At 39.5% G+C, this 141527-nt stretch overlaps 10 protein-coding genes across 14 annotated transcripts in view; 3 read left to right on the top strand and 7 right to left on the bottom strand.

Moving 5' to 3' along the window:
* Positions 1-219: 219 nt before the first annotated feature.
* Positions 220-14909, bottom strand: twf2 (twinfilin actin binding protein 2). 2 transcript variants are annotated; one of them, XM_014998916.2, is made up of 9 exons: positions 14118-14909; positions 8947-9125; positions 8010-8105; positions 7822-7926; positions 7115-7129; positions 6360-6485; positions 6130-6280; positions 1414-1535; positions 220-735 (listed from the first exon to the last, which is right to left on the bottom strand). In XM_014998916.2, the coding sequence occupies exons 1-9, from the start codon at positions 14464-14466 to the stop codon at positions 568-570; spliced, it is 1311 nt and encodes a 436-aa protein (XP_014854402.2). In that variant the 5' UTR covers positions 14467-14909; the 3' UTR covers positions 220-567. The 2 variants fall into 2 exon arrangements, with proteins under 2 accessions (XP_014854402.2, XP_014854411.2); XM_014998925.2 differs by lacking the exon at positions 7115-7129.
* Positions 14910-15046: 137 nt separating this feature from the next.
* On the bottom strand, positions 15047-20126 carry wdr82 (WD repeat domain 82). The gene is made up of 9 exons (XM_014998938.2): positions 19763-20126; positions 17899-17996; positions 17494-17560; positions 17313-17412; positions 17048-17164; positions 16818-16973; positions 16658-16727; positions 15629-15771; positions 15047-15220 (listed from the first exon to the last, which is right to left on the bottom strand). The coding sequence occupies exons 1-9, from the start codon at positions 19921-19923 to the stop codon at positions 15191-15193; spliced, it is 942 nt and encodes a 313-aa protein (XP_014854424.1). The 5' UTR covers positions 19924-20126; the 3' UTR covers positions 15047-15190.
* A 100-nt stretch (positions 20127-20226) lies between these two features.
* On the top strand, positions 20227-26056 carry glyctk (glycerate kinase). Of its 2 annotated transcripts, none has more exons than XM_014998898.2 (5): positions 20227-20435; positions 21567-21938; positions 22897-23048; positions 23382-23557; positions 24496-26056. In XM_014998898.2, the coding sequence occupies exons 2-5, from the start codon at positions 21583-21585 to the stop codon at positions 25384-25386; spliced, it is 1575 nt and encodes a 524-aa protein (XP_014854384.2). In that variant the 5' UTR covers positions 20227-20435; positions 21567-21582; the 3' UTR covers positions 25387-26056. The 2 variants fall into 2 exon arrangements, with proteins under 2 accessions (XP_014854384.2, XP_087861819.1); XM_088005693.1 differs by lacking the exon at positions 20227-20435 and adding an exon at positions 20934-21131.
* A 450-nt stretch (positions 26057-26506) lies between these two features.
* On the bottom strand, positions 26507-27688 carry tcta (T cell leukemia translocation altered). The gene is made up of 3 exons (XM_014998949.2): positions 27338-27688; positions 27202-27253; positions 26507-27037 (listed from the first exon to the last, which is right to left on the bottom strand). The coding sequence occupies exons 1-3, from the start codon at positions 27546-27548 to the stop codon at positions 26995-26997; spliced, it is 306 nt and encodes a 101-aa protein (XP_014854435.1). The 5' UTR covers positions 27549-27688; the 3' UTR covers positions 26507-26994.
* Positions 27689-28709: 1021 nt separating this feature from the next.
* mon1bb (MON1 secretory trafficking family member Bb) lies at positions 28710-36954 on the top strand. The gene is made up of 6 exons (XM_014998885.2): positions 28710-28865; positions 29355-29449; positions 31183-31764; positions 33057-33849; positions 34739-34886; positions 35867-36954. The coding sequence occupies exons 2-6, from the start codon at positions 29371-29373 to the stop codon at positions 36092-36094; spliced, it is 1830 nt and encodes a 609-aa protein (XP_014854371.1). The 5' UTR covers positions 28710-28865; positions 29355-29370; the 3' UTR covers positions 36095-36954.
* Positions 36955-37653: 699 nt separating this feature from the next.
* brpf3a (bromodomain and PHD finger containing, 3a) lies at positions 37654-51205 on the bottom strand. Of its 2 annotated transcripts, XM_014998852.2 has the most exons (14): positions 50692-51205; positions 48075-49592; positions 47813-47969; positions 46536-46667; positions 45634-45762; positions 45229-45541; positions 44107-44451; positions 42390-42935; positions 42216-42303; positions 41031-41113; positions 40818-40915; positions 39684-39838; positions 39454-39595; positions 37654-38651 (listed from the first exon to the last, which is right to left on the bottom strand). In XM_014998852.2, exons 2-14 carry the CDS (start codon positions 49571-49573, stop codon positions 38646-38648), a joined length of 3693 nt encoding a protein of 1230 aa, XP_014854338.2. In that variant the 5' UTR covers positions 49574-49592; positions 50692-51205; the 3' UTR covers positions 37654-38645. The 2 variants fall into 2 exon arrangements, with proteins under 2 accessions (XP_014854338.2, XP_014854319.2); XM_014998833.2 differs by having other exon boundaries at positions 37654-39595.
* Positions 51206-57604: 6399 nt separating this feature from the next.
* grik6 (glutamate receptor, ionotropic, kainate 6) lies at positions 57605-61744 on the top strand. Its single transcript, XM_014998783.2, has 7 exons — positions 57605-57779; positions 57859-58082; positions 58244-58341; positions 58628-58845; positions 58922-59141; positions 60190-60434; positions 60902-61744. The coding sequence occupies exons 1-7, from the start codon at positions 57615-57617 to the stop codon at positions 60998-61000; spliced, it is 1269 nt and encodes a 422-aa protein (XP_014854269.2). The 5' UTR covers positions 57605-57614; the 3' UTR covers positions 61001-61744.
* Positions 61693-80714, bottom strand: plch2b (phospholipase C, eta 2b). 2 transcript variants are annotated; one of them, XM_014998739.2, is made up of 20 exons: positions 80253-80714; positions 76172-76318; positions 74588-74831; positions 74366-74495; positions 71046-71216; positions 70083-70176; positions 69781-69984; positions 69569-69689; positions 68185-68356; positions 67989-68108; positions 67829-67912; positions 67638-67735; positions 67465-67553; positions 66805-66990; positions 65796-65903; positions 65597-65721; positions 65436-65520; positions 65215-65361; positions 63593-63672; positions 61838-62992 (listed from the first exon to the last, which is right to left on the bottom strand). In XM_014998739.2, the coding sequence occupies exons 1-20, from the start codon at positions 80587-80589 to the stop codon at positions 61910-61912; spliced, it is 3825 nt and encodes a 1274-aa protein (XP_014854225.2). In that variant the 5' UTR covers positions 80590-80714; the 3' UTR covers positions 61838-61909. The 2 variants fall into 2 exon arrangements, with proteins under 2 accessions (XP_087861820.1, XP_014854225.2); XM_088005694.1 differs by lacking the exons at positions 76172-76318; positions 80253-80714 and adding an exon at positions 61693-61826 and having other exon boundaries at positions 61942-62992; positions 74366-74605.
* Positions 80715-83336: 2622 nt separating this feature from the next.
* skib (SKI proto-oncogene b) lies at positions 83337-138822 on the bottom strand. Its single transcript, XM_014998750.2, has 7 exons — positions 137495-138822; positions 92003-92116; positions 89867-89970; positions 89600-89787; positions 89066-89340; positions 86878-87108; positions 83337-85370 (listed from the first exon to the last, which is right to left on the bottom strand). The coding sequence occupies exons 1-7, from the start codon at positions 138386-138388 to the stop codon at positions 85146-85148; spliced, it is 2031 nt and encodes a 676-aa protein (XP_014854236.2). The 5' UTR covers positions 138389-138822; the 3' UTR covers positions 83337-85145.
* Positions 138823-141189: 2367 nt separating this feature from the next.
* The window catches only part of tmem51b (transmembrane protein 51b), a 9840-nt gene continuing 9502 nt past the window's right edge, over positions 141190-141527 (bottom strand). The window contains exon 3 of the mRNA XM_088005695.1: positions 141190-141527. This exon is cut by the window's right edge and continues 729 nt beyond it. The gene's annotated coding sequence lies outside the window, so the exon portion shown is untranslated.

Below are 141527 nucleotides of genomic sequence, written 5' to 3' on the forward strand. Positions count from 1 at the left end.
GACTCACAGGTGTTCACTAATTGCTGCTGCCACTAGTCTGGAAGAGCTTCTTTAAGATACTCTTTGTTTTCATTATTATCTGCCTCTAGCTGGAAAAGAACAGTTCAAATTCATCAATAAAAGTTCATGAGAAGCACAAACCTCTCACTGTCTGACTGCAGACAGTCAGACTGCTGGTCTTCTTTAATTCCCCTTTAATTAAATGTCCAGACTCTAACATTAACAGGTCAACATACTGAGTGTTTAATAAACATGTTGGATACCTACAGACAATAAAAATGCTAAAATCTTAACAAAAAATACCCGACACCACTGTGTAAACAAAACAGTATTGTTCATTTCTCCTAAATGTCGATGCCAACATTGAATTTAACATTTTGCGAATAACAAATCCTCAGGAGCCGACTGTCTCGTGTGAGTGAGGATTTGTCTGTAAAACATTATCACAAAGACCAAAGGAAATTAAACGGCGCATCCCAAATAAATTTTGTTCTCCATATCTGGAGAAACAGGAAGGAAGGCCTGAAAATGCTAGAAGATACTCTCTATTTTCATTATGATCTGCCTCTAGCTGTCCTGAATGGCCTCTCCTGCACCCTTAATAAGACGCTTATGTCCCCGTTTTCCTGCTGGGCCTCGGGGCTTTGCAAAGGCCTGCTTGTGAGCGTACTGCTTAGGATGGACCTCGTCGTACAGAAATTCCTCCGTCAGCTCGTCTCCGTCGTCAATCTCCAACTGCACAACAACACCACAGAAAATTCATGATTCAGAAAGCAACTTTGACCTTCTATAATTCATTATAATCCACTACGAGTACATAACTTTGACATGAATAAATCATCGTCTGGTTGTATAAGTTTTAGCTCATCTGTCACCTGTTTATTTCTGGCAATGAGTTTAAATAAAGCCAGATGTTTAAGCCTCAAAATGCAGCTACTGTTATAAAGGTTCAGAAAGAAAAATCAAAGTATTTTTTCTACTGCAAATATCTTAGTACTCTTAAATATAGATAAAAGTAGCAAGTAGCATTTCAGTAAGACATACAAGCTTGTTTTAAGTCAATACTTCATTAATATTGATTTTAAAAAATGTACTACTTCCACTTATAAGACATTTTCCCCATGTCTTAAGTGAAATAATTTTCTAGTGGAAATAGGAGTTGTTTTTTACGTCAAAATTTAAGAATTATTCACTTCAAACCAGCTCTGATATGAAAAGTTACTTGTCCGTTTTGTCTTATTTCCAGTGCACTGAGATATTTGCACTGTAAATATCTTGGTAAGATTTTGTGTTTCTGCTGTGTGCGTGGAAGAAACGTACACAGTGTGAGCCAAGTGATGAATCTGCATGTAAAAGTATGTTATCTAATGTTGTGGCCCATCCGCCCCCCTCGCCGGTTTGTCCATCTGTTACCTTTTTGGCTATTTCCAAGCGGTAATCCCTCTCCACATCCTCCAGTAGTCGACTTTTGCAGCTGGAATACAGCATCCGCTCCTTAATGCTGCAGCTGTATCCTGGCATGGAGTATATGAAGACTGCAGAGAGAGGAGAGCATCGAAACAGTCAGAAATACACACAGCTGGAAGGAACTTATTATGTAAAATCCACCTTTTGGCATGTTTTTATTCTTCCATTTGGGTTTCTACTGCCTATAAAAATAGTTCAAGCTGTTAAAAAAAAACAACAACACAGAGTTGTTTTCTGGTAAGAAGTTTGGAAAATTACCCGTTTCGAAAACCTCCTGATTGAGGCACATTTTATGGGCACTGCGCCGTTACCTAGCAACCAAAGCGGAACTCCAGCGCATTTGGTCAACTGATTTTACTGCTTCAATTAAAATTCAGTTCAAAAATACTTTATTGATCCCAAAGGGAAATTAAATATAAGTAAATTCAAATTAACTAATGAGACTAAAATCTCATTATCTAAGAATGATTTTTGAAAAATATATAATGTGCATGTGTTTTAAAGCCCACAGACCTATCATAACCTGTTCTAAAAATAATAGGTAACCTTTAAGTTTTGTATGTATTTTTTGTGCATTTAAGCTACACTTACTTAGAATAATAAATATGTAAATCAGATTGGCGGTAAACTATAAATGTGTTGCACAATGTCTGTGGGTTCTTATCTTTTAAATATCCAGAAATGTTAGAGCTCTGTGAAATATGATTAAAACTAGATACCACTTTAACCTTTTTGTGTTTAATTTTTTAACTTTTAAATTAAAAATTACATATTAAGTGAGGAAACTGAGAAAGGTAATTTTCAATTGGGCAGAAAAAAAGTTGGAACAGTGGCCAACAAAAAGTCGAAACATGGATATAAAACATCAGAATAAAACATCTAACCACTATTCAGCTTCAGGCTCAAAAGGGCCAGGGTTAAAGCGCTTAAGGACAGAAGGGCGAATAAATATAACTAGTTTAAGCATCTAAATTGTATAATAGAGGTGAAGCATTTAGAAATTCCAGAGAAAATTGAAAACTCATCCTGAATGACCAGAATCATTGACCTTTTGACCCTATGGAGGATTTCAATCATAAATGTTTATGGGAGAGAAATGCGTTCAGGACTCATTCAGAAAGCCACCGCTGGATTGAAGGCTTCGTGTAAAGAGTGTGATGGCGTAGCGGAGCATTTCACCTCAGTGAAACCACAGCTAGTCCTAATTGATGTATGTACATTTTATATCAGCAGTGGCTTTAGAAAATGTTCACAACCTGTTACAATCACGCTTTTTGGGATGTAAAATGTATCTATTTTTTAATTTCCTAATGTGGCCCTTATAAGAACAAATCTTTTAAATCGAAATAACAGTAACAACCTACTTGGATAAGTATGCACACTCTTGAACTAACCACTTGTTAAAAGCGACTTGATTTGGAAATATTTGCCCCTCTCTGCTTTGCAAAGTTTCTCCAAATCTACCTGAATATGTTGTTTTAAGTCAGTAATTTCTTAACACTAATAAAAAAGTATTAAGTTTCACTGGCAGATTTTTTCCACTTAAAACATTTGAATAATGTCTTGTTATAAGTGGGAAAAAAATCTGGTAGTGGAAATAATACTTGGTACGATTTTGTGTTTTTGGAGAAAAATTAAAACTTTAGTCTCATCTGGAGAAAAGTAGCTCCAGATCATGATGCTGCCACCACCATATTTAACTGTGGTGTTGCTTTCGGTTGGAGAGGTGCTGGTGTGGATTCATCAGAACATAACACATTAAAATTTAAATAGAGCATTTAAAAATCTATAATAATTCATAAAATAACATTGAATTGATGAAATGGGTGAAGGTTGTTGCTGTTTGTTTTTTAATCTATCTTTTAAATTGTTTAAATGTGTTTTAAAAATGTTAAAATTGTTTAGTCTGTTGATTTGAATTTTTATGTTTTAAGGTATTACATTATGTCTTTTTTCTATAATGTTTGTAAAAGTATAGTGTTATTATAATGCTACTATTCCACAGACTAATTGAAATCCTTGAAAAAATAAACATTCTCATGCAGGTTTTAACCAGATTAAGGGATTTTCTTTGGAAGAAAATAATTTTATCTTGCAACCCAGGAAAACACAAAAGAGTGTTGTCACGTCTTCAACACTCTGCAGCTTCTTCTTTTCATCTGTTTTGGAGAAACGCTCGGTTTTTGTAAAGTCACAGCCGTCCCATATTTTCCCCACTTATCGATAACGATCATCTCTGTGCCGCATTTAATGCTGTGGGTTTTCGTACAATGGAACCATTTTGATCTCCTCGCAGGCTTTGGCTTCGACTGAAGGAAGTAAATGCGTCTCGGAGCACAGCTGAACTTTATTTCCACTTAATCAGATTCTCCATAATTAATGGCAGGTGTGAACTCAGGAAGCCTGAATACTCTCATTGTATCAAAATATGTTTCAACCAAGAACAAGTTTAAGAGTCTGTGCACTTATGCTCTGCTGCTTTTATGACACATTTACAAATTAGTTTTTAGTTAAATTGCACAGGATATTTGTCATTCTGTGGAAAAAGTTTTTACTCGAGGGTTCGCTTTACTTTGGGCTCTAAAAGTAGACTGCTATTAAAATGTTGTGTTTTCCTGATACCAGGAAAAGGTGGAACATGCACGCAGCTTTAAACAAATAGTTTCGAATCCAGTGTTCAGGCTTCTTGATTTCATTCCTGCCCTCACTTGCAGAGAATCTGACTAAATGGAAATCAATTCTGGTTTTCCTAGTGGGATTTTCCTGGAAATTGCTGATTTGCATACTTTAGCTGAAGCCATCATTTGCAGAGAGGTTACTGAATGTCAAAAAGATCCCATTGCACAAATATATCTGTCAGCAGAAGGATACAAATAATTCAAAACACGCGGCAACCGTGACATTTCAGAGACTCGATGTTTCTCTGTAATTGATGAAAAGAGTGAAGCTGGCCAACAAGCCAGCAGAAGCTGCAAGGATCTGCTGGCCAGGATCGTCATGTGAAAACTGTCGTCTGCGTTTTCCACGTTTGTTGACGTAGGAGTGAAGCTGCACGACGGAAAGAAAACATCCGGACCCGGCCAACGTCCCCCAGAACCATCTGGGAGAACGAGCTGCTGTCTGATGAAAGCCGTGACTCCAGAAAGTGTCTGGAACCAAAACAACAGTACACAAGTGATACGTGGAGGTGGCAGCAGCATACTGCGGGATTACTTTACATCAGATTCTGTCAAGGAGAAGTCGGCTTTTACCCTAAACCTTCTGCTGCACTGCAAAAACACAAAATATTACAAAGTGTTTGTGTTTAGTTTTTGGAGCAAACGTCTTAGTTTGCTTAAAATAAGACAAAATTAACTTACAAGCAACTTTTCAGTGAGATGTAGGAGCTTGTTCTGAGCCAATAATTCCTTAATATTAATGAAAAAGTACTACTTCTACTTTCAAATTATCTCACTTAAAAAATAGGAAAAATGTCTCGTTTTAAGTGAAATAATCTATCAATGTAACTAGAAGTTTTTCATCAATATTAAGGAATCATATACACTGCTCAAAAAAATAAAGGGAACACTCAAATAACACATCCTAGATCTGAATGAATGAAATATTCTCATTGAATACTTTCTTCTGTACAAAGTTGAATGTGCCGACATCAAAATCACACAAAAATCATCAATGGCAATCAAATTTATTAACCAATGGAGGCCTGGATTTGGAGCCACACACAAAATTAAAGTGAAATGTTCCCTTTATTTTTTTGAGCAGTATACTTAAGTCAAGTTTCTAAATCTTACAAAGTACTAGCTACTTAGCAGATTATTTTACCTTAACCAAGACATTTCTCAAATGTTTTAAGTGAAATAATTTGGCAGTGAAACTAAAACTTTTACATCAATATTCAGTAAAAGAAGTTCCTCTATCTTGCTGAAAAGTTACTTCTGAGTTAGTTTTGTCTTATTTCAAGTGTAATAAGATATTTGCAATAGAAACTAGGCCAGAAATACTTGGATTTTGTGTTATTGTAGTGGAAAAAGATGAAAATGCCTTCATTCTTATTTAATTTTTGAGCATCACAGCAAACATAAATGCAAATGAACAAAACAAAGACATCAGAATGACCCTGCAAGACGTAAAAACCACATCTGTGGTCACTTGAAGAAGGCTGTGAGCCAGAGATGTTCTCTCAATCTGACAGATTTGAAGAGCTTTACTAAGGTAGATTAGGAATATATTACGAAGTCAAACTGTGGGATGCTGATGAACTTCTTACCCAAAAGAAAGCTGCAGTTTAAAGCTGTGCATACTTGTGTAAACACATTAATAACAGCTTTTTTGTTGTTGTTACACAAGATACATGTTACATTAAACATAGAAAAGCTTTTGAATTACCTTACTTTTTCTTTAAATGAAAGAATGTTGCATGTGAAAGGGGTGTGCACCGTTTCAGATCCACAGTGTGGAGTCACAACCGTTTTTTTCTCACTTAAATATTTGAAACGCAGCAAACTAAGCTTTTACTTTAAAAATTAATGGGTTAACTCAACATTTCTTCACGTTGTCGCAAAGTGATGAGGGGAAAATAACTCAAACCGAGTTCATGCAAATGTTGAGATGGAGCACGACAGCAAAAACAGGATTATTACGGTACAGTGATCAGGAGCGTACCAACGGATTCCAGGTAATCTCCTTCATGGGAGTGCTTGTAAAGGAAGAAGTGGTATCTGGGAGTGTCTTTGGGAACCCGGCGGGGTAAATCACGAATTTCTGTGGGGTTGGCGTGGACCAGCTCTATCGTCTCCTTTTCCACATCCAGCCTCTGAAAACACCAGAGTAAACAGCAGGAAGCTAAGCGGCTCTTTGATTGTTGGTTCAGAGCCGCGGCTCTTCCTGCTCACCAGCTGCACATAGTTGATGCGCCTCTGGGCCAGCAGGTGTAGGCTTCTTTTGGCTGACTCCTGCAGAGGAAAAGCGAGGCCCTGAAGTGTCTGGTGTTTGCTCTCCACGCTGATTTCTGTCTTCACCTGCAGGGGGCAGCACAGCATCGACAGGATATGTGAAATGCCTTTCAGAGACTCAAAGTGTTACAGGAATGGTAAAACTTTCTATTTCCCAATATTCAGAGCCAATAAAGCTGGGGGTGTCCAAAGTGTGGTAAGGGGGCCATTTGCGGCCCCTGAAAGATAAAAATTTGGGCCTTCAGTATTTGATATAGGTTGATATTTTCTATCTTTAATTAGGGCAAAATTATCACAAATAAAATCTTGGTTATAACACAAATGTTTTGCTTTGCTAAATACACCAAGCATTTTCATAGAAAGAGTGACCTAAATCCTGATTTTATTAATCCAAATTGATTAATCTGTGATCTATAATTTACAATTGATGCCTAGAGAATTAGCAAAATACTTTTAATAAGGCAAATCTGCAGAACCATTTTTAAGTTTTGGATTTTGAATAATTTACAAATCATTTTCTAGCAGCAAATCCACTACTTTATTTGTTTAATTCAAGTATTGCATGTTCAGTTTATTGTTGAGTGAGTAAAAAATATATATATTTTTATCCCTTGAGGCCATTTTGGCCCATGTGACAAAAAGTTTGGACACCCTGCACTAAAGCATAGAAATATAGTAACAATTAATGAACATACCTGTTTTACCCGGCCCTGGAAAGGAAATCATAACAAAGAATTACCTTTCAAGTAAAACTGTAGATATAAAATTATGTGAAAAAGAATGTGCCTCCTTAAGCATTTGTAATGTTTTTGTTTAACTTAAATGTGTCAGATCAACTTTAATATCAGAAAAACATGCTGAATAAGTACAAAAAATTTTTAATCCTGGCATGTTCTCAGGGTACTCCGGCTTCCTCCCACAATCCAAAAACATGATTTGGTTTCTCTAAATTACCTTTAGGTGTTGGTGTGTTCATGGTTGTTTCTCTGTGTTTTGTATGTGTAATACCAGAATATCGTTTTTAAATGGAGATTTAATTTATTAAGCGACTCAAGCCAACCTGGTCCTATGTGAAAATATATTTCCATCCCTTAAAACATAAATGAACTGTGGGAAACCATGTTTGTGCTTTTTAATAAACTAGCCATTTCCAGGCCTAATTACAGTCTGACCTTTAGATTCAAGAAATCACATTAAAACCTGGCTGAAAACCATCTCTGTGTGATGATCTGAAACTATTAATTGTGACAAAATAAACCAAATAAAAATAGAATAAATGTCTTTTCACAGCTGTATAATACTACATAAGGAGTCCAGTGCAGGCAGTAAAAAAGGGAGGCTGGTCATACACAAAGCTATGTGCAGGGATGACGGCACCACGGCAGACAGGCTGACCTCTCACCTCTGTGATTTTGATCCTCTGCAGCTCCTGCTCAGCTAGCGTGAGCGGAGCCGGACCCGAGCAGGACGACACGTAATGCTGGTAACCCTGCAAGCAGACGTCCTCCTGCAGCAGCAATAGAAGAAAGAGATCGCCATAAAAACGCAGACACATTGTGAAAGCGGCGGCAAATTTAAAAGGTTTTTCACCTCCGTGGTGCCAAATAACTCGTACTTCACGTGGCCGCCGCCAAACTCTTTCTTCACTGTGGCTCGAGTGGCGGCGTACAACATCTTCTGCTTCACCTTCAAACAGCAGACATGAATTCATTGAGCCAAATCCTTCCTTCATGCAGGTCACCCTTTCTTCTCCAAATGTAACAAAGATCATGGACGAGTTTGTTCGGTCTGTAGGACGTGTCCAAAGCCTGAAGTTGTTGTTCTGCAGTGCATTTACACACTGCAAGCTAGATTTTTATGAAGCCTGCATCTTCCTCTCTAAGTGGCCTTTCAGCCTATGTTGATTCAGAACATGTTTCAATGAGAATAATGACACGGTCTGACCAACTTTAGCATCGTTAACATCTTGTTTTGCATTTGTGTTGGAATTGTGATTTATATTTCACACTACCACGCGTTCATCTCTAAGTGCCAGAACCCGTCTCCTTCCTAAACACGATGATGGCTGGACGTTCCCACACTGCTTACACTTCTGTAAACACCATGCGATTGTTTGAACAAATCAACATGGCAACTTCAGACATCTGGGAATTGTTCCCAAAGCTGATCCAGAATTGCTCCACATCTCTCTTCCTGATATCTCGACTTATTTATTTTTTATTTAATTTGAAGAGAGCAACAAAAAAAATCTTAAAAGTTATGTTTCTTGTTATTCTGGCATTTAGCAAACAGTTTTGGTGATCTCACACAAGAAATGTAGCTTGATTTTTATATAATAATGTAAACATTTGTTTCAACTGGTTACAAAACTAAACATGCACAAAGCTTTTAGCAAAGCATAAAAATGTGATTACTCCAGCTGAATTTAAATTAAAATAAAACAGAGTTAATTTAGAGTTTCAGATTAAATTTTTGAGGCTGCTGTGTCTCCATAAAGTTTTAGCAACATGTTTTTCTTTTCTCTTACTGGAGACTGGTCAGGAGACCAGGAGATGAAAATCCACTCATAGCCCAAAGCATTCTGGGAGTCGAGGCGGTACAGGACGTAGCAGGGCTCCTGGTCATCCAGCAGAGGAAGCAGGAAGTGGTCATAGTCCTGGTCCCAGTGATGCTGTGGCTCCCTGTAGGCTCCCAGCACCAGCTGCTCTGAAAATCAGACCAGTACTCATCACATACCAGAGCCTCTCTAGTGCAACACGTAGAGCCGCCACGTCTAGATTTCACATCAGCAATAAACGTGTTTAAAAATGTGTTTCCTTTACAACTGAATCTAATTAAGTAATTAGAGGAATAATTTTAGGAAGGAAATAGAAAAACAGACAAACTATTAAAACTTAATACTCAAAATGTTTTTGTTTTAAAGCAAATAAAATGCTTCATACTTAATACATTTCTATGCAAGATATAATCTATTTTGATGTTTTGAGACTAATAAAAAATTCTCAATTATTTTTCAAATTTTTTATTTATTTATTTATTTTGCATCTCAAACCCTTGAGAACAGGGGTGTTCAAAATGTGATCCAGGGGCCACAAGTGGCTCTTTAGAGCTCAGACAATGGCCCTCAAAAACTTTACCTAAAAATATTTTTAAGATATAATAACAAATGCAGGTTTTAACAGTTTCTGAGCTTTTTCATGAAATAATTTGAGTTCTGCAACAGAATTACACAAAAATTACAAATAATATTTATTTGGATCTGTTTTTCTTGTAATCATATTGGAAACTAGAGGCTTTTTTTAAGTCTCCACAAATATTAACATTCCATAGAATAAAGTTTCACCATGTTCTTTATCTTAAAAGGTAAAAATTGTGATAAAACCATGGCTCTGTTGTTTGTCACCACAGCGAATTTTGCTGGATAATAAATTGTTCCAGTAATTATTGATAAATGACAATAAACTGTGTTTCAGTGGAATAAGGACTAAAAAACTGTTTCCACCCAACAGATGTCTACAAGAACTAATTAATCCAAACCCTGATCATCATCTTCTTAACATCCTGGTTGTTTCTGTGCACTTCTACTATATTTTCTTTTCAAAATTATTTAAATATACTTATTTGCACTGCCTTCGAGAGTTGCTATTTTTTACATTTTGTTGTGCTTTCTTGCTCAATGACAAATTAATAACTCTAATATTGTTATTTTGAGACAAACTTCAAGTAATTTAATGATACCAACATAATAATCAAGTTTGCCCTCTCAAAGACCAATAAACTTTAAATAAAAATAAATTTAAAAAAAACTAAACACTGAGGCTGGAAAATATTTTAAATGTCTAAAATAGTAAATAAAACAGGAATAAAAACCAAAACCAATAGTAAACTGGATTATAATGTAATCAAAATGGAAATTATGGAGCTCATTTTAATTTATCATGGGATTAATTGGTTAACTGCTTATTGTGACAGGCTTTGTACTTTTTTTGGAAGATCATGTGACACGACCTTTATTTGAGGGCCAAAATGGTTGCCAATCCCTAATCTAGTAGATTAGGTAAATTCCCCTAAAATGAACTCCTTGACTGTCCTGGAAAGTTATATAAAAAAGCTAAATTAAAAACAGATTAAACCAACATAACCATGTATTTGTTCCCCAGATATCGACTGCACAGCCTTCCTGAGTAAAATCTGACAACCTTGGCTGCTATGATGAAAGAAAATAAGATTAGGTTTGGAGTTAAAAATGCAGCTGGGTTTTTTTGTGTGAAACACAAACAGAAACCTGGAGTCTGGTGTCCTTTGTTGGGTACACGGGGGGTTTTCCCCTTCGACTCTCTTGGGGCAAGTTTCTATTCTGAGCTGCAACACATTCCAGCTCTGCATGCACATACTTTCCATCAGCCATTCTCTGCAGTCTTTATGCGCATAAACAAGTATGAACCTAACTGCTGACTGAGAGATGTTTCTCTGTCTGCTCGGTGAATACGAACCTCAGGGTGATGCAATCAGATGCAGAGATCTTGTTTTACCTTTGACACTGGAACAGGCAGAGCGCGTCACGTGTTGGTTCAAATAGCCGAGCGGCGACCCGAGAGAGCAAAGTGCATTGGGGTAGATTTAGGCTGATCATCCGGGTGAAGGGTTCTGTTTTCGGTACTGGTACCGCCCAACTTTAATATTTATGTTTGAATCATTCGGGAAACTCCTGAAGCATCATCTGTGCTTCAAAATGTTATATTTAGTGCCACCTGAACTGGAAACTAAATATCAGGATGCAGCCTAAACAGCATTCATTTGACCAGATATTCCCAGTGGCGCCCCCAAGAGGAGGACACGAGGGGGCAATGGCCCCTTCTTGAAAAATGTTGACCTCCTCTCCCCCCAGAGAATCATGAAGACAAAAATGTAAAACCCACTAAATAAATAAATACAAAATAAATAAAATTCAATATTTTTTTTTCAATTTTAAAATTATTGTCATTATTAATATTATCTGTAGATTTTCTTGTTTCAAGTTAGTCTGTAACCATTTTGTCTATGTAATATAATTTATTTGTTGGCTCTTTAGCCCAATACATTGAACTGGTACATGAATATTATAATATGGTTTTAATTACAAAGTGAATCAGTAAGTAATGTATGCACGTTTTCTCTGTCCTACTGATGGCGCCCCTGGATATTCCCCCACTTCACTCATTTTTATTGTGTCATTATCAAAGTGTTCATGACATCACTGTTAAAATGTCTTAACTCTTCCCCCCCCATAGTTTTCACGTTAAAACTACAAACCACAATGTATCTTATTGAGATTTTATGAGGGACAAACACAAATTGGTACATAACTGTGAAGTTAAAAGAAGACGAGATAGCCTGCTGTACTCAAATATTTCTAAATGAAATCCAGTAAATTTCATTTAGAAGTCACATTTATAGTAAAGAAATGTACATATTTATGTATTTTAATCTGGTATAATTTCAGAGAGCATCAGTGAACAAACAGCATCATGAACACAAGGGAACATACTGGAAATGTCAGGGAGGAAAATCTGAATACCTTTCAAGCGGGATTAGGAATAAATATCTTAAACTTTAAAGATCTCAGAAAGTAGATTAATCAATTAAAATTTAGAGTTTTTCACAACTGCAAATTGACCAACAAATAGTAAATTCTTTTAAAAATCACAAACTTCTTAAGGTACATGTTTATTAAAAATTATAAGTTGAGGTTTTTCAGCAGGTCATATAACATTTGTGTGTCTAAGTTTTATGGAGCTTAACTGAGGGAAAAACGGCTCTCTGGATTGTGAAAGTCCAGATCATAATCCTACTGAAAATCTGTGAAAGTCCCTTCATGATCTCCATCCAATCTGTCTGAGCTGTTTCACAAAGATTGGGTGAAAATGTCTCTAGATGTGCAGCTCTAGAAGCTTTTACAAAGTACTGATTTAGAAGACCGAGCACAAATTCACACAAATGGAAGTTTTTAATTCATAAAAGTCCTTCTACTTTATCTTAGTCTATCACATAAAATCCCAACAGAATACATTTTATTGGGGGTGTGAATATTTTAGCAAAGGACTGTATGTATAAGTATCAGATTAAAGCACCAGCCCTTCTCTGTCACTACGCTGTCTGACATCAACCCTAAAAATATGTGACCAAATACTTCAAGTGATCTCTTCTGTTCACAAAGATAGCCCCAAAAACTTCCCACATTGCATCTGACATGAATCATATTACAGCGTGACATTGGTTCCACACAAAAACATGATGTAAACACCTCGGCAATAAACAGTTGCCTAGAAAGTTATTGCTTCATCCAGCTTTTCTTCTTACAGGCTGCCTTGCTTTCAGACGACAGCTGCTCTGGTTTTCATTTTCCTGAGGACATGACTAGCTTTTCCCCTACTTTCCTTTTTTTTTTTTCTCCGCTTTGTCATTGCTGTGAATACCAGGGAACTTAAATGCTCTCAACACATGCTCTGTTGCTCGAGAGAAGTCAGCCATGAAAACTGAAAATAGTTTGGAGTTGGTTTCATTTGAATCAGAGAGAATCAGCTGTTTTCTAAGATATTTAAAAAGGTCATTTTCAGAGTTAGCTCATACTCAATTACATTTACTTGAGTGACTTTTTGGGAAAAAATTACTTTTACAAGTATTTTTTGCCACTTTTTAGTTTAACTTGAGTAACTTAAGTATTGTTGCTCGCTCTTAAATTAAATTTCGGAAGTCACCAGACATGTAGTTTTTGTTAGTTTCATAAGATTTACATTGAAATGAATTATTTATTATTCCTGAATATTTTAATTTTGGTCTTTAAAATACTGAAATTTCCACATAACTTTATATTTTGGTACATCTGATGATGCAATTTTTAAATATTAAATAATTGATGTTTTAATCAGTTAGTCATTAATTGATATCCTTTTAACCAAATAATTTTTTACTCAAGTAATTTCTTGTCAGCTACTTTTTACTTCTACTTGAGTAAAAATACATTGAAGTATAGTCAATATATAATGTCTACATTTCTTCGGTAATCTACCCCCCTATGGTCATTTTACCAGATTTTATTGAGAAGTAAAATTATTTCCAAGATTTGCAATTATCTTCAATGTAAAAAAGTAAATCAAGCTACATTTATAATCAGATTTTAACAATTCCACTAAAAATAGTGGAATATCAAAACTGTACAAATATTTGTTCTGTGAAGTACTGATTTATTTTTGTTAACTTAAAACTTATCAAAGTTTTTGTATAAACTCTGGCTGTCCTTGAAGGTTTATTTAAGTCAAGGTTCAAATAATCTGTGCAGAGGACCAGCTTGTCCACTGCGAGGTATCCGATGTCAGCAGGTCAAATTTAAGACTTTTTAAGGCCAGCTTGAATTAAATTTCAAACAGAAAAAAACTGTAAATACAGGGGATTATCGAGTACAGTCAAGCGACAGCCAGATGGTGATACTTTTGCACTTAACCGTTATAGACGTAAGCTAGCTAGGCTATATTAGCAGCTAGTTACCAACCGCCGCCATAGAACGCACCGAAGATGGCTGCGCGCGCAACTTTTGTCACAGAAAAGTTCACACTGCATATCAGATAACACAACTTAAGGCCGGTGGTTGGCACATTTCTGTTTGTCACGTCCATTTAAGGGTTTTTAAGGCTGCGTGGCACCCTGCACTGGGTCACTCACCGTCCTGGATGCAGACTTTGATGAGGCGCGCCGCTCCGCCTCTTGCCCTGGCCAGGAACTGCCGCAGCTCCGGCGTCACCACCAACGCGAGAAACATGGCGGGTAAAGTTGGGTCTTTCTCCCGCCGGGGGTAACAAGGCGCGGGGGTGTTCAAGAAGGGAGGCGAGGATGGCTTAAGACGAAGCAGAACCAGGAACTCCACCGAACCAAAACAATCAGTCCAAATTAGGATGAAGTATGAAGAGTCGTTCTTCTTTTGATGCAAGACTGCAGAGCGTGTCTGTGTGTCTGGACTCAAAGTGTGACGGAATGAGAAGGGACACTGCTCAAGTAACTGGGACAGTGTCATGTGGACAGAGGTGGAACCTGATCACCTCTACCAAATTTAGCTCCATCTCTGACTGTCCAGGCAGGGGTGCTGGACTGTGAAGAGTCAGAGACCCAAAACTGTGGTGATGTAAACCCAAAGGCCAGCCAATATTTAATAAAGAGTGACCAGTCTGGGTTGAGAACGGTGATAAATACCAGCTTTTCTATTATATTTAGTGTTTGATGAGTTAATGCAACCAAAGTGACTTTAAGGAAGCTATCCCTGACTTATTTAACTCAAATATTTCCACATGGGATGATTCTGATGGTCAACAGATTGTGTAAGATGTTTATGCTCCAATAAAATCAGGTCATACTGGGTTTCAACATAACTATAGCTCTAACCTTACAAAGAAAACACATTTAAGCCACACTTTAAATTAAATTCAATCCTATTAATAAATCTTAACTTATAATTTGAATCTAAAAAAATTATTTCCTTCCCAGATGCTTTAAAAAACATGGAACTGTTATTTTAATCTTTTTACACTAATTTCAAAAATACCAAAGACCCAAAAAGAAATATAAACTGGCACAATTTAAAAGAAGTCAAAACTATATTTTTTTTTTTTACAAAGGAAACAATTTAATGTTAAATAGAAATATAAAAAAGCAAACATGTTTTATTCCTACAACTGATTATTTACAATTTAATTTTGTGACATTCACACTGCCCCCTGCTGGTCAGCTGCTGCTCCTACTCCTCAGTCATCAATGGTCGGCAGCCAGAAAGCCTGAAAGATTAAATTCATATCACATTTAAGTCACTTCAGCCATTACCGTTTACATATTTGACTGTTTATTTCTACACAGAGAGGCAGAAAATCTCTTAAATATTTTATTAGAAATTGCACTTAAATTCTGTTTTAGTAGAAAAAGTATTCAATTAATGTTTAAAGTTGCGTTTTTCTCGTTTTTTTGCTTGTTTCATGTTTTCATTTTTACAGAATCTAAAGAAAATCACAGAAAAAAAGCCCCTCATATGTAGACAAAGTAAATCAAGAAATGCACAAAATTAGTAAAATGTAATGGTCTAATGTTTGCTATTTTTAATAATTCATCAATTTATCTAATAGCTAAGCTTTTTTCTCAAAGACATGTCTGTCAAGCCTGAGGCAACGTTTTGTTTCTCTTAAACTCACCATGTTGGAGCAGGCACTGGCAAAGGTCATGAACTTTGGATTGAACTGCAGACAGGTAATGGGGCCTGTGTGCTTCCCGTCTAATAGCGCCACCTTCATCCCGCTTTCAGCGTTCCACACGTGGATCTTTCCGTCTTCAGAGCCTAAAACACATGAAATGTTGGATGTAAGCATTCACATTCAGTAATAAAAAGCAGATTATTGAATTAGTGAAAGTAACTCTGGTTAACCAGCATCGCTATGCTCCCTGATCTCCAACATGACTGAGATCAGGTGCAGACAGTGAGACCACAATTCTACCGAAATATAGCATTGTCAAGCAAAATTTTAATGAACTGCACAGTAAATACCTTTACCTATCAAATATTGCATCTTTATACTATTATATTGCAACAATACAATAATATGTTGCTGTTAGAGGTATTTTTTTAGCTGCAAATGATCAAGCGTATGCTAAAGGAATGCAGTTTTATTTCATTGTAGGCAATAAAATTTTTATTTTCTAATTTAGAAAAAATTACATAATGGTATTTTATAATGTATTTTTAATAATAGTGGTTAAATCCAAAATAGAATGTGCTGATTTTTTATCTAATTAATTAATCACCAGAATAATCAGTAACTAAGTAATTATTGAATGCAGTCCTACTAAAAATACAGAATTCGTGTTCATAATCAACCTTATAATATCTTCTTCAACTACTGGCACATTTAATTTTCATCTTTTAGTTAATATTTGTTCCATTTTATTTTTGAGTTTAAACAGCATGAACACAAATTACTTCATGTTTACAATGAATAAATTTCCCCAGATATCGGTGCGTCTCTAAATGAAACAACCATCCTGCCTGGTCTCAGAGTAGCTGTTAAAATTATATTTTGTATCATCATGTGAGCAGAAATCTGGTCTGTGTTTCAGCTGAAAACACTTATATCCTTATTCCAAATAAATCAAATGTTCTTTTTGCTGAACTGTTAATTTAAAGCACCAATAAAGTGACACATAAATGCACACTTATACAAACTCACCAATCATCACAAACTGAGAATCAGGAGTGAAAGAAGCCTCTAAGGTTACGCCTTTACTGTTGTTGTAGCCCTGTGGATAGAAAATAAAAACCCTCAGTATTATTATTTTTTTTTTTTTACCGGATTTCAATTCTCCATTTTGCAGTGACTCCATCCTTACCCCAAAAGAATGCAGCACTGCCCCTTTAAAAGCGTCCAAAATGCGAAGTGCCCCGCCATTGGTAGAAAGAAGGATGAGTTTTCCATCGTTGCTAAACTTGAGTCCAGTCCACTCACACGTCCGATCGTACTGAAGCTTGAAAGTTGCAAACGGACCCTGTTAGAAAGAGGGATCGATTTAGTTCTTTTTGGATCAATTTAACTAGTCGAGTGTCAAACCTCCTTCCATACCTTATCAAATGAGCGCAGATCATAAAGTTTAACCATCTCTGAATTTATTCCAGCTGCAAAAATGAGACCCTCTGGGTCAAATGAGCACACAGGCTTCCCCTGCAGGTGCATCAAACCCTAAAAATGCAAAGATAACAGCAAGTACAGCATTGATTTTCTAAACTCGTGAACAAACCAACTCCAAATTCAATCTGTTAGGAAGGTTTAATTTTCACAGAACAAGTGTCAAACTACTTCAAACAAATGAGTAAAACTAGATGCCTACCTGGCAGTTCGGTGAGCGCAGATCCCACAACCTGATAGTTTTGTCTAATGAGCCGGAAATAAACGTGTCATCCACAGGAGACATGGACAGAGACGTCACTCTGATGAAAACACACAGGAAGAGGAAATGTGAAAACACAGACACATCGAACCAATCGCAGAAACACGAGGACAGCACTCACCTTTTGTTGTGTCCGGGAAAATACCGGATATATTTGTTGTCATGAAGAGACAAATACCGGATAGTGTCTTAAAGACAAAGAACAAAATAAGTGGCACCAACATACCAAAATCCATGATTATTTCATGCATAAAAGAAAAGAAAAAAAAAAATCAATCCGAAGCTCGTCTGAAGATTGCACTCAACCGTAGGCAAGGCAGTCACTTGTACAGTTAGCTCCTGTAAGGGGTAGAATCACAGACCCTCAAACTGTACAAACAACTACCTCAGGCTACAGCGAGCAGCGCGGCGAGCAGCTACGCAACACAAATCACCACCTGAGCCAAGGCAGCAGTAAATTATGCGACAAAACGGAAATTAAAATCAAAACGGCATGCATTTCAACATGCATCTTCTGAATACATACCATCGATTTTGTTGGAACTGTAGACCACTGTGTTTGCAGCATGCGTATACCGGATCAGATCCACGCCATACTTTTTACTGTAGAGAGTTCTTTTGGGTCTGCCATAAATGGGACACAAAAAAAACAACAATAAATTAGAGAAAATTAATCAACAGCAGTAAGCAGCAGCACACTTCTATAATAATTTAAAAACCTTCCAAGGTTCAGATTGGAGTCAGAAGCGTCAATGTTTGCCACTTTTTACTGAAAATCACCTGAAATGCTTCAGATTTCTAACATATAAGGGGGTTAAAAAATATTTTTAAAAACACACCACACTTTCCAGATTTCTGCCTGTAAATTATTTTGCAAAGCACTGAATCCTTTTTCTTCCAGGTCGCGATGATGCACTACTCAGTGTCAGTCTATCACAGGAGTCTCTTTGGACCTTCCTCCAGGACTCTTAATAACTTTGGCTAAAAATGATAAAGAGCCAACTAATGTTTTAAAATATATATTTAAAAACACATGCTGATTTTAGCAGTTCCAGTTTTTCATGGAACAATTACATTGAAATTCCACAACATAATGATACTAAATATACCAGTAATAGACTTTTAGATCAATTTTTTTAGTAAGTTTGTCAAATTTTCTTTTTACTAATATCCCCCAGATGTCAAAACACACATAGAAGAAAATGTATCCATCCTCTTTTCCAGACAAAAATATGTTTTTCTTTGTTTCAAAACAATCAAAAAGGAATAAAATGACTGTTCTTTAGAAATGACATAATTTTTCCTATTGTAGCCGTTTATCAAAATCTGTAAGTTGTCTTTCTTTCAAGAGCTCATATAACATTTGCATCTCTAAATGGCATATTTTGGACTAAGTGTGAAAACAGCTCTTTGGATCATAAAGGTTGCCGATCCCTAGGCTATCAGATAACACTTGTGATTGTAATACAAAAATGGAAAAACTTTAATCCTTCCAAACAAACAAGTTGGTATTCACAACTAAATCTAATTAAGTCACAATAAAATTGACAGATATCCATTAAAAAACTCCCAACTCAACATTAAATGGAGAGCTCATTTTTTCCTTCTGCATCTTAAGTGCACAAATGAGCGTCGTCGCAGATCCTTCCTTCCAGCAGACTTTATAAACATCAGAGCTTCAACAAGTCTTATAAGTTTGCTGTTATTTGCAGTTTTTCTAATTTCAAATAACATTGCTGATCATATTTGAACATCCCTTTTTGCAGTTTTTTATAACAAATCTATGCAAATGTACATTTTCTGCTCCAAATAAAGCTAGTCAGCTGCACATTCCTGATAATCTGAGTTTACCATTATTAGCAACTGCATAGCATTATTTTCCCTTATCTTTCTGTAAATATGCATGTTCCCACTTATCCTTAACTTGCTGCTATGACAACTGAACTTCCCCACTACGAGACAAGTATTTCTACTTTAAATATGCTAGCCCCGTTTAACCAAAAGGAGAAATGGCGGCAGAACAGCTTAAATATTCAAGATCGAAATATACAACGCCTACTTGCTACAGCACCAGTTTGTCGTCTTAATTAAGCAATTTATTAAAAACTCTAGAAATATTAGGTGAAATTAAAGCGCATTTTCTCAATTTAGAATCACCTCCCACTTAGTTTAACAGTTATAATATTCATCAAGTGTTTAGCTTGTGATGACTATAAAACTGAATATTTGACACACGGGCTTTAAAAAACAACAGTTAATACTGGACCAGTTTTAACCAGCAGACTCATTTATTTTTAATTCCAAGCTGCATCGCTCTAAGCACCGCAGCAGGCCTCAGCTATTAGCTTAGCATAAAGCTAACATAAAAAAGCAAGATGAGCCGCTCTTACTTTCCCTCCTGGCAGTCGTACAACACTAAGGAGTCGTCGTCGCTGCTGGAAATGATTGCCTCTCCGTTGGAGCAAAAGTCGAAGCAGTTAATTTTGTCCGAGTTTTCTCGGAACACTTTAGCAACCCGAAAGCTCCGGAGCACATTGTCCGTTAGCTTCATGGTGGCCTATCTGTGTCTGAGGGAAGCTGGCCCTCGCCCCGCTTTAGATCGACTCAAGGGTCACAGTTACGGTGATTTGTGGAGATATATAAACAAAAGCGGTGCAAAAAAGTTGTTATTGGGAAAATAAAGTCCCCAAAAACGACAACCAAATCCCGCCTGAGGTAGTTTGAGTCCACGGCAGAGGAGGGACGAAAGTGCAACGCCTTCGCCACGTCAGTGACGCACAAATCATCACCTGACCGCGCAGTGGCCCGAAATGATGTTTTATCGCGAGATTTGCGTGGTACCATAAACAGCACAAGCAGCAGGATTTGATACGGTTTTCCTGCTTAGTTTTAAATGTCTCAAATAGTTGCCAGGTTATGTGTTCACTAGCAGCGCTTCCTGTCCCGTATAAGGACAGAGACTTGTTTTCTGTCTGTTTCTGAATTTTACTCCCGCCGCAAAATAAACACATGATGAAGAAAGTTCCTGGAGGACTTTTGACCCCGCAGAAGGGAAACTCCAAGGTATGAACTACATATTATTGTTTTGGTTGGTTGTGCATGATCATATAAAAATAATGCAGTCGTTCAGAATTATAATTGTAAAAATAAGTAGATTTAATTACATGTGTATTCATAATGAGGACCACTTTTCGGGACCTTTAATTTTAGTATTAATATTTGTATGCCTGGTCTGTATTTCTAAAATATACACTCACTGACAATACATTTTGCTCATACTTAGTTGGACCTTGTTTTGTCTTGAATTTTTTATGGCACACATTCAACAATATGGCTGAAAAAAAATCAAGAAACAAACAGGGAAGTTGTTGTAATGTTCAGGAAAACAATGTGGCATTGGGTAAGCGTTGGTCTTTAAACAGTTTGTACCAAGGTGTGTCAAGAAAATGACCCCTGCACCATTACACCTCCACCACCAGTCTTATTGATTGATACAAAACAAGATATATAAGGCCACATTCACTTAAATCTCCTTCTATCTGGTAGAATTTTTAATCAGTGCAAGTAAATAAGAGATAAATGGAGAGCTGAAATGCATGTTCACAAGGGCAGTGGTCTCTTTAAATTAATCATTAAGCAGAGTTTAAACAACTCCAGTCACTGTTTGGTTAGATTTTTGCTTCGCTGCTGAACTGGAACACACACAACAGGCTGCTGCAGGAATCTGCAGGCTGCAATCGCCCTAAACCACCCACACAGGTAGGCAGGCTTAAAACCAGATTTGAAGAGAGTCACAGTAGCTGGGTTTGTAAAATATGCTCAATGTTTAATTTTTGTTCATTTGAAAAACAATTTAAGGTAGTAAATGTACATGCATTTTATCTATGCTTTCTAAACTAAATTGTCAGATAAACATTTGAAATGTTTTTTGTGAGTCCAAACAGCATGTTGCACATCTTGACTGTGGAAATTTGCTTTAAATTTGTCTGAAGGTCTTTGGAGGCATTGTAATGTTTACAGTAATTGATCATTTTAAACTGATGTACATTTTTACAAATAACACTACTATACCACTTTGTATGCATGTAGTTTTCATAAGGTTTTAAATGGAAGACATTTAATAGTATTAAGTCTCACCTTCCTAATTTAACATGCTTTTCTAACTCAACCCATCTTGCTGTATCGATTCCTCAGACCTGCTGAGGTGGCAATGGCCCGCTTCCTGTCCTTGTTCCGGCCTCAACCTTTTCTGGGCCTCCTGGGAAGAAGAAACCCCACGTTCTGCAACATGTCCATGGACTCACAAGCGCGGGAGACCTTCAGAGCCGCAGTGGAAGCTGTGCAGCCGGACACCGTGGTGCGGCAGAGCATAGAGCGCAACGGCGACTCGGTCGTTATTGACGGACACAGACTCACACTCAGTCACAACCTGCACCTGGTGGGGTTTGGGAAAGCGGTTCTGGGAATGGCTGCAGAGGTAGAGAGGATTCTGGGCGATCATCTAGTTAGAGGAGTCATCAGCGTGCCGCATGGGATACAGCAGACGTTACAACAGCATGGAAAAAGGTGAGCAAATGATGCAGGAGCCATAGTGCATCACAAAAATATTCTTACTAGTTTTTTTTTATTATTATTTGTAACAAACACCAACTTAATTTTCAATTCAAATGAATCCAGTCAGCATCTTAAATGAATAGTGATCACCTGTTTGTAATTAAATCTCAGTATAAGTCCAGCTTCTCTGTGAAAGCCTCTGGAAGAGATGCAGGAATCCACAGCTCATGAAGACAGCTATCAGTTGTGCAATCTGCAAATCCAACTTTTATGGAAGACTGTTAAGAAGAAAGCCATTATGGAGAAAAATGAAAAGTGTATTTTGCAGTTTTTCACACACAATCTGGTCAGGTGAAACCAAAATAAAACTTTTTAGGCCTACACAGGAAGGATTAAATATTAAAGATGAAAAACTAACACTGAACTACACTCTAAACTCACCATTCCCATCATAAAACATGGCGTTGACAGCATCATGCTGTGGGACAATGTTTTTTTAATCAGGGAAAGGAAAGCTGGTCAGAGCTGAAAATCAAGGAATCATATAATAAAGACTTTTTTTTATGTCAATGTCAGTTTATTTATAAAACAACAAATGTTGACCAATTTGCTGTACAATTCAATAGAATGAATTAAGATTACAAAACTAAGAACAAGAAAAAAATAAGATTAAAGCAATAATACAAATATACTCCTCAACTCGCATTACAAAAGAAACTCAAACTCCTGTCGTTTGATTCATTTTTGTTTGAATCAACGACAATGAATAAAAATGGGTCTTGAGTCTTGACAGTCTCAGCATTCCATACTTTAAACTAATCCAAAGTTTTTACCTATAGCAATTATTTACCACTTTGTGTTAGAAAGTGTGAACAATTTCAGGGAATGTTTATCTAATTTCTGAAAACTACCTAAAATAACACAAGTAATATGGATATATGTGACATTTTATGCTTTTTATCCATCACAGCCATTTGTTGCTAGAAGCAGACAGTCGGATCAAAGTCATGGAGGGAGCCAAACACAACCTACCTGATGACGACTCTCTGAAGGCGGCCGAAGGCATCAAGCAGTTAGCTACTGAGTTGACAGAAAAAGATTTACTGCTTGTACTAATATCAGGTAAAAGCGCATGATTTTTTTTTAAGAGTCCCACCGATTTCTACCCTGTTTACTGTTTATTTATTTACACACAGACAATGTACAACATTTCAGTAATCTTTTAAAATAAGAGATGTGTGGTACCAGGTTATAGCAAAAAAAGTGCTAAGGAAGTAAACCAATCATACTATAAACCAACAGACAGTTCACGAAGCAACTTCATCAATAATGACTGCAGATCTGCTTATTTAATAGCCATATTTCAGTCAAATGTGCAAGCATTTTATAACTAGAACATGTTATAATTCCATTTGGACAATTATTCCAGTGACTTGCGGGTTTGTTTCCTTCTAGGCGGAGGCTCTGCGCTGCTACCAGCACCAATACCTCCAATCTCGCTGCAGGAGAAGCTTGATGTAACTCGCAGACTTGCAGCTGCTGGCGCGACCATCCAAGAGCTCAACAAAGTTCGTCGAGCGCTCTCTTTGCTGAAGGGTGGAGGGCTTGCACACCACGCTCACCCCGCACAGGTAACTCACAGCAGTTGTTTAAAGGGGCAATATTATGTAAAATCTACTTTTTTGAGTTTCACGTCATGTTATAATGTTATTCCCTCATCAAAAACATACCTGGAGACGTGTCGCCTTGATTCTTTAATGCATGTTTGACAAATTCTTTAATCTCCATGGCAACCATTCAGCTCCGCAAAACACCTGGGTGGACCTAGCCCCTCCTTCGAGACTCAGCTCCTCCTCCTCTGAGCCAAAGTTCCCCCCCACTGAGCTCCTTCAGACTAGCTAGCAGCCATTAGCAAACAGCTGGTGGAACTGTGTATCTGCTGAGCTCATTGTTGGAGCTCCTTCTCAGTGAAATGCAGGTAAAAACGTTGCTCAGTGTTAATAGAGGAGCAATGTTGTGATGGCTTCCTGAAGGCGGAGTTTCAGAAAGCGCAGTAGTTTTTAAAGTGACAGAGGCCCAATTTTAAGGTGCTAAATTACAAAGTCAAATTTCTGGGTGCACCGATAAATCGTCTCGATTTCCTTGACTTTGGGGAATTGGTGATCGGTCAATATTTACATGTGAAGCCGATCTTATCCACGGATATTATCTACCTTGGCAGAGTGCTAGAAATCAACCACTAACCTCTTCTGCTCTCCCATGGTAGAGGTTTGACTGACAGCAGGTCATGTCTGCAGTTAACAATAGTCACCACACTGTTAACTTTATTGCTTTATTTAGCAACAATTCAGACAAAAAAATCTGAATCATCAGGTCAGGCTTTTTTTTTTCTGTGATCGAAAAGAAAACTGCAGTTGCTGAACCTCTACTTTTACGTCATATGCATTAACTTGATTGTGCTGTAAAATGTAACTACACGTGGCTGGAAAAAACATAATACTGCCCCTTTAACAATGTTTGCTTGTTAAAAGAAGAGCATATTTCTGATTTTCCAATCATTTCATCAAAGGTGGTTTCACTCATACTGTCTGACGTGATTGGGGACCCTCTTGATTTGATAGCAAGCGGCCCAACAGTGACATGCGAGGTGTGGCCGGAGGAGGTTTTATCCATCCTTGAACGACACAAGCTTCTCAGCTCCATGCCAGCTTCAGTCACGCAGGTCCTTGCAAGACAGGGTCCCCGCTGGAAAGAGAATGACAAGCACTCAGATTCACCTGGAGAGGCTCTCAATGCTGTGATTGGCTCCAACACCGTTGCGCTCACCTGTGCTGGCCAGCGAGTTCGAGAGCTGGGTTTCCGTCCTGTTGTGCTTTCACCGGGAGTCTGCGGCAACGTGAGGCTCGTCTCCAGGCTGTACGGCCTGCTGGCCCGGTTCGCCTGTTCCCGGGAGGAACCGCCTCCGGAGATCGCAGCCGAAGTGCTGAGGCTCGGACCGGAGGTCGGCGTGGAGAGCTGGGACCTGTGTCGAACCATGCAGGTGTTGGGCGAAGAGCGCGCCGAGGGGTGGGGCGCCACATGTGTGTTAGCTGGAGGAGAGCCGACTGTGGATCTAACGGGCAAAGGGCAAGGAGGTCGAAACCAGGAGCTGGCTCTCCGAGTGGGACTGGAACTGAGAGGCCTGGAGCTCCCGCCGCAGGGGCCTGTGTTTCTCAGCGGCGGCACAGATGGTCAGGACGGACCCACGGAGGCTGCGGGAGCCGTCACTGATGCGGGGCTTTACGACGAAGCCCGAGCCCAGGGGTTAGACATCGACAGCTTCCTCAGTAATAATGACTCCTACACTTTCTTTTCCCATCTGTCAGCCGGAGAGCGTCTGCTGGCGCCTGGCCTGACCTGCACGAATGTCATGGATGTTCATGTGCTGCTTATCCCAGCTATTCCCATTAAAATTAGTTAACGCACAGGCAAAACAGTGCAAAAATAATGAGTAGATCATCATGTCAGTAGACACAAAAGGCTTTTTAGGGTTTTCTATTTTTATATTTGACACTCATGTAAGCAGAGGTGACTAGAGTACCCAAAAATTGTACTCAAATAAGAGTAGTGATACAACATATTTTTACTCAGGTAAAGTAAGTAGCTGTCCAAGAAGTTATTCAAATAAGAGTGAAAAAGAATTTGGTAAAAAAAAAGGCTGAAAGTACTGAGTAACTGATCAAAACATAATTTAATATTTAAAGATTACATCATCACATGCAAAGGGGTATCTCATATAAAGTTTGTGGAAATTTTAGTATTTTAAAGATCAAAATGAAAATAACTGATATACAATCCCAGAATTATGAAATAAAATGAGGGAAAAGAAACATTTCCCCAAATATTTTTTTTGAAACTAACAAAAACTGCAGGTCTGTGTCAGTGTTTTCCTTCTTAATGTAAAATAATTCTAATGTTATATTATAGCGTTCAGCAAGACAGTACATTAAAGTTTTATTCTGACCTCATCTTGTCGTTCAATAAAAATGAAATGACTACAGATTTATGTGGGTTTTTTTTTTTCAATTAAAAACATTAACTGAAAAATAAAATAAATTTTTATCATGGTAAATAAATTTTACTCAATGAAATGTGTATTTGATTTTGTTTTAGAATATTTTTTATACAATTCTTTGTTTTCTAAGCATGCAAACTGTGTATAATCATTTGCAGTGATTTCCCCACAAATTGGACTGACAGGGAGACACTGAACAGGCGTCCCCCAGAAGGTTTACTGCCAAATGAGCAGCAGCTCTGTCCCCTGAATTTGTCTGGGAAATTCATTCACCACTTTGTGCCAATTCTCATCCCTCCTTTTAGACGGGAACATGTAGAAAAAGGTTACCTGCACAATCCCTCCCTTTCTCAGATGTTGCCTATTACTAACTTCCCTCCACTTTACAACTGCACTATTTTATTTGGGTAAATTAAATGAGCTCTTAGTAAAGTCAACTGAAGTCTGTTGTGATATCACGAAATGTAAAAATGTTGTAAGACAGTAAAAATCATGAAGGCTGTTAACAAACACAATAAAACAGTGATTTAGACAGGATAATTTATTCATCAAATTGCATAAATAAAACTGGCTGCAACTGATACTTCAACACACAGCATATGCTGCCACTACTACTACTAATGCCAAATTTATTAATAAAAACTGTGTTTTATTTTGTGTCTTGACTTCAAAAATACATTTGTTGCACCACGTAGGCATGGTTTCTGGTTGTGTATGACCTTGGAAGTGATATTAAAGTTGCATCAAACCCCAAACCACGACTGTTTCACATTACCACTGCTGTCGCTCACAAAATTCACAAGTGGTCCATGTTGACAACACGATTTATTTCAGTCATTCTTGCTGAAAAGTGTCCTGTTCTGTGACCGGTGAGCAAAGTAAGTATGCCACAAACTTTGTTCGACACCATCCCAGGAGAACTGGTAGATGTTTGTATCTACAGATGATCAAAACTGATCATGTTCATTTAGTGTCTGAAGTAAAAATATCCAGCCCAGATTTCAGGATGAGAACTCAGTCCTTATGGCTCTTCATAGGGTCCCCAGCTTCACTCACCCTACAAGATAACAGATGAAAGATCATACAACAACAATAGCCAGGCAGTACTCGAAGAATAAAACATAAACGGCACTTAATTAAAGCGGGCTATCTCCATGGAAACAAAAGTTTGAAACCTTTTGAATTAATGTGAGCCACATAATTCCAACATCGGACACTCACCATCCGCCCAGGTGGGAAGCTGCCTCGGGTGTTCCTCCGTTCTGCCCGGCCCCTGGATGTAAACACAGAGCATGCTAACGCGGCTAGCTTAGATTTACACAGCTAAGAGTTCCTGTGCGGTATGAATAACACCCACCTTGTCGATAATACATGTCGTTCACTGTGTTCCCGTAGACTTTCCATGCAAAGTGAATCGCGATCAGACTAAATATCAGCCAGCTGAGCAGGATTTTGAATATGGAGACCCTCATGTCGTTGGCGAGCCAATCGTCCACAAACTCGGAAATAAACGACAGACAGCTGTCAGCGATGCGGGACAGAAACTCAAAATCCCACGACTCCTCCATATTGTCCGCTTATAATGTTAATGTCGAGAGAAGCGGGTGAGCTGCTTGTCCATTCACTTTGAAGACATTGCTTTGGTTAGGCAGGATGTGTTATCTGTCCCTCCGCTGTTAGCTTTGTTTACGTACAACATTCTTCTTCTGTTGCTTAAAAGCGCAGTACCGCCACCTACTGGACGAGATGCATATTAGCATATATAAATTCATTACACATAAGGAGATATTTCAGGCGCTTCTTGTCAATTTTTCTTATTGTTAATTTTTTGCCCAATATCTTTACATTTTATTATTACATTTTATATGAAATTATTTAATAATTTTATTATTATGGCTCCACCTTATAAAAACCCAATATTAAGTTTATCCGAAAGTTAGAATCCAAAACTAATGAAAAAAGGATTTTTAACATCAAAATATTGAAGCGTTTTATTGGAATAATTAGTGGAAGGAAAACACATACAAGCAACAAAGTTAACTGCAGTGTTCAAAGGATGAAGCAGAGCCCATTCAAGAGTTTTTGGCAAATTGGAAATTAAAGTCAGTGCATAGTTTCATGAGTTTTTCAGCTGAAACACTGAAATTAATCACCTTTTGATGAATCTCAAATTTATTGAGATGGACCTGTAATTAATAAACTTTAAACAGTTCGAAAACCGTTTCACAATTAGTAATTACAATTTTATGGATTTTTCTTCATTAATTCTAATAGTTCTGTACTTTCTTCTTTTAACCATTCCATCCATCCATCTATCCATCTATCCATCCATCCATCAGGCGTTCATGAGCCATCCTAACCAGATACCTGAGCCACCTGAAATGACTTCCCTCCACATGGAGGAGCAGCAGCTCTTTGTCAAAGAAATACCACAATCTTCACAAACTAAATACAATTGTTATATTTACAATTCTAGCTCAGTTGATATTGAGTTCATAAATAATATTCTAAGCTAATTTATTGTCAGCTCATTAGATTCATCTATAACATGTCTTAAATGCAGGTTAAATAAGTAGGTGCCTTCAGGAAACTCTGCATCGGCCCCTAGTACACCTAGAATAGGCCCTGTCTCGTTCCTGTTGTGTGTTTTTTACCAACCGCTCAGATTTTAAGGTTTCCTGAGGGGGCGGGACTGACAGGCTCCGACTAACGTTCTGATTGGTTAGCTCAGCCCGTCATCGTCAATTCCGGAAGTCCGCTGTTGTAAGAGCAAGATTTGTTTTCGGCTTCTAATTCTTGACAGCTCATTTGCCTCCGGGCTGCAGAAGAAACCTAATGTAGCTAATTGTATTTTTTTAAAGGCAACGTTTTGACAATTTACAAACGTAAGTGTTGTTGTTTTTGTTTATTTGTCTAATTTAAGAAGAGGAGCTCGTTTAAGCCGAGGCCATGAAATTCATCTGTGTGTGTCTCGCTTGTTAGCAGCGAGCTCTGTTAGCTTCATGTCTACAGTCACCGTTTGCTGAGTTTTATTCTAATTCACCGCCACACATCTATCATTATAAGGAGGTTAACTGCATTAAGCGTGTTTGTGGTCGCAGATATGACGTTGGTTACTGTTGAGAAACTTATTTTAACACAATCCTTATCTCCCTCTCGCCTTCTCTTGGTCTTACCGAGCTGTGTTGGTGTGTAACATTAGATCGGCTGAAGCTGTAATCAGATTTGAATTCCAGTGTCTGTTTGGTGTCCTGGAGCTGTTTCTCTCCTCTGTTATCATGTGACCTCCAGAATAAATGCTCTCATTCATGAGCTCCTCACATCTCAGTGCTTTAATCGTGAACCTGAACGTGGATTCTTTTACTTATTTGTAGTGACTGGGATGGTATCATGGAGGAAGACCACCATCAAGACAGAGAAGCACAGGCAGTGAACATTTCTGATCCTCCAGCGGAGAACAATCCACCTGGTAAATATGAGTTCATTCTGAACGCTGAAACCCTGCATTTGTTTTGCAAATTTAGCATATTCATATTTGCTTGCAAATAAGAATTACAGGTTTGTATTAGTTGCATTTGAGCTTTATAGTTTTTAAAGTATAAATTTTAAGGTTTAGGCATTCCTATACAAAACCTACAGAAGAAGAATCTTGTTTGAAGTGAACTAAAGATAGGGGGACATGTGATTTATTTAATTGGGTTATGGTCATAAATTCAAGCTATTACTGAAAATATTCATAATAATAATGTAGAAATGAGCAATTATTATTAGAAATGAGAAATATTCCATAAACTTAAATATGTAAAGTCATGTAAATTTAAATGATTAGACTAAATTAAAATAGAAATGGCCAATAAAAAATAAGTTCAATATATGTTAAAAAAAAAGAAAAAGAAAAACAGAATTTATTTGTATTCAGTTATTTAAGAGTTTCTTTTTCTGTGCTGCTGTAGACAAACATTATTTAGATTGCCTCTGTGCTTCAAGTGTGTCCTAAGATTTAAATAAATTGTGACATTTTTAGATTTTTAAATTATGAATAAATTATGTTGAATACATCTGAATATATAGTTAACATGTTATTTACTTACTTTATTTTAGCGTTGTGCACTTTTGCTCCTGAGTTATTGTTTATTCACATTGTAATTTATTTTTAAATTGAAGATTGAAAGATTTGTGGTGATTTTCACTTGTGGTGCTTTTCAAATCTGCATCCTGATGTCAGCAAAGAAAAAAAAAGAAGAAATCATTTAATTATTTGGAAAAATAGTGCAATACACAACAAAATAGAGGGGGGAAAAAAACTCCCTGTAAGGTTGAAATATTTTATTATTCCATGAAACTTTGACCAAAAAGACTGGAGCAAAACCACTGCAAGTTACAAACTGCAGTTTGAATCCGAGATTAAAAAAAATCAAAACAGACTTTGCGTCTCAAAAACAGGGATTACTATTTATATGGTTATTCTGCAGAAGTACAAAATAACAGAATATTCTGTTGAAGACAAAGATAAAGAAAGAACTTTAAACAATAAGCAATTTGCTATCATAAAGCCTAAAAATGAGAAATGAACATTTATTTTTGACTCCTTTCAGTAGCCGATTATAAAATCTCCTGTTAGGTTTTTAAATAAACATTTATTACATGTATTCAATAAATGTAATACCTTTTGCATTTATCATTCTTGGTTGGGAGTATTACTTGTTTATTTATTAAAGCTCATGTGTTAGCCTGTCAACAAATTTTGCAGGATGATAAATTTTCCCAGAAATTATTGCAATAAGTGATGATATTGTTGTTTTGAGACCATTTTCAATTAATGTCATGATAATGACATAATAATGCAAGAACATATTCTCAAAGATTAATAAGCCAAAATTAATGAGCTCTTAACACAGAAAGTGGAAGACATTTAAAATATCCAAAATAAATAAACAACAACAGAAACGACATATTAAATGAATTATAAAGTCTCTGTAAACTAAACTGTCCTTCAAAAAAGGGTCCAGTTGAAACCAAAACACCAGACTGAAGACTTTTGTCATCCAGTTTTTGGTAGAAAGAGAGAAAAGAAGAAAAAAAACAATAAATCATGCAAATTAAAACGATTCCTCTTGTGTTAATTTATCCTGCGATTGATTTATGTTTGTGTTTGTTGTTTTCCTTTACTTATTTCATAATTTAGTTTTGCTTTCATTGCAGCCGACACCCTGGCCACTTCTCTCTGTCTTCTGGGGAACCATATGTTTCCCGATCCAGTGGCGACGAATGCTTGCAGCGGCGTCAACCGGAGCGAGCCGGCCAGTTTGCAGCCGTCTGATGTTACAGCAGAGGATCCGGGTCCGGAGGCAGAACCTCCTTCCAACCTGGGAACGGAGTCAGAGACGCCAGACTGTCAGAACAATCTGCCGGCCCACTCAGCTGGCAGAGGGACCAAAGATTCTGGCGTTGAGAACAATCAGAGCGACTCGGGGGAGTTTGTTGTTACAATGCTGGCCAAGGCCAAGCTGGAGGAACAAGGTATAGGCGTGAAAGGAAGATCGTCTCCTTTACTGGAGGCGGGAATCCAGGAGTCTCCTTCGTTCACTTCTCATCGAGACGAGGACGTCACGGCCGACAGCTGGCGGCGACACAGGAAGCACGTGTTTGTGCTGAGTGAAGCTGGGAAGCCTATTTATTCCCGATACGGCAGCGAAGAGGCTCTGTCTTCCACCATGGGCGTCATGATGGCGCTGGTGTCGTTTGTCCAAAGTGGAGATAACATCATCCGCTCAGTGTATTCAGGTGAGAACGTTGACTGTCATGGTAAACATCAGGATGGACAATAAATCGATAAGAATACATATTGTGATAGATCAATATAAACAGATAATACATCTGATAGAATATTGAATATATGGAGCATTCACTGAACTCTGATCCAGAACTGAATAGCATTCTGAGAAATGTAGGCAAAAGAATGACTTTAGCCACTCAACCTCTTTTTCTTCTTTTTTTTCTCTATTTTTATTTATTTATTTGGCTTGCCTTCAAGAGCTGCTTTTTTTAGAAAAATCTTGTTGTGCTTTCTTTCTTGCACAATGACAATAAAATAAATTCTGATTCTGATTTTCAGCTTCTCGCAGCCAGCTAAATAAAGCTTGTGGAATTAACTCACTCACTCTTTGGTTGCCTAGCAACTCACTCACTCTTTGGTTGCCTAGCAACTCACTCACTCTTTGGTTACCTAGCAACAACCTGCTGAGTAACTGCCACAGCAGCAGCTTTAGGTTTTGCCACTTTGCCTAATAACTGCTTAAAAATAATAAGCAATTTTGTGGAGTGAAAACTGTGGATAAAACATGAAAAGTCACACTAGTAGTTTGGCAATATTTCATATGTTTAAGACAAAAAAAATCAATAATTATCAATATCAACTGATATGAAATGCTTTTTTAAACCCTAGGTAGACCGAATAGATTTTACCTGTGCTAAATTCAACAATTATTTATTATATAACAATTATAATATTGTATTATTATTATTGTTCAAGATGACTTGCCTTAGCAGTAATTTGACATTAGTCATTTGTGATTGTTTTAAAATCCAAATCTTTATCGTTATTTTATGTTTAGCAGCGTTATATTTGAAGTCCTTACCACATGATGAAGCTAATTTGTAAAATTGCAGCAGCTATTAGAGAAAATAACCACATATAAAAAGTACTCATAAAATATAAATAAACAATCAAATGACAACACCAGCATTAAATTCTGCAAATTACGATTTAATTGTCAAAAGTGAGAAAGCGTTGGGTTTTAATTTATGTCACATTATGATTTTTTTTCAAGGAAGTTTTGATATTAAATAATTTGAAAACCATGTATTGATTTTTTTCTCTGCAGTTCACAGTTATACATGGCTATGTGCAGATAAAATACACTGCAGCTCATTTTAATTACAAAGTCAAATTTCATCTATATGATTTATATTCAGCCTATTTTTAACAATTGAAGTTAAGGTAGTGACTTGGTTATGCTATAAAATGTGTCTGTAAACCTTTAACCTCTTGTCCTGTTTTGTCTCGGTCCGACCAGAGGAGCACACGGTGGTGTTCCTGCAGAAAGGACCCCTGGTTCTGGTGTGCGTCTCCAGCAGTCGTCAGTCTGAGCAGCAGCTGCGTGAAGAACTCCTCTATGTGTACTACCAGATCATCAGTATGCTCACCCAGGCCAGCATATCCCGCATCTTCGAGCACAAGAAGAACTACGACCTGAGGCGGCTCCTGGCCGGATCCGAGAAGATCCTGGATGGCCTTCTCAACCTGGTGGATTCGGACCCGAGCTTCCTGCTGGCGGCAGTGCACTGCTTGCCTCTCGCCTCCTCTCTCAGGGACTCTCTCAGCCAGATCCTGCAGAAAGCGATCACCCCCAACCTGGTTTTCTCCATCCTCATTGCCAAAAACCAGCTGCTAACCATCGTCCAGGAGAAGACGGTGATCGAGGATGCGAGGCTGGCGCCGGCCGACGTCCACCTGCTGCTCAACCTCATCGGAGCCTCGTCTGCGTTTCAGGCCGGGGAGATCTGGACTCCGATCTGCCTGCCCCTCTTCAACCCTGACTGTTACTTTTACGCTTACATCTCCTACCTGGACCCGCCGGAGTGTACCGTTTGTTTGCTGCTGCTTTCCACGGACAAGGAGGCTTTTTACGCCGTAGCCGATTGCAAGAGGAAGATCGAAGAGGCCATGCTGGTGCAGAACTCCCTGAGCCTCATCGCCAAAGCTCAGTCATACAGCGTGAGCCAGGTCGGTGTGTCGGACCTCAGGCACTTCATGTACAAGCCCTTCGACGTGCCGGACAACCACCGCCAGCTCACTCAGTTCACCAGGTGTGTGTTGGGAAATGTAGTTTTTATTTTAAACCCGTAGCAATGACAGGATACTACGGAGTGTTGGAGCCATTGTGGAATTTCTGCCAAAAGATCTCAGGAGTTTTCTATAAAAAATTAGGAAATTTCTAAGTTTAAAAAGTTTAAAATTTGCAAGGAATTACTCAAAATGTTTAGATTAATTTTAGATAATTTCTAAAAACAAATTTGAAATTTGAATTAGAAAAGTCAAAAATTTGCTAGATGAAAATATTCGACTTCTGAATTTTCTAGAAAAAAAAACCCCATGGAGACCTATGAGTTTGAAATGTCAAAAATGTGCTAGAAAAAACTCAGAAATTTTTAGATTAATCTTAAAAAATTCATTGAAAAAAAATGGAAATTTGATTTTAAGTAAAAAAAAATTGAACTTTTCAAACTCAGAAATTTTCTTGTCTCAGAATTTTTCCTGGAAAATTTCTAAGATTAATCTAGAAATTTTAATGGTTTTTTATGGCTAATTTTTGACTTCTCAAACTCAGAAATTTTATTGCTTTTTCTAAAATATTTCTGAGATGAATCTCAAAATTCCTATCTTTTCATTACTTCTATTTTTTATTCTATCTACAATAACCCTAATATGCCATCAGTTTCTGTAGGTTTCAGAAAGTCAAGAAATTCAAAAAAACCAACAAATATTAGGGATGGTTCGGGGATCCTGCTGCATACAATCAGGGTATACTTGCCTTATCAAGTTGTCATATTACTTGAAAATGTTTTCAAAACAACAATATTGTTTATCGCAGTAACCTCTGGAAAAACTTATTGAGACAGACCTATGCGTGTATGAATATGTGTTAATAATAATCTGTGAGCTTCATACGACTTTCTGTGTTTAACCTGCTTGCAGTCCAGAGATGGAGGCTCCCTACAGCAGCGATGAGGAGAAAATGCGGCTCCTGGATCTGTATCGTTACATGCACAGCCGCATCCACAGCACCTCACGGCCCCTGAAGCTGATCTACCACGTCGCTGAGAGGGAGACTCTGCTGGCCTGGGTGAGGAGCTGCGCTTTAGGTTACTGCAGCCATGCATAATATATACGGATTTTAGAAATTCATGGACGCTGGTGTTCCAATCAGTTCATTTTTAAGACTTCTAGCCTATTTCTTCTTCTCTTGTTTTTATAAGCAATTAAACACATAATCCACTCATCATTGATAGGGACTTGATCAATATTTGGTGCTGATTATTTTCTGTGCGGGATGTTTTAGCATATTCATTACTGTGCAAAAATTCCTTAATATCAAAAAAGGCTCTGAAATTAAACGGTTGAATCAATGTTGTCTGCACATAACTTAAAAGAAAAAGACTGTTTTAAATTAGATTTAATTCTTTTTCTTATTCCATCCACACCATTCCAAATTAATGACCATGAGTGTGTGTGTGTGTGTGTGTGTGTATATATATATATATATATATATATATATATATATATATATATATATATATATATATATATATATATATATATATATATATATATATATATACTTGAGATTTTTGTCTGCTCACTTCTGCCTATTTTGAGCTCATTTCAAAATGAGCTATTTTAGGGCGTCTTGTCACTTTAAATCCAAATGAGCTGCTGCTGGCCACTCCCTCCCCGACGTAACGTTCACGCTTCACATGAAAATGTCTGCAAACAGACACGCAATTATACAAACCGTATATTTTTGTAAAGCAGCAGAGCCTCCTGTTCAACCAAGTAAGAGGGCTGGAACTCTGGTTGGGTTGCTAGGTAACGGGCCTGGGGTCAGCTGAGGTTGCTAGGTAACGCTTTGAATGTGTGAGATTTTTGAAAGGGCCAACTTTCCAAGCAGTAAAAAACATTAACTTATTGAATGTTTTCTTTGTTTCTTTTGAACACTTGAGTTCGTTTTTAGAAATAGTTGAACCCTAATGCAAGTTTTAAAAACGTTCAAAAATCGGATTGATTTTCATATTTAGTTAAGTCTGTGTTGTTTTTTTGTTTTAGGTGACCAGCAAATTTGAGCTCTACACCTGCTTCAGCCCTCTTGTGACAAAGACCTGTGCCATTACTGCCATCACTAAGCTTCTGAGATGGATTAAAAAGGAGGAGGACCGCCTCTTCATCAGATACCCTCCTAAGTATTCAACCACTCCGAACCCCAGCAAGAGCTCAAGAAGCAGCAGATCCGAGCAGCAAGACACCACAGATAACGGCTTCCTATCTCTGCTATAGGACTCTGCTAGCACTGCTGTGAAGCCGCTGCCTCACTCAATAATAATTTTTACGGTGACTCGCTCTTATTTTTCAAAAATCAGTTTTGGAGAGGTATTGGACTTGACGTGAACTGACAAATAGAATCAGACACTACGTTTTAGGCTATTTAAAAAGTCTCTAGTATTCTCCTTTTACTGGGAGCGAGAGCATGTTGTTTCATCTCTGCTTTCCTTTAGAGACAGTCGGGGCGAAGAAGCGGCACTCGTAAGTTTTAGTTTGAACTGTGGTAGAACCTAATTGAAAAAAAAAATATTTAAGTGAAAAAGTTTTTATATTGTTTTATTACAGAGAAAAAGAGAGGGTTTCCTCACGGGCTGTGAATGTATCACTCGGATGACAATTTGATCATAAGCTATATCCAAGTTAATTTGATCAAAAAAAAAAAAGTAAGTCACGTAAAAGTTTTGGGAAGCGGGGAGTTTGCAATAATTATTATTTTTTGCTTTAAGATCCACATAAACTGGAATATTGACACTGGAACAGCCACATATAGACTCTCAGATTATGTTTTAAAACCAACGGCAGGGTTTCATTACTGCTGATATTTGTACATCCAGCTGGAAGAGAAGTTACACATTTTAGTCTGATGACAAAGCATTCCCATCCTAGCCAGAATCATGGTCACATACAGGCAATTTGAGTTTATTCACAAACTCAGACTTCACATGTTTTTCTGCAGATCATCTCACCTCTGAAGAGTTTGGTTGTTTTCCCTTTATGAATGATGTCTTCACACTTTTGTCTCCTTAGGAGTTTTCATTAATTTCAAGTCTGAAGAGTTTGTTTGTTTTCATGAAATAAATTTCAGATTGCACATATTTTTGCGTATGTTTCTTTCAGGGATCATATGAAAGAAGGTAAGGCTGCACAGTGGCGCAGTTGGAAGAGCTGTTGCCTTGCAGCAAGAAGGTTCTGGGTTCAATACCTGGCCACAGTCTTTCTGCGTGAGTTTGCATGTTCTCCCTGTGCATGCATGGGTTTTCTCCGAGTACTCCGGTTTCCTCCCACAGTCCAAAAACATGTCAGGTTAACTGGCCTCTCCAAATTGCCCCTAGGTGTGTATGCATGGTTGTGTCTGTGTTGCCCTGCGACAGACTGGCAACCTGTCCAGGGTGACCCCGCCTCTCGCCCGGAACGTTATCTGGAGATAGGCACCAGCAACCCTCCCCACCCCACTGAGGGACAAGGGGGTAAAGAAAATGGATGGATGGATAAAGAAGGTAACAGAGCACTGTATGCAATTTAACTCACTTGTTAAGTTGCCTCCTCCTCAAACCTGAGTTTAATCAAAGAGTGAAAACAAATAAACATGCCAAAGGAAACTGAGGACAAGTTTTTGGACGCATTATGAGCAGGGGAAAACGGTGGAGGCAGCATCATGCCGACAACAAACTGACAGCACAGCTTTCAGGTTTTCCATCTGTAAAAACAAAACTAATTGTTTTAGATGACGTCTAAAATTGTGACCAAAGGTTTGTCAGAACTCCATACGTTCTCATATAAAACAGCACCAGCAGTTGTTTCAAACAGCGTTTATTCCTGTGAGAAAATATTGTCTCAGGCAGACAATAGATCTTGCGGTAGACTTTAAATGACAAGATCAAAAAAATCTGTGCCACCGAGAAAAATGAAAATCTGTAGTCTGCTGTCTACAGTTGTGCATCACCGCGCTTTCTGCTGACATGTTGGTAAAACACCGTCACTACTATAAAGAGCTACTTCAGCGTCATACATAAATCTTTTCAATAATTCAGGTTTTTTTTTTTAAATAACTCCCTCTACGGCAACAAATTATAAATTAAATTCTATATTTGATTTTTGCATTCCTTAAATTACTTCATGTAAGCGAATATAAACAAACATTTACATATTTACAAAACTATACACATGCACTTTTACCACACTGAGATTGTATACATAGATGTATCAGCTGTACATGAACAGACGCAGTAGGTTTTGCCACATATTTGGCTCCAGGAAACACCAATCGTATAGATTTTATTAAAACTAGACCATTTGTGCTTTTCAAGTCTTTCCAGCCAGATTTACTAGCAAAGTTCTTCACCGTTGGGTAATCGCTTTTCTGAATCACCGCTGTAGTGGTATCTGCGCCGACCGCTGTCAGTCTACTATCATATTACAGTTTCACAATATGGAAAATAATCAAACACGAACAAAGTTTCACCAAAAGCGTCTCATAACTGGACCTAAAAGTTTCAAAAATGTTGGCACTGTCAGCTGGAACAAAAATCATTTCAGCTGGAATTAAAGAATTTTACAAGCTAATAAAAAATAAACCTTAGAATAAAAGAGATTGAGTTTAAAGAAAATGATAACAATGTGATGACTTTATATTTAGAAAATCTAAAAGATTTAAAGGAAATGTTTGGTGGCCTCCACAGAAACCAGGTATTTACATACTCCTCACTGTTTGTCTGACTGACCTTCTCCTGTTTCCTCTGCTGAAGAAGTCGAATGAAGCTGATAAGTGTCGCTATCCACAGTGAAACTATCCCTGAAAAGCCACGCAGAGAGGAAGAAGCCATTACTTGAAGAGCAACGTGAAAAAAGCTAAACTACAGTTTAGATCAAAGATCAACGTCCTGCAGTCTGAAGAAGGCCAAGAAGGGGCAGATTACAAATCTGATAACACCATTCTAACAGTGAAGTACGGCGGTGGCAGCATCATGACGTGGTGCTGCCACCGCCACCATCATGAGGAGGGATATTATTTAGAAATATTGAAGCAATCTCTTAAGACATCCGGGAGAAATTTAAAGCTGTGGCACAAACTGATCATCCAATAAGGCGAAGTCTTATTGGATGATCAGTGAGTCCAGTGTATGTAAACATCTGGTTTCAGCTGCGTGTAAAACTCCAAGTCCAGGTGTGAAACGCATGCTAAGGTGAAACTTTCACACTTCATTATACACAGTGACATTTCAAGAGCAAATACAATCTAAATATGTTTGGAACCATAAGCAATCCCTTTGACACGCATCTCTCTGTCTGGTCTCCACCCACTTTGGCCTGATGCACAAACTTCATATCAACACACAGCAACAGTGGTTGTGGAAAACTCTATTTTTAAAAATGTACATAGAAAATAATTAACAAATTGATTTATGAAAAACATTTATGGAACCTCGACCAAGTCCAAGCATAGTAAACCTCCAAACACCATCAGCTTTACCGGTTTTAAGAACTTTAAAGGAGCTGCTGTGGATTCCTACAAACAGCTCGTTTAAGATGATAAAATCCTTTTAAAATAAACTTCATATAAAATTGGAGGGAGTGAAGTTGAGATTTCGTCTCACGTGGTTTAAATGCACCATGGCGCGGTCGTACGCTGTGTGGACCGACTTGCGAACGCTGGGCTTCTTGCCCTCCATCAGCCGCAGCTTGTCTACAGTGTCATCCATCCCCAGCGGCAGCAGCTTGTTACGAGGGAGCCACTGCCTGAAAACAAACACAGGAAGGTTTGAAACTCAGCCTTTTACATTCAGACTGAAACACCATGCGTTTGCTGATGTGTCAAATATCTTACCAAGTTCTCTTTGTGTCAAAGAAGAGCACCAGGAAGAGCTTGTGACCTTTGTCAGTGTGCCTCCATTCCCCCAGTTTGAGCACCTCTCCAGGAGGCACTGGGATGGGGATGCCGTTATGGAGCAGTCCTTCCTGAGGCATGTCGGGGTCAACGATCTGCAACAATCACTGAGGTCAGCTGCACGGCTGCTGGTGCTCATTCAGCAGTTAGCTCAGCTCTTTCCACAATGACTCTGAATAACTTTGGCTAGAAACCAAAACAAACCAGCTAATGTTTCCAAATTTAGATGCAACAAATCCAGGTATTTAACAGGTTTTCAGTTTATTCCTACAATATCTGCACTGAATTTCTACAAAGAAGGACACCAAAAGTACAAGTAATATGTTTTTAGTCGGGCTGAAATGATTAATCGATCATTGAAATAATTGTAAACTAATTTTATAACTGATTAATCACTAACTGGAGCACACAGATTCAAAAAATGACCACTTGCTGAAATAACAACAGTCAGAGCAGTTAATTAAAACTTAGTTTCTTTTCCTCCGCTTAGTAATATGCTTAAATTCTTCAAGTGGCAGTTTTAGCTTTGCTCAGTTCAGATTTACCAAAGGAATGCCATGGTATTGCATTTTAGGCAATAAAATGTTTATTTTGTTATTTAAAAGAGAGATTGAATTATTTTATTGTATTTCTAATATTGCCTAAACAAGGCTTATATGGTTAAATGAAAAAACATGAGAATGTACCATTTAAAAAGAAAATCTGATTAATGTCAGAATTATCTAGTTTAATCGATTACTAAAATAATTCTTAGTTTCACCCCTATTTTACATATGGAATCCATGTGTTTTTATTTTATTTTATACATAATTTTCCATCCTACAGAAAAAAAGATCAACCCTATTTATGTTAAATATTATGTTTATCTTTATTTTAAATCCTAAATATAGAACTAAAATGGCCGTTCTTTAAAAATTTCCAATAGAAGATATTTATCTAAAGTTATAAGTTGTCTTTTTTTAAAAACTCATGTGGTATTTATGTCTCTAAACGAGTCTCATTTGTCTGTTCTGACAGTAAAAATGGCTCTTTGGGGTGTAAAGGCTGGGTTAGCTGTACACAGCAGGAACTCACCATTGCTGGATACGACGGGTATCCTCGACATTTCGCCCAAACCAAGTCCAGTGGTGAAAGTTCGGTCTCACTATCTATAGACAGAAGCGCAGACTTCCCTGTGAACAGGACGCTCCATTAATACTCCTCATCTCTATTCACTGCAGCTTAAAAAATGAGAGTTTATTCAAACTGTATGCCATGCAATCACGTTTGGCACAACATGATACACACCAGAGCTGGAGATGTCTCCATTTTCCTTGCTGGGAACCTTAGCCAGAGCTGGCTTACCTCGACTGCGTTTGGGAGGGGAAGCACTACACATGAGAGAAGCAGTAAACATGGATCATTTTTACCTTGGAGCTAATAAAGTCAGTTCTAACATAGTTCTAACAAAATGTCTAACATAGATTTAAAGATTTCCTTTGTATTGAATGTTTTCATTGAATTTTCAGAAGCATTGAGACTTTTTGTCAAATTTATTATTACAGCTAAAGGTTATATTACATTGAGGTTTTATGTTTCTTAACCACTGCTGTAAACCAAGTTTTCTTTGAGAAACAAGATCTGAACTAGACTAAAGGCATTTCAGGACAAGATCAAGCATTTTTTTATTAAGACATAGAAATGATCCCACTGTCTTCTAACTAAACCACAAATGGCCACATTTAGATTATGTGGAGAACCATACAAATTTGGTAAACCCTGCTGTAGTCCTCCATTAAAGTTGGTTAAATAAAGCAGCCATTTTAATAGAAAGTGTGGCACAAATCATGTTGTTATTAATAACATCCAATGGATCCTACAGGAATTTTCTAATTTATTGAAACAGACGCTGACTATGATCTATGTAAATGTTCTTTAACACCACTGGACAATAAATCAATAACATGTATCACACTTTACATGTGATCAAAATCAATAGAAAATTCAGTAATTTCACTGAACTCTGATTCAGAACCGCACAGCATTCTGGGAGGTGGCGGCATTGGAAAGGCTTTAGCCGCTCAACTTCTCACGGCCAGACAAGCAAAGTTGGTGGAAACAACTGACTCACTCTTCGGTTACCTAGCAACTCACTCATTCTTTGGTTACCTAGCAACTCACTCACTCTTTGGTTACCTAGCAACAACTTGTGAGTAACTAGTGCAGCAGCAGTTTCATGTTTCACTACTGTCCCTCATATCTCCTTATAAATAAAAACAGCGGTGTGGAGTGAAAACTGTGGATAAAACAGGAAAGGTCACACCACCAGTTTGGAAGTATTTCAGATATTTAAGACCAAAAAAAACTAATCAATAATCATCAATATGGCCTGATATGAAACACGTATAATGTGATAGGTTTTACAGTCCAGCCCTTCCACCCCTACGCTGGTGTGAAGTTATTCGTTCATTGCGTCTGATGTCCTGTACTCACGTTAGGTTTGGGTCATCATCTTCGTCCTCCTCCTCATCATCAGCACCGCCATCTTGGTTTCCAGACGTGTGCTTTCCATTAGTCAGTGCTAGAAAAACCAAACATTGAAACTGATCAAAGATGACCTTTCTGAGCAGCTTAATGTGTACAGTGCAGGGATGTGTCCTGCCTTACCTTCTTCTTTGGGGGTTGCAGTCGATTTGTCATGTTCGCTCTCGGAGCTGGGGCCTCTGGACCTCAGGTGGTGTGAGGAAGGAGAGGAGGGGGCAGGAGAGGCGTTGGGGGTCGGAGGTAAGGCGGTGATGTTCTCACTGGGGGGATTTGAATCGACGGCAGCGCTGTCCAGCCCGTTGGTCTTCTCTTCAGATGGTTTCCCATTTTGCCACTGGGACGACTTGTTTTTTCTTGCCCCGTTTTTAGCTTTCTTAAACAACACGGACGTGCGCCGGCCGACTCCAACCAGCGGCAGAGCCGGAGGCGAGCCGAGCGGCGTCACCTCGTGAACAGCCTCTGGTTGGGAAGACGGCGTTTCTCCAACTTCGGCCTCATCCTCACCTTGGCTTTTGCTGCCGCTGCGCGAGGACCTCTGACGTTTGTAGGAGCGCCCAGGTGACCTCTGACCTCCGGTTACAATGCCCAGGACAGGTGGTTCCAGGGGAGCGTCTCCTGGTAGAGGTGACGACACTGGACAGGTGAGTTCAAGAACGGGCGGCGAGTCATCTGCATCAGGGAGAAATCAGTCAGAATATTTAAAAATATAGTTGTTTTTTTACACAAATATTTAACCATTTACTGGATTCACTCTGTAATCTGACCTCTTCTAATCAATGCTGACAAAAATGTCTTCATCATGATCAATAGACTGTTAAATAATGTCCACATACAATCTTTATGACTACAAAACATAATTTAGATGCTTGTCAAGTCCAGCTTTTTAAAATGCAGATCATATTCTGATATCCTTACAACTCAATAAGCTTTTGAAATTAATAATTTATTCATGATTAAGAATACCATTAAGCAAAAGTTGTTTTATTATAATTCCTTTACCTTCTTAATAATAAACTAAAAGTGCAATATTATAAAAAAGAAAATATTTATATATATAAAGTGTATATATTATAAAGCACTTTATGGTATTCTGACCTGTAAAATTTGTTAAATAAATAACATTTTCTTAGTTTATTTTATTAGTAGATTTTTATAGAAAAGTGATCTTTATATCAATCCTAGCAAATATATTTTGATTTAATTTCCTTACCAGGGAAAACCTCACTCTACAAAATAAAATGATAAAGGGTTAAAATAATAAGAGTTCTCCTACATCAAGCTCTAAGCTGGCAGGACAAATTTGTTACAGTTTTTTTGTTTTTGTGGTTGTGCACAAAATGATTCCAGCATCAAGTAATGCCCAGCTGAATTTTAAATTGATCAAATCTAGATCCAGGGATTAAGTCTGGTAGTTTATCTAAGGTGTCCAATCAGATCTTCAAAGTTTCCTCCACTTGGAGCTCATTCTTTATTTTTCTCCCCAAACTACTAAAACAGTTTGAGAACTCCAAAATGTGCACCTGTGTTTACGATAGGTAAACATTTCAAAGATATCTTCACACTATCGACATGCTAAACGTTTAATTGTTCAATTCCTTTCAGAAATCCCTTCGAAGTGGTCAACATTTTACATTTGACTGTTTTGTTCTTTGCTTAATTAAATGTTCAGATATATTAGTGTCATTACAAATAAAATAATTATTGTTATTCAATAATTACATTATTTTTTATCTATTCCTCTCATTCCTTCTAATAAAATATGCAGCAAGGACTTACAGATTTAACATATTATTTTTATTATTATTCTACAATAATGATGGAAATGCTGTGATGATCCTACCTGACCCAGAGTTTGGCACATCAGACAAAGGCTCAGTATCAACGTCCACCTTGTCTTTTTTCTTTATTTTTTCCTTCTGTTCTTTCTTCCTCTTCTTCTTCTTCTCCTCCTCCTCCTCTTCATCATCGTCGTCCTCCTTGTTATTTCCGTTGACAGGCTGAACGTTTTGCTGCTGGCTCATCTTCTGCCTCAGAGCGTTAATCTCCCGGCGCAGCAGCCGGATGCGTTTGGTGCGGCCGCCGCTCGTTCGCATCGACGTCACCATGTCCAGTTTCTCCAGTAAGGCCTTCAGCTGCTCCTCTGTGGTTAAGTGCAGCCTGTTTTCAGGGTCCAGCAGAGAGTCGACTGTGGAGAAACAAACAGTGATCAAGGTCAGAGGTTTACGTACGCTCATCACAGGCATGAACAGCATTAGTTTTAAAATACCTTCATACTGCTTAGGGTCAAAAAGAAACATGCAACCTCCACTAATATTTGGAGAAATGTCCTTTAAACTGCAGAAAAAGCAAGATATAGTTGATGTGGTCATAAACAAAATCCTAGCACAATTGTGGCTGAATATTAGACCAACTTCATTCAGAAAAATGAAGTTTTATTCTCAGAGGAAACAAAGATTAAGGTGGTCAGCACTGGTAGGTTTCAACCTGAAGAACACTTCCAACTGTGAAGCATAGTGGAGCTAAACAGCAACCTTAATGCTTTTGGTGCCTAGACCAATGAAAATGCTTACCAGCCAATCAGTGACGATTCATTGAAAAAAAAAAAAAATCAGACGCAGCTTTGAGTTTTCAGCTGTTTGTTTTAAGGGTGATGAATATCTGGAGGTCAGGGAGAAGCAGCTCGTTAAAAATGTCCACTGTTCAAATTTTTATGTAAAATTTTACATTTTAAAATGCGTCTCTAATGTCCGTCTATCCAAGTTTTTTCATAAAGACTGATTTTTGTGATCAAGCAGTTATATTTTTAACCACGTGGATCATAGAAACTTCACAATAAAATCTAAAAATTTAAAGTATGTAATAACTCAACACTGAAAATGATCACCATGACAATCATCGTCATGAGTGCATGCATATTTCTCACCAGTGCTTAGGAAAGAGTACAACTAATTTTTCAGCTCACCGTCCTCCCATGTGCACTGATAGAAGCCGTGTTTGTTCGGTGCCTCAGGCAGATGCATGCCAGTGCTGGGGTCAAGGCCGATGCTCTGATACTGCCTCTGAGCGTGACGCAGAACGGCTCCCCCCACTTCCCTCAGCTGTAAGGCCGTCTTGTGGAACAAAGTGTCCTTGGAGTTGTATTTGAGGCAATTGGAAATCATCAGCTCAAAGTCTTTCTCCAGGTCCCCGATGGAGCAGTAGGCGTGTCCCTCCAGTTTGCTTCGCATCGTTGAGAAGTCCATGGGTTCGGATATAAACTCGAGGTAATCTGGGACCTCAGTATAAAATTCAAAATAAAAATGTTAGCCGGTCATGCTCGCAGGAAACATTTGCTAAATAAAACGTGTATTTCAGGAACTCCACCAACCTCTGACAGATTGACTGGCTGAGAGAAGATTTTGGCCGAGTCCTTCTCCTGTAGTTGGTCCAAAGTGGATTTGAGAAGCACCTGTGCAGGAGTCAGCGACAGTTCAAGGGCAGCCTGCTGGATTTTCATCTGATGACGTAGAAACACAGCAGAGAGCAGAGAAAATTAAAGGTCATGCTTTAAGACTTAAACTAATAAATGTCACAAAGGGATAGATTAAACCTCTTAATACTTAATCATACAGAATATAAATAATTTTCTGTGACATTATATATGTGTGATGTTTTCAAAGCCAAAAATTTGTCAATTTATTGATATTTTGACTGGTGAATGAGAAATGAGGGTGTCCAATAGTCCAGTAGACTGGGTCTGATTAGGGATCAAAATTGTAACATTTGTTACATCTTGATCTGATGCGGTTTGCTTTCTCACTGCACTGTGTCAACCGATCCAAACCAATAGAAAAACCTGTTCCTCTTCATGCCTGTGGTGGCGCTGTACCAAGAACCACATAGGTAAATGACACAAAAACCTCTGAAGAAGACATGAGCGCAACTCCCCTCTTCACAAAATGATAAGACAATGAAGTGATGTCAGTTTTAGCAGTTGTAGGATTTCTAATTTGTCTTTGGTAAAAGACCAAGAGCCATTTCTCCTGCTAGCGTTAGGTCTGGTTAGGTTGTATTTACCCAGAATGCCCTCCATTGCAGTCCACTTCCTGCTTTTGGACCGCTTGGTATTCACATCACTTCAACCAAAACAGAGACCAAGGTTTTTGTCTTTTTTTTTATCTGCATCAGAGTTCGATTCCGTATTCACATCTCCCCAAACGAACTGGACTGGTGTAAATGAACTCTAAGTGATAAAGAACTGTTTTAAGAAACACATCCCTCCTCCTTTACCTGTTCTCTTTTAAGCCTCTCTCTCTTGCGGATGAGTTCCACTAGAAGTCGAGCTCTTTCCAGGTCTTGCCTTAACTTCTGCCAGTACCGTAACTCCTCTCTCGCAGCACTTAGCTTCTCATCTGGTTCCTTCTGAACATCGAAGTAAAGGCACAAAAGGTATTTACTGTTAATTCTTCAAGTATGAATAATATCTCCTGCAGAATTTGTTATGAGGAAGTGATAAAGTTTGTTATTACTGGGATGAAAACCTATACTTAAACTTCTGCAAGTGGCATTGAGTCCACAGAGTTTTGGTGCTGCTTCCTTAAACAATGTAAAATGAGACAAACACAAATCTAAACAGTGTGATGTGCATTTGTACTCGGTCCCCTTTTTTCTGATGCTACTAAATAAAATACAAATGCAAGCAAGATATGGTCGTCCACCTAAATCGACAAGCTGGGCAAAATTAGTATTAAGCCGAAAACTCTGAAGGAGCTGCAGATATCCATTGCTTAGATGGAAGAATGTATGGAGAACACATTTATTAGTTCCGCAATCCACAAATCTGACCTTCATGGAGCATTGGCAAGAAAACAAGCCATTAAAAAGACTTGGGTAGAGTTGGTAATAAGCCTACATGGCAAGACGCTTTGTGTGCTCTTCAACGAGCCTAAACATAAAACAAAAGCTTCAATAGATTTATATTGGTGAAACATTTATTATTAGATCTCTGAATGAAAGGTAATTCCATAATTTCAATCAGCTATGTGACTGATTAGATTTGTACACCTCTGGTTTGGATCAAAGCAAACTTAGATGTTAAAATGGCTTAGTCAAAGTCCAACCAAAATCAACCGACTCTTTCGCAAAACTTGGGGAAAAAAAAAAAAAAAAAAAAATGCTCTCTGTCCAATCTGACTGAGATAATAGAAAAGGAAAGTAGCTCCACAAAGAATAAACTCTTTTTGGGTTGTAGTGGACATTGAATCTAATACATTGCACATCATACTATTAAAATGATTAATTTGCATAAACTTTTGAAAACTCATGTATCTACTTCCTTCCACATGACAATTAGGCAGTGCTTTGTGTCGGTTTATCCAATAAAATACATTGAAGTCTGTGGTTGCATCACAGGAAAATGAGAAAAAAAGTTCAAGAAGTAGTAAGACATCTTTAAGGTACTGTATATTATTCAAACAATTTGATTATGTTTGAAAACATTGAGGGGTTAAGCTTCATGTATTGTAGAAGAATTGAATGAAAAGAGGACAGAAGGCAGCTGTGCTCACCTGCTCTGCAGCCTTGTGAGTCTGTAGATGGGAATGAAGTCGGCGTATTAAAGGCATGCCATTTCGCGACTGTCTTTTCAGTAACCAATAATTATGAAGTCTCTGCATGAACTGATTTTTCCTCTGTACTTCAACTCCTGTGCAGATCTTGTTTAGCCTGTGATGAACAATGTAACAGATATTAAAAGGTGATTTTATAGCTGAGTGTAAAATAAGATGCAAGAAGATGGAAAATAATCCAAGAAGTCTGTATAAGTCTGACCTGTGAGAGGGGATCTGAGGCACAAGCAGCACAGGAACATTCGAACGCCGTGTCGACCCAGACCCTTTAGTGTTCTTCTTCTTCTGGCCTTTGGTTGGCTTCTTGTTGGTTGGTGACGGAGGGCTCTGAGTATATGACCTCTGTCCCCGACTGCCCCGCCCTCCCACCAGTCGTCCTTCCACAGACTCATCCCCGGATGCGTCCCGCCGAGACCCGACAGGGGAGTGATTCTCGCAGAAAGCTGTCTTCTTCACAGAGAAGGTGGTGCCGTTGACGCCGGTCTCTCGGACCGGGTCTATTTTCATGAATAGTCCGGCCTTCTGGGCGCAGGTCACATGAAAAGCTCTGTAGCAGTTCGCTTTGTGGCACTGGATGGAAGCTCCCCTGCCTTTCTGCTTACAGAGGTAGCACGTGAGCTTCCAGCGAGCTGGGGGGATGTTCTTCACCCCCTCAACGGGCTCCAAGAACACCGTGTTGGCAAAGCATACCTCGGGGATCCATATGGCACAGACGACGTGGGCCCACCGTCCGTCGCTCGTCTGTTTGAAGGCACCTCCTCGGTTGGGGCAGAGTACACAGTCTACAGGGCGGGAGGGGGACTGCAGGCAGCAGCGGCACAGCCACTGGCCTTCAGGTACGTAGGGCACACCATAGCACTCCTGGTGGACGGCCAGGTTGCAGATGTCACAGAACAGGATGACGTTACTGTTCAGACACTCGTCGTCCAGGCAGACGCAGCAGAAGGCGTCCTCATCGACTGCGTTCTGAGATAAAGCCTGGCTGCGTGACTCCAGGACGGACTCCCTCTCCAGGCGGTCGATCAGAAGCTCAAACGTGTCTGGAGACACAGACGCATGGCCGTCACACACCCTCTTTTGGTTCACCATCTCCAGCCAAGCCAGGTCCTCCTCATCCATGTCGTACTCAGCCACATTGTCCTGCTCCTCCCCGGACTTCTCTATGTAGCGATAATAGGCTGCAGGGAGCGGAGGTGCTTCACAGGGGGAAACTGAGCCCAGCTCGCGGAAGGTGGGCTCTGGCAGGGGGCTTTGGTGAGACGGGTGCTGGAAGGAACAAGAAGATCCTGTTTGCTGCTGTGAGCCAGACCGCTGGTTCTGCTGAGATGTATTTTTACCACTCCTTCGGCTCTTGTTGTTAGGTTTCCTCCATGATCTGTTTTTACCTTGCTTTTGCTCGCTGTTCTCCTTGTTGCTGTTACACTCTGCAATGTCCTGAGCCATCATCTCATCCTCTGTGATGACCGGGAGAGGATCTGTGATGTTAATCCGATGGAGTCTTCCATCGAGATCCACTTCCACAATTTTCTGGGCCTGAGCGTACGTCAGAGTCTCCCTGGACGGGGAGAGCTGCAGCCGGTAAGGCGAGGGAGGCCTCGGTTGACCCGCCTGTCTGCCTCTTCCTCTCCCCCTGCCTCGACCCCTTCCCATGTTGAGTCCTCTAGCAGTAGTCTCACATTCCCACCTCTTCAGCCTCCGCATGAGACTTTACTCCTGCTTTCTAAAGGATACAAAGAAAGAATGACATGATTCAAGTTTCTGCAAAAACACTGATGTTCTACTTTCAGAAAGTAGCTGTACAAAAAGCCTTGAAATTATTGAATATTTCAATGCGGCTGTATAACATCATGCAAAAATGTCATGTTAAAGCATTCAATGTCAGTATATTTTTTCAGAGGGGTAAAATGCCATCCCAATAAATAAATGTTTCAGGTTTTGCCAATAGGCAAAAACCTACCAAGGCATATTTTGTTTACATATTACTGTAATAATTAAAATAGACAAGATATATAATGAATTTCTATTTAACTCACAATTTATTTTAATGCTTTAATGTTTTTGGAGTAAGTGCAACAATCTTAGAAAGTAATATAAACAAACTACGAAATGTCGCATTTATTTCTAAGTAATTAATGTACTGAATGACAAAAATGTTTTGCTTTACATTTTAACTTTATTCAAATATGTATTATCGAAAACTATAGTTAATATACAAAAAGGGCTCAAGTCTGGCGCTTCGCTCTGTAATAACACAGTTTGTTACCTCAACCAACCTTGCTGCACAAACACAAATACAACATGAGTATTACATGAGTTTATCTCTGCTCTCTTCCTATTGGTCCCTCTAAGCACTCTGTGACGTGACTGTATCTCCCTGTGACCAATCACAAGACAGCACCGTGTTTTTTCCCCATTTTGTTGCTGTGCATAGTTAGGTTGTAGAGTGCTAAATACCAGCCCAAGCAGCTAACATCTGTCAGCCATTTTAGGCGCACAACAGTAGAGACAGCGCTTGTGTTGCAAGTTCATTAGCAGTCCAATTATACATTCAAACAGCAACCAGAGAGCAGGTGCTCTCTACTGCATCGTGCCTTAATGTATTAACTAATAGCACGTACACACCAGATCACCACAAAGACGCCGAGCAACGTTTCTGGTCTTTCTTTGTGCTCCAGACCCCTGCAAAAGACTGTCTCTATCCGTGTCTGAGGTGATAACGTTGCTCGGTCGGACAGGACACACGGATAAAGAGCGACAAAACGGCAGTTATTCTAAACGGTGCTGAAAATGCCGAGAAAAAAATCACCCGCCCAGCTTACCTTGATGAACCGTCCTCTGCGGTGCCAAGCAGGGGGGGAAAAACTGCACCTGGCTAAATGTCAGCTAGTGACAGACTCCGACCGAGGCGGACATGCTAGCCGTTAGCAGCGTCATCTTCAGCGGTCCGCTTCTCCGCCGCCGCTCCGCTTCGGCACACGAACTCCGCCCGGTTTCATTGGCGCGACTTCAGCCTTTGGAACGACGGCGGTGGGAAACTCTGGGACGGCAAAATCCCGAAGATATCAATTTAAAGTACCTAGGATGAGGCTAAATATTCAGTCAAGATGGCTTAAAAAATACGCCCCTTCAGGAAAAAAAAAATCAGCTCGGCCAATTGTTGGTCGCCGCTTTACCTCGCACGCGACGCGCACCGGTTAACGGTTGGTCCGAAAGACCAATCGGACTCATCGGAGTCGTTTTGGAGCTCATCACCGAAAAAAGCGATGAGAAAAGCAACGGGACGGCTACTGCGCGCCCTATGGCCTCGTCTACATCCACGGCCACCTTATCACACACCTTATACACTCCTACAGTGCATGTGTACCACATACATGGAGGACATATTTAATTAATATGTAACGTCAGAAAACATGACAAAATGATTTCAGATCAGTTAATTTATATCGCGCAAATTCACAACATGACTTCTCAAGCTCAAGGTACTTTACAAAAAAAATTGTCTTTATCAAACATTGCAGTCAAGTTCAGTTTATTATTCAAATTGGCTACAAAAAAGCAAAGTTGGTTCGTTGTAACGAGTTACATTCAGTTACAATTACTTGAGTAACTTTTGGAGGGGTACTTTTAGAAGTATTTTTTACTATGCTGTACTTTTTACCTTTACTTTAGTAATTTTATTATCAAGTATTGCTACTCTTACTGTGAGTAACTTCAATAAGTTACATTGTGGGTAGAATATCCAGAAATTAAATTAAATTAAATTATCCAGAAATTATTCAACGCAGTAAATAAAGAACAAGGTTGTTTTAACCAAAAAAAGAAAATATATATCACCAGACACAAACACACCTGCAGTATTTGTTAACATTTTCTAGGTTCTTTATTGAAAAGAAAAAAAAAGATTTGGAAAAATGTTTTGTTATTTTGTAATTATGGTATTTATATAAAATATTAAATAATTTATGTTTTGATCAGTTACTCAGTACTAGAGTCGCCTTTTTACCAACTACTTTTTTGCTCTTACTTGACTAATTTCTTTCTACATTTTACTTTTACGTGATTAAAAATGTGTTGAAGTAGTGCTACACTACTAGTGCTATACTCGACTAGTATGTAGCAGAAAGAAAAAACTCCCCTTTAACAGGAATAAACCTCCAACATATTTGAGAAGACAGAACAAACACACAAAAATTATTATAACACTCCCTCTTGGCAATCATTTGGAAAACTTGTTTATTTCACTACAAGTGTAAGAAAAAACACATTGTGGGCTCAACAACAGAACTGACTTTGTGGGTTGCTTCAATGAAAAACCTGCCAAATCCTCTGCCTTTGCCAAAAATATTATTCTCCCATTGACTCATGCTTGGTGTTGGACTGGTTATATTTGTTGGTTCACGTTAAATAAATAAAATATTATACTCAACTAGAGCTTTGTTTCTCTGAAAAGCAAATGAGACAAACATTTCCCAATGTATAACAATTTTTTTTGGGAAAATAATCTGATTTTATTCGCACCTTTAAAAAATTTATATTAAGCAACAAATAACACCCATCTCCATCTTTATTTGCAATACAGCAATACATTTAATGATCTGGCCAACTTTTTGCATGTCTCCATGGTATTTTTAATCATAATGAGTCTTTAAATCCAGTTGTCTGCTTATTCAATATTTGGTAGTTTTTATGAATTATACCCAGAGAAAGCAATCAATCAAAGATCAAAATCAGCAACAAAAATAAATAAATAAATGTATTGGCCTTTGCAAATAATAATAATTTTATACCAAACAATGAATAAATAAATATTAATTATTACAGTTTTAATTTATAATTTTTCACATCTATGTTAAGAAATTGATATGAATCCTACACATCGTTACAGTCCTAAAATAATGAATAATGGCCCAAGTCATTTTTAGCCCCCCCCCCCAAAAAAAATCACTTTTGGTAAAAAATGACTGAGACCATTATTTAATATCTATTTTTAGAGTTACTTATAACTCTACATCTCAGCTACACTCTTAATATTTATCAGTTATGTGTGATAAATAATGTATTTGGTCACATATAGGGTAACTGGGGCAGCTTCGTGTTTGGACCTCATGCTGTTTCTCTCCACCCTTTCATCAGAAATCCAGTTTTTATCTCCACCCACCAAACCTTCATTGGCTCTCTGCTGATGGACGTGAAGCTGAAAAACTTTGGCTCTCAGCATTTTGGGTTTGGTCTTCGGCTCGCCGCGTTGGATTCATCTCAGGTAGAGCTTTCATTTCAGTCTTCTTCATTTGGCTCAGCTGACTCTTAGGTGACTTTAAATGCAATAACACCATTTTGTACCTCAGACAGTCCTGTTTTTGTAGGTTAAAGGTCAACAGAGCCAGGATGCTGTTTGCGTTTCTTCTTCTGTCCTCTGGGTTTTTCCTGGATCTGGTGGTGTGTGCTGCAGGTAAGAGACGCCATCGCTTCAACACAAACTGCGTCTGTTTAACACATTTGCTGTACGTTACTGCTGTGGACAGAAGAAAAACGAGTTTATTTTTCTCTTGACCTATGACCCCGGTCAAGGCATTTTTCATTCGGTGTGGTGGCAGCTTCCCTTTTCGCTCTCTGCCAAATCCCTCATGTTTCTCCACAGGATGTGGTCCAAACTTCTCAAGCTTGACAAGACTTAAATACATGCACTGTCAGCTCGGATGAATATCAAAGTTTAGCGCCGCATCCTGTCCAACTCTTGTGGAAAAACAGAGAGGGGAACGCGCCAACTGACAATCTCTCAAAATTGGTAATAAATCGAGCCTTTGATGCGAACAAAGACTCTCTGATTCAGAGAGTGACAGGGCCTTGAGGAGCCCTTATGACGTGTCATCTTCTGAAAAGGAGGATCTGATGGTTGTCAGGATCACCCTGTGGTGATGGATCCCCATGGCTTTGGCCTGGATTCAGGCTTTTGATACTCTTTGTCTGCGCTCCCATCAAACACTGCCATGCCACTGAGGCTCTGTAAATTAACACTGCTCTAAATAGACTGCAGAGTCTACTTTCAGGGGAAGAAAGTGGCCAAATCTCCAGGATATCAGAAGCACTTTGTGACTTTTAAGGACCCCAAATCCCACCTCAGATTGGTCAGAGTGAAGCCAGCTGGTCAAGTGGTTTATATAGAAAACATTTAGTGACCAGAAGTGAAAATTAAGCAGGACTAGCTTTATGACTGATGTGTTTACTGTCTCTTGCCTATGCCTCTTAAATTATTAAGTTTACCTCTGCAAACTTTATCAAGATTTTATGTTAAATAAACCTATCTATGATGTAGAATAAAACGGACATGATTTTTGTATTTTTTCACACTTAAGAATCAGTAAAGTTTGGTGTGTGAGTATGTGTGTGCCACATACTACTTTGTAGGAAAACCTTTCACTCAAATTAAAAAGGTCTGTTTTAGTAAGTTCAGTGTTTTTACCCATTTGTTGTTGCAGTACAGCCAATGTTGAGTCAGATTTATTTATTTGTAAATCACATTTCAGCAACAAGGCAAAGTGCTTTACATCATAAAAACACAAAAATACAAAGTCATAGAACACACAGTCGACAAGTGAAACATAACATTTTGTCAAGTTACACATCAGATTGTTGATCAATGTTTCATTTAATCTGATACCAAAGCAACTCTACACCTGAGTGTTTTTATTCTTGATTTTAAGGAACTCAGTGTTTTGGCTGTTTTTCAGTTTTCAGGAAGTTCATTCCAGATTTGTGGTGCATAGAAGCTGAATGCTGCTTCTCCTTGTTTGGTTCTGGTTTTGGTTCTGGTTCTGCAGACCAGAACCAGAAGACCTGAGGGGTCTGGAAGGTTGCTATGACAACAGCAGATGTTTAAAGTATTGTGGTGCTGAGCCGTTTGGTGATTTATAAACTAACAGTATTTTAAAGTCTATTCTCTCAGTGTAGGGACTTTAGAACTGGGTTGATGTTCTCCATCTTCCTGGTTTTAGTGAGAAGATGAGCAGCAGCGTTCTGGATCGGTCATCAGTAATCAGTGCGACTAACAATAAGTCGCATGGATGCATTTCTCTAGATCTTATTGAGACTTTAGTCTTCTGTTTCTGGAAATGTTCTTCAGGTGATAGAAGGCCGACTGTTAGATGGAGACAGTCTGTGAGCATCAGGTTTTCAAGATTTTCAGTTTGATTCAGGTCTGAACTTTGACTAGGCCATTCTAGCACATAAGTACGCTGTAATCTAAACCGCTCTATTGTCGCTCAGGCTGTGTGTTTGGCTTGATGATCTGCTGGAAGATAAATCAAGTCTTCTGCATCCTCCAGCTGGGTTCCTTTCCAGTCTCCTCTGACCTGAACACCTTCTTCTACATGTTTCCTGTTTTTCATACAAACTCAAAAAAGACTTTCTTCTTGCCACTTTTCAATTAAGGCCAGAGTCATGGACTGCACAACCAGTTTTTGTGTCAACAGATTCTCCCAGTCTGAGCTTTCTGTCTCTCTTCCACCAGGTCAAAAGGCCTCTCAGTTTCTCCTCTAATGCTCACATTTCCTGTCTGTTTTCTTCCACCAAAACGGACAGGAAATGTGAGTAAAAGCATAATAACACATTCGAATGTTAGAAAAGAACAGAGCGTGAGATCCTGTTTTATAACCAAATCTTGCTTTAAAGACTCCATTTCTTCACCACTGACCTGTCTGCTGTGCTCCATGATTCGGTTTGCTCTCCAAGGTTTTCTAAGAAACCTCTGAAGCCTTCACAGAACAGCTGTATTTATAATGAGATTATATTACCCACAGGTGGACTCTGCTTACTAATTAAGTTACTTCTGATGCTGCGTTCAAGTTACCGTGGAAGTTGGAAATTGAAGCTGGGTTTGACGTCAGACCAGAGGAAACAGAGTCAGGATTTCAACATGGCGACGCCCGTAGACGTTGTTCGGAGTACTTCTTACCACCATTGTTTTACGCTACATAAGCAAACGCCACTATTAATCTATTTGGTTTTAAATTGTACGTACTTCATGTGCGCACTCCTACATGTGTATATTTTCACCACGGCTTATTTTTGTTGATGCGTGGAGCGGCCATATTGAAATACAAAGCCGGTCTTACTGGGGGTAGCTTTAGTTGCTCCCCACTTTCCCAGTGGTAAACTTGAACTTTGGAGGGTTTTCCAGCTGGAAAGTCAAAATTCGCAGCTCTGACCACAACTGGAAAGCAGCATTAGTCAACTGGTTGGATCCTGTTAAGGAAGAAAATTATCTAAATTAATTAACTTTGGAAAAAGTCTGGCTCTCTCTCTTCCTCTGGATCCCAGGTCCTCTCAGCGGGCCGCGTGTGGCCACAAGGAAAACAACAATGCGTGTTGACATCACAGAATTACAGAGTTTAATAAACTTACACCAGAAACTGCAGAACAACGGAGACATACATTAATTTACCTGACATAAATGAAAAGAAGGAAAGAAAGAAAAGCAAAGACGTGCAAAGACATCTTTGGAGAATTGCAAGAGCAAATCTAATGTGTTACTTCTGTGTAGAAAGTTTTATCTTCTTTTCTTTAATTTATTCAAATAAGGCGTACCTTTGCTCATCCAATCCAGGAGCTATCTCTGACTCCCTATCTGAAGCCTAAAACCCCTGCAGTGTTTACGGCCTTTCACAAATGAGTGCGAAAAGCCAGAACCTTCCCTGTACTGCTCTCCACACAGACAAAAGGCAGTTCAAACGATCCTAGCAAACCATCTGCTGTAACTACAGGTAAAATAAAGGTCAACCGGCCAGAATAAGTTACTGATTTAAAACCACAATTTAGGCCATTTGAATCAAGACATGTTAAGTTTTAAAACTAGCTTATTTTAAATTTATTTTCTCAACAATCCTTTCTCTTTATCATGCAATAAAGTACTTTGTGATGGTCTCTGACATAAATCCCAATAAAATACTTGAAATCTGTTGGTAGTGAGACACAATGTTTAAGGTTTACTTATGAATACTTTTGCAAGGTACTTCAGTTAAACATGATTAGGGTTTAAGAAAGTTTCATCCTTTGAGAGCTACAGAAGAACCACACACTGCAAAAACACCAAGTCTTACCAAGTTTTCTTAGTCTAGTTTCTATTTTAAATATCTGAGTACACCTAAAGTAAGACAAAAATAACTTATAAGTAACTTTTCAGCAAGATATGGGAGCTTGTTTTAAGTCTATACTTATTTAAAATTGATTATTAAAGTATTAGTTCCATTGGCAGATTCTTTCACTTATGACATGGAAAAAATGTTTTGTTATAAGTGAAACAATCTTAATATTAAACAATTATTGATTTAGAACAACCTTCCAGATTTTGCTGAAAAGTTACTTGCAAGTTAGTTTTGCCTTACTTCAAGAGTACAGAGGTATTTTTACTAGAAACTAGACCAAAAATACTTGATAAGATTTTGTGTTTTTGCAGTGCAGTTCATGTTTAATGAAACCTCTGAATCTAATCCCAAACCAGAGGCAATTAGATTGTGGCACTGTGTTGTTGTTTTATCACAATCTTTGCAACTACTAACCTAAAATATACTACACTGTCTAATTTATTCCATATTTTCTCTTTCAAATCAGCGCAATCTGAGCTGAGAATCACAACCATTAAGGTAGTTGGTCTTCATCTTTTATTTCCATCAGTCTGATCATTAAACAAACAGTGCAGGACAACTGAAGTTGTGTCTCTATGCATTACTAGCAAGATCCATATACAATGTCCAAAGGAGGTCAGCTGGAAGGCTTCTGCATGGATCTGCTCTCTGAAGTGGCCAAGAAAGTTGGACTCAAGTACAAAGTGAAGCTGGTGAAAGATGGCGCCTACGGCCGGCAGGACGAGAGCGGGAACTGGAACGGGATGATTGGAGAGGTGGTGAGAGGGGTGAGCACCGCAGCAGTCATTAAACCAGTCAAAACACTTCAAAAAGGAAAAGACATTCATCGATGTTTTCATTTCACAGGAGGCAGATCTTGCGATTGCGCCGCTGACTCTGACTGCAGCGCGGGAGAAAGTGGTGGGCATGACCAAACCCTTCATGCAGACTGGGATCAGCATCCTGCTGAGGAAGGACATCTCAGAGGGAGCGGGTTTCTTCGACTTCCTGTCGCCCTTCGCGCCAGAAACCTGGGTCGGCATTCTCATCGCCTACATGGCTACTGCTGCTAGCATCTTCATAGCTACCAGGTTGGCAACACCGGTTTATATTACCTGGCATTACTAGTTTATGCTGTCGCTGATATCTGAATTTTTGTTTGTGGACTTTGTTGCAAACTTTTTCCATTGCCAGAGGTAACAATGTAGGTGCTATTTTGATAAGTGATTTTTTTTTCTTATGGTAAATACAGAGTGAGCCCAGGTGAGTGGAGTGAGGCTCAGAGTGAGAGAAACAGGTTCAGTTTCCTCTACAGCCTGTGGTACGCAGCTGGAGCTCTGACTCTGCAAGGTGAAGCAAAAACAAGACTTATTAATTGGTTAACGATCACTAATAGCTTTTTATTACATTTTTTAAAATCAAGTATATTGTTACATATTAGCTTGATACAATGACTGTTAATAAATATTTACTAAGAATATTTGCTGAAAGGTTACTTGTATATTAGCTTGAGTCTAATTTTAAGTGTACTAAGATATTTGCACTGTAAAACTGGACCAAGAATACTTGGTAAGATTTTGTGTTTTTGCAGAACAGCCATACTGAAGCAATATTTATTTACTCCGGTGCATCTCAGGTGCTGGTCCTCACCCTAAAGCCCTTCCAGGACGCGTGATCTGCAGCAGCTGGTGGCTGTTTTCTGTTGTTCTCTTGGCTTGTTATTTCTCCAACCTCAGCTCCTCCAAAGCCTCAGAGTCCAGTCACCTGACTGTGAAAGGGTTCGAGGACTTGGCCAGTCAGGACACGATTGAGTACGGATGCCTGGCCGGTTCCTCCACTCTTGCTTTCTTCAAGGTGAGTGTGGCCTGGTGTGGCTGGTCTGCCCTGTTTGGACTCACTGGAAATGTGTCTGTTTCTTTCCTTCACCTAGAATTCAAACAACCCAGTATACCGCAGAATCTACGAACACATGGAGAGAACGCAGAGCTTCGTGTCGTCTATGGACGAGGGGGTCAAACGAGCAAAGGAGGGAAGCTTTGCCTTCATTGGAGAGTCTGTTTCTCTGGACTTGGCTGTAGCGCGTCATTGTGAGCTGGTGAGAGTGCATGAGGTCATCGGCATGAGAGGATACAGCATCGCTGCCCCACTCGGTAAGGATCCTCCTCTTAAAATATCATTCATTTTGATTTACCAAATGTTAATCAAATATAAAACATTAAAGGTGACCTACTATGCTTCCTTGAACAGGCTAGGATAGATCTATGGGACATACAGAAAATGCTTATCACTTTTTTTGCACAAAATCATTCTTAGAATAGAAAACATGCATTTCTTGCAAAATTCCAGTGTGTATGCTGCAAGTTGAATATATTAGTAAAAATTGCAGAAGAATTTGAAGTCAACTTGTAGAAATTTAAGAAATAGTCAGTAATAGAAGAATAAAGCGAAAGCCTGTAAAATGCTAAAACTGTAGAAGAGGAGTGAAGCTTTTCAGTCAATGCAAAAATCTCATCCAGAGTAATAGAGATGTGTGTAGAGCAATGCTTACAAAGCTACACTGTAAAGTTCCAACAGTTTATAAGCTAAAATGAGCTGAAACGTGAAAGCTAACTAGGGAGCCAGCTTTAACAGGAAGGAGGGTTGGCACTGGGGTTTAAATGGGGTTTGGAATGAGGGCTGCACAGTGGCTCAGTTGGTAGAGCTTTTGCCTTGCAGCAAGAAGGTACTTGGTTCAATTCTTTCTGCATGGAGTTTGCATGTTCTCTGGGTTCTCCAGTTTCCTCCCACAGCACAGCCCAAAAACATGACTGTCAGGTTAATTGGTCTCTCTAAATTGTGTGTGTGTGTGCATAGTTGTTTGTCCTGTCTGTCTCTGTGTTGCCCTATCACAAACTGGCGACCTGTCAGGGTGAACCCGGTTTAAATTGGGGTTAGAATCAGGGTTAAAACAAAAGTTTCTAACATTAAAGTTAGAATTGGGGTTAACATTAAAGTTGGAATTACTGTTGGAGTTAAAGTTGGATTTGTAAGGATTGGAATCGGGGTTGAAAGAAATGAATTCTAACCCTATTCTCAACTCCAATTCATAATAATATATTTTCTGATGCCTTATAAATGTAATTTTTTGTACATAAAAATAGCAAAACAAAATAAAAGCATGAATTGATATCTTGACATAAAGTGTTGCCTTTAATCAAGGTTCCCCGATCATAAAGAACCTCAGTGTGGCGATCCTCCAGCTTAGCGAGGCGGGGGAGCTGGCCTATCTGCGGAGCAAGTGGTGGGCCAGCAGCTGCATAGCAGACAAGGCCAAACCTGCAGCCGTGCAGCCGCACAGCCTGAAGGGCATGTTCCTGGTGCTTGCTCTGGGCCTCGGGCTGGGGACCCTCCTGGCTGTTCTGGAGCTCACCTTCAAGAGTCGCAGAAAGGCAGCCGAACTGCAGGTACGAGTCAGGCGTCACTAGCTGCGTTTCCGTTACAAATTATCTGCAAACCTGTATTCTGAAAATGTTGAAAAAAACATAATTTTGATGTTTACATTAAATGAGAAAATAAATGTGTAGTATTTCCATTGCAGTTTTACAAAATGTGTATTTTGAAAACTACCCCATCCCAGTGCAACTTTGTATTTTATTTTATCAAAAACGTTTTGTTTTCTAAATTGCTGTGTTTCCATCCATCCAATTTGTGTAATTTCAATTTGCCCGCTTTTATGGTAAATGAAATTGCAGCTATAGTTTCAGATGTGCAGAGTTGTAAAATTACAATTTCTTCAAGAGCTGAACTATTGGAACTAAATGAAATCACAAACAACTCAGATGATTGAAGGATCTGATTATCTGAGGATTGTTTGGATGTTAGTTATCATTGAAATGATTTGTTTTGCTGCTCCTCACTCTGATCTCTGCAGAAGTCGTGCTGCGCCGTGCTAACCGAGGAGCTCAGTCTGCGCCTGAAGAACAGCAGTGCAGACAAACCCCAGGAGAACGCAGACAAAGAAAAACCATAAAAGACTCAAACGTTCTCTAGTCTGAAAAGTTTGCTCCTTTTAAATGAAATCAGACGTAACTTTATAGGTTTTTAAATTTGATACTAAACTTTTATTCAAAACAAAAACCTTTAACCTACAGCTGGGCGATAAAATCATTTCTATTGCTAAATTAAGTATTTTAATTCTTGGGAAATCAGTATTTGTTTTCTCCAACACATTCATTGGTTTTCCTTGTTCAGAGTGATGTTAAAAACTGCCATCTTGTTTTTACATCTTTTGTTTATTTCAACTTGAAATTCAGGTCAACTCAAAGAAAAGCTGGTTGAAGTAAAAGCCAGTTTGTAAAAATATTTTCTGTCATTTGTAATTTCTTTTTAAACAAAAAATGATAAATTTGATTTGGTATTTAAAAGAATCTGAGATTTCATTTTTAAACCATTTTGCCCAGCTGTAATTTAACCCCTAAAACTCACAATGTTTTTTACTAATGGCTTCTAAATGTAAATAAGAACAATAATAAAAAGTCAATGTTGGTTTTTACAAAAAAATAACTTTTAATCCAAGTTAACATTTAAAATCTGAAAATAAAACTTACATATAAAGCTTGACTACTAACTCAACAGTTTGCAAGCATTTCTGTACAGTTGGCAGCAGCATCATTTGATTTCAGCATTTTCTTTTCACAATGTCTCACAATAAAACGTTCAGGACTACAAACAGTCCAGCTACACTAGAAAAATAAAGTTTGTATTTTTGCTCAGGCTCCTGCTTTTCTTCTTTCCTCCATTTGTTCTTTCTTGTCGTGAACGTTGATGTCCGTGTTTTCTTCAGTCTGAGTCGTGATCTGATCAGGAAAAAGTGAAAAGCCAGAATCAGGAGTGAAAACTTTACCCTTGTATCACTGCTGGTGTTTCTACACTGCAGCTTTCAGTGTTGATATCTTCTTATGAATGACTGACCGTCAAAGAAGAGCGGCGATTTACAGCGAATCTCCTTCATCCTCTGGTCGAACAGCGCCTTCATCTCCCTCTGCAGCGTCCCCTCTCGCTGTTCTGACCCGGTCGGCGCCGGGCGGCTGGGCAGAAACTCCAGGCTGTCGGTGCTGCCCCCGCTGTTGCTGGATGAGCTGCCGGACAGGCAGAGGCCGTTGGGAATGCGTCTCACCTGGCTCTGCTCTTGCTGCCAGAGGAAGGCGGGCTTCCGGGTCGCAGCCGGCGTCAGGGGGGAACAGGTCTGTTTTCTGGGGCAGCTGTGTGAGCGGGGTTTGGTTCGTATCGGGGCTGACGGCCGATTGGACGCTGGCGCCTCTAAGGTGCGCCTGACCCTGGCGGGGGATGATGGAGGGATGAGTTTAGAGAGTTTGGCTTCAGGAGGTGGCAGAGTGTGAGACTCTGGGGCGGAGTAAGGCTGAGGTTCTGGATGGCGTTCAGGTTCAATGAAAACCTCACTGTTCTCCTCTGGTTCCTGCTCCTCTGGCAGCTCAGGGTGCTCCGGTTCAAACCTCCTCACTGCGTACTGCTCAGCGCAGCTTTGCAGCACAGATTCATTCTCAGAGTCCCTTCGATCAGCTTGAGGTTGGCCATCAGGACCAAGACTCTCCGCCAGAGAGACCTGCGACGGGGTGTCCAGGTCAAAGCTTTCCTCCTTCACGCAGGGCGCGGCTCCGCTGCTGTTGTGAGAGTCGGTGGAGGACATCCGGCTGAAGAAGCCTCGCCGTGTCTCTGGAGGCTCGTGGATCTTCACCCGGTGCGCTCGCCTCACAGGTTCGCTCATCATCCCCCGGTGGAAGGCAGCTTTAGCCGCTGGGCCTTTAACAACCGGAGACATTTCTCCATTTCTGCTGTCCTGAGACATGGTGTCCAGATCCCGGTTGAAAAACAGAGCACGTCCATCTTCGGAGGACTGGACGGAGACGTCAACAGAAGGGTGTCTTTGATGGCCCCTCATGTGCTTCTGAGCTGCTTTCTGGATGTGTTTTCGAGCTGCGTGCATGGCATGAGCAGGCTTGATCTGTTTCACAAAGAAAGTTCTAATCAGGACTTGAAGATCGTAAATAATACAAAGGTTTATTTTAAAGGTGACCTTTGTGCTTCCTTGAACAGGTTAGGATTAATCCATGGTTTATTCAAAACATTTATGCACACGATTATTCTTAGAGATTTTAATCTGGTCATTTCTAACTATTTTCGTGAGTTTTTCTTATCATTAAATCCAAATAAGTTGCTGCTGGCACATTCCCCAACTCAATGCTTACACTCACAGATGAAAATTTATGCAAACAGATGAACAACTATGCAACCGTACATCTTTGAAAAGCAGAAGTAGAGCCTTCTGCACAGTCAACATAAATGCAGGGTTGCTAGGAAACGGCGCTAGGAAATCTTCCAACAATTGGAAGATTTTGAAACAGCTCATTTTCCAGACATCCAGACTTATTGTCATGACAATAAGTTCATGACAAAATCATGAATTTAAATCATGAACTTATTGTCAAGAACAGCTGATTGATTTTTTTAGACACTTGGGCTATTTATAGAAGCAGTTAATACACAAATGAAAAATGTGCAAAAAGCGAATTTTACATAACAGGTTCCCTTTTGAGTAGCGTACCTTTCCTGTCATGTCATTAATGCCAACATGAACAAAAATGGACGACTCTGCCATGCCCTCCAGGTAGACGTGCCGATAACCTGCAAACACAATCAAACTGGTTATGATCTTTGTCCTTCAGAAACATTTTACAATCCAAGTCTGATTATTATATTTGCTCTTTTACATCTAGATTTTATTAGAAATGTATTTTTGTGGAGCCTTGGGGAAGTGAGACTGTTTGTGGAAAATCACACAGGAAATTTTGAGACTCATATAATCAATCACCTTCTAGCAAATGAAGTGTGGGGAACTATTGGACAATAGACTTTACTAGTGGATAAAAGTCCAGACAAACCCCAAAGATAAAGATCTACTTGCTAACAAACGGTTTATGAGGTGTGTGAGGTAAAACGCTGCATCCAGGAAGTATTCATCAGTTTTACAGAGAAGAATCCTTGAGGTTAACAAATCAGAACAAACAAAGTTTTCATGTTTGAAACTGAAATAAAACATTATATGCCACCATCTCTACTGCGAAGCATGGTGTTAGCAGCATTATGCTGTGGGGGCATTTACTTATGGCAACATTTGGGCAACATTTACAATCTAATGAGCCATTTCTGCTCTCAGGTCAGGAGCCGCATGACTTTTTGGAGAAAATAAAACTTATAATTTTAGATAAATATCTCTTCTAGGAAATTATAAGATATTTTATTTCTATTTTCAGGATTTAAAACAAAAGACTTTGGAAAAAGATTCATAGATTCCAACATAATGACAAGACAAATGTCTAAAAACAAAATAGAGTCAATCTTTGTTGAAATTCAAAGCAAATATAGCAGAAAACCTTCATTTTTTCATATATCTATGGTAGAAAATAGTAGAAAACTCCTAAAAGCAAGTGTACCAATATTGACCTGAGGCTAGGATTTCTGATTAAAATACTAAGATATGCATAAAAATATTTATGAAAATGTAATTTTTAAAAATAAGCTAAGAAACGTTTTCTTTGTCATTATGGAGTATTGTGTGTAAAAATAGAAAAAGAGAAGTGCTATGAATACTTTCTGGATGTTTGGCATCTGTTTTTTGTTAATCAGAATAAAAGATAAAATACTTCTCACGTTAAACTTTTACCATAGCAACAAGAACAAGAAAACTATCAGAAAGTGCAGTGAAATAAATTACAAGAACAAAAAGGAGAAAAAATGTACTAAATAAATATTTTTACATATTCAGGCACCAAATCATCAGTACACTCATGTAGATTATTACTGATGTTTAAAGTTACTTTTGATGGCTGGTGCATTTCTCCAGACTGAGACTTTCAGCAAAAAAGAAAAAACAAACCCAAACTGATCTAAAAGTGAAACATGAACACCTGGAAAAGCACCTCATGCCCACAGAGTGGAGGACCAGTGATGCTAATTCAATACAAATATGTCATAGAGCATTGTAAAGACATATTTGAAATACAATAAATACAGAAATAACTAAAGCAGGTTTTTGTCACTGGGTTTTTCAGCTGGATTATGATGCTGAACATCAACCAGAAAGACACTGACCTTCCTTCAAGGTCACGTCTTAATCCCCAGATTTAAACTCCAGTCCAACTGTGGAGATTTGAGCCGACAGCCTACCTGGCATCATGCTGGTGAAAGCCACAGTCCTCTGGCCAATGAAATCCCGTCCAATAGGATCATGATCCCAGACCTGGAACCTCACCAGGGCGATCTGAGGCATCAGGATGCTGAAAACCAGGGTCTCCTCCCACATCGGATTGAAGCCTACATGACAAAACCTTTCAATAAATGTGAGAAATGGACATAAAGCGACTTAGACAGGGAGTTTCTGCACTCACCGTTGTCATCAACCACTCTGGTTTGCTGCTTGGAGCAATCGACAGGCAGACCGATGATCTCGACTTCAACAAAGGGATCGATTATCTGAAAAAAAGGTCAAATCAGAGGTAATATTTGTTAATAATCTAAATAAACTCAGAATGGTTGTTGTGGGTCTTACTTCTCCTCTGTCTCCAAACATTGAGTCTTTAGGTTTGGGAAGTTGCTGCCCGCTGATGATCTTTAGCACCAGCTGAGTTTTTCTGTGTCCTGACAATGGATCCTCTGTCATCGGGTTAAAGGCCGCTGAGAAAAACCAGAAGCATTTAGCCACTCTTTTGCATAATCACATTTATTTTTCTATTTATACACATCCATACCTTTACACATGCACTTAGGCTTCAGAATATATCCACAGTTTCCATTGCTTGAAAACTTGGCTCGGTTCAGTTCAAGCATTCTGCCTTCTGTTTGGTAATTCATTGCAACTAGAATTAAATAAAAACATGCAAAATAAACATGGAGACCTTCTGGTAATATCACACAGCCTTTAAGGACATGCACTGTGGCTTATTTACTGTTATATGCAGAGTAGAGAGGTAGAGTACTCAAAAACTGTACTCAAGTTAGAGTACCACAAATTCAACAGATTTTCATTCAAGTAAAAGTAAAAAGTAGCCATCCAAAGAATTTACTCAAGTAAAAAAGTACTTGGTAGAAAGGCTACTGAGTAACTGATCAAATTATCAGTCATTTAATATTTAAAAATTACATCATCACATGTATGATATAAAAATAAATTTAAGTGGAAATGTTGGTATTTTAAAGATCAAAATGAAAATAATGTGTATAATTAACATAATTACAAAATAACAAAATCAGGCAGTACAGCATGACAATTTTTTTTTTTTTAATGTTACTGAAATAAATAAATAAAACTGAGTACATGTAACTATCCAACTCTGGTTATATGGTAAGTATAATTTACATTATTATTATTCAATTCAAAAATACTTTATTAACCTCAAGGAGAAATTAAATTATTATTATTATTAAATTATAAATTAATAATTTATAATTCAATAATTATAATTATTCAATGTATTATTATTGTTTGATTATTGACTGAATTTAAAATTATTGTACATAAAAACAAAAAAGCAAAGCGCCAATCATGATTTATTTTGAAAAAAGGAAGTGTATTATTTTGAAGAGCGCTTAACCGGATATGGTTTTGTCTTCCGTTATTTTCTGTTGCTAGTATACGAAATGCCCGTTGCCGTTTCTTGTTCAGTAAAAACCGAATCAAAAGTGTTCAGCAGAGACATTTGAGCCTCCGTCATGACTGATTACGTAAGTTTTCACTACGTAACGGTCTACATCGATTACCCATATGGCATCCAGTATTCCAATATGGCTGCGGGTTAAAGTTGCTCGAGTCCACTCTGAAGTTCGACGGATAGACTCTGATAAGCTGGCGCTGGTTGAAACGCACCAGCTCGCCTGGTTTCAGCTGTAAAATCTGGTTCATTACAGTCTCGTTAAGAGATGACACCTGCCAGCTGCTCAGAAATCCTGCGAAACAGAAATCCATGAGAACAGCCTGCGTATTAGGGTCATTGTCTACATAAGATAGCATAGTTGTGCCAAAAACACTCAAAAATGTTAGAATAATAACATTTGCTAGGGAAAAAACATGGATATTTTTGAAAAGTCGAAAATTTGCTGGTGTAAAATTTAAGGGGGATATTTTAAAGGGAATTTTTGAATTTTGAAACTCAGAAATTTCCTAAATTTTCTCGAAAATTTCTGAAGTTAATCTGAAAATTTTTGACTTTCTTGAACATTTTCGACTTTTCAAACTTGGACATTTCCAAGTTTTTTCTAGAACATTTCTGAGATTATTCTCAACATTCCAGTTTCTGAGTTTTTTGGGGTTAAATGTACTAATTTGTTTCTATCTACAATGGCCCCAGTAAGCCATGATATAAAACACAGATGTGATGATTTTCGCTAAGTGCTGCTACATAAAGCTTCTTTGGTTTTTACCTTGCGTTTCTATTTCATGCACTCGGACAGATTTAGTGTACTTGACCAGGTCAGACAAAGCTCTGGAGAGTCTCATGGTTTTCCTTTTTCTGAAGAAATATTGCAGAAACACAAATGTAACTGTAGATATAAAACATCTTTTAAGGCTGATGCGTCCAGTTCAGGGACCTTACTTAGGATGGTAAACAATCTGGGTTCTGTCTCGGCTGCTGCTGTGGTCTGATTCACCGTCAGACATAGCCTTGCTCTTTACACGTATTTTCTTTTTTCTCTGAAAACATGAAAGATAAATGAAGCTTTTTCAAATATGTTTTTTTAATGTCAAAGGTTGTGGATTAGAGAATCTGGAGAAATGAACTGGCACCTTCCTTTTGAAGCTTCTTATGATTGATCTGCCAAACCGTCTCTTCTTTTTGGGCTGATTAGCTGATTCTGCACCGTTCCCAGGCTGAAAAGGTTCAATGCTATTTGTTAACACATCCATCCATCCGTCCATTCATCCATTTATTTATTTCTTAATTTGCCTGTAAGTCGTTGTCACTATCATCATCATCATCATCTTCCTCCTCCTCGTTCCCTGTGTCTTCATCAGATACGTCTCCCTCCTCTGCATCAGGGTCAAGGTTTGCTGGCAGTTTCTTTCCCTGAAAAACAGGAATATATTCTCTTTTTTTCACACTTTATCACTTAATTTGAACAGTGAAATAAACAGATTTGTACCTTGATTAAAATCTTCCCTTTCAGAATCTCAGGTGAAGGCAGCTTCTTGCATTCCTGCGCGCTGACGTTGGTCAGGTCCAGTTTGTCCTGCAGCACCTCTCTCAGGTATTCGGCCATTTTTTTCTGCTGTGGCACAGTGCAGTGGTTCTCTATGGAGAGGATAACGGGGTACCTGGAGGAGAGTCATCATGACAAACTGAGGATTCAAAACGAACAGAACTAATATATTAGAACTGCAGCATATATCTTTTATAAAGAACATGTGTTTCACATATTTGTTAAAAACAGTCACTATTTTGTGGCAGTAGAAGACAGATAATCTATGAAAAGATCGATCTCCTCATCCGCCTCCCTGACCAAAAACAACCAGTGCTGGTTGTTCTCGCTCCTGGTTCTGGTTCTGCTCTGCATCCCCAGAACCAAACATGGATAATCAGCATCCAGCTCCTATGCACCACAAATCTGGAACAAACTACCAGAAAACTGCGTAACAGCTGAAACACTGAGTACCTTTAGCCCTTTCATGAATTAACTATGATCCTTTATGTCAGGATTTTTTTTCCAAAGTGTTTTTTATTTTCTTAAAAGTATAAAAAGGTGGGATTTATTTTGTAAAAACAAAATTTTTTCTAGGATTTTTTTCTAGTTGATCAGTTGTAATTTTCTCCAAATAAAAAGTTGTTATTTGGACAAAACATCAGCAGCATTAGTCTGTCTGCCATATTGGATTTAACAAAAATGTTCTTGCACTTTGCAGTGGATGGCCAGTAGTTGGCAGTGTATTGTATGACGCACTAGTGTCCACTTCAGTGGTTTCAGTGCATTTATAACATAAAAATCCACAGGAAAAAGGGTTAAATCTCGACTAAAAGCCCACCTGCTTTTGAAACATCGTAAATAACATCAATATATCTGACATGTAACAACAGCACTTGACAGAATGTAATGCTTCAGTTGTTTGCGTGTTCTATGACTTTGTGTTGTCCTGAAGTAAAGCACTCTGAAATGCATTGTTGCTGAAATGTGAAGCAATTGACTGATTGCTAAGAGTGCTAACAGCAGAAAAACAATTTGTCATGACAGGAAAACCGTCTATCTGCTGTCATTGGTGGCTATGCTAACTAGCCTTAGCATCCACAACAAGCTCTAGTAGCTGCAGTGTAGCAGAGAGCAAGTAGGGGAGGCGAGGGTGATTGACAGCACTAAGGGCCGCCTCCTGCCTCTGATTGGTTGTTTCTAGGTAGCACTGGGAGAAAGCAGAGGAGCTACATTTTTTCACAGATTATCTGTCTCTTATCAAACTGTCGTGACATAGTGACAGTTTCAACAAATGTGTGAAAAATATATACTTTCATAAAAGTTACAAAGTTGCAGCAGAGCTTACGGTGACTTAGTGAAGGCATATTTGTTAATTGTTTCAACAACGTCTTTGAAGAGGATTTTGGATGTCAAAGTGTAGCCGTGATGAATGATGGGTTCACCATCCGGTCCGTCCCAGCAGTCCACTGGAAGACAGGAAAAAATAACAAAGAGGTGCTGATGTTTCTGCAACGTCATGCAAAACAAACACTTGCAGTGGCTTTTGCAGCCTCTCACCCTCCACACAGCGGCAGCCTGCCTGCAGAACATAGGCGTACATTTCCACCCTGGACTGGGACAGCAGCTGGTCTCCAGTCAGGTAGGTGTTGTGCGACGTGGCAATAAAGTAATTAGTGAGAGGCTGCGTCATGTCCTGGTTCACCTGATTGTGCTCGGGGTTGAAGATGTCGCCTGCAGGACTTCGCATGTAGTTGGTGAAACCTGCAGGAGGAAGGATGGGGCATCATAACGTGCATTTGCACACTGGTGGCATGTTCATGTCTCTGTCATTGTTTGCCTGATGAGCCACATGTACCCACCGTCAATACCCAACACCATATGCTGGAGGTTCTCAGGACACGGCTCAAACTTGGCCACAATGTCGAATAAATGCTCTCTGCTCAGGCCGCGCATCTAGACAGAACAAAACATAATGTGTTCACATCTTCTGATCACTTAAAATAATGTTGTATTCTAAAGTTCAGCAGCAGTAAATGTAAAAATGCATTAAAGTATTGAAATAACTTAATATAATCTCACATCTTTGACTTGAGTACATTTATTCAGGAAAGAAGAAACAATCCATGCAATCAAATTATTGTTTTACAAAAGTTATGTGCTTCCATTATTGTCACCTCTAACTTTTTGAAATGAGCTAAATAAAATATTTTTTTGCAAATTAATAATTGCAAATAATATAATTTTTTTTGCAATTAATGTGATTATTAATTGCAAAAATGTAGATAATATTTACATATAACAGATAATAAAAAGAGCAATAAATGAACATTAATATTTCAAATAAAGACATACACTTTCAGATTTTAAAGTAAAAATTTGAAAACAAACATGCAAATGTAAGTTTTTACATTCGTATCTTATTAGCACAATTGATGAAATTGTGAGATTCATTCAAATTAAAAGCTTAATATTTCATACAATTTCTGCTTTAATTTTCCAATTTTATATTTCTATGAGGAAATTTTAATTATTTTTAAAGCGAGTCCTAGTTGACTGAACAATGAGCTTCAGATGGACAAAATTAATGTGTAATAAAAATAAAAATATTATTAATTATATAAATATAATATAAACAGGAGACAATGTACAGTAAATAGTAAACTAAAAAAATATACATTTGGAAACAGTGAAGTAGCTCACACAATGACACAAAAATCTTGATCAGCGTATGGACCCTACAACAGAATTTGAAGTATAAACAATAATTTATAAAACTTTTTTTTCCCAGAACATCTCAGTTTATTTATTTATTTATTTTTTACCTTTTGTTCGTTTTCCAGAAACCGTGCGAGGTCGTGCAGATCCAGAACTTCTTTCTGGTTGCTGTAGGAGATCATGATCAGGTAAAGGTCTCTGCGTGTGGAAATCATCTTGTAGAAAGAGCAAAATTCATCGAAGCCCAGAGAGCCCTGGATCTCATCTGTGTCTGCTTCCTGCAAAAGGAGAGTTTTATTACAAAGGGAATAAATCAGCAGAATAGGATATCTCTCATACACAGTTATTGTCGTCAGGAGGAATCCAGTTAGCTGCTGAACTAACGCAATAACACAGAGCAGTTCAGGCCATCTGTGGCGGCCATATGGCTTTCCTGCAGCAGTCCCTGGTCGTCTTCTGCCAAGTAGCTAAATAGATTTTTTTTTTCTGCGTTGCTTCATTTAATCTTTCTGCTGCTTCAATTGAACCGATGGCCAGATCACAGAGAAAATCTCTTGATAGGTTTCTGATTTCTGCTGATGTTCTCTGAACTCTGGCCTCGGTTTTCCTCATCATTTCCCACAAGTATTTTGCCAACATCTGACTGAACTGAAATCGGCTGATCACCCTGAAGACAACTTTCGCATGGTAGCAGCATCATGCTGATGGACAGAGATGTGAACAAAGTCAGTCCTGGAGGGAAGCTCGTTAGAGGTGAATAAAAACATATACAAGGAGCCACCATACCAAGGTTTAAATCAAAAGACATTAATTTATCAGACTAGCCTAATCAAAGTCCAAACCAGAATCCAATTGAGATTTGAAAATATGTTTTCATTTATGCTATTTATTCAATCTAGCCAAACTTGGGCTATTTTCCAAAAACGAAAAAGTAAAAAGTTTAATCTCCTGATGTTAAAGATATTTGAGAGAAATTTTAAGCTTGCAGTAACTACATCAAAAAATAATTTTACTCAGTACTGGCCCAGGGGAGCCAATAACAAACACAGTTATCATTTTTATTTCTGAAAAATATTTGAAAAACCATTCAGCCTTTTTATTCTAATACTTTGTACTGGTTTGTGCAGCCAAACAAAATTCATGGAAATTTGTGGCTGTAACACGATAAAACATTAAACAGTAGACTTCTTTTTTCAGGGTAGACAGCTTATCTATAGAGTTTATTACTGTGAAATGCTTGGAAAAATTGCTCTTAACAGAAAATATTCATTTAAAAATACAGGGGGGAAAAGACCCTAAAGATTAGCATGTTAGCACTGCTGGTGTTTAGTCCTATTCACTTTTAACTAATGCAGTGTTTCTCAACCTTTTTTGGGCCAGCGCCCCCCTAGCCTTTATCCAGGTCCTCACCGCCCCCCACCAAAGAATTTGAAGGCTACTTTGCACTGACTATTATTTTATTATTAAAGTTACTATCACTACTGTAGATGTTTTGATTTTTATGCTTGTTTCTGTATTTATCATCAAAAATAATTTCCCAGAGAACAAAAAAGCCATGGGAACAGAAATTATTTTCACAGGTGTCTACGAAAAATGCAATGAACATTCAAGTTAAAATTGGTAGGCCTAACAGCAGCCAATCAGAGTGGAAAAAATATTCTTGTTCTGTGCCATTTTCTAGTTGTTAAATATTCCACAAGATGATCAGATAAAAGATGTACAGCAATGCCAGTTTAAACTTTGAACTATTTGCAAAAAGACTGAGCTCTGCAACATTAAAACATGGATAGAACTGTAACTACATTAATCATAGCTCTTCTTCTCTTCAGTGTTTGTCAGTTTCTGGTGGTGCAGCTCTGTGCTGCCTTCAGGAGAATGGGACATCAGAGTATCATCCATAAAATTTCACCCACATGGCACGCTCACCATCAGTAATCTTCACTCATCACCTGCTGCGCCGCCTAATCGTCATGTGTTTCACATCATGTGTTGATTTTTCCCTGTTCAGCGTTGGATTCTCTGTTTTTATGCCATAATTCACATCTAGTTCGTCGCTCCGTTTTATGTCCCGCTTCTCCTGTTTCAGAGTTTTGCGCAATGTGTGCGTCGTTTTTTTTTTTAACCCCCAAAGGTGCGCAGCGTTTGGGAAGCGTATCGATGGGAAAATGGCAGACTGACATAAACCTTTTAAAACAACTCAAACATTTTTCGGTATTCTGATTATTGAAATTTAAAAGTGCTGTGGTACCGTTGTTCTATCACCCCCGTTTCATACCGGACCACTTACAGCTCCGGTGTTAATGCTATAAAATGAACGCTCTCTATCGTGGTATCACCATGGAGGGATTTCTTTATTTAAATGGGTTCATTTTTCAGAGGGATGCAAAGTCAGGGTATCGTGATTTTAGTAATTACATGTTTATAAGAGCGATTTTCTGTTGTCCTTCCATGGAAGCGGGCAGCTTTCAAACGGAAATAAAACACTTTTTAATATAAGTTGCTGCTTTGACATGATCACAGAACTGTCGAAACATCTGTACAAAAATACCAGACAAAGTGAATCACAGCACCGTCATCAGCCGGTGTAACGCTGAACTGATGCGGTGAAGCTACTAGTAGCAGGAGCGGAGCTGAGCCAAAAGCTAACCAACACTGAGGAGAACAAGAGCTGCCATCGATACAGTAGCAGCCAAGCATGATTTAATGTTATACAATACAGTTTTACCAAGTTGCTCAAAGTCTAAACTGGTATTGTTGTGCATTTAATGTGTAAAGTTTACCTTCGACCAAACGCCCCCCAAAGGAATCCCAGCGCCCCCCTTTTGTAAAAAATTCCGCCAGCGCCCCATGCCGTCCCCTGAACGCCCCCCGGGGGGCGGTACCGCCCACGTTGAGAACCGCTAAACTAATGGCTAATTTCGGCTAAATCATTAATTCGATGTCAGTTATTTTATTATACATACTATAAACTCAAATCTTCCAAACTATAGGAAATAAGATAAATAAGGATCTGAAGTTGGGTTTACAATGTTTTGCTAACAACAGATAGTTATTTTGTTAGCAAGAACGATCATTCAGATCGCTTTTTGCTAGCAAATATTAGCAAGCTAAATCTGTGTGAAGTGTCAAAAACAATCCATCTTTTTTATTCTGCTTCACAATTACGTTCTACAAACTTTGTGTTGATCTGTGACATAAAATCCAGCAAAAAAAGAAAGAACAAATGGAAGTTTGAACACGGCACAAAGCGGAAAGATATGACTACTTTTGCAAGCCACCACCGTTAGCCTACATGCTAGCTCATAGTTTTTAACATCTGGCTGCTGCAGAACAATCAAATTTTCAAATATTATTTTTAAATATGAGCGTAAATAAACATCTCTAGCTGTGTTTCTATGTATTAAGAAAGCGGTGTAAATGTTCTCACTTGAAACATGTCCTTGACTTTCTGCTTGGGTAGATTGACATTAAGCTTGTGGAGCAGCTGGTGAACTTCCCCAATGCTCAAGGTACCGTCTCCATTTTTGTCAGCCTCAGAGAAGGTCTGCTGCAGCCATGTGCAACGCAGTTAAGGCTCAATCAGAAAACACAACAGGATCTAAGCTGTTAATCACTGCACTGTTGGCATGAAGGAGTGGATAAAGGATATTGATCCCGGGTGCGCTGTCTGCGGGCCAGACTGTCTTCATCGCTGATCCCGGCCATCAGGTACTTGAGCCCCTGGATCCAGGTGCGCACCTCCTCTGCATTGTTGGAGACCAGGTCCAGGGACTTGACTCGATCCCCGTAATAAATACTGAAGCAACAGTTTGGGTCGAAACGGTTTTCTGCGTAACGCCGGAAGATCTCAGATTTCTTCCCTTCACAGACCTCATGGATGGAATCGATGGATACTGGAGCAGAAAAAAAGCATTCAGGTTTTCAGACCAATTTCACAAAGTCAGCAGAAAACAGAGGAACAGAGAAATCTGAAAGAACTCACGTCCCTTGACTTTTTTCACATTTTTGTTTATAATTCAGTCTTATTCTAAAATCAGTTTGGGGACAGTTTTCATAACGAAAAATGAAAATACGTTTTAAGACATTTTGTGTCCATATATACAAAGTATGCAACATTGGGGGCACACTAGCCTTTGTTTTCTGTTGCAGGCCTATTTATTGGACGCGTTGGATCCCCTGACGCGTCAAACGCTGGAAATGCTTCAAATCGGCGTTAGTAGCAAACTAAAAAAATAATATCTGAATTCTGAAATGCAGAGCTGAATTTAAGCCTGCCATTTTTTTAACTATTTGAAAGTTACATCAGCTGATAAACAAATTTAAATTAAACAAGTTAACAAATTTGATAGCTTATATTTCCCCAATAGTGGTGGCAGTCAACAGCAGGAAAATTCAAGTTATTATTTGTGTAACAACTATAAAATAATATATAAATCATTTTTCCATGTGTAATAGCATTTAGTTTGTATTATTCAATGTTATTTTAAGTACATATATTATCATGCTAGCTTGGTGCTCTTGGGGGCCCTCTGGTGGTGTGGGGGACCTAAGCAGCCGCTTAGCTTACATATGCCTTCAAGTGTATCAGCTACCCAAATCTTCACAGCCTTGGTTTGGTATTTTGTTGAAACGCCTTTGCCACAGCAGCTTCAGGAGTTTGAGGTTACATCTCTGCAGGCTTGATGAATCTATTTTGGTATTTTCTGACATTGCAGATCCTCTCCTGCTCCGCAGAGCTGCATAGGTCGGTATTAGCAGACAGGCATTTTCAGGCCTTTCCAGATACAGTCTGTTCTTTTGGATTTAAATCTGGTCACTGTTCCTGAAGCCGCTCCTTCATAATCCTGGCTCTGCACTTCGGGTTAATTTTGTGTTTTCACCTCAGTCTGAGTTACAGATCATTACAATGGAACAGGTTTATTTGAAAAGTTTCGTCACGTTTAGCAGATTTTATCACAGCTAAAAATATATGTTTTCTTAATTTGCTGATAACATCCAAATTTGTCTTTGTGTCATCATGCATGTATAAAAAGTCAACAATGATTAACATTTTTGTTAATTTCAGAGAAAAAAGGGACTAAACTCGTCTTTTTGGAACAACCTGACTTTCCACTTCTCCAAACATTTACATTATATTTTCATTTTTCTGAAGCCTTTGTTTCACAGTCAACAGCATTTCTAGTTCAGCTTTGTTTGGTGTTTTGGTGAAATAAAAATGACTTTGAACTCTCACTTTTGGCCTTGTCGTGCTTTTTGGAAGGCCGCCACCGGATGCAGGACTTGTGCTCGTCCAGGAAGAAGAATCGGACCAGCCCTTTCTTCTTCCCCTTCAGTTTGGTCATCTGGGTGCCGGTCTGCATGGTGCACATGCATCGCTCCACTGCACGGGCAAAGATGGTAAAAAGGGTCATTTTCTGTCCCTCAGAGAGAAAAGCATGGAAAATAAATGTGATGCACTGACAGAATAATGACAAAATTAAAGCTAGATTGAAGTGTTGTGTTCAAATATGACTGCAAAAAGTGTAAAAACCCACCTCTGTTAAAACTGATACTTGGTGTAATTTGTTTTATTTACATTATTACATAATTTTGTGTTTATATCCATTAAATGCATTTAGTAAATAATCCAAGCATTGTCTGTGTCGAATGCTTTTAGGAAGCTGCTTATATTATTGATAAAATAACAACATAAGCAGATTAAAGTTTATATTGTCTGACTAGATTTAACCCTTTAACACCAAATATGTCATTTTTGATGATCATTTCTCTAAATATTTTCCTAAAACAATCTGCTGATTCAAGTAAACCTATCACATAAATTTATACAGCATACATATGTATTGTAGATGCAGGGGCGCTGCCAGGAACTGTGGGCCCCCTGACAAGAAATTTGTTTGGGCCCCCCTGCGCAGCTGCTGTTGCAATTTTTTGAGTCTATTTGACACATAAAAAGCGTCACAATTTTAAAGGCCTGCATCTGCCTTGCTTTCTTTGGTTCAATACTGATAATTAGCACAATATTTACTGCTCATAAATTTAACAATTTAAGCAAGTAGGTTGCTTAAATTTTTCCTATTAGTTTTAGATACTGAAATGTCTCTCCTCACAAGCAAGTCAAAAGCAACATGCAACTCCACATAAAGCTATCCAGACTTCTCAAAAATGCTATGTAGTTGCATTTTATTCAAGCTGCAGTACATAACTTTAATAAAAATATATTTTCTCCATATTTGTTAAATCTGTCATGATGTCATAGCAGTTTGTTATGATATGAGACAGATAATCTGTGAAAACAATCAATCTTCTCCATCTCCTTCCTGAATTACTATTACTGGTTAAAGTAATGCAACGTTCTGACCAAAACAACCAATCAGAACCAGGAGGAGGGTCTTAGCGCTGGCAATTAGCCTCATTCACTCACTGTTAAATGTGCTAATGGTGGAGAAACAACTTATTATTACAAGAAACCGTTTATCTGCTGCTATGCTAACTAAACTGAACGTTCACAGTTTGAATCTGCACAGCTCTGTGCTGAGCTAGCTGCAGAACAGCACTAAACAAGGGGGAGGATGGATGAGCAGCATCACATGAAATTGTGATTGACAGCACTAAAACTCTCCTGACACTGACTGGTTGCTTCTTGCACTGGGAGAAAGCAGAGGAAAAAGATTTTTCACAGATTACCTCTCATACCACACTGTCACAACATAATGACAGTTTTAACAAATATGTGGAAAAAAAATATATAAAAGTGACATACTGCAGCTTTAATTTCACTCAGGAGAGGACGGGTCAGGAGGGATGTGGGTTAGAGCTGCTGCTGCTGCTGCCTGACAGTGTGGTAAAAGGTACAAAGAATATATTGGTAATATATACAATGGTGGGATCTTTTATATATATATATATATATATATATATATATATATATATATATATATATAACAACTTTGAAAAACTATTCGTCGCTCTGTTCAATACTCCCGTCCCTCACTCCTGCCTAGAATGATTTAGTGACGCTGTTGCAAAGGGTTAATAGTTTGGGTTATGCATAACTTATCTGATCGCTTCCATAGCAACAAGCAGAAGCAAGACATTGCCTCAGAACTACAGAGACCTCATTGTAGCTATGACCTCATCTGTGACATAAATAGATCAAAGAACTTCTGAGGTTATGAATGCTTGTATTTCAAAACATCCAAGCAGTTCTTCAACACTCTTACAAGAATTTTTAATATGGCAGGGATAGTAGTTAGCGAGTTTTCCCCCCAAGTTTTGGCGTAGGATATTTGGTAACTACTGGAATGAAGAAGGTGTGTGACGGTTTATTTCCTGGTAAAGATTCAGAGACAAGTAGCTCTCAAGACAAGAGTACTGTGTCCAAGTATGATATCTTTGATTCATATCTATTTGAAACTTCCCCGGCTGGGGGAGTTCTTCGGGAGCCTTCCCAGACTGGGAAGCAAGCTTCCCCGGCTGGGGGAGCTCTGCGGGACTAGAAGACTGGACCCACGAAGTGAGCGCTGTCCAAGAGAACGTTTCCTCAGAAACCACAGGGATTGTCGTGACTGAGACAGAAACTGAATCTTCTCTTGAAGAAAACGAAAATATATGGGAACCACTTTTGTTTATGTTTTCAGGTTTGTTAGGTTTGTATTTCTTGTTCTTTCGGTGGGATCTTATTTACTGTGGGGGTATTTTCAAGTTTTTCATTTTTCTATATTTTGTTTGTGGACTTATTTGTTTGGAACATCTAGCCAAACATTGAGCGCTTAGCTTTAAATTTAATTACATTTAATTTAATTAATTCAATTTCAAAAAGGGGGTGGGGGGGTACATAGTGGTGCAGTTGGTAGAGCTGTTGCCTTGCAGCAAGAAGGCTCTGGGTTCAATTCCTGGCCCGGGTCTTTCTGCATGGAGTTTGTATGTTCTCCCTGTGCATGGTGGGCTCTCTCCGGGTACTCCAGCGTCCTCCCACAGTCCAAAAACATAACTGTTAGGTTAATTGGTTTCTCTAAATTGTCAATTGGTTTCTCTAAATTGTCAATTGGTTTCTCTAAATTGTCCCTAGGTGTGTGTGTGTGTGTGTGTGTGTGTGTGTGTGTGTGTGTGTGTGTGTGTGTGTGTGTGTGTGTGTGTGCGCATGGTTGTGTGTCCTGTCTGTCTCTGTGTTGCCAGTCTGTTGCAGACTGACTGGCAGTCTGCAACAGACTGGCAACCTGCCCAGGGTGAGCCCCACCTCTCGCCCAGAACGTTAGCTGGAGATAGGCACCAGCACCCCTCCCGACCCCACTAGGGGACAAGGGTGTCAGTATTGTTCCTAATCCTTCTCTACATGATCATCTCCAGAGGTTCCACAGTCGTCCCCAGAACAAAACCAACCTTCTTTATCAGGGTGTTGAGTGATTTTAGGTCCCTGGCTCTGATGCTGCTGCCGCAACAGATGACGCTCTCAACAACAGACTGATAGAAGATCTGCAGCATGGAAGGATGAGCAGCACCACATGAGATTGTGATTAACAGCACTAAAACTCTCCTGCCACTGACTGGTTGTTTCTAGCACTGGAAGAACGCAGAGGAAATAGAGTTTTTCACAGATTACCTCTCATACCACACTGTCCCAACATAATGACAGTTTAAAAAAAATATGTGAAAATTTTTTTTTTATAAAAGTGACATACTGCAGCTTTAATTTCACTTAGGAGAGGGCAGGTCAGGACGTCCTCTCCTGACCCGTGGTAACTTAACAGATGAGTTAAGTTACTACTCATCTGTTAGTTACCACTTAACTCATCTGTTAAGTGGTAAAAGGCACAGGGGACAAGTTAAATATATGAATATGTTGGTAATTTTTTTCCTTAATTCATTAAATGCTAGTGAAGAGGAGGCAAACAGTCTGTAGCTAAGCTAATTATGCAAAATGGTTGATAATCTCACACAGTCTACCCACCTCTCTTGGACAAAAACTGGGTTATAAATTAATACTCTTGCCTTTTTCTCTCTCTACGTCTCTGCAACATGCAACATTTTTGCAGCAGCATTTTCTCGTGGTGAGTTCAGGTGATGGTCAGGTCATTGTTTTTGTGCACCGTGAGCAGGTAACCTTTGTTTGTAATCTGAAGATACATGTGACGCAACCTGGGACATCATTCAGGCTAATCCTAAGGGATTGTCTGCAGTCCATATGCTCATTATCTGCTTCTCCGCTTCCCTCTCTGTTGTTTGTGCAACTGACAACCCTTAAAGGTCACCTAAAAGCACATATCCAGAATATATCTGGAGGATGAATTGTTCCCAAAAGGTTAGTGGAGGCTTACCTATTTGACCCAGCCTCCATTTGGGTTGTGCAACCACACTGCCGCCGATCCAGAAGAACTCCTCAGCCAGTCTGGAGATGGACGCTTTCTGCCAAAGTTTGGGCGAGCTCATGATGGAGTGGGTGGGCGAGTTGACAGGGGTGGAGGTCCGCTTGGCTTCCCGTTTGGCCCGTGACGGGGAGAACATCCCGGATGATCCCAGAGCCTGGAAAGTAGTCTTCTTCGGGGTCGTCCGGGAGGATGGCGGCGGGCTCTGGCCCAGAGACGGCGGAGCCATCGCTGAAGGCCTGTGGTTCATCTCTGAACTATACATTTGGTTCCGGCTCACATGTCCCATTCGCAAAACATGGACATACCTTCCTCCTGCCTCCAACAGAAAGCTTTAGTCGCACCGTGGCAGCAGGTCCTCCAGTTTCCATCAGTCTACCCACATGAGCAGATCATTCAGTCAGGATCCGGTGCTTCGTCCAAAGGTTCCTCCTTTTATTCACTTTTGCCGCCTGCAGAGTGCTCTCAGTGAGGAAGTGTGCAACTTGTTTGAGTCTCTAAATCTTCCTCAAGCTGTAATCCTGCAGTGAGGCTTCAGCCTGGTCTTGATAGAGGGATTTTCTGTGAAGCCAGTAAGCTCCTGAGGAGGGAGACTGGGACCGGAGGGCTTCACATGCTCAATGTACAGCTTAAAAATCTTCACATTTAAAAACCTGAAGATAATAAAATGCAAAACAAAGACTTGAGATTTAGGGTTTGGTAGGTGGTGTAAACAAGGTGGAAGTGTTTTCTCCTAAACTGTGAGTTAGGATTTCCCTCTAGAGGCAACAGGATGATGTGCAGCTCTATTATTTAAATGTCTCTCAAACAACAAAATGTAAACTATAAAATATAACATTATCTAACTGTTTCACTTAAAATGAAGGAGCAAAAATTGAGTTTGAATGTTTTTATTCACATTTAAAACATAAACTCAAGCAAAATATAGAATAAACATACAACATTTGTAGTAGTTTTACTCCTTATTATGCAGATAATTATCATTTATTTTGGTTTTTATATTGAGAAGACTAGCTAATTTGTTCAGTCATCTGCTTTACAGAATCACCTCTTGTAGCTTGCTAACTCTATTTTCAAAACATTATTAACTCAAAGGGAAAAGAAATACAAGTGGAACTTTTCACACCACAACTGTCTGTTTTTACAAACATTCAAATTTAGATTTGAAGTGAAAAACAAAAAGCGTTGCAGTTTTCTTCAGCCAGCTGGCTGGCAGTGTGTAGGAGAAAACTCTGGTCACACACAGCACTTTCTCCTCCATCTTCTTGAAGTGATTTAAAACTACTGGAATGTTATACGGAACATTTTTTGTGGTTTTGAAACTTTAGAAACTTCTGTTAGCTTGATGGTGAAAAGCGACTCATGAATAGACAGCTCTGGAAAAAAGAGAGCACTTTAAATGATCAGTTTATCTGTTTTTACTTTTTATACGTATGTTTTATTCATTCAATAATAATAATGTTTTCACTCAGGAAAAGTTTGGAAATCAATAATAACAGGTTTTCAAAGGGGTTCAGTGCAGTGGTCTCGATTGTTTTCAAAGCTGCATTATATGCTTTGTGAAACAGTAGCATTACTACCTAGTAATTATCTTCCTGTACACCGGACAAAATATTATGGACACATAATTCATAGCTAGTTGGAGCTTTAACCTATAACTTTCTGAACAATGTTCAATTCATCATCTGAAAATGTGATCTGGTCACAAATGATCAAAACTAACGTTTTGATGGGTTTCAGATACGTGACCCGGATGACGCGTGAAATTCAAATGGGATCCGGAAGTGGATTTCTCCGGTTCCAAACAGATCACAGCCAGTACGCTAAGGCCCTAAAAGGGGTGGAACAGATGAGGTATGTCGAAAATATATGCGTATATTTAGCATATGATCCTTATTGTGTAGGAAAAAAAGACTTGTCATATAATCTTGAGGATTTATCCGGCGTCGAGGCGATTGACGTAACAAACTATCTGGTGCTGCAGCCCTCATGTTATACAACGAGTCGGAAGAAAGCTTTCAAAAGCCTGGAAACATACAAATATTTTGTTTCAGGTGGGTCAATCAATTAGGATCAAAAGAAGCATTAATTGGCTGTCGACTTGTTTCTGCCGGGTGAGTAGTGAGTTAACTAGTCTACGATCGCTAACGCTAACAACAAGCTAACTAATGCTATTTCTATGAGCTTGGATCTATTTGTAAATGATTTATTTAGATTTTGTAAACCCAAATTCATGCTGGAGTTGTGTGTTAATGTTGAGTCATACTGCATTTTTACAATGTAGGGCAACCATCCGCAGCAAACTAAAAAATGTTTGTGGTCAGAGACAGTGAGAAAATAGTCGCAGCTCACTGTGACTTGCATTATAAACGCTTATCTTTATAATTACTATACTTATTACTTAGTAACTGTCCAATAAAATATCTGAAAATACAATTTAAACGATGCGATCCTTACCTGTTAGAAAGTGGTCGCTACAAACTCTGGCATTGTTAGTTTCCGCACCTCCTGTTTCTAGCCGTGGATTATTGATCCACTATCCTTGTCTTTTTTCGGTAAGTTTTTTTTTAATTAACTCTTTTATTACCAACTACCTTCAAAAAACGAAAATACGTTTATCTTTCTCTATTAGAACGGTTGGAACAACCGTATACGACACAGATTTTAGGCATTTTGAGGCTGGATCAACAGAAGTAAACGGGCTGCATTTACTTCCTGACCCTCAGCTGCGTTGCGTGACGTCAGTACTACGTCATTCACAACCCAACAATAGTGGAAATCAAAGTGCATGTCCCCTGAATACACCGTTCTCACAATGCAACATGGTGGTGGTAGCATCATGCTGTGGGGAGGTTTTTGAACTTATATCCAAGTAATAATTTGTGACAAGAATCAAATATCTTACAGATGTGCTCTATTGAATCTTACTAAATTTGATTTATTGTATAAAGAATAAAGGACAAAAAGTTTAACTGTACCAAAATCAGTTTGGATTTTAAAGAAAACAAACAAACAAACAAGCACAACAAACTGAACTGAGTAGAACTGGTTTAAATTTTAATGGGTATTATACAAGTTTTCTGAAAGGAAAAGGAAAACACTGAAACAAGAGGCCAGTGAAAACCCACTTCCAGACCCCAGAAAAGTACAGGAGCTTCAGCAAATTAACACGGATACCGCTATTATACTGTACCCAACAAATACTGAGCGAGGGTATCGTAATGATAAGACATGAAAGTGTTTCCTGTCTATTACACATGAGAGCACCAAAAAGGTTCAAAAACCATCAGAAGGTCCGAGTTAACCTGTGACGGAGCTGGAAGTGCTGAGAAGTATATCATATATTTGTGAGTTTTTGGTCAGAGGTGAACTATATACTCTATAATTCATCAAATAATTAATCTATAACATCAAGTGAAAGGTTTTAAAGTTCTTTTGGAGAGAGAAACTCACAACTACTAGTAGTTTAAATCGATAAATCTACCCAGCTTGGTATATGCACTGTGACTGCGGCAACAATCAAATTACAGTTCTGCAAATTCAAATAGAGTCTCTCTGTCTTTTTGGTTTCAAGTAAGAACGAAAAATAATATGCATAATCAACTCATGTCTGGGGCAAGCAAACATACCATACCAACAAACATCTTATTTACAATACTGTATTTACATCAGACGGTATATTGAGGGAAAAGTGAATTTAAGCTCGTGTTACTTTCTGATTCTAAAAATGTAACAGGGAGTACAATGCTAGGTTCTGTCTTTAAAAAGTGCAATTACTTTTCTCAAAGTAAAAAAATAGATATCCATATTTCGTATATATGTAAAAATGTTTTTCATACAAACAGCCACTGTTGATTTAAGAGCCCTAAAACCGGAGACCCAAAAGAAAAGAAACCAAAAAAAAAGGTAGCTTTCTCTCAATAGGCAGCGAATTATTGTAGATTATAAATTACTTAAAAAGTCAGAAGTACCATTTTATAACATTAACAGCTGTTTAGGACTTTCTATTCTTTAAAGGAGTGTGTGTGTGTGTTTTTTTTTTTTTACTTTTGTAAACTAAAGTGGGCAAAACAAAACAAAAAAAATCCTCTGCATGGCTTTGGGAGTGAAAAACAAAACAAAACCACAACGAGCAACAAAAACTAGTACTTACATAAAATACCTAGGAGCTAAACAATGGTGAGCACGAAGGCCGCCCACCGAAGAACCGCCAATACTTCAGGTTTATATCAAATACAAAAGGTAGATAAGCTGCTATATATGTTCGTATACGGTTGTTTTTTCTCTTGCTGGTGGAACTGAGCGAGAAGTTTTCCTTAAAATGCTCCATGCGTTTTTCCTGGAAGTGGAGCAGATGCCTAAAGGTAAGTAGTGGTAAGCTTCCAGTGGTCTGCAGTGACACCTCGGAGTGGCACGAAGACGCTCGTCGCCCGCTCCCGTTCCACCAGTGGCAGCCGGTTCCTTCCCTTCATATTCAAGTAGTGTTGTGTTGCTGTGTTTCTCAGAATAGCTTATACCGAAACCAAAACTCTGGGGCAGCGCCAGGAGGACGGCTCGCTGAAACGGTGTGTGTTTGTCGCCGAACAAGTCTTTCGTAGCTTCACTCTGTTACATGCTCATGCTTCTTTCCAGTTCATGTAGTGATTTTTTTTTTTGTTGTCATATTCTCATAATAATATTGATGTATACTATAACATATCATATATGACAGATTTATTTCCTCTACAAAAGTGACCTTTTATTTATTTATTTTTTTAAATTCCCCAACAGGAGCTCCTTTCAATTGAGTCTCTCCATCCAGTTTTCTTTCTTTCTCTCTCTCTTTTTTTTTTTACATGTGCATGTTTAGGATCCTCTGCTGGGCTGCGTGGCTTCGTGGCTTTTTGTGTCTTTGTGTGCGTCCTTGCTCTCCCCGGCAGGACTGCAGCTGGCCTGCAGGGCCAGCTGGTTCTGCAGGTCTTTCACCACGCTCTCCAGGCTCTGTCGAGCTTCTCTCTCCTGCTGAAGTTCCTGCCTCAGCTGCTCTCGGTCGGCCTCCGCCTGCTGTAGCTGCACGTGCAGCTCCTCGATCTGCGCAACAAAACCACACGTGGATAAACTTTGTTAAATCAATTTGTAAACACATGACGTTTGAAAAAAAAAAAAAATCAGCAAATTTGTTCTGTCCATGAGTGACAGGCCAAATAAAAATTAGATTAATTGACAAACTGAATTTTTTGTTCAATATGCCTGATAAACTTAACAAGACATAATCATTTCATATCAGTTGATATAGATAATTATTGATTAAATTTTTGTTTTAAACATCTGAAAATCTTCCAAACTGGTGGCGTGACCTTTCCTGTTTTATCCAGTTTTCACGCCACAACGTTGTTTTTCATTCGTAAGCAGTCATGAGACAGCAGTGAAACCTTCAACGGCTGCTGTGCCAGTTACTCAACAGGTCGTTGCTAGGTAACCAAGGAACGTGAGTTGCTAGGTAACCAAAGAGTGAGAGTTAATGCCACCAGCCTTCATTAGCTGTGCTGTTAGAAAATGAGCGGTTAAAGTCTTTCCTTTGCCTATATATCCCAGAATGCTTTGCAGTTCTGGAGCAGAGGTCAGTGAATATTATGTATATTGAATATTCACTTAAAATTCAAATTCACAAATATTTTACTGACCCCAAAGGGAAATTAAATATTGTCGCTCATATAATTATAATTCTTCAAAGAGTTATTGAGGTAGTGATGGCTATTAATTATGTTGTATGTCTATTGTAATATATTGTTATTGATTTATTGTCCAGGCATAGTCTAATGTAAGCTTTGTTATCTGCAGCAGCTTAGAAAACGTTATTATTTTCATACTTGGAAAAATGTTCCTGGAATTAATAAGCCAATAATTTACCATATCTTCTTGTGAAATAGATGTGGGCAAAACAAAAACATTCCAAACATGTGCACATCAAAATGCCAGGCCTACACTTTTCAGCTTGGCCTACTGCTACTCATTCATTTCATTGTGATTTTCAAACTCTGCTCCAGCTTTGAGCAACAAATTAAAACAAATTTGACCAAATGGTGTTGCTGTAGTTGCTCAGTAGTTTATAAACAACAACAATAACCACGAAAAGCCCTGATGTTGATGCTGAGTATCAGGGCTGAAATTATTAATCAGACAAATTGTGATGGATTGATTATTGTAATAATTGTCGACTAATTTAGTAATTAACTGGATTATTCAAGCTCAAAAAAAGAGTATTTGCAGAAACAAAACTCTCAGAACAGTAATTAAGCAAAAAATCTGCACAAACAATATTTACAATAAACCTTATTTGTAAATATGTTCTACCCAGAACTCCTGCATAGTTTTAGCTTCACTAAAAATCTCCTATTAGCACCATTTGCTATCCATTCATTAATCGGTTAATTAAAAAATAATGAACAGATCAGCCCTACACTGTATTAAAGTCAAGCAGAAAGGGTTTTCACATAATTGATGTTAGAAGTTTTGTTTCTGTATTTTAATAAGCAACTATGAATTACATTATTACTATAACTGCTCCTCTTCCGAGTGATTCAGCGGCGTTGCATACCTGAGTGGAGTACTTGACTCGAAGACGTTCAGCCTCACAGCCCTGGTCACAAACTCGAACTTGTCTCTCTCTGTCCAGCTCTCTCTTCAGCCGCCCACAGGATTCCTCTGCGTCCCTCATCTTCCTCTCCCAGTCCACACGGAGGCGCTCAATCTCCTTCCGCAGGTTGCGCTTGGCTTCGATGGCGTCGCGCAGACGGCCTTTCTTAGCCACCCTCACGAACTCCAGCTCCTAAAAAAATCACAAAGTTTTGGCTTGTTAACACCGGCTTTCATGCAGCAGCCTAAATGGCACCTATGTAAGTGTTTTTAAAGTTGCATAATCTCAAATTGAAAAACCTGATTAGAGATTTATGCTGTATTGGGGGAAAATGTAATGAAATAATTGCTTCCTAAATGCCTTGTGTCCCAAATAAATACAACAGACTTTACTTTTAAAAGCTAAACAGAGTGTCAAGATAAGATATTTACCCATTAAATTGACATAAAATGCACATTTTAGGTCAAGGGTGTTCAAAGTGAGGCCTGGGGGCCATTTGTGGCCCCTGGATTTATTTTTTGCAGCCCACAAGACCACAATTCAAGAAAGATTTGAACAAATTAGGGCAAGATTATGACTGTTAAATTAAAATCTAATTACAAAAATGTTACAGCATAAAGTAATCATCTTTTAGGAGCTTTCCACATTTACTTATTGACTTATACTCTAAAGTACACCTTGGTGCACAAAAATCTGCTTTTAATTGATGTATTAAAACACGGCTAAATACAGCAAGTGTTTTCAAATGAAGACTGAACTAGATCCTGTTTTCATTGTTGATAATATCTTTAAATGTTCTTCAGATGCCTTTCATTTATCAAGAAGAACATTCAAAAACCATTTGAAGATTTGGATCTATGACCCCATTCCTACACAAAATATGATTAATCAATTTGTTTAAATAAAGTAGTCCAAGCTTAATTAACTGTTGAGTAGGTTAAGACATACATTTGGTGATTGTAGTTTAAAAAAATATATATTTTTTGAGATATTTAAGCTGCCGATTTTGGCCCATTTGACAAAAATTTTCGACAACCCTGATTTAGATCGAAAGGAACTTTAAACTAGTGATCTCCTGTTTCCCTGGGGTTTTTATATGATGTTGCACAGAAGTCCAGTTCTCAACAGGACAAGGGCTTCAGTTACCAAAGAACAAAAGAAAAAAAAAAGTTAGAAAAGAAGAAAAGGTCAGCAAGTCTCCAGAACAAGAGTGGAAAAGCTTCTGACCTTCACTGTTAAGTATGGTGGAGGATCTGTGGTGCTGTGGGCCTAATTCTCTTTAAAAGTGTGTTGTTAGGTTGCCATCCCAAGCTTCCTTTAATACTGGGAGATTTTAAATATAAATCTGACCCATTTCCAGTTTAATGAAAGGAGGTCAGCTTTATATTTTATATCTTTGATCCAAAACCCGCTACCAGATCAAAAGAGGAATAGTTCATCAGACCCACAATCACAGTTCTTCTAGACATATTTATGTGTGTAACCACAGCTTTTATTTAAAAGAGTTATTTCCTAGAATGCTTTTTAAAAGGGACGCATTGTACTAAATTCACTTTTTACACGTTTTTATTCTTCCATTTGGGTTTCTACTGCTCCTAAAAACAGACCAACTGCTTAAGAAAAGTAAAAAGTAAAGATTTAAAAATCCTCCAATTTTTGAGTCACACTGTACCGTTACCTAGCAACTCCAGCATATTTGGTCAGCTGGTTTTTCTGCTGTATGCGCTGCACAATGGCTGCTGGAAAAGGCAAGTGTTTTGTTGTTGACTTACTACTCAGAAACCACTTGTTACATTCTTGGTGGTTGTGCAGGAGCCTCTACTAATGCTTTTCAAAGATGTACAGTTGTATGATTGTGCGTGTATTTCCAGCCATCTTTACATGTGAGTGTAAATGTTGAGCTGGGGGGCGCTGGTGGCCTGCAGCAGCTTATTTTGATTTAAAGTGACAAAAAGCTCAAAATAGGCTGAAGAGACTGGAATCTCATCTAAGAATAATTTTGTGCAAAATGTTTTGTAGCTACACTAACCATCTCAAGGAAGCATCATATATCACCTTTGTGCTGCTGCAACAAAACCTGCATTTATTGAGGAGTTTTTAGCGTGGAATACTTTATGTCTCACGGAGTAACTATAAGGCGAGGAGTTACCTGCTGCAGGCTGCGTTTGGCTTGCAGGGCAGCCGCCAGCTTCTCCTCCTGCTTCACTCTCATCCGGACGATCTCCTGCAGGACCTTTTCCCTGGCCTCTCTGGTCTCCATCCCAGCATACAGCATCTGCCTCATGGCCTCGATCTCTGGGCAAACCGGCCCCGACTGCCAGGGAGCCAGATCCTGGGCCTGCGGAGGCCTCTGTGGAGACAGGCTCTGAGAAACGCTGCCGTACGCCGCTGGAGGTGAGGTCAGGGAGGAAGCTGGAACCGGACCTGAAGAGGTTTCAGAGGAATGTGGCAGAAAATATTAGAACAACAAAAAACAAAACCCAGCAAGTTTCCTGTTTTTTTTATTTTTTTTATTTTTAGTCCTTCTTTCCAACACCAGATGGCGCAGTTGTTCTGGAATCGCCCTCCACTAGCTGCTCTGTGATTCATCTACTTTGCATACAATGAAAGACACTTGCAACTAAAAAAAAGTCTCTTCATGGACTGGTTGTGTAATGCTGAACTTATTTCTTTTTTAGCCTACCGTCATCGCAGTCGTCCACGTCGATCTCTCCGTCCGTGTCCATGTCCTCGGCCTGACCAGAACACATCGAATGGGTCGGTTTGCTGTTATGTGGCTCTTTTATGGAAATGTTTTTGGATCCTGAAACGTGGCTGTCGTTGGGATGGAGCGGAGGGGAAACCAGAGTCTCACGACTCCTATTGTTGGGTCTGTGGAGAAAGTATGCATAACTCAAATATTCTGTATTTTATACGCGCACAGTAAAACAGATCTGTTTAGAGGACTCACCTCTCAGCTTCTTTGTGAGGTACCGGTTTCTCCTTTTCCACGGCTTTTGGAGACCAGGGGCGGAAAGCAGAGGGCCTCTGTTTCAGCTGGACCTGTTTCAGATCCTATTGAGAGCAAAAAACAACTTCGGTTAAACTCTATGAACTAAGAACATTAAACCAGCCATGGAGAACCCAGTTAAAGGCCCCTCTATTTTAAACACAGCCGTGTAATTGGAGGTCATACATATATGATAATGAAATGACTGGAAGGAGAGCGAGTCTTGTGATCTTTCAGCTTTACATCGCCATGAAACAGGATTTATAACCCTTGAACTGTTTCGCCTTTTGTCATGCTGCAGCCACAACTTCAGTGGAGACTTTATAGATCAACACTGATGAGAGCAAAACGGAGACACAGAAGACAAACAGCATAACTGTGTTCAACTGAGACGAATAAAAAACACCTTCTGCTTCATCGTTCGCTTTCCCACAGTAAAATTCAAACACTTTTCAAACATTTTACAGTTTTTCCAGCATCACTTTGGAGATAAAACAACACAAATGAACTAAAAACAGTTTCATTTCACTAATAAATGATCAGATTTATTATTGAAAATGTATCGATATTCTATGTTCTACAGCAGGGGTGAGGTAAACTAAAATATAATAAAAGTTTATGTTTTTAAGTGTCTCTCAAACACATCGGACTAATTCAACAAAAAAAGACAAGATCAATTACACAATCAATAAGTTGCTGAGAAATTAGGAATAATAAATATTCATTACAACCACAAGATAAATGACCTTCCTGCTCAAATTAAACGCAATATACAAAGAAAGTTGCAAAAATGATCTAAAAATAAATGTTCTGACTAGGTTTTCTGGCTTTTAGCAAATACAAATAATTTTGGTAATTTTAAGTAACAAACAATAAAAGTTGAATCTAATTTAACTTCAGCAGCGAGAAAAAAAGTGAAAATGTTTGTTTTCAGCTGTAAATAAAGTTTTCCAATTTTTGGCTTTTAATCAAATGTTAGACTGTAAATTAATACAAAATGGTGCAGTTTGAACATCAAGCTCTTTCAAGGACTTTATAGAGAAATCAAGAACTTTCCAAACCTTGAAAACGGCTAAATAAAATCCCAGGATTTTCATGGATTTAAAGTGCCTGAACGAACAGGGCCTGCTAGAAGGAAAACCTCTGCAGCTCTTCTGCGAACTCCACCAGGTTATGTTTCAGCATTTCCCTGTTTTCAGCTCCAGCCTCTCTCTCCCTGCTGAAGCATGATGCTGCCATTACCGTGCTTTGTCACGGAGGAGGAGCGTTCAAGACGAGTCACTGTTATTTCACCACCAAACAAAGTTGTGGGTCTCTGCAGCTCATCCAAAGCTACCATCAGCAGGTTTTCACTGGAGTCGGTTTAAATTTATTTTTTAACTGACGGAGCAAATATTACATTTCAAAACTTGGACTTCTGTTTTTTAACCTCATCCTGTTTTAAACTTCCTTCCTGTCTTCATGAAGCTTTTATTTTTCTCCATCAGACTTTCACAAACTCACTGGATTTTACTGAGGTTAAACATGTACGCCTGTTGCAGTAAGCAATTAATCAATTGATCAATTAATCACATGATAAATTACAATGATAGTTTTCTGATGATTTAGGAGAATTTAGTTTAAAGGCTTTTTAATACGATTTCAGTTGAATTTTGGTTTTATTTCCTTTTTATTTCTTGTTTTTGTTGTGTTTTATTTTGGTAAAATGTCTTCCAGTTTCAAAGTTTTAGTCTTTCAGAGGACAACCTTGTATTATTATTTTATTTACATAAAATGGTCTCAAACTGACAGTATTAAAGTCCATCATAATAACTTTAGGGCCAGTTTTTCAGACAGGTCGACTCTACTCACTAATTATGTGACTTTTTAATGCGATCTCTGAAACTGGATTATATTTAGAGGTCTCAGAGTAACACAAATAGATGCCATATGATTTAGGTTTATTTGTAAAAAAAAAAAAAAAACAGCATGCGTCATTTTCCTACTTTCATGTTGTCACATTAATCATGAAACAAAGTTTATGTAAGCTGACAGAATTTTTAAAAAACGTTCATGGGTTATAAATACTTCTTTTAAGATGCTGAAAAGCTTACAAACCTTGTGTGCAGACTTGGACATGGACTGCAACCAGTCAGGCTTCCTGTCTTTGTCAGATGGCGGAGACTGTAATTTGTCAAATTTGGCCCTCTTGGCCGGAATCGGGCTGGGGGACTGCAGAGAGAGGCAGAGAGTGGAGGTTTAATCATCGACATCCTCGCGGAGATGAAGTGCACACATTACATCACAGAGTACAGCGGATATTTCAAGAGCCTGCAACTTCTAAAAACTACTGCCCTGTGACTGTGAAAGGTGTTATTCATGAGAGGCACACAGATTTGTCAGAACATGAAGAGATGTTTCAGAATTCCTTCCCACAGTAAATAAAAGGCGGTCATGGAAAGGGAGCAAATTATAGAGCCACAGTGAGGCAAGGAGGATGGAAGATGCGTCTGTGTAAGCATTCAATCTCTGGGCTTGGCATGCCTGCGTCTGTGTGTGTTTTTGTGCGCTTCTGTGTGAGCGGGCCTTTGAGCTGAGCAGACACTCAAGCTGGCCTGGCTGGCAGCCAGCGTAGGGCTACACTGCTGCCTGCCAAGGAGAAGAGGCGCCGTCAGGTGGAGCAGATCGACTCCCCGAACCACAGAGACACCGCAGTCCAAAGGCAGACAGGGAGGAAGACAAATTAAAGTAATTGCAGTCGGATCTGACTGCAGATGGGATCGCACGGTTGACGCAGAACTGCAGAGTCATTGTGCAGTTTGAGGGGATTCTCAAAACCAGAGAGGAGTTAAAGTATCCGTCTGGATGCAAAGTGCTGAATCCTGTAAAAACGGTGGCGTTCCTGCAAGCTGCAGGACGGCTAACCTGCTCTCAGCCCTCCGGTCTGCACTTGTCAGACAGAGGATATGTTTACCTAGTCAGGCGCAGAGGCCAGCACAGACCTGCTTCCCGCTCTCTTACTCACTACTATGACATCCTGCCTGCAGGAAGGGCCAACACTCCCATCTCTCCGCGTGCGATTCAAGAGAAATGATTACTTCCCTTCAGAAATCCTCAATGAAACACACTCCTGCAGGTTTATGTGTGTTTGTGAAAATCTTTATCGCTGCTTTGCTGTAATCACCTAAAAATAGAAATTTCGCGAGAAGCCTGGCTGGTAATGAATCACGTCTAGAATGGTTTTCTACACAAGGCCACGCTCTGTGCGTGTGTGCGTGTGGTTGCAGCTGTGAGTGGGACGTGTGGTCAGGTGGGTGGTTAAAGGAGTGTAGACACGTATGTGCATGTGGGAGGGTGTGTGTATTCATAGGAGCGTGTGTGTCTGATGGAGGTGGTACGTTGGGTCTGGCACAGCACACCTAAAATAAAGACAAAAATGTCTCATACGCACTGTAAAAAGGAATTCAGGAGGACGTTCAATATTAGTCATTAAAATTATTTAAACTTTTATGCAATGTGAGTTTTTAATAGCCAGACTTAGGCAATATGTCACGGTTATTTTCCATCATCACTTAATCACGATAAAAATTTTCCCTCCTAAAAGCCTCTATGTGCTTATTCCTCTGGTGATGTCACATAAGGCAGCTGACCAGAACTAGGTATATTTTTATTTTACTTTAAGATTTTTCCATATCTTTAATATTCAAAAGAAAATGCAGGTTTAGAAGTTGAAATACTAATGCTAATTGACACGCTATTGACTTGCATTTCCAATCAAAGCACCCAATCCAGATTTGGTACTGATTGGTTGTATCAACCATTAGTGGAAATAAGGACGATTATTAACTTCTGTGGAAGTACTTTGATGGTTTCCATTATTCTTTTTTAACTCATATTAATATATATTTCGTTTCTGAACCAATAAAACATGTAGTTATAAGTCAACATCCAGCTCAGCCATGTGAGATAGAACCCTTAAAACTTAAACATAGATTCACTTCTTAGAGTCTTTGTTAAAATCTGGCAAATGGTTAGCATAAAGCTACACCCACTATGTTTCACAGTAGGAATTGTGTGTTCAGGGTGTTTCTAAATTGTTATTTTGTGAAAAATTAAGAGAGATATAAGATTTTGTGGCTCAGAAAGTTCCTGTTTTGGAGCGAGAATTTTGGCTTGTGTACAATTTTGACAAATTTAGCTACATAGTAATACAAAAGACAAACTCGCTGGTTAAGTTATGTAGTAGCTGTTACTTAGCTGTGGTTTTCAGGAAAATCTTTAATATGCTATACTATTAAAACAAATTTAAAAAGTTGCAGTTTTAAAACCATATTTAGCTAGCTTAATAAGAATGCTAACACTAAGAACAGATTTGCTTGCTAGCTAACATTTTAACCTTGAGGTAGTTGTTACTGATAAGCAGCACATCTTAACTGTGGTTGCCAGGAAAACATTTAACCTTTGATGGATCAAAATGTTAGAATAGATTAAAAAAGTTAAGTTTATATCCATCTTTAGCTAGCTTAGCAACAGCTACAGTTAGGCTTTAGCACTTGCTAAGTCAAACTTGTTAGCAAGCTGAGCTCAGCAGTTTCATATTTCTATTTTAGTGACATTTCATATCTTAATCACAAAATAATAAATATATCTTTGTTTCCAGGTGTGCAAAATGGTCTTAATAATTTATTTGAATGTCTTTTAGCTGGGCAGTGTGAACAACTTGGTTCAAGGCAAATTTTTCCCCAAGCAGACAAATAAAAAGACTTTAAATTATTTCTTTATCTGAAATATGATTAAAATATACCCACATAAAATCTATGTCAATTGTGAAACCCGTTAAACTCTATTTTATCAGAGCAAATCACAATGTAAACATAAAATAACTGGAAATAGTTTTAACAGCTGTTTAATAAATAACTCCAGTTAAACATACGCAATGATAAATTCCCGTTTTTATTTGCTTTGTATTTACAAGTGCAGGCTTAGCGCTTCATGAGGTGTGCATGTTTGTCGGGACACTCCCCTCATGTCTCCACCTGTCTAACCAGTCGCCACTTCACACACCTTTCACACACAAAGCTCCGTGTTTGTTTTTGCTACTGTAGGTTAAATCCTTTAACCCAGACCTCCTCCAGACTGCGTCCCACTCAACGGCGACTCGACCCCTCACCTGTCTTTGGGTCCAGGCCAGTGGTATTCTAAGAGCTGCCGGGCCGCTGTAATCAGACTCTGTAATTACTGACGTGACTGCTGTTTTCCTGACAAAGGATGTCTGCTCGTCTGGTACTATTTCTACCCTGAGGTTTCCAGCTCCAGGAAGGCTGTGAGCACTAGACATAATAGAGCCAGAAAACAGACACTCCCAGACACCACAAGGGACCTGCTGGCTAAATATGACACTGACCTCACAGGAGAGCAGCCGCACAGGCTTTACTCACCACCACATCATAGACACAGCACGGCTGCGGAGCCATAACAGCCTCCCCGCACATCCTACCGCCTCACGAGTCCCACAGGGCCCGGATTGGACATGCATCCCTTTCTTTCCCCTCACACTGGAAGGAGAGGGAGACTTCCTCTGAGGAGTTTGCTTTGGCTGCGTCCCCTGTGGGAACTGAGTCTTGAGTGGGAGGGGGAGTGGGCCAGAAGCGGGGACCACAGAGGAAGCACTGAGCCGAAGGAATGTGTATTTGAAGGCCAAGTACAGCCTCCCCTTTCAGACTCCATTCAAGCATTGCCCTTTTCAACTCGCTATTGTATGATATTTCTTTGAGAAGCAGTAATGAGGGAGCAGTTCAAAGCAAACCTGTGGGCTAAACAGGGTCTAATAGCAGATGGGCAAGAGCAGACATGCATTATTTTTTAATTAGTGCTATATAACAGCAAGCCAATACTGTACAAGCACAAGGCCTTGGCAATTTTCATGCCAGCGTGACTTATAATCACACACGCGGCTCACTGCAAACACATCAACATCTGAATGGAGATCCTGCTGTTTATCCAACCTGCTGAATAACAACTTGAAGCTTTTTCATTTCTGATAGAGTGTTAAGTATCTGTGCTGTGCAAACCATTTTTTACTTTGGCAGAGCTTCAGAAAACAGATTATTTAAAGCAAATTCGGATAATAGTAATAATAAAAAATTAAAGTCTTCCAATAAAGGACGCCCAGTTATTTGCCCTTGATTGATTATATCACAAAAAAGAAAAATATTTTACTAATGCACAAAAGACAGAATAAAACTGATGTCTCCAGCGCAGAGGAGACGACTTATAAAAAAGATTACTCATAAGGATTAGTGAAAGAATAGAGTCAAAGCATGATGGCTGTAAAACGCTGTAGGTCTGACAGGTTGTAACAAGAGTGTGTCCCTTCAGACTCCCAGTCTAAACTAACACTAATTCTGGCTGCTACACCCTCAGACTGGAGCAATTTCAAACTTAAAACTTATAAGTTAAAAGAAAACTGGGCAATCTGACAAACAGACACAACTCAAGTGACAGCCTTGCCAAAAAACATGGTAATAATAAAAATATTAAATCTGTTCATGTGAATAAGTTAGAGAGGGCGGTAAATACTGAAATTCTCCCTGGAAGTCGTAATTTGATTTATAAAGGCAGATATTCTAGTGCAACATGTGATTTCCAATCCAAAATGGCTGCCTGGTGTTTTAATGTAGCAAAAGTTAGTGAAAATATTTATCTTACATCTTTGTCATTAAATCAGTCACAAAAACCAACTAAAACTAAAATATTTTAATCATAAAGCTACATTTAGACGTAAATTAACAATTAATTTACATCTGTAAGATTTTAAGTTTACATCTTGACTGAGCGGTTTTACGCTTTTGAATTATATTTCACACAAATGAAATATGCAAACTGATGACTATATACATTTATTTAGATACTTCCATAATAATATCAGTGTGTGTAAAAGTGTATGTATCTTTGTGTATCTTAGGGTTAAAAGTTGAGAAAATAAGATAAATACCAAGATAAATGGAAACAACAAGGACTGTTTTTTATTAACAACTGCCACACAAAAAGATCTATAGATCTTTATTTGTTAAAATAAAAAATACCTATTTGAACAATAATAACAAAACAAAGTCCTGGATTTATCCATGTGTTTGTGCATCACAGATTGGGCAGCGCTGCTGCTTCTTTATAATGCAGAAGATATGAGTTCAATCCCACTGGATGTCATTGTTTCTATTTTTTAAAATAATGTCTCCCTCTACTCTGCTTATAAATGTCTAAAGCTCCCTTTAGTTTAGCTTTCAACAATTGAAAGCTAAACTGAATACAATTTAATATGTATGGTTACAATGTTTATATTTAACGAAGTGGCTTGGCGTTTTTTAAGGATCAGTTTAAATGCAGTCTAATTGTTTTAGAGTGGCTATATTTTGGTTTTTAATGAGCAGATATTGTAAATTAACTTCAACACTAGTAATAAACAGACACAAAAAACAATCTTAAAAAATCCTCACTTTCCTAGCAAACACCCAAGTCAAACTTGCCACACGCAAAATGGCGGATGCAGTGACATAATGTTTCTAGTTGGCAATGAAGCCAATGTGGCGTCTCGTCTTCTGTATTGATGGAAACTGTTTATCTTGGGTCTGTAACATGGCACAATCCATTAAACTAAACAAGTTTGACAATAAGCTTCTGACAAACTCATAAACAGATGGTTTGAGAGTTTCGTTTTCTTTCCTGGAGCTGCAGCTAAATGCCTTGTAGATGCATGGTTTATATTCATTATACACATGAGAATGTTACGCCGCTGAGAGCATAAATGCGAGCCAGGGTGCTTCACTTTATGTAATCTTGCCAAGTCTGTAAATATTTCATGCTTTTAGGAAGCACACACATGCACACTCACACTGTTATGGAGGGCTAAAATGTAAGCCACTCACATCTGCTGTGGCTCTAAAAAGCACTAATGAAATTAGGAAGATACAAAACATGCTGCAGCACTCATCTGGCGAGACAAAAATAGTTTCCACAGATGAACTTCCTCGGGCAGTGGTCATACAATACCATTGCACGCTGCATGATAGCACAGCATTAAGAAAAGTGCACAGCAACAAGACACAACAGTTTCAGATTACGTCCTCCTTTCCCCTCCTAAACCCCTGAATGTAATCCCCAGATCGACATGTGCTTAGTGGGGCGCTGTCTCACTCAAGGGCACAGCAACTGGCAGGGCCATTCGGGTGACAGCCTTAGTTGGAAGTGGGAGAATACTAGTTTCAGTAACCCGATCCCTGCGGTTCCATGTAGATGCAGTCGCGGTGATGCCTTGAGCTCTCCATTCAGTCGAACAAATCGTGTGACAGTCCCTTGATTTATATAAAGCCCCGTGCTCGCCCCGTACAGTAACAGCTGGGCGAAAACCATCGCTGCGTGCTTAGAATATCCCTGAAACCTCATCCCTGTTCCGCGCAGACGCGTCTCCTGTTTCCCCTCTCTAAATCTTAGCTTAGTTTATCAATTTACTCCGCATCCAGGTTGAGGACGTTTTGTTTATGTGGGCTAGTTATCTGAGTCATGGAAGCACAGTCACAGAGAGGCAGCCACAAGGCTTGGCATAAGGTCGGCATTAGAGTAAAGCTTATTGGATTGTCCTAATTGTCTTTGGGATTGAGAATTCATGAGGTCTGAGGTGGATGGAGGACAAGCTGCTCTCCCTAAAGGTGGAAAATCTTGCCAGGAACACCCAGCTTTCCAACTTCAAGGCAAATAAACTTTAATGAAAACACTCAATAAGGTAACAAAACTTCACAAAAGTTACTCCTAACTTAACATCATTCTTTGTTATGGCCGCGTTTCTTTTGGATTGGGCTATATGGCTGGAAAAAAAACGTATTGCAATATGTTTCATATCAGTCGATACTGATACTTATTGATTCATTTTTTGTTTTAAATATCTGAAACTGGTGGCGTGACCTTTACTGTTTTCTACTGGCAGTTGGTTTTTATTTTTAAGTCGTTATGAAACCTTAAACTGCTGCTGCGCCAGTTACTTACCAGGCTGTTGCTAGGTAACGAAGGAGTGAGTGAGTTGCTAGGTAACCAAAGAGTGGGTGAGATGGTTGATTCCACCAAGTTTGCTTAGATCGCTGTGAGAAGTTGAGCAACTAAAGCCTCTCCTCTGCCTACACCCCCAGAATGCAGTGCGGTTCTGGATCAAAGTTCAGTAAATATTCCATCACTGTTCCATTATCTATTGATATTGATTTTGAGTCTATTGCAGGATATGTTGTCACTGATTTATTGTCCAGCCCGACATTTATTCAGAAAATATTTACTTATTCAATCAGAAAACCTAACTTTATATTACGGAAAAATTGTAACCAAAAACCCTTCAAATGTACCAAAATAGAGACGAGAGGTCAATGTGAGAACTGTATAGAAGAACCACCTATATTTACACTCCTCCATGTAAATATAAACAAAGTCACGTCCTTGACTGCTCCTTGGTGGACAAAAGCTCAATGAACAGATGCATTTTAGAGCATGGCTAACTTGCCTCCAGTAAAATCTCAATCAATACACACAGAAAAGTTGACATTGTCTTCCGTCAGCCCATGACACACTGTGGTTGAACTGTAAAGTGGTGAAACGATGTCTACATGAAGACATTCAGATCAGTAGCACCTACTCGGCATGGCTCTGCTTGGTTACTAGGGTTTTCCACAAGCTACATAGCAGTAGCCTCTATTTTTAGGTCCTACTTCACATTTGGTTCCAAGCCGAGTCGGGCTGAAAATGAGACGTCAGACGACTGTCGTCACTGATTGGCTAGACGGTGAAAGAACTGGTCAAATTCAAATTAAAAAATATCTTAGTGATCCTAAAGGGACATTAAATATTCTCTCAAGAGCAACTGTTGATGACTCCGTATGGGTCCCAGCAAATATGTAGGACTGAGCAATAAATTAATAACAATATCGCAATAGACACATGATCAATATCAATAGAAAATACGATAATATAGTTTTCAATCCTTTCACTTAAACTCTGAGTCAGAACCGCACAGCATTCTGGGGGATATAGGCAACCTCTCACAGCCAGCTAAGCAAAGTCGGTGACATCAACTAACTTACTCGCTCCTCGGTTACATAGCAACTCACTCACTCCTCGGTTACCTAGCAACTCACTTATTCTTTGGTTACCTAGCAACGAACTGTTGAGTAACTGGCGGAGCAGCAGGTTAAGGTTTCACCACCTCGTGCCTCACAGCTGTTTAAAAATAAAGAGAACTGCATCGAGTGAAAGAAGAGAATGAAAACAGCTCAAAAGGAAACTGTGGATAAAACAGGAAGACAGTTTGGCAGAATTTCAGATATTTAAAACAAAAAAATGTATCAATAATTATTCATATATTTAGATTTTATCCAGCCACACTGTCCAGCCTTAAATATATCTAGCATTTTATATCTCGATCAACGCTCCATTGAAGTTGGTGGCGATAATGCAACAAAACGTTGCTTGCCAACCGCCGTTAGACAAGACCGATCACTTTATAAATCCTAAGAAAAGCCACAGTGTTGCACAAAGAGTAACATTTGTCAAGATCCGTGTTTTTGTGTGTTTATTTTTGAGTTTTCTGTGTTCCGTCCTGTTTCCCTGTGAGTCTCTGTCCTGTCCTCCCCGTTGATTGCTCCCCAGGTGTGTCTCGTTCCCTTAATTACCCCGTGTGTATTTAAACCCACCTGTTGTCTGTGTTCCTCGTCGGGTCCTTGTCGTAGTTCGTCACGCCGGTAGAACTGTTAAGTCCTGGTTGTGTTTGTCTATGTCTAAGTTTGTCTATGTTGTCTGTTAGTTCGTCTGCCGGCACAGTAGTACTGTGAAGTCCTGTGTCGGCATTTGCTCGTTTTTGTCAGTCTTGTTTATTCAGCGCTACCGGTAATTAGCTGCGTGCTATATTGTCTGCCGTGCCGCCTGTATTGGACTGTCGAGCTTTTCACCATTAAATACATCATCTTCACCATACCTGGGTTCTCAGCGTCTCTCCTCACCAACCAAACCACACATTATGACAGAAGGACCCGACCAGTAAAGGTGAGGATCGCTACCTACATCATCATGGACCCTACTCGGTGGAGAGAGTTGCAGGATACAATAGAGGACTTTAAAGAGGTTACAGCAAACTCCTCTTTCCTTTTCCGACGCCTCGGGGTAGCCGTAAGACTCCTTTGGGTGCTGGAGGGCTGGTCTCCGCACCTACGTTCGCTGGGTTTGGTGGAGTTGAAGCAGGAGGCAGAGCGGGAACAACAAACAGCGTTGGCGATCATGGCTGGCGATCCTCTGCCTCCTAAGCCGGTCTTCTACTCCACCGCCCCATCTCCGGCACCTCCTGTACCAGCCCCGCCCCCCGAGCTCCCTGAGTCTGCTGCCGGAGCGCAGCCGCCCGAGCTCCCCGAGCCAGAGCTCCCAGAGTCTGCTGCCGGAGCGCAGCCGCCCGAGCTCCCCGAGCCAGAGCTCCCCGAGTCTGCTGCCGGAGCGCAGCCGCCCGAGCTCCCCGAGTCTGCTGCCGGAGCGCAGCCGCCCGAGCTCCCCGAGTCTGCTGCCGGAGCGCAGCCGCCCGAGCTCCCCGAGTCTGCTGCTGGAGCGCAGCCGCCCGAGCTCCCCGAGTCTGCTGCTGGAGCGCAGCCGCCCCCCGAGCCAGAGCTCCCCGAGCCTGCTGCCGGAGCGCAGCCTTCCCCCGAGCCAGAGCTCCCCGAGCCTGCTGCCGGAGCGCAGCCTTCCCCCGAGCCAGAGCTCCCCGAGCCTGCTGCCGGAGCGCAGCCTTCCCCCGAGCCAGAGCTCCCCGAGTCTGCTCCGCCCGAGTTTCCAGAGTCTGCTCCGCCCGAGTTTCCAGAGTCTGCTCCGCCCGAGTTTCCAGAGTCTGCTCCGCCCGAGTTTCCAGAGTCTGCTCCGCCCGAGTTTCCAGAGTCTGCTCCGCCCGAGTTTCCAGAGTCTGCTCCGCCCGAGTTTCCAGAGTCTGCTCCGCCCGAGTTTCCAGAGTCTGCTCCGCCCGAGTTTCCAGAGTCTGCTCCGCCCGAGTTTCCAGAGTCTGCTCCGCCCGAGTTTCCAGAGTCTGCTCCCCCCGAGTTTCCAGAGTCTGCTCCCCCCGAGTTTCCAGAGTCTGCTCCCCCCGAGTTTCCAGAGTCTGCTCCCCCCGAGTTTCCAGAGTCTGCTCCCCCCGAGTTTCCAGAGTCTGCTCCCCCCGAGTTTCCAGAGTCTGCTCCCCCCGAGTTTCCAGAGTCTGCTCCCCCCGAGTTTCCAGAGTCTGCTCCCCCCGAGTTTCCAGAGTCTGCTCCCCCCGAGTCCCCAGCCGGCCTTCCTGCCGGCCCGCCTCCACGTCTCGGCTTTCTGCGCCGGAGACGCCGCCCGCCGGACCCGCCTCCACGTCTCGGCTTTCTGCGCCGGAGACGCCGCCCGCCGGACCCGCCTCCACGTCTCGGCTTTCTGCGCCGGAGACGCCGCCCGCCGGACCCGCCTCCACGTCTCTGGTTCCTGCGCCGGCGGAAGAGACCGCCGGACCCGCCTCCGGGATTCCGGTTTCTGCGCCGGCGACGCCCGCCGGACTCGCTCCTCCGCCCACCTGTTGGGTTGTTTTTTGTTTTGGACAGTTTCTATGGACTCTTGCCCTCCTTCCGTCGCCCCTCCACCCACCCTGTTGGGTTGTTTTGTGTTTTTGGACTTTTCTGTTTTTGTGGGCGTCTGGTATCCGCCCTTGAGGGGGGGGTACTGTCAAGATCCGTGTTTTTGTGTGTTTATTTTTGAGTTTTCTGTGTTCCGTCCTGTTTCCCTGTGAGTCTCTGTCCTGTCCTCCCCGTTGATTGCTCCCCAGGTGTGTCTCGTTCCCTTAATTACCCCGTGTGTATTTAAACCCACCTGTTGTCTGTGTTCCTCGTCGGGTCCTTGTCGTAGTTCGTCACGCCGGTAGAACTGTTAAGTCCTGGTTGTGTTTGTCTATGTCTAAGTTTGTCTATGTTGTCTGTTAGTTCGTCTGCCGGCACAGTAGTACTGTGAAGTCCTGTGTCGGCATTTGCTCGTTTTTGTCAGTCTTGTTTATTCAGCGCTACCGGTAATTAGCTGCGTGCTATATTGTCTGCCGTGCCGCCTGTATTGGACTGTCGAGCTTTTCACCATTAAATACATCATCTTCACCATACCTGGGTTCTCAGCGTCTCTCCTCACCAACCAAACCACACATTATGACAACATTTAGGAATTCAGATTTCTGTTTTTTTTTTGTTTCACAGCGAGAACATGTTGCAGACCCATTTGTGTTTTTTTTTTTTTTTTGTGTCGTTAACTCCATTCACTGCTATTGTGCGTCACGTCCAAATCTGGCTTAAGAAAATAAGACAGCGTGAACTCCCCATAATCTTTCGCTGACAAGTTTCATTTCTGGTGTCTTCGTCATGAACAAAAAAACCTGTTCTTGAATGAAGGGAACTGCCTGTGTGCCCGAGAAAGGATCATCCCGCTGGTGAGAGCAAACAAAAAGAAAAGAAAGAATATATACTGTACTACTGCATGAGAAGAAATGGATTCCACTTCAGGCCCAAACATGGCAACTATAACAACATAGACACGCATGCCTGCCTTCCTTTCAGTACAGTATGCCGACTGTGGCATCACTCCCTCTGCTTCGCAGGGTGACCTCTCCGTAAACCCCAGACGAAAACACACCAAACAGAAATCTCTGCAGGCTATATTTTATTAATGTCAACATTTTTAGTGTGAATTTGAATCCTTCTCAGGAGACGAAAGACAGCGATTTCAGTATTTAGAAGAATGTAAACCAGAGTCTCATTCATGAACGTTTAAACATACATGAAAGACACTGTAAAAACACAAACTCTTACACAAGTATTTTACATAAAGTTATATTAAATATGATGTATTTTTGGTCTAGTTTCTGGTACAAATATCTTAGTGCACTTGAATTTAGTCAAACCGTACTTACAAGTAGCTTTTTAACAAGATATCAGAGCTTGTTTTAAGTAAATAATTTCTTAAAATTGGTTTTTAAAAAAGTACTAGTTGCAAGACATTTTTCCCATCTTATAAGTGAAATAATCTGCCAGCAGAACAAGTATGTTTTCACCAATATTAAGTAATTATTTACTTAAAGTAACCTTCCACATTTTGATTAAAAGGTTCTTGTAAACTAATCTGATCTCATTTCAAATGTACTAAGATGTTTGTACTAGAAAGTAAACCAAAAGTAGTTGGTGAGGTTTTGTGTTTTTGCAGTGCACACATATACACACAATATTTATGCTTCTTTTAATTTTTAGCACATTGTCAGTTCAGGCTCAGAGCAGCTGCAGAGCTGACCTGAAGGCCAGAGGGGATGAAGGTTAATGAGAAGAGAAAGCGTGTGCATTAATGGGCTTTTTAATTTAGCATAGCCTAGGTAGATAAAATTAATTTTAACAACAACAATAAAAAGAAAATTCTTGGAAAACACACAAAATGAAAGGAATGAGAATGTTAGAAGTTGTGGGAAACTACTTTGTTTTCCTTGGATAAATCCGACATTAGCATAACTGCTTTAGGCTTCTCTGTTATTCCCACACCTTCTCTCTCACTTTGTAGCATATATTGATTAAAGAACGAGCTCTGACCCGGCAGTTTTGGATAATACACACATAAATCAGATGCTAAATGTTAGCCTTGCTGCAGGACATCTCCAAAACACAAAGTGGAGGAATATTTAATATATTTTTATTTCATTTTATCTATTATTTAGAGTCTGGCAAACAGCATGAATAAGTGTTGCAGCTTATCTGGTTTGGTGCTTTCATGCATGTTTGTGTGTTGTGTTCATGCCCCCACATAACTTGATCTCTGCAGTGCAGCAGTGCCAGCGCCATCTTTGCCAGCTTAATCCCTTGGCATTACGTCTCTTCCTTATCTCTGCTTACATCTACTGGTAATACATTTCAGCTTTCGCTCCTATAAAACATTCTGTAAATCGTTTTAATAATTAAAATCTGCAATATTTAATAAGCGCAGTATTTCTAAAAACTGCGCTGAATTATGTAGATGTCTTTTACAGCAAAAAGCTGCAGAGTAAAGCAATACTTTTGCATATCATTAGCATTATATTTCATGTGAGAGGTTAGCTGTGAAACAATAAAATGTTAAAGCATGAAACATTTTCTAGGTATGTGTTTACTCTTGGATGTGTTGAAAGAGTCTGTTTTTTCCTCCGCAGAAAACCCATTTCACAATTTTTTCTGCAATCTGATTTCAAAAGAAGGCTCGGTCTTTTGCAAGTCACAAGAAAACTGGTATTTATGATGGAGCATATACAAAAATGCGTCTATGAATAGAATTCTTTTCAGTGCGGCTCCGAGTAATGCAGCATTGCGCAAAGGAGGAAAGGTTAAAATCCTCTTTTTTCCCTGCATCAAAATCTCAATAACAACCTCCCAGTTGTTATTAATGTCTTGATCTTTCAAAAATAATTTCCAGAAGATAAGATTTGTGATTTTCTCAGACCTATTGAGACAGAGAATAACATTTGAGTGTTTTTGTTTAGGATCTCAGCTCATGAAATTGATCACAGCGATAAAATTGCAAACAATAACTCTTCGTGTCTGACATAAACGAATTAGTTTTGATTAAGAAAAGGCAAACGTTAACCAACAAAAGGATGACTCCTGTTGTTGGATGTGCTAACAAACCATAATCTCAGCAGTAAACTGAATTTTCCAGACTTTAAACCTCTCTTTGTCACTGATAAGCACATCCTGCATCTACATGCAGTGAATCACACACAATATTCCCACTGTTATTAAGCTCCACCTCGCAAAGAGTCAGCGAGTGCAGAGTCCAACCAGCTGGGTTTTAATCCCGCAGATTAATACCAGTGCCAGGGCAAAGGAGACAGATTGACGATTAAAATGTCACTGGATAACCTCTTTACAACCCAAACAGCAGCAGCTCCAAAACATGGGCCAGGATCATCCTCAGTACCTGGTACTGAATCACTCCTCTGCCTCCAGACCGGCCTCCCTCCTCCGTTCACAGAGACAGTGAGGAAGGACATCACAGGAGGAAGAGGAGCAGGAGGAGGGGATGAAGAGCAAGCGGTCTCAAAGAAAAGCACTGCAGGGAATGAAGTTGAACATTCTTCTAAATGATGAACTGAAAACCTTTAGAGCAGACACAAAATGTTAAATATGATAAAATATAATTTTATTATTCTGGGTTGGTTTGAGTACTTATGCTTGTAAAAACTATTTATTTATATGTTATTTGTCAGTTTAGGAAGGAAGCATCACTAATACGGTCAAATAATTGTCTGCTTCACTTGTTTTGTAGAAAACGTGAAACCAAAAAGTTTCAAATTTTGTATTTTATGAAAGATGAAATTAACCAAGATGCTAAAAAACAATTTCATCAACTCTGTAATGTCTGTTCTGAAAACAACAAAAACTTAGTGTTTATACTGCAAACTGTGCTAATAGCTAATATATGATGCTAAATACAGTTTTTAGAAAGTAGAATATAGTTGTGTATGTTTCTACTGCTGACTGTGCTAACAATGCTAGATGTGTTTAAAAAACAGAACCTTACTTTGTACAGAAGCTAATGATGCTAATCTGGCTAACTGCTAATACAAGATGCTGAAGACAACTTAATACATCAACTTCATAATAGCCAAGTTTTAAAAAAGTACAACCTTAAGAGCAACAAATGCTAATTGTGCTAACGATGGTAATAGCTAAGATGCTAAAGAGACTCCATAATATCTGGGTTTTAAAAAGGCAAAAGCTTAATGTTTACGGTTGCTAATGCTAACTGTGGTCAGTCAGTAGCAAAGAAGAAAGAGAGATATTATGTATTTTCCTAAATAAATGACAGAAGACAATGGATGGGTATTACAAAAAAACTGCTAAGGAGGGTTTTAATTAAGCTAACTGAAAAAGTTAACTCAGTTTTTATTCTTTTTACTTGAGTGGCCTCAGTTATAATACTCCCCTTACAACCTGCTAAGCCTGCAAACTGCAGCATACAGAAGCCAAGATGTGTCTTAAAACCTGTTTGACCACACTTAGTTTCTCTGAGATTTATTAGGCAAGTTGATTTTTTTTGTAAGTGATTATGAGCTTCACAACCGCAGAGACTGAAAGGCCAACGATCAATCATTACATCAAGATAAATGAACAGCAAAAATACCTGATTAGCCTCAGCTCAGCCACTTTGAGTAAACCTGCTGGATTTTAATGCACCAGCTCGTCCAATTCCATGTAATTTAATGGCATTAAGATGTTGTAATGGTGCTGGTAACTACTGGCTTGATTTTAAAGCCATGATCTGAGATGTGCCACTTTATTTCTCCACAGTTTTTTCTCCTCACTCAACATTTTCCGCTTAGTCAGCAAAAACCAGGTTACAAGCTAAACTGCTTAGTTAATGTTTTTACCAGCGGATCCAGTCTGCCATTGAACCATTGGCTCTATACTTTTAATTTTGGCAAGTTCCTGCCGTTTTGCTGCTGCTTCTGGGTTGCCAGTTGATTATTGTACAAAATACGTTAAAAGCCCCAAAGAGCTTGTGGTTCTGCTGCCATCTGAGCCGACTGTTTATAATTTCTTTATATGTTTAATCACCAGAAACATTTTTTCAGGATTAAAAAGTAACAAAGGATGCCAGTGTGTTACAGGAGTCCTGACCAAATGTTCACTTGCCGGGCGTGAGACCAGATTTATGCTCTTAAAATCTAGCACCTCGTGCTAAAACCAACCATTTATGTGTAAGTTAGTCGCTTTGGACCGTGCACATTTTTCTGTCACTAACAGATATCTGCAAATAAAAACAAGAAGGCAAGGTAGCAACACTTCCTCACTGTGGCGTCTTGTGAAGTATTTAAATAATCTGAGCGGCGTTTACCTTCATGACAAGAAGCTGTGTGACCAAAGAGCCTTTAATATGCAAAGCAGCTTCCTGCTCAGCTGAGCCTCGGCTGGCGGCGCTGCGCCTTCGCCGTAACCCGAGCCAGACGAGCACACCCCCTCCCCGAGCGAGCGAGCGGCCGGCGGAGAGGAGAGGAGGGCAGGTGGCAGGTTTATTTGGAAAGATGAAAACAGGATGAATAACGGAGGTTAAGAGGTGTGCGGCGAAGGGGAGGAGAGGTGGGGGGAGGTTAAAGGGAGGCGGCCATAAAAGCTGTGAGAGGGCGAGGTGAAGTTAGGGTCACTGCTGGAGCAGGGTTCCCATGTGAGGTCATTTCACCAACACAGTACGCGTCCTGAGAAACTGCTAGGGAGCTAATTGGCTGAACTGAGGCCATAAATCCTGCTGAAATTTATAGACGCCATTCTGTTTTCTTTACTGTTGAGAAGGAGCCCTTCTGGCCGCCAGGTTCAGAAATCTATGCTCTGCTTCTGCCATCAGCGATGGACGACTTAATGCAGCTCAAGACACTTTTTTTGTTTCCAAATAACTTTGAACTTCAAATGCATATTGGATATTGAATATTGGAGAACAAATCTCCAACTCTACAAATATAGATAAAAAACTAAAATAAAAGTTTTTTCTAATTCAAAATGTGAGAAACATTATTTGATTCTTTCATTTATCGTTATTTAAATCTAAACGTCCAACAAATACACAACAATTTCCATGTTGTTACTATTTATAAATCTATATTTACTCAGTCAGGTACGTTACAAGAGGAAGTGAGGTTTATTTTAGTTTTTAGAAAACCAAAATTAATGTTTTTTCAAATTCAAAACATGAAAAATATAAGTTGGTTCCAGGTTCTTACACATACATAGACCGTTAAAATCCTCATAGATCCATTAAAATCTAAACATGCAAGAAAAACACAACAATTTCCACATTGTTACTATTTACAGATTATTTTTACAACCAGGTGAATTACCAAAAACAATTAGTTTTATTTAGTTTTAAGAAAATGAAAATTTTTTTCCAATTCTAAAAAAATAAATAAGTTGGTTCCAGATTCTTTCATATGTATTGTTTATTTTTTCCATTAAAATCTATGTATTTAACCAGGTGAGTTACTAAAAACGACCTGGAAAAACCAAAAATTAGATAAAACCTCCATTATCAGCCCGATGCTTTAAGGCATCAGATTAACTGAGTTTTAGCAGCAGCTGTCTTTTGTTGCAATGTGGAACTGATCAGTGAATAATAAATAAATATGAGCTTCAAAATTTTACATTTTGAACATTGTTATTTTTCAAAGACCAAAATGAATTGTATTTATGGTTTCGGTTGTGTGTGGTTTTAATTTCCGTTTCATTTATTGTTTTTGGTCGTCGTGTTTAATTTTGGATATTTATAATATCTTCCAGTTCCGGTGTTAAGAGTTTTTACAAAATTAAAGTTTATTAGTCTTTGAGAGAGCAGATTGAGTTATTACGCCATTATCAATTTAACACTTGAAAATGGCTCGAAACAGTAATATTAATGTTTATTGCCATAATTACTGAGACAATTCATCATCCAGCAAAATTTGTTATTGCGTTAACACAGCGCCAAGATGGAAAGACAACAGAAATGCACTGAAAAAACATCATAAGTTGTAAATAATCTGCTCTGGTCTCCAGTTCCAACTGTAAAAAGTGATAAGAAGTGATGAGTTTTGAGGGAAACAAGGAGTTTGTAGGGAAAGAAGTGGATGAAATGGATCGCTCAACCATCTCTGCCAGAGAAAAAACCGCCAGAGGAAAGCCCACACCCATATCTGCACTAATAAAACAAACTAATGGGCCTATTTAGATAGCAGAGTAATGGAGAGAAGCAGAAAAAACTCTGTTTTATGAAAGAAATGAGGAAATACAAAAAAGCATCTGGGTTTCATAAACCCAGATGCCCAAATGACCACAATTAGCCGTGCGTAAGCTGTGAGAATGTCGTCATTTTGAAGCAGAAGTGAGTTTCTGCTCACATGGTGCGTCTGTGCGTTCAGCAGCATCAGATCAAATAGCATCTCTCTTGTTTCCACATGTTCAAGGAATTCTCTGCAAGGGAAATGGGGGATAAAACACCCACAACATCCGCTGCTATGATCACGAATCTCATGCCTGAACTCCAGTTTTGTTTCCCGTCTCCATTCATAGGAAAACATATCTGCTTGCAGAAGTAATTAGGCGAGAGGGCTCGAGCCTCACAGCCTCCATAAAATGAATATGAGCGCTCTGAAATGGAGGAGGGTGGGAGGCGGACCGCAGCACCTCATGAATTCTGCAATTTGCCGTCTGTTTTATCCACTCTGAAAAATTCTTGGAAATGTCTTTTCCTGGGCCATTTTATTGCACAAGAGGCTGTTTTTCTCCATGGCAACTGCATAACAGCAGAGCCCGGCTAAGCTCTGACTCAACAAACAGAACTTCGCAAAATACTCATTTCAGCGCCAGGATTCCCCCTCTTCTTCGCCCAGCGTTCCCTGCGAAAGCGGGGAACAATCATGTGAACTGGAAGCGTTCGGGGCTCATATGTGCTGCAGGGGAAAATGTGCAGAGCCTGTTGATGACGAGCCGCTGAGCTTGGTGAGATGAACCCTGAGGCGAAACGTAACTTTTATAAAAATGGTATGAAACAGATCATCTCTGAAAGAAAAAAAATAACTTCACCACTCCCAGTCAAGAAAACAAATTTTAGTGGACAATAAATTGTTCCAGAAATTAGTGTGATAAATGATATTATTGCTGTTTTGAGATCATTTTCAATCAATATTAATGCAAGAACACATTCTCACTGATCAATAAGCTTTCATTTCTAATGAACGTCTAACACTGGGGCTGGAAGGCATTTTAAATATCCAAAATAAACAAGCCAAAAGAAACAATGAATAAAATGAAATATGAAGCCCTCAAAGAAAGGCTAAAAAAACTTTGATCCAGTTTATGAGAAAGAGAGAAAAGAGAAAAACATTAAATCAGGCAAATGAAAATGGTTGAGTATGTTTTCATTTATCATGTAATTAACTAATTTATTGCTGATTGCAACAGGCTCAATCTAGAGCCAGGAGGCGGGTCTTAGTGCTGTCAATCACAGTCTTGTGTGGAGTTGCTCAAACCCCTTGCTTTCTGCTATGCTGCAGCTAGCAGAGGCTCAAGCTAGCTACCATAGCTACCGATCACGGCGTTTAAAAATTTCTTTGCCATTATCACATTTAGCAGCGAGTAAATGAGGATGATTGACAGCGCTAAGCTCCTCCTCCTGGCTCTCATTGGTTGTTTTTGGTTGGTGCATTTCTTCAGGCTGTAATCGTAGTTCAAGAAGGAAGTGAAGGAAATTGATCTTCTCACAGATTATCTGTCTCATATTAAACTGTCACATTTGTAGCAGTTTTAACAAATAAGTAAAAAAAAACCTGTTATTTATAGAAGTTACATACTGCAGCTTTGCAGCAACAGCGGGTGTAGAACCGCCACACCGGACCAGCCGTTACATAAAGGTCTGTGTAGTTCATGTGGGAGCTGGGAGGACGCAGGCGCTGTGCGTCTCTTGTGTCGCCGCTAAACGAAGGCCGGCTGGCCGGCCGGCTGGGGATTAGTGCTGCAGGCAGGGACCGAGTACAGAGCAGGACGTGTGTAATCTCCAGCTACAAGGCATGAGAAACCGCAGCGCTGCTAACGCACGTGCAGCACAATGAGCACCTTCAGCTTTCTGTTACAGCAAACATCAAAGTATTTTATTAGGATTTTAAGTGGTAGAAGAAAACAAAGTAGCACTTACTTCTAAATTAGACCGATAATGAATCACTCAATTTTCTCTTCCATACATTTCCAGACCCAGCTCTGCCTGTAGGCCCAATACATTGGTCTGATCAGAACCGTCCACATGTCTGCTGTGTCCTCTGCATGGCTTGAGGCAAACTTTGAATGGGACTCATTATGTATTTCTTTCAAAAGTGTTTTTTTCTTGAAATAGTCAGTCCATGTCCATGTTGTGTCAGCAGATTGTCCCAGCTGAGCTGTGGATATCTGCAGCTCCTCCAGAGTTATGATGGACTCTGCAAGATGTTCAAAGCCCTAAAACAGCTGGACAACATGGCTGACAAACGAATCACGACATAGGGGTTTCACATCAGTCGATATTGATAATTATCGATTTGTTTTTTGTTTTAAATATCCAATATATTGCCAAACTGATTTATCCACAATTTCATCTCCAGCTGTTTTCTCCTTTAACTCCACCTCAATGTTTTTATTTTTAGGCAGTTATGAGGCATGGTGGTGAAACTTTAAACTGCTGCTGCGCCAGTTACTCAGTAAGTCGTTGCTAGGTAACCAGACGTTACTTAGCAGGTTGTTGCTAGGTAACCAAAGAGTGAGCGAGTCAGTTGATTCCACCATCCTAGCTTAGATCGGTGTGAGAGGTTGAGCAGCTAAAAGTTTCCCTCTGCCTACATCTCCCACAATGCTGTGCGGTTCTGGATCAGAGTTTAGTGAATTTATTGAGTATTCCTCTGAAATTATCTATGGATTTTTATCAGGAGTCTACGGCGATATGAATTGTTATTGATTTATTGTCCAAACGTAGTTTCATAACCTTGATTTATGTTTAGATCAAATTACATGCAAAGTGTTTAGTAATCAGGTGAGCACTGAAGGTAGCTGGTTGCAGTGGATTTTGTTTTGCGTTATCTGAGTAATTTTGTTCTATTTCTGTTGATCTATCCCACAAAATCCCAACGAAAAACATTGACAAAACCTGTAGAAGTTAAATATGTTTGCACACCACTGTGTAACCCATGAACTTCAGAGAATAAGTCGTATTTTCATCTTATTAAAATGCATTCCTCACCCGTAACACACTCAGGCAAACGTATTTTAAGGAGTAGTTTTCCTAACCACCTGTCCTTGAATCATACTCCTCACTTAGCCCGCCAGCAGAGGATTTAGTTCGTGGCTTTGGTGAACCGTCAACCTTCTTGTCTCAACTAGTTACGGCGAGTCCAAAGAAAACAGGACGTCTGCTAAATTGTAACTCAAGACAAGAGCGAGCGAGGCCGCAGTTTCAGCTGCTGTCGAGCAGCTGCGCGGCTGCTAGCCGTGTGGCTTTCAGAGGCTTCAACCATGCAAAGGCATGGAATAAAACAAAATTACTCTTTATTTGTCATATTTAAGGTCAATGCAACAGGGCACGGGAGCCTGCCAACTTCTGCCTTTGCTTGTGTCGTACTCCCTTGTCTACCTTGTAGTGAATACAGAGGAGTATGCCACAGGGAGGGGAGGCCCTACACAGGAACTCAATAATAACTTTCAGCAGTCTAGCCAGGAGGCTGGAAGCCCAGACTGCGGCTGTTCCCTCCTGCCCTCGTTCCTCCCTCCGCATAAGCCCCACGCTCCTCCCCCCGTCCGCTTGCTGGCTTGTGTCTGCTCCACAGGACTGATGCATTCTGCAGACAGGCCAGTGCTCTTAAAGAGACACAGGCCACATTTTTATCCCCTGAATCACTGCAGCGGATCAAACGACTAAAGCAAGACCTACTTCATTTGCAGCCTCTCAGTCAATCAGTAAAGCTCCTTCCCGTAACGACCGAGACGACAAGACGATGCAAAATACGGAGCGATTAAATGAGAGAAAGTATGTTGAGAGGCTCTCGGCTGAAATGAAGCTGGATTGTCTGGCTGCGGCGGATTCTGAAGGTGCCTTTGATGGTTAAGAGAAAAGAAAAGAAAAAACTTTTGCAAGTCCAATCAGTTTGCTTTGTTTTTAAAGTGTTTTTTTGTCAACAGTTATAATGATAATCTGAAGAACCTTCAATAAATTTGCTAATGAGAAGTTGGGAGTTTCCGAAAATAAAAACCGTCTCCATTGTTGCACTTAATTAAAATGCGGTTGCTAAGAAACAACAGCAACAATAACTATTATCAACAATAATCACACAGAAGATTGCCCATTCACTAAGCTTATTAATCACTTGTATAAAGATAATTTTGTCTTTTTATTTTTCAGGCAACAACCTAAAACTGTTTATCCATTAAAAACAAAATTTACCGCCGAGGACTCGTGTCTCAGCTTTCATTTGTGGGGGAAATCCCATTCGAATTAAGTGAATAAAAAGTATTTTGAACATTTAAAACGCTGTGAAGAAAGAAAAAGGTTCCCTCCTTTTTTATGTCTTGAGCAAGTCCTGTGTTATAAAGCAGAGAGCGACTCGTCATGGTGAGCACTAAACTGCGGTAAGGAAACAATTAAAATTTTAAAAGAGTGAAGTGACACAGAAGCCTACAAGCTTATTTTCTTTCTGTCAGCACTTTTTCTTTCCATCTTTCGGAGCTGCGAGGGAAGCGACTGAAAGCCAGACTCTCTTGGCGAGAGAAAGAGGTCAATATAACTAATTTAGATTGATATATTTTATCTCCCACACTGCTTCAGGGGATTTGACTTAATTTCCACCAAGTCTGACCTACAACAAAAATCTACAGAAGAAATTATTTCTGGTATTGACCCTTTGCAGCTTCGTCACTAAATCATTCGAGGCGCCATGATGGACGTCGGACCTGAGGGGCGGGAGAGTTGAACAGAGCGACTGAAAATGGGCTTTTTTTTGCCAGTTTTTTTGTGGCTACTACTTGTTGGAGTCAAACTAATTTGTCTTTGAACGTAACACACCTGGTTGGGGCTCACAGACGGCAGCAAAGTTACCCCCAGAAAACTTGCTAAGCCTGGTGGTTGGAGCGCGACGGCAGACGTTCATCCAGCGGCCTGTCGTGTTTTTGAGTTAAAAAATGTTTTAAGTTTGAAAATATCACTCGACAATTATGTGTTATTGAAAGATTGGAAGATTAATACCTGAACACCAACTGTAAAGTCTTAAAAAATGCAAATATTTTAAAAAGATTTAAATAAATTAGCAATGCTAAGCCTGGTGGCCCGCTAGGCTTATAAAACACTGGGGGAAACGCTGGACGGCGGTATTTACAACAGTTGTAAATAGCTAACTAAAGTCATTATGTTGCAAGAACAGAGTTGTGGCAATGCAAGAATAAAGTAATATGACAATAAAGTCGAAATAATACAAGAATGAAGTTGTAATATGATGAGAATGAAGCAGTAATTTTATGAGAATGGCAACACAATTTTTCTTTTTTTTTAAGTAAAACATTTTTTCTATTTTAATTTTTTTACGTTCTGATAAAACAGTCATTTTATTCTTCTTATTTTATGATTATATTCTCGTAATTAAGTAAAGATTTTTCTAAACCGGCTCTAATACTCCATTGTACAACTCGTAGACGGCACGACTGAAATAAAATCCACCTTTTGAAAATATTTTCTGTCATTTGAAAAAAAAACCCCAGATTAAAATCAAAAATTTGACCTGGTATATAAAAAAAACCCTGATATTTAATTTTTAATCTGTGTTGCCCAGGCTTAATGTTTAGGGCTTGTTTAATTAAAGTTGCTTTTGGTTAACAAGCTTAAACAACAAGCTTCTGCGTGTTAAATTAAATTAATTACCTTTTTTAATGTGGATGTTCCTAATTCTAAGCAACTGAAGGGGATTCCTCTAACTAAATGCAACTAATATGTAATAATAAAACTGAGTTAATGTTAATAATAGAAAAGGTCACATCACAGGGAGAATGCTTCGAAAGGTTTCACCAGTAAAGCGGAGGCTGCTGCACACACCAGCTGCAGCATACCAACAATTGAAATGATGACCTCAATCTGGAAAAGCTATCAGGCTGAGTTTGTAGCTTCAGAATCAGGCACTTTAAAACTGTTTAAAAAAAAAGAAAACTCAGCAGGGAACATGACTAAGACTCTCAGGAGTGTCCTCGGCGATGGCTTCAAATCAAATCTATTGCTGTCAGAGCTCAACAATGCTGTTATTCCCACTTGAAACGCTGGTGCCAACAAAACGCACCGCCACCTGACTGTAAGGCTGTTTCTGGACAAAAAGCAGAGAGGGCCAGAATGTGTAGCTGAACAAAACAACTTACTGTGTTCGTTACTCTGGCGCGCAGGGCAACTTGAGAGGGTGACGCATACCCAAACAACACCGAGTCATTGAGTCACCAGTGTTTACGCAGCCACATAATTCTGCACCATCTGCAAGGCTCAGGTCTGATCTTCTGACATTCACCACTTTGCAATCCTCAGAGACGTTTTAAAAATACTCCAGACTTGGGTCTTTCTATGCGGCAGAGATATGGGGTCGTACCACATGAACTTTGCACTTTTTGCCCCATTAAAACCACAAACTTTGACGCATTTTATTGGGACTTTATGTGTTACATCACAAGGTAAACCATGATGGTGAAGTGAAAGGAAGAGGACATATTCTTAAAACAGGCATGATTTGTAATCTATTACTCTGCTACCTCTAAATATTAGACTTTAGATCCGGCCTGAGCCCGAGGCGTCGCGTCCAACCCGACGGATTACAAACCCGAAGTAAAAACAACATATTATTTTAATTACAATTTTACTGCTTTAGTTTTTAGATCATATTTTGACTAAGCTGTGATTTCTCACGTTTCTATTTTTTGTTCAACATTTTCGGGCTCCATTTCTTTGCTTGGCTGAGTCAAGTGCAAGTCATCCGGGATGCGTGACTGATGGGAGCGGAGCAGGGTGGGACCGCAGTGCGCAGCCCTCCTTAGTCTCATAAACGTCTGCTCCTTTCTTTCCTCAAAAGCAACAGCTGCCTACTCCTCTATCTAGACTATAATAAGTAGATTAACACAAGTTTACGTTGCACATTTTCGCTCGGCTTTCTATATGCTGCATGTATTGTAGGCTTGTTAAACGCGCCACAGAAGCCTAGCCCAGCCTAAATTTTGAGTTGGGATCAGGTTTGGGCCATAAATCTAAACTCTACTAAATATAATCAAGTTGCCTTTGAGTCGGAAACGGCCACCAGGAACCAAAGGATGACAGATGCATCACTTCGGTGGCAAACATTTTAAGGTGGAGTCTTTAATGAGTTGGTGAAGTTTAATTGCTTGTTTGTTGCTTTCGGATACCAAAACATCTGAGAGCAACAGCTGGTTTTAACAGCAGTGGTTGTCACCAACGTTGGTGACCGATGTTACTTTGGTGACCAATGTCAGTAACATTACTTACTTTGGTAGCAAACCAACTGTTTCATGTTTACTAATGTAAGCAGTTGGTTAGAATTTGTTACTTTTATAACTAATGTTACCTAAGTATCATGTTAACCAATATTATTAACAAATTAATAATTGGTTACTATGGTAACTAGTGTTACCATAGTAATATTAGTTACTAATTGGGTAATAATCAACTCTCATGTTTGATTGGTAAAGTTCATGTTTATGTAAAATAAACATGAACAGGACAACTGTTAGTTGTGCACTCAAACAATAATGAATTAAAATGAAGCTGTTAAAATAAAACCAGGATTAAAGTTGAGCACATTCCAGGTAGGAGACACAGCAGACCTGAATGCAGTCTCCCCACAGGGTGGAGGTGGTATCATGCTGAGGGCCTGCTGGCCAAAACTGGTGGATGGAGCTGAATAGTGAAATTTGTTTGAGGCTATAAAAGACTTCAGACTGGGGTTGACCTTCCAGCAGGACAATGACCCTAAACACGCCGCCAACGCTATAAAGGAATGGCTCAGACAAAAACATATGCATGTATTTGAATGGCCTAGTCAAAGTCTGGACCCACATCCAATAGAAAATCTGTGGCAAAATTGAAAGAAAATCTCAGTCCCTAGATTTGCAGCTACAATCTACTGACTCAGGGTAGCTAAATGAATATGCATGCCACACTATTCAGATTTTTACCGGCAAAACAAGAGAAACATTTTTCTTCCAATTTGGAGGTGGGAGAGATATGGACTTATAATTTTATCACAATATCTTGTAATACTATTCCAACATCATAACAAACTATTTATTACTGATTTTTAGGTAACTGTACGACTGCATGGCATCCGAAGCTCCACAAACACAAATATCCTGCTTGAAATCGGCTTCTTCAGGATTCCAGCCGCATGAAGAAATGTGGCTTTTATCACTATACTGCATGCAGAGACTTCATTTAATCATATTTTCAAAATTACTGACACTTGTTGATGCTCTCATGGACAGACACATGTCGAAAATATTAAAAATAACATTTCAGTCAGGTTTACCGTGACAACGATAAATCAAAACTCTTATTACAAGAAACATTTCCACTCCTATTCAGGTTCAATGTGAACCATCTTATGATTTCAAACTAAGTAATAATAATAATAATAGTTAAAGAAGGCAGTCTGGTACTCCTGTCAGTCTCTAACTCTAAACTTGCCGTCACCTCCTTCACCTTACAAGGCAAACGCACAGAGGAGAAAAAAAGGCAATGAACTTCTGACCTGTCATTGAGACGGCAGAGGAAGCTCTGCAGCTCAGGGGGCAACCAGAGTCCACTCTGCCACTCCTCCCCTCAGCGTCTCACCCTGCCATCTCATAAAACCCCAGTAAAAAAAAAACCTCCTGCTCCCCTTTTTTTATGGATGCCAGATGGTGGGGAGGCCTCCTTTGCCTCTGGACTTGCCTCCCAAGTCTAGTAAAACCAGTTGACCTCAGTAAAATAAAAACTGCTATTTATGAAAAAAAAAAAAAGGTTTGGAAGAAAACACACAAACATCCTGCCACTGAAACAATCCAGCGACGTCTCATCTTCCAAAGAGCTCTTTTACAAGACGGGAGTCGCATACGTAAGCAGCCGAGCTCTCACGGTGAGGCGGCGAAGTCCAGATGTCATAACTTTACCCAGGAACATTTTTATTTTCCTGTGTGAAGAGTTTTTTTGGGGGGGCTAATTGCGAGCTTTGGGTGTGAGAGCAGGACCTTTGGCAACGTCTTTAATTCTCCCTGAGAAACAGAGAAGCAAAATAAACAGAGCCGTCTGCGTTCAGGAGAACGAAGCCGAGCCGCAGAGCCGCAGTCTGGCCTGCGGTTCGCTGCATTTTTGTTCCAGCACTGACTTCACCTAAAACAAACCCTCTGCAGGACGCTACAAAATAAAAAATAATGCTTACCCTGGGTCTTCATTAACTAGTTTAGCAACTAGTTTACCTGAGTAACCTGTTTGAGAAAATTTACTTTTACTACGTTGCACTTTTTACGTTTACTTGAGTAATTTTATTATGAAGTATTTTTACTCTTACTCAAGTAAAAATTCTGGATATGAACATATTAAATATTCACCAATCATTCCCAGAGTTGGGTAGTAACCAGTCACGTTTACTCAGTTACATATACTTGAGTATGTAAATATTTACTTTCAGGAGTATTTTTACTACACTGTACTTGAGTGAATTTATTGTGAAGTATTTCTACTCTTACTTAAGTAAAATCTCTGGATTTTCTAAACACTAAACGAAGAACAAACATGTTAAAATTCACACATCTGCAGTTTTGTTAAAATTTCATAAGTTTTCATTGAAAGAACTAATTTAAAAAAATATATGTTTTGCCTTATTTTGTTATTTAAATGAATTATTGTCAGTCTGTTCTTTAAAATACCAACATTTCCACTTAACTTTCTATTTTGGTCTGTTTGATTATGCAGTTTTTAAATATTAAATCATTAATTTGATCAGTTACTCAGTACTTGAGGAGACTTTTCAGTAATTTCTTTACGGCCACCTTTTACTTTTACTGGAGTGAGTTTCTGGGTGCTCTGCCCTCCTCTCACCCCGACACCAACAAACACACATGCGCTGCTACCTCTTCGTTTCCGCCAGGCGCTGGGCAAACTCAAATCTTTTCACTGACTTGTCCCTCGTGTAGGAGTTGTGCCCTTTGACGACTCGGACTGAGTCCAGCGTTTGAGAACGAGCCGAGTTTGGTGGGAAAGAAGGTTAAAAGGCCGCGGATCGCCTCGCTATAAAAGAGCCGCTGAATCAATAGCTTTCTTTTACTGCAAATCAATTGAAGTGATTATCCTCTCTTCCAATAACAACTGTCTTCACCCTCTGCTCACCTCAGACGCCCCTCTTGTTTTTTCGCCCCGTCCTTTTTTATTTATCCCACTAGTTGGGTCGACCATTTATGTCCTGCAATTCAACCTGACCCCTGGGCAACCCCTGCCATGGCTGCCTGAGCCATTAGGTTGGCTGTGTCTGCAGGTTATTAGTGTGATAAAAGTTTACTGTCCTTCCAGCCGCTCGCTGTGGCTCCAGTTTAATGTTTCTGAAGAGCAAGTATAAGAGGGGACAGGAGGGCATCTGGTCAAACACAAAAGACGCCACATATTACATCTTAATAAGCAGGAAAAGGATGTAAGCAGAGGAAGCTGTCTGAATCTACAGCCAGAATTATGGCTGCAAAAAGCCAATAAAGAGACAAAAACAGTCTGGTGGCCAGAGTTATGTACGTCCAGATCGATGTTTAAATCTTTTTGCACCACACCAAACAGATTCGCTGCCGTTGGTGGGGAAGTTATCAAGAATCACTGAAATTTAAAATAATGAAGTCTGATGAAGCAACTTCAGAGGAAACATTTTTTAAACTACTACAGTCATGAAAACGGTTAATTCAGGCTGGGAGACACTAAAAGCAGAGAACTAGTAACTAATGCTACCGGTGGCGTAATTATGGCGTTAATTGCTAATGTAGCTTTTGAAAAACTGAACTTTGTATTTGTTTTAAAATAATAAAATCCCAATGTTTACAGTGACGAATGATATCTTTGGTACATGATAAGTGCTAGTATACCGTTCTAAACATATGTGCTTGCTTTAAAATAATAAAACCACAATACTTATGGTACCTAATGCTAACTGTGTTACATGCTAACTGCTAATGTAGCATTCTGAAACCTGAACTCTGCATGCTTTTTTTGAAAATAATAAAACCCTGGTGATTACTAACTACTATTACTTAAAGCTAACTTTGCAAATCTGCTATATTAGATGCTAACAACATAATTTTATCAAGTTACGCTTAGCGTTACTGCTGCTAGCTAACAGCACAAATTGAATTAAGCACTTGTATAAAATGCTAAACAGTTTAAAATGTGAATTTCTGTTGTGTCTATGTTATAAAAACAGTGAAACCCTCATGTTTACAGTTCCTACTGCTAACCACACTAATTATGGCTGATGGCTAACATAAGCTTAACATGTCAGCTCTCACACAAATGTAACGTCTGCTCTTATAAGGCTGAAACACTAGCTTCATGTTGTTCTCACATATATATTCTGATATAATTTTTTAAGTGAAATTAGAATCGGTTGAAATTGGTACCAGCAGATCAAAACCGGTCTTTGGAAATTGGCCACAACCATCTGATTGGTGCGTCTTTAAGGAGCTCCCCAGGTGCGTTTACTTTGGGGAAGCAGAAAGACAAGAGAGCTTAAGTCTGTTAGCGCCTGTCAGTGTTGTTCCCTCCTGTGCGGCAGAATCTGTGGGCAGTGAGACAAACTGCAGCCTCAGCACTTTTCTATATTCTCTAGTTTCAAGCCAAGAGAGAGAACAAAGGCAAAGAGCTAAGTTGCTGCAGAGGTAACGGGGACAGCGCAGGAGTCTGAGCGCCCCCAATAACGAGCGCCGCCGCCTGCTGCAGTCTCTGTGATGGAGTCTTGTTGGAAATCCATGCAGCTGCTCCGCACAGCCACTCAGGCCGACTGTAGTCTGCCCACAGACAGCAGTAACTGGAGCCCACCCCTTTTTACACTGCAGCCCTGTCTACCACAAAATGGAAACCACAGTGTGCCTGGAATTTGCTTGGAGACACATGGAGATCCATGTAGCGCGGCAGTAAAACTCCATTAAAACTGTTAACTCCGCTGAGGTTCCCGAGCAGCACATTATCTGAGAGAGGCGAAAGGTTTTAACTGTGAGCTCCAAGCAGAGCAGCGCCTCCACTGAAACAGGGCTTCAATGAATCTGCTAATGCTAATGATGCACTGTCAAAACATGCCAAGATGTGTCAGGAGGCAGAGCGTGGTTTTCAGCTCGCCGCTGAGAACTGGAGAGATGTGCTGTGAAATATTTTGGAGACCAGAAATTTACACAATCAATGCGATGATAAAAGACAAACCCAGCTAAACTGCAACTATTTTAGTTTCAAAATGTCAGCAGAGATAGCAGCTATGAGCTCGGCTGTGATTACGCATTAAAATCTGAGGCCACGCCCACTTCCGTTGTTACAGCATACATTTTTATAACTTTTAATCACTAATGCCATGAGGACGCACTGATTCATGCTGAAATTGATAAGCAGACACCAGGAGTTTACTAACAGTAGAACGTGAGGAAAGTTCAGGAAATGGCGGCCTTGATCCAAAATGTCCGCCCTTCTACGGCAGCGCAGCTGATGTTTCTGTGGAAGGTAACTCAGAATTACTCATGGAAAACATTTGTGGTTCTTTTCATAGGACAGATCTTAAATATTCAACAAAAAAGCAGCTTGGGAACTGAAATACAAAGGAGAGCGATAAACATGTGTCAATAATCAATTAATCAATTGGTAAATGAGCTCAATAATTTCCATTCAGATTATTAATATTGTGTAAAGGACATTTTTGTTTACCAAAACTTCATATTATGGATATTTAAAATGTTCCAGTTCCAGTGTTTTTTTTTCTATTAAATTAAAGTTTGTTCCTCTTTAAGAGAGAAAACTTGTCAATATATTAGTTGAAAGTTGCCTGAAAATGACATTATTGTTTTTTTCAAAATAATTTATTGTTAGCAACATTTGTTGTTGCCAGATTTGTCGTGACTGGCCGTCTATTCGCTGCCGTTCGTTAAGCAGCCAATCCAGGAGCTTCATTTATTTTCCTTTGTGCTGATTGGCTGGAAACAAGGAAGTCGATTTCCGCTGCATATTTATGATTATTGAGGTATGTTTGGTGTGTTAAATATTAAAATAGGCAGATTTTAGGTATTTACAGGTCATAACCTTTACGAATACTGGGAGTAAAATGTATTTCTTGAGAGGTTTCATGTCATTGTCTTGAATTTGTGGATGTTAAATCTATGTTTTTGTCAAATATGCACAGTGAGAACCCCATAACAATGTTCCTATTACTATTTACACCAAACGATGCTGCAGGAGTAATCCGTCTTTTTGCTTAAAGTGAAAGATCTTGCCTTGTTTTCAGTATTTGAAAGAGTCGTAACATTTCTCCCCTCACAGTGGTTCCAAGTCGTGCCTGCCGTGTCGAACATTGTTTTAAAGTTTCTCTCTGCCAAAGTGACTGAAATAACTTTTAAATCTCAATTTGCAAGCTGAGGCTTACTTTCTCCAAACCGAGCGTTATTAAAAACACCCATACATCCTGAGCATGCTGGCTGCTCCTTAGTGATAAAAACAACTATTCTAACATTATTAACCCCAAATGTCTTTCCTTTTAAAAGTTGAGGCGTTGCATGAGGAGGCCGCTTTGGCAGTTCTTGGCCGTTAAGTGCGAGTGAGTGCCAGCCCCACCCCATTAAGAGCGAACCCCGCACGTCATGTGTTTCCACTTTACCGACAGGGTGGAAATGACCTCAACGCAGTAAAAAGATGACAAGGGTGCTGGTGCTGTTCACCAGATGTGAGCAGAAGAAGGAGGAGGAGGAGGAGAACTGAGGCAGGGAGGAAGGGGGGAGAGAAAACCATTCGCCTGAAGAATTTACTGCAAACCCCCGAGGAGCCCTGTGATTGAGGGTTCGAGTCGAGCTCCAGAGGTTTCTGGTGTATCTCAGCGGCACTCAGGGAGCGCAAGGAAGAGAGAAAAAACTTCACCCACCCAAAATAATAAGCATAAACCACTGTCATTCCACTGCACCTGCCTGCAAACACAAAAGCCACTTCCTCCCACCGTGTCCAAGCGTGCGCCTTTATCCCATTTAGCGCAGCCTGCACTGCGACAAAAGGCAGAGAAATTAGGGAGTTGCACTGATGATAGGGCGACTAATCTCTTTGGAGGGATTCATTATATCAGCGGAGCGTACAGTTGAGCAGCTGAAAGGGGTGAATTAAATATGGACATGCAGAGATGGCCGCCTTTGTTGGAGATGAGCGCAGGCAACAATGCCCCGTTATTACCCCTGGAATAATTCATGCATTCCTCTCAGGGCAGACGCCGCAGTGAGACCACCGTCCCTGCAATTGATTTAACACAACGGCCTGTCACAAGGTCACACACACACACTGCCTAGAAAACATCTCTAGAAAGTGGAGATGCACCAATCCACTGGCCAGAAATCATGATCTGGTAGGTTTCATCTGCTCTGGTTGGTGGTGATGGAAAACACAAAAATATAAATTTTTCCTGCCTAATTACTTCAACATAAGAAAACTTTGACACCAATCAGCTTTTGTTAATATAATTCAATAAAAATCACATAAATCCTCTGCATTATAGACCTTTTACTCAGTCAAAACCAAAAAAGGAAAATTAGAAATCTATGCTAGAAGGTCCATAAAGTGGATTTTTGCATGTTTGTGGTTCCGTATTCGTAGATTTTTCTGTGGAAAGTGACTCCAAACGATCAGTGGATTTGTTTGCAGCATATCTCTAAAGTATTTTTAAAAATGCAGCTTCAGAAGCTGAAATACTTAAGAGTAAAGCCACTTGAGATCCTACTGGCTGGTGAATGTCAGAATGAAGAAAAAATAAACTTAATGTGACAAAATCTGAATCGACACAAAGGGAAAATAATAATCTATGTTTGCTTGTTCTGATTATTGCATCATTCTAACAGATTTATATTATTTCAGTACATTAAAGTCAGAAATATTAACGTGTTTAACGTGAAAGAAAAATATAATCAAACCTGATTGCTCAGTGATAACTAAATTAGTTTTGGTCGGAAACATCTAGATTGGTGGATTTCTTTCTTTCTTTTATTATTAATATTATTGGTAACAAATAAAATAAAGGCATCAAGACAACAAAATGTGTTTAAATATCACAAATGGGCTCCAGTGGTGCGATCCTTAGTAGCACCACTTGAACATATTTTAGAGAAATCACTAAATTTAAACAGTGTTTGGTAAAAAGTGTCTGCTCAAGTACTGATTATCAGTCATTTAATATTTTAAAACTACATAATCAGACGAACCAAATTATGAAGTGAAAGTGGAAATTTTGGTATTTTAAGGACCAAGATGACAATAAATCATATAAGTAACAAAAAATAACTAAATCAGGCTAAATAAAATGTTGCCAGATCAATTTATTTCTCTACAAAACTGTAATAAAACCTGCCGTTGTGTGTCTGTGTCTGGTAAACATGTTTGTTTTTCATTTAGTGGGTCCAGAAGTTTTACTCAAGTAAGAGTAGAAATACTTCATGATGTACTTTAGTACAGTGTAGTAAAAATACTCCTAAAAGTATATATATTTTAAAAAGTTACTAAAGTAAATGTAGCTAGTTGGTACTGTGTGAATGTGATTGGTGAATATTTCATATGTTCGCATCATTTTAAAAGGTCAGGCCTAAAAAAGAAGCAGAAACCAGTTCTGACCTGGAAACGCCTCTATTATTAGATTTATATTCTGTTCCTAAGTTACAGCTAAAACCGTTTCACTCGTCTGGACCGAATGGAAGAAAATGAAACAAAGGAGCCAGCAGTCGGGACGGACCTGCTGGTCTCTGCATCTTCTTCTTCTAACAGGTTTATGTTCTTCCTCTAAGCTGCAGCTGAAAACTTTGGACTTGTCTGCAGTGAGACGGAAACAAACAGGTGACTTAAACATGAGCGGCAGATTAGATCCGCTGGCACCAAAAGCAGAGGTGATTAGTTTTCATGATTATCTGAAAAGCAGCTTGAGGTTTTTTTAAGATGATGTGAGCACGTCAGGCTCCTGCCGTCACATCAGCCCTCCTCGCTGCTTTAGACACACGGCTTATAATAGTCCCCTCATTATAGGATAAAGGGTGGGCCTGCTCTATTTCAAGCTGCGGCAGCAGGTGTGAGTATCTGTGCTTGGAAATAAAGCCAGAGGACTGTCAAAGCCTCAAGCAGTGACACTTTGGGCAGTCGTGGAAGGACCAGACACCTGCGACAGGAGAGGCGGGCCGGGCGTCCATCTTTCCGCCTGTCCTTTGAATGGAGAGAAAGGAAGAAAAGCTGGGTGGGGCAGGTGTACTCTGCTTTTTAATGCAAGGTCAGGGGCAGAAAAAGCTCCCCACCTGACCAGATGATGCTGCGGCGGAGAGGGACAGAACCCACGGTGACTGTAATACTGAATAAATAATGTTCCTCCACTCGCCTACAACAGTGTCTGCTAGGACAGCTGTGCTGAATTCATTTGATACGGCTGCCTGCTGACAATGCGGCATTGCTCCATCTCTGCAAGAAAGCATGTTTAGCTTAAGTCTAGGAGCGCACATGGTGGAGGGGGGCAGAATAATTATCGTGCTGCGAGCTTTGACCCAGGCTGCAGGAATAAAACGTCCTGGAGATCCGAGCGCCGTTCAGAAGGTACATCAGGTGCAAACGGGGAGCGAGTCCAAAAACCCGCCGAGCCCACTCGTTTGTGAATTTAGCCAGCACTTGAAACGAGAGGAAGGACGGTTATGAGGTCATCCTGACAAAATATCTCCATCTCCATCTATCTATTTGTAATGAAGGGGATGGATGATGAGTTTCCGTCCCTCCAAAAGAGACATGTGCCTGTATGTAGGCCAGTCTGAGCACAGACTCACGCTGCGCGCTCACCAGAGTGGAGGTGGAGATCTAAGTATAATGCAGAGTGAGGGGGAGTGCAGCAGGAGATCTCAGCGGAGGAGAGGAGCCCAGTCCTGGGTCTGCGCCTCTGCGCTAACGCGTGTCCTACGGGGTCGAGGAGGAGGTGTCAAACCGAGGAGGTGAGGCAGGAGAGGAGGCGTCAGTCAAGGTCCGGGCGATGCGGGGTGAAGTGGGAGAACGGGATGCAGAGAGGAGCTGTCGAGTCGCAGCGCAGAGGTCACGACGAGGGAGTTTGGCAGGGGGAGGAGGAGGTCTCTGAACTGCAAGAGGGTCGTGCACTGTGACTTTTCTGTGTGCGTGTGTGTGTGTGTGTGTGTGTGTGTGTGTGTGTGTGTGTGTGTGTGTAGGTGTGTGTGCGTGCGCGTGTGTGTGTGTGTGTGTGTTCTGGCGCTGTTCTTTAAGCCAACCAGCCAGAGAGCACAAAGTTCTTATTTAGCACAGGAAGAGCAGCTCTGCTTAGCAACCACAGGCGCCCTCCAATCACGAGCGCAGATGAACAGACTCCAACGGAGGACGAGTCCTCTCAGTCTGACGGAGGCCTCGAAATGTTGTGGTCCAGGCCTGCCCACACGCACAAACACACACAGATCTGGAGCTGAACGCGCCGCCGCCGCCGCTCAGTCAGACTCCCCCGCTTCACCGTCGACTGAACCCGCCGAAGAATCCAAAGTTAATCTGAACCCTCCTTAATCCCAAAATAAATTATGCATATCCTGAAGAGCGACGTAGTCGCGTAAATCCCTAAAACACTGATTCTTCTCCCTTCTCCTGGCTCGGCACCAGGCCCGGGTGAACCGGCGGCACCCAGCCCCCGATTGGGATCTGCTAGCCATCAAAACAGGAGGCATGGATGAGATTTGGCCCAAAACGCCGTCTGAACACTGAGCAGTCTGTTTGGTTTTAGCTGCCTGAGCTAATCCTCCTCCCGATAGCTTTGAAGGTGTTTGGTGGGCGGATTGTAGGCGAGAGCAGCATGCCGATTTGTCATATGGCACCAGCAGGGCCTACTTCTGCTCTGGCTGGAGCTCCATTAGCACATCTCCAATGTGGTCTAACAGTTCTGCGGCGCTGCAGGTCAACCAAAGAGACGGGCTTTGGAGGGACGAACGTCGCAGTCTGCTCCGTGAGTCTGGTGGCCCCCCGCCAGGCAGGCATTTGTGAAAGGGGGAATGTACCATTGTTGGTTTTCTCCGTGCGGTATCACTAATTCATGCTCTAATTAGAAAATTCCAGCGGGAACGGCTATAAATTGTCGAGATGCTATGAACAGGCTGGAGAGGGAGGAGAGACTTCTGAGTGTTTCTGTAAAGAAGGGAAGAAAGGCAGAATGTGTCCAGAGAACATGTCAGTTTTGAGGTCTCTGCATTCCAGGAGTTATGTGGGATTATTGGAGTTTAAAACCCCCCGACTGCAGCAGCTTAGTAGCTCAGCAAGCAGCAGACGCAGACTCCAGGATTTCCTGTCTATGCACCAGATGGGCCTGACTCTTAATCACAGAGTTGGAAACCAGGAGGTTATCGAGGAGGAATTGATGATGATGATGATGATGATTGTGGTATTACACTAACCCAATACAGGCATCTGCTCTGCAGCTAACAGCCCGACTGACTAACTAGCTCGTCGGCTGCGGTCACAGCGAGCGCTCGTCTCCTCTTCGTCCTCTTCCTCGTCTCCTCCTCCTCCTTTCTGTCTCCTCCTCCTCATCCTCCTCTTCGTCCTCCTCTTCATCCTTCTCCACTCACACAAGAAGTTTTCACAAGTTAGCTCAGCGGCTAACCATCACTTCTACTCCCTAATCTGCATGTCTGAGTATAAAAAATTCAAATAATCCTCATTTCTTTTTTGTACAACCACAGAATTTACATTCAAATAGAGTTTAAAGGCAATTAAATAACTAATTAAATCTGCTGAACTGTCCCAGGTAATACAGCAGAGGTTTGAAAATGATGTGGGGTTCCACAGGGAGTTGTGCTGGGACACCTATTTTAATTTTGGGAACTTTCATGGAAATATATGAAGTTCTCCAAGTTTAAAATACAACGGCGATCAAAAGGAAAGGCAGAAACAGATGTTTGGAAATATTTAAGGGTATAAGACAAAGCAGCTCTTTATCCCTTCATTTCCACGATCTAAAGGCAACTATTATCTCTACAGATTGCATGATTAATCAACCAGGGGAAAGAAAACTGCAGAATCTGGAAACACTTGCTAAGTTTAACAAATGTTAATTTAAATCTATAAGTAATGCCTGTAGTAATAAATATGTCATGTTAGCAGAAATAGGAATCATTTTTGCTTTTTAAAATAAAACCATCTGGAACATGTTATATATTTTCAATACTGATTAAAATCAAGATTATAACACTGTGAGGATTTCATATCAGCCCATGTTCAGCCTACACAATGAGTTTTTCTGTGTTAGAAAGAAAACTGGGGCGGACAAATCAGAACTGCAGGACACGTTTTGGACACTGGTGTTTCTGAGGAAATGTCTAACCTTTACCGCTGTGTTAAACAGATTTAGTTGTGTCAAAATTAATGTTTTAGCTCCACTAATATTGAATGTTCAGAGAGTTTCACTTGAATTTGAGGATATAATTACCTGGAAGTTTAGGGCTGAGACGATTAATTGAATTAATTATGATTAATCGACTATTGACGTACTGGTCAACTAATTTAGGAATCGATTAGTCGTTTACTGGAGCATGCAGACAATGAAAAGGCAGTGATTAAACCAAAACTGTACAAAAATAAGTATATTTTACATTTAATATGAAAAACCATTTTATTTTCCACCCACAATTCCTCAAGTGGCATTTTTAGCTTCAATCAGTTCAAATTGTGTAAAGAAAAATCTCCAATTAACCACATTTTCCTTATTATAATTAATCAAAACAGATTAGTAGACTGTATTTTGTTACTGTAGATGCATCCTTTGCTACAAATGATCAACCGTTTACCAAAGGAAAGTTGTGCTATTGCAATTTAGGCAATAAAATGTTTATTTTCTTATTACAAAAAGACAATTAATTGTTTTTTACATCTTTATTGTATTCAATATTGTGTAAAAATGAAATGAAATGAAATGAAATTTATTCGAACATGATACAAATATAAAAATAAAATAGTGCACAGTAACAAGAAGTGCATAAGAAAGAAGAGAAAATACAGATTTTTTTGTTTCAGTTAACATATCATGCTCAAAATGGGGTAGGAAGAAGTGAGAACTTATAAACTCCTACCCCCTAAACACACAAAATAAAAGGCTGAAGTGGTTAAATAAAAACATGTGCAGAATGAGCCATTTTTTATCTGATTAATCATCAGAATAATCAGATACTAAGACAATCCCTGCCGCAGCGCTGCCTGGAAGCTTTGCATTTCTCTAAGTGATTCAGTTTTCATTTTTCTCAGGCCTTTATTTTCTATCAGACATGCAGACACCACCACGGGCTCCTGTCTGTCTTTTCAGGATGCAACAAGGAAAGCGGTGACGCAGCAGCTTCACTCGTGTGGCTTTCCCACCCTGAGAGGGGCTGGAGGTGACGGACCTTTCCACGCAGCGCCCAAAGAAACGCGGCGCGCTCAAAGAGCCGCTCGCCGCACTTCACAGCCTCTGAAAGCCTGCCCCTCTAACAAAGGAGGCAGCAGGTCTTTAGCACACATTACCCATGAGAGAGCCCCAGCTGACACCCTTTTAACATGGGGTCACCGCTGCCAGAATGAAGGCCACAACCCCTGGGAGCCGCTGACACCCCTCTGCCTCGACGGGCTGCCTCCGTTTGGCTGCAGCACTCCGGTCAGCAGTCACAAGACAGGAAACCACAGGGGTTACCAGAGCTTTGGGTTTCATTTAGTTTAGTTTTATTTTGTTATGACCGCTTGTTTGTCTCATTTAATTGGTTTCAGTTCGTTTTTAGGGTGCCTGCTAGTTTTTATTAGTTGAAAACCAGCAGTTTGCTTGTTGGGAAAAACTTGAGTCATGTTGCTAAACGTGAAGAAGCTTCAGTCACGATTATTAGTGATTCAACAAGGATGTTGAATAAAAATACAGCTTGGAAGCTGAGAGTTGTATTGTTGTAAAGCAACAGACTGCAGGCCAGCTGCCTCAGCAGCTAGCTAATTAGCAAACTATTATGGACGTTTTAGTTTTTATTAGTTAAAAACTAGTTTACTAGTTTTAATTAGTTGAAAATTAGCAATTTGTTTGTGTGGAAAATTTTTTGTCATGTTGCTAAAAGTGAAGAAGCATCAATCACTATTATTAAGCGTCAAAGCTGTGAATTATATTGTTGCTATCTTAGCAGCTAGCTAATTAGCCAGCTAATATTGGCGTGATTTGAACTTAGTTTTTATTAGTTAAATATTATTTAGTTTTAGTTTAGTTTTTACAATAGTGGTTTTAGTACAGCATTGTACTAAACCAATGTATTCATTGTAATGAATACATTGTATTCATTACATTGTAATGAATATTCAACAGAAGATAACATTTTCAAAAACATTTTTTTCAACTATTGTGGAAACTGAGTCTGGCATTTTCTCCCAACTTCTACAGTCGCCATTTTCCGGACCAGACATAAGGAGCGCCGTGATTTCTCCAATATCTGACATAAACTGCTTGTGCAGAAGGAGAGAAACAGTCTATTTCACATCAGTTTAAAAAGCTAATAAACAGATTTATAGAATACTATATCTGTGATTTCAATATGTTTTAGTTAGTTTTATAAAGGCACATTTTAGCTCCAGTCTGCTTTAGTTCTGCCCCGTTAATTAACATTTCAGCTTTAGTTAACTGCAATAACAACGCTGGTTTAGTTTTTTTAAGAATAATATTCTTCAGAAGAGATCCGGCAGTGGTGAGATTAAAGAATACAGTAAATGTGAACCAAGTCCGTCTGGTAGCGTTTAGTTGGGTTTGTGTGGTTGGGTCAGGTTTTAGCTGGCTGGGTCAGACAGACCCATCAAGGTCCGAAGTGTTGAACCGCGGCAGCTCTCAGGACTTAGCGAGAGGTCAGCAGACAGATGGGAATGGAAATGAGCCGGCGGTGAGCTGATTTTAATCTGGCTCATACAGCTGATCCAGCCATAACATTCGGCTGTTTACATTAAAACACACAGGAACCTCGATGCACACGGCGGCGCCCACACACGCAGTCTGAGGATGATGGGAGCTAAAGGGAATTAAAAAAGGAGAATAATTCATCTTTAATAAAACCAAATCCTTCTCCTGCGCCAGCCTTTGCTTCACTTCAGTCCAGGTTTGAGGCTTTTTGCATCGAATGAGGAGAACAATGGGATGGGAAATGGCATAAATTGGCCTCAGTTGGGTGGTTTTAATATCCATTCCCATTACAGAAGGTCCACACAGAACCCCTTTAGCTCTCCACTCGGTCAGATGATTGATCGCATTGGCCTCACTTCTTAGGGATTTTGTTTTTACAGTTAATGCTCAGAGGTATTCCACTTTGGCCTGAACGAAAAGTTTTTATTTCAGTTCCAATCCTCTTTACGAAAGCTTTCCATGCTAATCAGAAAAGTCAATATTTAAAATCGCTACATGCAAAAGTCAGCATAATGGAGGAAAATTGGAGTTTTATACAGCAAAAATCATGAAGGATCTCACTCAAAAACAGCAAAAATATGATTATTACGGCTTCGCAATATCAGCAAAACCTGAGGTAATATTCTAGTAAGGCTTGCAAAATTAATTAAATACTAAAATATACAATATGAATGTCACTTTGCTTTGGCTTCCCTGCAAACATTGCTGTTGGACTAAGTCTAAGCTCTGCAGAAATTATAAAAAAATGACAAATGACAAATGATAATCCGACAGGATTTCATAGAAAAAAAACTCTTTTGGCAGTGAAACAAATTATTTTGTAGCTAGCAAGTTTTTTAAATGACTAGTTCTACAAAATATTGGCATGAATCCCCTCCCCCTCCCATTGCTGTTCCTACACACTTCTTAAGCTTCCAACAATTTGTTTGTTTGGAAAAATTTGAGTCATGTTGCTGAAAGTGAACATGACTCAAATAGTGCTCCGTATTAGGAGAGCTACTATTGAAGCTTGGAAGCTGAGAGTTGAATTGTTGTAAAGCAGCAGACTGCAGGCTAGCTACATTAGCAGCTAGCTAATTCACAATATTGGCGCGATTTGGATTTAGAATTTTATTGCAATATTTTGTGGTACTATTGTGATAACATAAATTATGAGAAAAACAATATATATATTTATTACTATTTTTAGGTATGGCTGCAACGTACGTCACTAAACTGAACGCAGTAGCTGCATTTAATAAAACTGTCAAATTTACAGGTATTTATTGATGGTTTTGTGGAACAAGCAGGAAAGAAAATGGCAAAAAAAAACATTTCTGCTCACATTCTCAGTTTGGTTTTTAATTTACCATCAATAAGTGAAATTTATCATGATGACGATAAATCAAAATTCCTATAATTTAAAATAAATTCACAATAAATTATTATCTCTTGCTACAAATTATTTTATTCTTACTTTAAATTGGTGAAATCAGGTGAATATCAGATTATATTAATGAATATGAATTTATCACAGGAAGAAATACTCAACTTTAAATTTAATTTAAAAAGAAAAGCCACAAATCTCATTTTTTTTATCCCTAATGGTGAAATTTAAAAACAGCAAGCTGCCGTTGGGAGTGGTGTTTGTTGTGTACATTTCTCCATCCTTTATCAGGAAGCCATCTGGCAGCTGGGGTGGACACCAGGCAGTGTGATTGGATGGCGTAAAAAGAATGGGGGGTTGGCTGGGTCATTATCTTTGCAGGGGGAGAAAGGGTCAGAGGTCACAGCCCTTTGACAACACATGTTGAGGCCCTGCTCACACACCTTGCAGCTTCTGAATGGGGCGGTCTGCGCCGGCGGCCCCCTCCAATCTGCCCCCATCTGCAGCTAACTGACCAAATGCTTCATCGGATGCAAAACGGAGAAACTTTTAATTAACACTCGGATCAGTCAAGAAATCCTTTAAAGCCGCGTCCGCGCCGACATGCTCAGCAGCTCCGCTCCTCTTTCAGCGCACAGGGAGGGAGTCTAGACAGATGATCCAAGCAGACAAGGTATCCTGTCTCTTATTAATAAAACACCCCTGACATCAGAGAGGCTGTGGCAGCCCGATAACATTGTGTCTTCATTCGGGCTGGGTAAGCCGAGCCAAGCGCAGCCACGGCGAGTCCAGTTGGGCCTTTCAGCAGCTCGTCCTGTCAGGCTGATGTATGGGCAGAGCGCTGGCGAGCGGCTCCCCGAGGATCAGGCTTGTCTGCTAACTGGGACACCGGTGACAGTGAACCACAGCGAACCCACATTACCAACCCCCCACTCCACTCCTTCCTCCTGCCCCTCTTGGCTGCGCTGCCTCCATGATGCTCAGTTCATCACTCACACTCTGAGAGAGCGTCTGGACTGAACGTTTAGAGGGAAACCATAACGGCACAGGTGATACATCAACTCTGCTGTCTGAAGTTAGAAAGACATCAACCACATCTGTAGGACATAAAACAGCAGACAATTATTTCCTGTTAGAAATCTACGAGTTAGCTTGGAGTTATTGATGCAAACAATTATTAATCGACTTACGACTAATTAGCTTAAAGTTAGTTCCAGTATGTAGCTTTTATAAACATTTCTTTTTTCACATATTTGTTGAAATTGTTACCATGTCATGATAGCATAGTATGACACAGATAAACTGAAAAAATTGAGCTCCTCTGCTTTTCCCTAACTAGAAACAACCAATCAGAGCCAGGCAGCGGGTCTTAGCGCTGCCAACTGCAATCTCATGTAGCAGCTAGCATAGCCTGTTGTAAATGCTCAGGCTAGTTAGCATAGCCACCGATGACAGAAGATAAATAGTTTTCCTGTAAAATGAGTTGTTTCTATGCTATTAGCACATTTATCAGCGAGTCATGAGTATGATTCGCCCTGACTCTCATTGGTTGTTTCTGTTCATTTCTTCAGACAGTAATAATGGCTCTGGGTGAAGGTGGAGGTAATCAATCTTTTCACAGATTATCTGTGTTATATTAAACTGTTATTGTTATAGTTTTAACAAACGTAAAAAAAATTAACTTTTTTTAAAATAAAAGTTACATACTGCAGCTTTAACTAATAGTCTCTTATTGTTGTAGTTTGGCCGCAAACCAGCAGAGGGCGCCGCTCCTTAAGCGGAGCCCGTTTATACAGAAGCAAAGATGGCGTCCATAGTTACCTGAACGGGAAAGAGAAACGGTCCACACCGGTGTGGGATTCAAAATTAACTTTATGTAAGTCTGTTTAGAAATATAAACTCTCGACCAGCTTCTTAAGTTTCACTTTAATGGCGCTCAGTCGGCCGAGCTGCGTCAGCTTCTTATTAAAACGTTACTGATTTGCTACGAAGACGAGGATGATGCGTTAGGAAAGCGGAAACAGGAAAATGGCACCGTGACGGAAAAAACATTTTGAGGGCTGTCGTGAATTAACACGTTTCATGGACGTTCCTTGAAGAGCAACCACAGACGGGACTTCTGTATAAATATCTCTATTCATGGGGGATTAAGTGTTTTGTTATTCTTACCACATTTATTTGTTTATTAAGCAATTTAAGAGATTGCTGTTTTGCTATATTTTTCAAATATGTCTGTTAATAAAGTGAGAAAACCACAATTTTCTGTTTATTCGGTCAGTATTTAATATAGCTGACACAAAATGATGTTAAGATAATATTTAATTTCATTACATGGAAAAAGTAGTGCTTTATATTATGGAAAGTCTCAGGTTTTTAAGATAATGTCCACTTATTAATTAATCGTTAGTTGATCCATAAGATTAATCCACATTAGATTTACTCATTAATCGATAACTTGCATCTATAGTAGCAACTAGTTAGATTTACACTAAATATTTTATTATTTTTACTATGCTGCACTTCTTACTTGAGGAACTTTATTACGAATCACTGCTATTTTTACTTAAAATTTCTGAGTAACATCACTGAATGAAGAACAAGCTTATTTTAACCAAAAAGTCACCAAACAATTACCTGCAGTTTTTGTTAAAGTTTCATAAGTTTTATGTTGTATTTTTTTAAATATTGAATGATGTTGAGTAGACCTTTACCAAATACTTTTTTACTTGAGTAAAAATATGTTGAAGTAGTGCTATTTTTACTTGTGTAGTTGTTGGATACTCTGAACATTTTGAGGGAATCCATAACTGCACAGGTGATACATCAACTCTGCTGTCTGACGTTAGAAAACACATAAATCGCATCTACAGAACGCTTGGAAAAAGAAAACCGCAGACAATTATTTCCTGCTAGAAATCTATAAATTAGCTTAGAGTGCTTCTTTTAGGACACTTAAAACCAAAAAGTCTTCATTTTTCCTAGCATGAGGCATATTTTGGGCTCGGCTCAGACTGGAGCAGCGCCACGGTGATGCATTCAGAGAAGTCCACTCATTATCAGAGTCCCACATAGCAGCTGCTCTGTGACGAAGAATCAGCCACCTCGTCTCTTGGCCCCGAGCTTCCTTGACCCACGCAAACCCCCTCTTTTTTTTTTTTTTTTGCTTTCTCCCACACACACATACACACACAGATTTCCATATTCTATAAACCTCATTAAACCCTGTTCTCCAAGCCTTCTGACGCTGCCCCGCCTCCCTCAAACTCATAAAATATGTCATTGAGAGGTCATTCATCAGGACGCAGATGACCTTCGATAACCCTGAGGAGTGAGAGGGGGGAGGTGGCAGGATGGATGCTCGATTTTTTCACATTTTGTCACAAGTTCCCCAAATCTTTCTGTATTTTAATTGGGTTTAATGTAAAAGACCAACTCCAAGTAACAAGTATAAATCATGTTCAGTCGGACTGATGGAGAAAATCTGCAAACAACTCTTTCCACAGATTCCCAATCAGATTTGAAGAGGCGGTATCAGGCATTTTCAAGGCACACAGTGACATTTTATAGCACAATCAAGTAACTCTGTTACGTTCAGTTATTGTGAAAATGCTGTTATATTAAATACGACAAATACATTTGACTTTGTAGTTTAACCTTGAAATTGGGTCTCTGTCTCTTTAAGAAGCTCCTTTTCTTTCCAACACCCGTCATAATAATGTTCCTCTATTAAGCTTTTAGTAACATTTTTACCAGCATTTCACTGAGATGCTGCTCATATATGAAGATCAGCAGACTCACAGCTCCACCAGCTGTTTCCTAATTGCTGCTGCCGCTAGTCTGGAGGAGCTGAACGGTTGCCATGGGAGACTAAAGGATTTCGCAAACATGCATAATAGAATCAAAATAACTCACCAGGTTTGTTTTAATGAGGGAATAACATTATAACATGATGTAAAGCTTAAAAAAAGGTTGATTTTATGTAATACTGCCCCTTTAAGTCTGAACTTTGACTAGGCCACTGGAGCTGAACCCCACATTGTGCTAAAAGGTGAATCTTCACCCCAGTTTCAAGTTTTTTTTTCTTTTCCTTTGCATTTGGTTCTCAATCAACCCATCGATTCTGACCAGCTTCCCTGTCTGTAACAAAGAAGAACATTACCACAGCATGATGCTGCCACCACCATGTTTCATTGTGTGGTCAATTAGGTCATGACGATGTACCAGAGTAGTTTCCTACCACACACAGTGGTTTGGATGGACCAAAAGGTCCAATTCTGGCAAACCTGAAGTGGCACTTTTTTAAATCAACAAAAAACACAACAACGTCTGTGGTCATAATGTTTAAAAAAGGAAAAAAGAGTGTAATGGTGCAGAAGAAAACTCAAAGATAGTCTGGGGTAAAAGTCAGAATTAATGCTAATCAATGCACATAATGCAGCAGAGAGATGAGGCTCTTGAAATATCCAAAAATCAAATTTTTCAAAAAAATCCAGTAATTAGGAAGATGACTTACTCTGCAGGATTTACTGGACAGCTTCCCCGTCAGATCATATTTCCCCTTCAGCTCTTTCAGCAGCTGCTCCAGGTGACTTTTCTCCTCCTTGTCGCTGTAGTCCGGGTCCAAGAGCACGTAAGCCCGCCAGTTGGCCGAGTCGAAGCCCCAGTGCACCGTCCGGTTCTCCAGCCGCTTGTGGCTGTGCACCACAAACTTGTGAGGAGGGAACATGAGTCTGCAGTCCATGCACTGGATGCAGGCGGCGGCCGGACCCGTGTACAGCTCCGGGACGAACAGGCCCTTGCACCGACCGAAACACTCGTGGTAGACCTTGAAGCTGCGCTCGGTTCGCTCCAGCTCCAGGGAGCCCAGCTCCTTGTTGCAGTGAGGCGGGTACGTCCCGCCGTAGATGAGCGCGTTGCACAGGCGCTCGGCGTCTGTCTGGGTGATGAGCCCGCAGGACGGCGCGGAGAAGGGCAGGATCCCCACCACTTTGAGGATCTCCAGCTGGTCCGCCGTGCACCGGGAGCAGTAGATGTGCAGGTCGTCGCACACCGAGTTGATCTGCTGCAGGGAGAAGTCTCTCAGGACGCTGTTGAGGATCTGCGGCAGGCACAGCCGCTTCTCCCCGCCGACCACGAAGCAGGAGATGGGCTCCCGCTCCAGCACCGTCTCGCACCTCTCGGTGGAGCGGTCGGACGGGATGAAGAGCGGGCCGGACATCACCGGGGGCGTCTGGGCCGGCAAGGAGAGCATGATCTCCGCGGATTTGCCATCCTTGGCGAAGAGCGAGTCCTGGTGCCACCGGGCGGAGAACGCCGCCGGTCCGCCGAGGGAGCGCATGGAGCTGATGTGGAACTGCTTCAGAGTTTGTTGAAGTCCGGGATGGGGCTGGAAGCCGGAGCCCTCCATGTTGTCTGTGGCTGGAAACTCAAAAATGAAAGCTGGGGGGAACTCTCTGGGTCTTTCTTCCTCAGCATCCGGCAACAAGCTCGCTAAGGCGCATTTCCATGTCGGCGGAGAAGCTTCCCAAGCGCGTCCATTCAGAAAACTGAAAGCTGCCGGGATCACAGGCCAGTTCCTGTAAACCGAACTCACGAATAAAAAGTGGTGAAGCCGAGGCGAGAGAAGGTCGTTCAATCAGCGGGTATACTCTGCTACAGAGATCCTGCGGTTTTACGCACTCCGAAATAAGGCTCGTCTGCTCAGTCTGGCGTACTCTCAGTCTGTCTCCCCACTCAGCCAGTCAGTGTGTGCGAGTCTCTCCCTCTCTCTCTGTTTGTTTGTGTCTGGTTCAGTCATTGAATCCCAGCCAGGAATGTGACTGACTCCCCGGGCTGGCTCTTCCCTCAGCCAGCTGTTCCTCCCTCTGCTTCATGGCAGCTGCACACAGAGAAAAAACCAAACCCAGGCGAGGGTGGAGCTCCTGGAAGTGAAGTTGAGTCGGCAAATGTAACGCAAATTAAACACTTTATTATTATTACTAACCTGGAAAATCTTGACTTGTGTTGCAGAAACTCCTGGAACTACCGCCAGCATAAAAATAAGGAATTACAGAGAAGTGAAAATATTTAATTGGCGTCGTTTGTCAGGATATAACCAATTTATTGGCAGAAATTTGACATTTATTTCCATATTAAAAATAAAAAATCTGTAAATAGTCTAGAACAATAACGTTCTCCACTACTTGGTTTCTTTTTCTCTGTTTTGGGGGCAATTTTAATTTTTCCTCAAGAATTAGCGTATTTAATTAATAACATAAATAGATAAAACTCATTATCAAACTGGTCTAATCTGCACAAATATCTATAGACGTAAAACTGTACATTTAAAAAGAAGTCTAAATAGTCCATTTACAATAAACTCTCTTCAAATATTTTAACTTATTTGGTGGTTTGTTTTATGGTAATTTTAGTGTTTCCTAGAGGACAGGTGTTTAGTCAGCAACTTAAAGTTAAAATAAAACTTTTCCGTCATCAAACTGGCTTAATCTGCACAGCAGTTACAGTAAACACTGCTAACCAACACGCTTAGTATCTTTGAAATTTATTGATACCAAATACTGATCAAATGTTTATTACTTACTAATAAATATCTAACACTGTAACATTTATCTAATAGAAACAGTTTTGGGTAATTATGACCTAAAATAAGAAAAGATTGGTCAGATTTATCTTCAGACAGTGAGAAAAAAGCTACATTTTCTTTTATTTAGTGTATGTAAATTTCTGGTTTAAGCTGTAAATGAGGCAATAAGTTTTTTTTATAAAGGAATAAGATACTGAAAAACGTATAAATATGCCAACATTGGAAACCACATACAGTCAAGATCAATACATTTTCAGATTTAAAGTAATATTTCAGCAGGTATTAAACTTAATTTTACTGTATTAAAAGTGGTTGATGTAATATTCTTAAGAAATTAAATGTTTCATTCGCTGCAAGCATAAAATCATCAAAGTTAACAGAAATAAACTTTATATTTTAAGCTGTTTTCACTTATTGAAATAAAATGCACACTTATTCAGAGCCTTTAATTTAAAATAAATAAATCAAGAAGTTTCCAAATAAAACCCAGTGCAACCAATTTCCTTTAAATTCCACTTAGTAAATATATCAAGTTACATCTGTTGGTGTAACTTGATATATTATTATTGTAATAATATATATACAATATATATTGTTGTAATAAGATACAGCTGTTGTGTGAAACCATCAGAGGTTGATGGAGGGAACAAACAGAAACCAGAGGAAACCGCAGAGAGGTCGTAGGTGAAGGTGAAGATTTCAGCAGGATAAAATTAATAAACATTTTACCAAACCATCAACATCTTAAAGAGACATTTTAATCCGTCGTCTCCAAGGAAAGCATTAATCAGAGGAGCAGTTGCATCAAACATGCTCTGATCACCTTCGTTAAACTACTGGCATTTTATAAACAGTGCAATATGATATTTTTACAAGCACAAAACATATTTTTACAAGCATAAGTGAAGGCTGCATCATGCTGCGTGAATGTTTATGTTCTGCAGAAACTGGTTAGACTTGATGGAGCTAAATATAAAACAAGCCAAGAAAACTTGTTTGAGTTTGCAAAAGGCTTTAGACAGAAGCAAAGGCTCACAAAAACACAGATCTGCACCACTTACTTGGTTTAAAATAACTATGATAATAAAAAAACAGCATTAAATTACTAGCCAATGTTAAAAATGCAACACTAAATTGAACATCTTTTAAATTAGGTCACTTTTATGCATGAAGATGTGAAAACCGAACAGGTATCGGATTACTGATTTCATAAGCTATGCAATATTGGAGGGATGTTAATAAAACTACAACACAAAAACATTGTTTCAACTTTTTAAGTAACATCACTGATTTAAAAACAGAAGAACCATTTAACCCCCAAAATTAGCATAGAAGTAGCAGGTATTTAAAAAATTAGGTGCAGCTCTAAACACATTTACTCATTTTAAAACAATATATTTTCACATTAACATGGGGCTGGATTAGAAAGATTCACATTTCTACCACTAGAGGGCGGAAAAGTAACTAAATTAATCTCAAGTGAGAGGAAAATTTGATTTGTTGGGGAAAAAAACCCTAAAAATCTGAATAAATTTTACTACCCAAAATGTAACTTTTACTTGAATTTTACATGCAAATGATAAAAAATAAAAAAATAGAAGTACAAGAATCCTTGAGCATGAAAATGGTATCACCATCCATCTTTTATTAAATTCCGCAACAAAAGCTTACAGCATAACTAAACAGAAACTAAAGAGGAAAACATTTATTCACCACCATTTTAAAATATTAAAACATATCTGCTTTAAGATTTAAACACTTATATGTATAAAAAAAAAAAAACAAGTAAATATCTCAACAAGAGTCCAAAGGTTATCTGCATCCTCGCTTCTTTTCATCACAGTTTTTACATCTCAAACTGAGCGAGTCGAATATCTACTGGATAATTTCCCGTTTCTCCCTGTGCACAACACATGGTTCCATTTTACGAACTAAAGCAAAAACATATTTTTGTTAAAAGGCA

The sequence above is a fragment of the Poecilia mexicana genome, unplaced genomic scaffold (assembly GCF_051168715.1).
Source record: "Poecilia mexicana isolate PSO_F unplaced genomic scaffold, ASM5116871v1 scaffold_5, whole genome shotgun sequence".
NCBI lineage: Eukaryota > Metazoa > Chordata > Actinopteri > Cyprinodontiformes > Poeciliidae > Poecilia > Poecilia mexicana.

What these genes read in the sequence shown, in the direction of transcription:
- twf2 (XM_014998916.2), bottom strand. Translation starts at nt 14,466, where the DNA reads ATGACACTGTCCCAGTTACTTGAGCAGTGTCCCTTCTCATTCCGTCAC. An exon ending in AGATTACCTGGAATCCGTTG is followed by an intron (nt 1,536 to 6,129) that starts GTACGCTCCTGA and finishes CTCTCTCTGCAG; the next exon opens with TCTTCATATACTCCATGCCA. An exon ending in GCTTGGAAATAGCCAAAAAG is followed by an intron (nt 736 to 1,413) that starts GTAACAGATGGA and finishes GTTGTTGTGCAG; the next exon opens with TTGGAGATTGACGACGGAGA.
- wdr82 (XM_014998938.2), bottom strand. Translation starts at nt 19,923, where the DNA reads ATGAAGCTAACGGACAATGTGCTCCGGAGCTTTCGGGTTGCTAAAGTG. An exon ending in TGCGCTCACCGAACTGCCAG is followed by an intron (nt 17,165 to 17,312) that starts GTAGGCATCTAG and finishes TTGCATTTTTAG; the next exon opens with GGTTTGATGCACCTGCAGGG. An exon ending in TTCTCAGTTTGTGATGATTG is followed by an intron (nt 15,772 to 16,657) that starts GTGAGTTTGTAT and finishes CATGTGTTTTAG; the next exon opens with GCTCTGAAGACGGAAAGATC.
- glyctk (XM_014998898.2), top strand. Translation starts at nt 21,583, where the DNA reads ATGGCCCGCTTCCTGTCCTTGTTCCGGCCTCAACCTTTTCTGGGCCTC. An exon ending in TTACAACAGCATGGAAAAAG is followed by an intron (nt 21,939 to 22,896) that starts GTGAGCAAATGA and finishes TATCCATCACAG; the next exon opens with CCATTTGTTGCTAGAAGCAG. An exon ending in ACCACGCTCACCCCGCACAG is followed by an intron (nt 23,558 to 24,495) that starts GTAACTCACAGC and finishes ATTTCATCAAAG; the next exon opens with GTGGTTTCACTCATACTGTC.
- tcta (XM_014998949.2), bottom strand. Translation starts at nt 27,548, where the DNA reads ATGGAGGAGTCGTGGGATTTTGAGTTTCTGTCCCGCATCGCTGACAGC. An exon ending in CGACATGTATTATCGACAAG is followed by an intron (nt 27,254 to 27,337) that starts GTGGGTGTTATT and finishes GTTTACATCCAG; the next exon opens with GGGCCGGGCAGAACGGAGGA. An exon ending in GCTTCCCACCTGGGCGGATG is followed by an intron (nt 27,038 to 27,201) that starts GTGAGTGTCCGA and finishes GTTATCTTGTAG; the next exon opens with GGTGAGTGAAGCTGGGGACC.
- mon1bb (XM_014998885.2), top strand. Translation starts at nt 29,371, where the DNA reads ATGGAGGAAGACCACCATCAAGACAGAGAAGCACAGGCAGTGAACATT. An exon ending in AGCGGAGAACAATCCACCTG is followed by an intron (nt 29,450 to 31,182) that starts GTAAATATGAGT and finishes CTTTCATTGCAG; the next exon opens with CCGACACCCTGGCCACTTCT. An exon ending in GGGAGACTCTGCTGGCCTGG is followed by an intron (nt 34,887 to 35,866) that starts GTGAGGAGCTGC and finishes TTTTTGTTTTAG; the next exon opens with GTGACCAGCAAATTTGAGCT.
- brpf3a (XM_014998833.2), bottom strand. Translation starts at nt 49,573, where the DNA reads ATGCGGAGGCTGAAGAGGTGGGAATGTGAGACTACTGCTAGAGGACTC. An exon ending in AGAGGCTTAAAAGAGAACAG is followed by an intron (nt 45,763 to 46,535) that starts GTAAAGGAGGAG and finishes CTACGTCATCAG; the next exon opens with ATGAAAATCCAGCAGGCTGC. An exon ending in TGTGCCAAACTCTGGGTCAG is followed by an intron (nt 42,936 to 44,106) that starts GTAGGATCATCA and finishes TCCCTGATGCAG; the next exon opens with ATGACTCGCCGCCCGTTCTT.
- grik6 (XM_014998783.2), top strand. Translation starts at nt 57,615, where the DNA reads ATGTCCAAAGGAGGTCAGCTGGAAGGCTTCTGCATGGATCTGCTCTCT. An exon ending in TGGAGCTCTGACTCTGCAAG is followed by an intron (nt 58,342 to 58,627) that starts GTGAAGCAAAAA and finishes GGTGCATCTCAG; the next exon opens with GTGCTGGTCCTCACCCTAAA. An exon ending in CAGCATCGCTGCCCCACTCG is followed by an intron (nt 59,142 to 60,189) that starts GTAAGGATCCTC and finishes CCTTTAATCAAG; the next exon opens with GTTCCCCGATCATAAAGAAC.
- plch2b (XM_014998739.2), bottom strand. Translation starts at nt 80,589, where the DNA reads ATGGGACATGTGAGCCGGAACCAAATGTATAGTTCAGAGATGAACCAC. An exon ending in AAGGGAAGATTTTAATCAAG is followed by an intron (nt 68,109 to 68,184) that starts GTACAAATCTGT and finishes CCTGTTTTTCAG; the next exon opens with GGAAAGAAACTGCCAGCAAA. An exon ending in GCCTAAGTGCATGTGTAAAG is followed by an intron (nt 65,722 to 65,795) that starts GTATGGATGTGT and finishes GGTTTTTCTCAG; the next exon opens with CGGCCTTTAACCCGATGACA.
- skib (XM_014998750.2), bottom strand. Translation starts at nt 138,388, where the DNA reads ATGGAGGGCTCCGGCTTCCAGCCCCATCCCGGACTTCAACAAACTCTG. An exon ending in TGTCCAAGTCTGCACACAAG is followed by an intron (nt 89,971 to 92,002) that starts GTTTGTAAGCTT and finishes TGCTCTCAATAG; the next exon opens with GATCTGAAACAGGTCCAGCT. An exon ending in CCAAACGCAGCCTGCAGCAG is followed by an intron (nt 87,109 to 89,065) that starts GTAACTCCTCGC and finishes TGATTTTTTTAG; the next exon opens with GAGCTGGAGTTCGTGAGGGT.